The sequence below is a fragment of the Leptopilina boulardi genome, unplaced genomic scaffold, assembly GCF_019393585.1.
Source record: "Leptopilina boulardi isolate dan_hultmark-lab unplaced genomic scaffold, ZJU_Lbou_2.1 LbouV2_204, whole genome shotgun sequence".
NCBI lineage: Eukaryota > Metazoa > Arthropoda > Insecta > Hymenoptera > Figitidae > Leptopilina > Leptopilina boulardi.
The window spans coordinates 239,789-383,967 of record NW_026137757.1 but is presented as its reverse complement, the minus strand read 5'-3'; the positions used below and the strand labels follow the sequence as shown (position 1 = coordinate 383,967).

The window sequence follows — 144,179 nt, the reverse complement described above, 5'->3', positions numbered from 1 at the left end:
ACTCTTACTCCATTAAATCAAAATCCAATTAGAATTTAGGATATATATACTGAAAAAATGCTATTGAATCTAAAGCATATGCTATTGCGAGCTACCAAAAGAAGATAATGTTAAATTAATAGCATATATGAACAATTCGACAGTATTACTTTCAAAATTGATAATGAAGTATTTGATTCAAACGCAATGCTTTAAAATTAGGAACATATAATATTCATTCAACAATATCTGCTTTTGGCAGCCCGCAATAGCATATCTTTAGATTCTATAGCATTTTTTTTCAGTGTATATGTATTTGAAACGTTCCTAGAACGTTAATGTTTTGTGCCTATATTCATAACTAGCAATCTCAAAAGGCCACAAGTAACCATTTTCAATTAAATTTAATTAATTTCTTAATCTTTGTCCGCCATATTAGATCCGCCATTTTGTATTTTCAAAAACTGACATCAAATTCGTAATCAGCGACCCCAAACACGTTTTGGGACAGTAATTCTATGATACTATGGAACATTTTTAAGCAAAAAAAAATCGATTTTTTTGAAATTCTAAACCAGAAAGTCCCCTTAATTTAATACAAGAAACAAAGGATGACGCAATAAAGATTGCTGCATACGAGGTATGTCCATTCAAACTGAACTGGAACATTACCCAATATTGCAAAGGTTTCAATAAAAACATTGACACCAATAAATTTGTTAAATAAAATATACTTTTCCCCACCAAAAGTCAACTTAATAAAATCAGTTGACACACGAAGATGGAGGTCTTCCAAGAGTGGTCTCCGAGTGAGACAGGTGGAACAACCCCTTAGATCAGGGTTGTTTAGTGTCAGCTGTTGTTTGGGAGAGTAGAGAGAGAGAGAGAGAGAGAGAGAGAGTTTGAGTCTCAGAGTTGAGAGACTCTTTGAAACACACCTCTAGTTTTGAGGTAGTTTCAATTTGGAGTTTTATTCTGAGTTTTTATTTGAGTTGTGATTTTTGAGTTGGATTATTTAAAGAGTATTTATTTTTGAGTTGAGATTATTTGACAAGAAGAGTATTTAGTATTGAATTGTGATTTGATTTAAGAGTATTGAGTTTTACAAAGAATTGATAATTGAAGTTTTTGAATAAAGAGAATCTGATTATGAGTTTGATTTAAAGAGTATATAAATGAGTTTTTTTTTGAGATCACTTAGTTCTGAATTGAGATTGAAAATAAATAGTAATTGAGTTTATGTTTTCTATTGAGTTTTGAGATTTATTTGCCATAATTGATTGAGATAAAGAGAATATTAAATATCTATAATAAATTGGAGAATTGAAATAACGTTTGAATTGAGTTACGTCGAGTATATTGGCAGATACAATTTTGAGGAATTCCAAAGGTAAATATACGAAAGAGTCAAGTTACTCTTAACAAATTACACACACAACATCCTTACACTTTCATTACATTCATACGTAAAATTGTATTGAATACAGATTACTGTACTATTGTAATATTGGGGTTATTACACAATATATATTTATATACAACTATTTAAATATTTGAATATTTAAATATTTAAATCTTTTCTTTCAAATATTCCTAAACCAATTGTTCTATTAATATGGAATCTCAAGCAACTCACTGAATAATAGTGAGGTAAGGAAGGGATCCACTACCTATACAACATAATTTGTCCGAAGGGGAACGTATGTTAAAGTACCAAGATCTTTTAGAGTTTTTGAAAATATCAATCTTTGATTGATATTGATAAAACTAATTTTCTAATTTTCAAAATTCATCTTTAACAACCAAAATAAAAATTTTTAATTGTGATTCATGCTTTACATATTTTTATGAAATTTAGACAAAATTTCTATAAATTACCTCGCAAATTTCCGTAAATTACCGAAATAAAAAATTTTAATTGTCGTTCGCGCTATATATATTTTTGTGAATTACCCTAAAAATTTCTATAAACATTTTAAATCAAATTTCAACTATTTTATAGAATTCAAAAAGCAAAGAATTTTTTTTTCATTTGTGGAAAAAAATTAAAAAATTATAAAATATTTTTCCGGCCCACCATGGATATTTATTTCTTGACACTTTATCTTCAAAAATATGTATTAATATTTATCATTTCGATAAAAAAATATTTTTAAAGTTTCAGACACCAAATCGTGCGCTACGCGGAGAATCATCCATAAATAAAATGACAATAAATAATTAGCAAGAATAATTGAAAATTATTTAAGAATAAAATCTCCAAGTCGATGCCACAATGTATATAGGCACGTAATTTGAATCCTCGATAATCGTGCGCGTTGAGTGATACTCCACACATACAGACTTATATTCTCGTTGCTTCTAAAAGTGTATCTATGGCTATGATATTATAATATAACTTTGTTAAACTGTTATATTACAATATATTATTTTATTCTATCTTATGTAATATTATTTTATATTATTATTTATAGGGGAGGATGGGGCAAGGATAGTTAAGGGGCAAGGATAGTTAGTGGCTCTAATACAGAAACGGCTCGTCAAAAAAACAGGTCATTTATCATGTACACTCGTCTTAACACCAAAAGATGACAGTAAAAATTTGAGCTTGCGGGGACACTATTTGTAGAAGCTACGTGCCCATTTGTGTTAAATCTCAGTTTTGCTAAAATATTTTCATCTTATTTTTATTATTCAATCTTATTTTTGCGGATATAATTTATTAAATATATTTGGTTGCGTAAATGTTTTCTGGTGTAAAATTTTGTGCTGAAAACGAATATCATATTCGTTTTTTAAAAAAAATTTTTTTTGTACTAAAAATTTGTGATAATTCGAAAAAAGCGCTCACGGGGCAAAACTAGTTAGTGCCTTGTTGTAATACTTATGACAAGGTAATGTCTGGCTAACACAATTTTTTAATTGCAAACGAAATGCTAATTGCTTTTTATGGATCGCGATTTAATAATTTTTTTGTTTCTCAAAAAATTCACAAAAAACATGTTTTTTTTTATAAAAATGATCATCCTTAACTGCTAAGTTGTATTAAACATGATTCGATTTAATTAGAACAATAATTTTTATTGTTAAGTCTTGACAAATATAATTCGATACCTTAAAACAATGGAAAATCAAATTTCATGATTTTTTGTATCATTCTTAGTAAAAACAAATTTTCAACTATCTTTGCCCCACTAGTGGGGCAAGGATAGTTAAAATTTTTTTTTTACTTTTCCAATATTATCTCGAAGGCATTGCAATCTACAAGAAAACAATGTATAGCAAAATTGTAGCTAAATAAACAGGCTTTCCAACGATACTATTCTTTTTCCGATGCCAGTTTAAATTTCACGGCTAGATCCAAAAATATCTTACCTAACTATCCTTGCCCCATCCTCCCCTACTATGTTATATTATGCTATATTATAAATTATATTAGTTATCTAACACCAATATTCAAGCTTGAATATTATTATAAATATATGCATGGAAAATATAATATAGTGTACTTACCTTATATAAAGATACTAAAATATTATTGCATACACTGCCTTCCTTCCTCTATTCTTTTCCTTATAATACCTTCAAACTCCAAAAAAATAGGAAATAAAGATACAATAATTCGCTTATCCCATTCAAAAAGCAAATAAGTTTCAGAGCATATTTAGAAAACGCGTAACTTTCAGAGACCATGTAGAAAAGACTTAACTCCCGAAACCGTTTAGAAACCGCGTAACTCTTACAACATATTTAGAAAACGCGTAAACGACTTTTTACTATTTTTCAGGACAGCAATTTTATTATTTAAAAGCTTCAGATAATTCGAAAAATAAATATATTGCACTAAATATCACTCAAGTCTGAAGTTCGTAATCTCCTGAACTTGTACAAGTCATGCGAATAACAAAAAGTCTCTTTATGACCCATAAATCAATTTATATAAACTGCATAGTTGGGCATTATCAACCTCAAAAAAATTATTTTTGCAAAATTTTTTTAAATGCACGATTTTTAATATTAATTTTGTATTCAGAACAGAATTTTGTATTATTATTTTAATATATTTTTATTATATTTTATTATTAAATTTATATTAATAATTAATATTAAAAAGTAAAGATTAAAAATAATATTTACCTTTCATTTAAAATTAAAACAATAGTAATAATTTTACAAATATTTTTTCTTTTTTTTTTAAAGTGAATAATTTTAAAAACTTTTTCTTTTCGTTATACTTTTTTATAATTTAAAAAGGTTATTTAATACAATTTATATATTTGAGAATTTATAATTTTAATCTGTAAAAACTAAAATTTCTATAGAAATTTTAGTTTTTACAGATTAAAATTATTTATTGACAAAATAAACCAATTTTCTTGTTAAATTAATTATAAAGCAGAAATTGTTTAACAAATTTATTTTTATAAACTTCTCAGGTTAGTTTTTCTTTTGAATTTTCTTCTTATAACCTGGTTTCTTTTTGGGTTGAACAGCTTTGCGTTTTCGTTCTTTTCCAATGATAGGTTCGTCGGCTGATTCTCCCTCATCTGAATCAATTGCATTTTCTGATGTCTTTAGTTTTCTGTAAAAATCGTGATGTTCCACAGGAATGTGCTTGTTGTCACAATAAAACATCAAGTTCTTGTGTTTTAATTTGGCGATAGAAAGGAAACCGTCGTAAACGTTTTTTAATTCGTATGAATTAAAATTAACAGGTCGTCCAACATTTTTGGTTGAAACTGCAATGAGCTCATCATCAAAGTTGACTTTGAATTGAAACTCATGATCACTCGAGCCATCAAATACGAGTTGCCTCATTTTTAACCAAGGAATGTTTCTTTTACCAACGTCAATATCAAGGTTTAACTTGTTAGCAAGGTCTTTCCAATCGAAAATCATTTCTTGAGTAACTTTTATCAAGACAATTGGATGTTGTTTCGACCTCTTCGCAGCTGCAATACTGTCGTACCACATGGATGGCGTGAAAAGTTGCAATGGTCGTGTTTTTCTTTCGATTAAGCTATGCACTGTATCGGCAGCATTATAGGTGTGACCCTTCTCTAAAAACGTGTGTACAATTTTGACATTAAACGTGCTGGCTGCATATAAGAACGAAGTCGCTACGTATCGATTTTTGTTCTGTCTGATGCAGTTGTCACTGTAGAATCTAAATTCGGTTACTCCAGCTTCCACTTTTCGCATTATAAAATGAAGAAGAAAACTGTCCACCTCATTGGATCCTTTTTTCGCGATTGTTTCATCATAGACATAACAACAGTCTTCGAATCTTCCAACATCAACGACAGTGAAATTGTTGATCGATAACTTTCTTTTGTAGTAATAAGCAGAGGAATTCGCCTTGGGACAAATAAGAGACTTTTCATAATCAAAATGAGCAACCACAAGATTTGTATGTACTTGTTTTAAGTCTTGCCATTTTTGTATCAGCATCTTTCATTGCGACAACGATATCCTTATTTTTTACATGGTCCGTGTAAATGGTTCTGATCGTTTCCTTTTCAGTTTCAGGCGTGTTCTCCCAGGTATCGCAAACATCACATAGATCCTTCTTCAAAATGAAAAAACTGATGTTATATTCACAATTAAAAACATCCCTATACTGTCTTACAGTTGCAACCTGCTCGTAATCCTTCGTAATTTTCATGTAAGTCAACAACTGACTGAAAATCTTGAACAAGATATTCTTTGGTGGAATTTTCTCTCGAGTAGTGACTTGGCATTCGCTTAAGAAGCTCAATGTGATTCCTGATAAAAGCCTTTGATTTTTCAATGCTGGACGACGAGTTAATTCTAGAATTTTTTCCACGCATGTCAGGTGCAATAAAACCTTTGTTTTTCTATTTTTTTACAACTGTCTCAATCCAAGAATCACCAATGTCTAAAGTGTCTACAAACATGACTTTACAAACTTGTACTAATCCATTTTGTCCCGAAAGAAAAAAATTTCTTGATGATTTTTTCTTGGGGGTCGATTGATTTGATTCCTCAGTATCATTAATTTGTATATGCCTTGCTATGAATCCCCATTTTTCAACTTGAGTAGGAATTTCCCAAAATGTTTTAAAAATAAATTGTCTATCAGATTCTGTAATATTTAGACGACATTTTCTGCGGCAACTTAAATCACATCCATCTTGTAATTTGCGAGATCTTTTGAGAATAACTTTTCCGTCCTTAGTCGTACATTCATGTTCTAATCCTTGAGCAAATTTCTCTTTTAATACATTTCTCCTCCAAGTTTTAGGTTTTGCCACACGTTTTCGAGTTATTTTCTTATTTGATTCGGGTACAGTATCGTCATTTTCGATATCAACGTCAATAGTAGACAATACAGAAGTTGAAGAATCGAACTCCAAAGTAGTTGAAGAATTAGGCTGCAAAACATTCAAATTTCGATTTTCTGGATTGTGAAAAAACATCTCATCAGAAACTGGTATTACTTCCTTAATATTTTCAACCAATGAATGAAATTTTGCATCAAAATTTGTATCTAAAGTTTCTTCACCTGAAATGCCAGAAGAATAATTAAAATTAATAATTTAATGAAAATTTATATTTTGTTCATATTTCAATTTAACAAAAATTTCTGGTTTAATTAAATAAATAATAATGTTTAATTGAAAAATTGAATAATTTTTATGAAAAATTAATTAATTAATTAATTAAAAATTTATCAACAATTAAATAATATTTAATTAAAAGGTTGATTAATTTTCATAAAAAATTTCTTGGAAATTGAACAAGAAGGTTATAAAATAATTTTTTTTTAATTTCATAGTTACTTTGAAGATCATCTCCGTCAGGATCCAATGATTGACTCGAATTTTCATTTCTTTCTTCCATATTTTTTAAATTAGCTTATTTCATGAAGAAGGCGCATTCATTTCAAAATTGCAAAATACAATTTATGTTTGACACTACAATAGAGAAAATTAAGTAGCATAAATACTTAGCGGTTAAACAGTAAAAATGCAATGAATATTTATTAACAAAATATGTTTAATTTTTGCATAATATTTAATTTAATATATTTAATATTTAAAATATTATAGTTATACTTACTATTTTTTAAAATTATTTTTCAAACACAAAAATAATCTTTTTATGTCAAGTATTGTTTACACTCACATAACCAATTCGAATTGTAACAAATCACTATCAACATTGCTTCAGTTCGAGTTACATCTTTTTTGCAGGGACTGAATCGAACCAATTTCATAATATGTTATTTCAAAAAACGAATACAATTTATTATCTATATTTAATCCTACTAAAAAAGGATAATTAATAAAAAGATAATTTTATTCTCTATCGAATACAACAAAAAATTCAAATCTCAAAAAAACCGAGTTACGTTGTTTCTAAATATGTTGTAAGAGTTACGCGGTTTCTAAACGGTTTTGGGAGTTAAGTCTTTTCTACATGGTCTCTGAAAGTTACGCGTTTTCTAAATATGCTCTGAAACTTATTTGCTTTTTGAATGGGATAAGCGAATTGTTGATAGCTTAAATTGGAACATGTCACATTTTCCAAGCACATATAAACTCGCAACAATTAGGATTTTATTTTAAGAGGGTCAATTTTGTAAAAGAACAAAATGCAGATAATGAAAAAAAAGAGAAGAAAATTTTTTAGACATGTATGTCGTGCATATATGCAAGTGTACTAAGGTAAATGTGCGTGTGTATGTGTAAAATGTATATGCATATATAAAAGGGAAAATAGTTTCATTTTTAATATGAAAATGATAATCTGTGCAGAACTATGACCGCTCTGGAATTCAACAAAAGTTGCGAGTTATACTTTATTAAAAACACATATATACTCTTACACATATAGAGATGTGCAGTTCCAATAGTGTCAACAGAGAAAAGAATAACAAGAATCATGGGTTCCGAGAATATCGATGTACGATAATCTAAGCTTTCTTATCGATACCCCCCCTAATCCCACTAAGTGCATCTCGTGATGCTCTTTATAAGCAGAAGCTCATAGGGCCTCATTGCCTATTCGTCTTCAGTCAATCACATAGTACGTGTTACTGATTTTTGCATTATTTCTCTAACAAGTGAACTTAGAGTTTAAACCATGGAGAAATCTCAATAATATACCTGCTGAATCACGATAGATTTTCGCTGAGCCAGGTAAATTAACAGCAGTGCTTAAATTTTTAAAATTAAAATTGTTGTATCACGATAGATTTTCGTTGAGCCAATTTTTAATTTTAAGAATAAGGCTCGTCTGCGAGCTGGCTCCCATTTAAATTCTATTTTCTTTGCGCGGACGTAAAATTAAATCGAACCTTGAACCGGCTGAGTCCCAATCGGTTGATCAATACAGTGAGAAATTATTTAATAAATTATTTTATAATTTATTAAATAATTTTTTGTTCTTAAAACCGGCCAGTCCTTACGGATTGTATCTGCGCCGCTTGTGTCTGATAAGGTACCGGTACCGCGTTTCGAGACGCGGAAATACGCATAACACCTTTCTTTCGTTTTGCCCGTTGATTGTGTGACGAGATCGCGAGAATTCTCCCTTCTCAACAAGCTCTCTCGACGGTAGTGTGTAAGAGAAAATTGGCCGTAAGTAATAAAACTTGTATCGTTCCAAAAAAAAACAGTACTCTTTACAAAGAAAGCATATAATGTGTCATTTTTTGCAATTTTACTTTGATTTTTAATAAATTTTTAAACTAAAATTCCAATTGTTCTATTCAATCAAATAGACCTTTTATTTGTGCTGTCAAAAGTAGTGTGAATTTTCATCTTAAAACTAAGATACATTATTTACGATCTAAAGATTAAATTGGCAGTTTCGTCTTCTATCGGCGAATTAATTAATCGAATCCACATTAAAAATAAACATTATTAAGTTAAATGTTCAGTTTGACTTTTAATGGCAACTTGGTTCCTCCGGCGAATAGAAAATTTTAAATAATTGTTTAAAATTATAATAATTAAATACTTAATTTTTCTCGTTCGTAACAAGTTGATGGTGGCAGCAGTGGGATTCAATTAAAAATAAAATCAGTGGAATTTTTATTTTCAATAATTTGGATTAATTTTTAAAAAAAATTATTTTTTATTTTTTTTTAAATTTCTAATCAAAGATAAATGCTTTCTCTTTAAACTCTGCCTACTCTTTCTACCTTATTTAAACTATTTTCAGGGCAGTGCTTATTGTTTGCACGCCTGACTTCTATACTATTTTAGAAACTAGGAGTGCTTATTGTTTGCACGCTTGTTTAAACTATTTTTACTCTACTATTGCTTAAAAATGAACTTTGATAAAAATAAATAAATCTTTATGATAGAAGAATGGTCAAATTTAACTTTTAGTCATCTAAACCATACGACCATAGTAACAATAAATTCAGATTCTCTAAAGGAAAATTCTGGAGATTTTGTTTACGATCCTACTGTTAATTTCAATTTAATAGAAAGGAAAAATTTAGCATCTTTCGTTCAGATTAATTAAACAAATTTTAATATGGAAAATGAAATATTAAGTATATTAGGATCTGTAAAAACTCCAATACTATGGAAAGAAATGAAATTCTATGTTGTTGACACAGGACTAAATTAAAAAACTATCGGTATTGTAGGCAAATCGTTTATGAGTGAACTTAGTTTACCTATTCCGGAAAATCAGTAGCTTTCAAAAAAAATGTATTAAAATGAATTCTTCAAAAGGTAGACGTGGTAGTAAAAAAAAATTTCCGCGTCGAGAAAACTCTCTCAGACGAATTCGGTATAACAAAAATTGAACGCGATGACATTCAAATTCGTGAAATAAAAAGTTTTGAAGAATTTTCGAAATTATTTGATTTTGTTCTTGAGAAAGCTGAGCAGATTATAAATAAGAAAATTTGTTGGATTTCTTTTCTTTCCAAGTCCTATAAAGAAGTCACAGAATCTTAATTGATTTTTACCTGTAATCTTGCCGCTCGAGGTTTAGTCCTTTGAGAGCTTGATCGTGTACTTCTTTCCTGAAATTTTTTTTAAAGTTATCAAAAGTGTCAAATTATATTAAAGCAATATAATTGCTTTAAGATAATCATCGTTCATAAGCGCAAAAATATTTATTTTGATGCTTTAGCTCGAGTAAGTATTCTGCAGCATTGAATATTTTGACGTTTAAAAATAAAAACCACACATTAAAAAGAAAACAAACATTTCTGTGAAATTGGTTCTTTATTTAAAATTTCTGCAAAAAGTAGATATTGAAGATGGAGTCTTAATTTTCAAGAATTAGTTTTCTTTCTCCAATATTCCAAATCCTAAAAAACCTCAAAAGAAGACGCGGAATCTTTGTTGATTTACCTGCGACCTTGCCGCTCGAGGTTTATACCTTTGAGAGATTGGTTTTGTTCTTCTTTGCTGGTGCCCTTTTAATATGCAAGAGTGCTAAAATTATATTAAAATAATGTAAATTGTTTTAAAATAATTATCGCTTAAACGTGCAAAAATAATTACTTTGCTGCTTAAAGCGCAAGTGATTATGCTGCAGCTTTGAGCATCTTCCTATGTTAAGAGAAATAAGAACAAAAATAAATTTATTAAAGTACGATATAACTTATTTTAGAATTTATTTTGTAAAACTTTATTTATATAAAGTTTTCCACTTTCCTCCATGCCGAAAGACGGTAAAAATCAACAACCATCTTCTTCAAAAAATTCGAAAAGAGGATCTAGAACGCGGATCTAGAAAAATAAAGCTCGTTACAAAACCATCCCTTTACCAAAATTTAGTAAACTCACAAATTATAAACAGACCAGTAGCAAAAGTTAAAGCAACTGTTAGAGATATCCCAGAGCCGGTACTCGTTAATAATAACAATGAAAACATCGACATTACGATTAAAGATCTAACAGTTGAAGAAGCTATCGAACAAAGAATTTTATCTCAGCAGGAGGAAATCAGACAAATTGAATTTCAAAATAATGATATCGACTTAATAAATTAATTTATTCTTAATGGCGCCTTTACTTGATGATATACGTGTTTTATTAGGTCGTCCTACCGGAATTATATTTCAATCGCCACATTTAACCGGAAATACATTTATATTATTGATTTTTCCAGGAACACCGTAAAATTATATTTCGGAAGAAGATTTGCAAGTAGAATTCTACAATTTTTATCAATGTAGAAGAATAAACAATTTTAAATACCGATTCTTCAATGACCGACTCTACAAATTTTGTTAATCAATAAAAAGAAAAATTTAAATCCCAATTCTTCAATGACCGATTCTACAAATTTTCTTTAACAAGAAAAATAAAAATTCCAATTCTTCAATGACCGATTCTACAATTTTTATCAATGTAGAAGAATAAACAATTTTAAATACCGATTCTTCAATGACCGACTCTACAAATTTTGTAAATCTTTAAAAGGAATAATTAAAATCCCAATTCTTCAATGACCGATTCTACAATTTTTATCAATGTAGAAGAATAAACAATTTTAAATACCGATTCTTCAATGACCGACTCTACAAATTTTGTTAATCTTTAAAAGGAACAATTAAAATCCCAATTCTTCAATGACCGATTCTACAAATTCACTTTAAAAATAAAAGTAAAAATCCCAATTCTTCAATGACCGATTCTACAACTTTTATCAATGTAGAAGAATAAACAATTTTAAATACCGATTCTTCAATGACCGAGTCTACAAATTTTGTTAATCTTTAAAAGAAATAATTAAAATCCCAATTCTTCAATGACCGACTCTACAAATTTTGTTAATCTTTAAAAGGAACATTTAAAATCCCAATTCTTCAATGACCGATTCTACAAATTTTGTTAATCTTTAAAAGGAATAATTAAAATCCCAATTCTTCAATGACCGATTCTACAATTTTTATCAATGTAGAAGAATAAACAATTTTAAATACCGATTCTTCAATGACTGTCTCAACAAGTTTTGTTAATCTGTAAAAGGAATAATTAAAATCCTAATTCTTCAATGACCGATTCTACAAATTTTCTTTATCAAGTAAAATAAAAAATTTTAAATACCGATTCTACAATTTCCGATTATTTGTAAATTAATAATTATAAATCCCAATTCTTCAATGACCGATTCTACAATTTTTATCAATGTAAAAGAATAAACAATTTTAAATACCGATTCTTCAATGACCGACTCTACAAATTTTGTTAATCTTTAAAAGGAATAATTAAAATCCCAATTCTTCAATGACCGATTCTACAATTTTTATCAATGTAGAAGAATAAACAATTTTAAATACCGATTCTTCAATGACCGACTCTACAAATTTTGTTAATCTTTAAAAGGAACAATTAAAATCCCAATTCTTCAATGACCGATTCTACAATTTTTATCAATGTAGAAGAATAAAAAATTTTAAATACCGATTATTCAATGACCGACTCTACAAGTTTTGAAAATCTTTAAAAGGAATAATTAAAATTCCAATTCTTCAATGACCGACTCTACAAGTTTTGTTAATCTTTAAAAGGAATAATTAAAATCCCAATTCTTCAATGACCGATTCTACAAATTTTCTTTAACAAGAAAAATAAAAACTTTTAAATACCGATTCTACAATTTCCGATAATTTGTAAATTAATAATTATAAATCCCAATTCTTCAATGACCGATTCTACAATTTTTATCAATGTAGAAGAATAAGCAATTTTAAATACCGATTCTTCAATGACCGACTCTACAAATTTTGTTAATCAATAAAAAGAAAAATTTAAATCCCAATTCTTCAATGACCGATTCTACAAATTCACTTTAAAAATAAAAATAAAAGTCCCAATTCTTCAATGACCGATTCTACAATTTTTATTAATGTAGAAGAATAAAAAATTTTGAATACCGATTATTCAATGACCGTCTCTACAAGTTTTGTTAATCTGTAAAAGGAATAATTAAAATCCAAATTCTTCAATGACCGATTCTACAATTTTTATCAATGTAGAAGAATAAACAATTTTAAATACCGATTCTTCTATGACCGATTCTACAAGTTTTGAAAATCTTTAAAAGGAATAATTAAAATTCCAATTCTTCAATGACCGAGTCTACAAGTTTTGTAAATCTTTAAAAGGAATAATTAAAATCCCAATTCTTCAATGACCGATTCTACAAATTTTCTTTAACAAGAAAAATAAAATAAATTGGGATTTAACTTTTTCTTTTTATAGATTAACAAAATTTGTAGAGTCGGTCAATGAAGAATTGGGATTTTAATTATTCCTTTTAAAGATTTTTAAAACTTGTAGAGTCGGTCATTGAAGAATCGGTATTTAAAATTGTTTATTCTTCTACATTGATAAAAATTGTAGAATCGGTCATTGAAGAATTGGGATTTTATTTATTCCTTTTAAAGATTAACAAAATTTGTAGAGTCGGTCATTGAAGTATCTGTATTTAAAATTGTTTATTCTTCTACATTGATAAAAGTTGTAGAATCGGTCATTGAAGAATTGGGACTTTTATTTTTATTTTTAAAGTGAATTTGTAGAATCGGTCATTGAAGAATCGGTATTTAAAATTTTTATATTAACTCATTAACATAATGTGTAGAATTGGTCATTGAAGACTTGGGATTTTAATTATTCCTTTTACAGATTAACAAATCTTGTAGATACGGTCATTGAATAATCGGTATTTAAAATTGTTTATTCTTCTACATTGATAAAAATTGTAGAATCGGTCATTGAAGAATTTGGATTTTAATTATTACTTTTACAGATTAACAAAACTTGTAGAGTCGGTCATTGAAGAATCGGTATTTAAAATTGTTTATTCTTCTACATTGATAAAAATTGTAGAATCGGTCATTGAAGAATTGGGATTTTATTTATTCCTTTTAAAGATTAACAAAATTTGTAGAGTCGGTCATTGAAGTATCTGTATTTAAAATTGTTTATTCTTCTACATTGATAAAAGTTGTAGAATCGGTCATTGAAGAATTGGGACTTTTATTTTTATTTTTAAAGTGAGTTTGTAGAATCGGTCATTGAAGAATTGGGATTTTAATTATTCCTTTTAAAGATTAACAAAATTTGTAGAGTCGGTCATTGAAGTATCTGTATTTAAAATGTTTATTCTTCTACATTGATAAAAGTTGTAGAATCGGTCATTGAAGAATTGGGACTTTTATTTTTATTTTTAAAGTGAATTTGTAGAATCGGTCATTGAAGAATTGGGATTTTAAATGTTCCTTTTAAAGATTAACAAAATTTGTAGAGTCGGTCATTGAAGAATTGGGATTTAAATTTGTTTATTCTTCTACATTGATAAAAGTTGTAGAATCGGTCATTGAAGAATTGGGACTTTTATTTTTATTTTTAACCCCTTGGCTGTCGACGAGATTTCCACTGTTTTGGCCAAAAGTGTGTTGGAAAAAATTTTTTTGGATTTTGGTGAAACTTGGTATACTAAGGTTTTTGGGGTCGCTGATTACGAATCCGAGGTCCGTTTTTCAAAATTCAAAATGGCGGATACAATATGGCGGACGACTTTTTCAAAAATTGATCCAATTTGCCTAAAAATCGTTACTCAGGGGTTTTCGGGGTCGCTGATTACGAATCTGCCATAATTTTTTCAAAATTCAAAATGGCGGATCAAATATGGCTGACGACTTTTTCAAAAATTGATCCAATTTGCCTGAAAATCGTTACTCAGGGGTTTTTAGGGTCGCTGATTACGAATCCGAGGTCTGTTTTTCAAAATTCAAAATGGCGGATCCAATATGGCGGACAATTTTTCAAAACTGATCGGATTCGTTTAAAAATGGTTACTCGGGGGTTTTTGGGATCGCTGAACACGAATCCGGTGTTAGTTTTTAAAATTCAATTTTTATCATCTGAATTGAGATTTTTTATCAGGAAGGCTAAAAACTGATGTTCCAAGCGAATTCGTACAATTTTAATCCATTATTCTACCACATTGAATTCGACATTTTGAATTTTGAAAAACTGATGTCAAATTCGTAATCAGCGACCCCGAAAACCCCCGAGAAACAATTTTCAAGCAAATTTGACCAGTTTTGAAAAATTGTCCGACATATTGGATCCGCCATTTTGAATTTTGAAAAACCGATGTCAAATTCGTAATCAGCGACGCCGAAAACCCCCGAATAACCATTTTCAAGCGAATCCGATCAGTTTTGAAAAATTCGTCCGCCATATTGGATCCGCCATTTTGAATTTTGAAAAACTGATGTCAAATTCGTAATCAGCGACCCCAAAAACCCCCGAGTAACCATTTTCAAGCGAATCCGATCAGTTTTGAAAAATTGTCCGCCATATTGGATCCGCCATTTTGAATTTTAAAAAACGAACCTCGGATTCGTAATCAGCGACCCCGAAAACCTCGAGAAACGATTTTCAGGCAAATTGGATCAATTTTTTGAAAAGTCGTCCGCCATATTGGATCCGCCATTTTGAATTTTGAAAAACTAACACCGGATTTGTGTTCAGCGACCCCAAAAACCCCCGAGTAACCATTTTCAAGCGAATCCGATCAGTTTTGAAAAATTGTCCGCCATATTGGATCCGCCATTTTGAATTTTAAAAAACGGACCTCGGATTCGTAATCAGCGACCCCGAAAACCTCGAGAAACGATTTTCAGGCAAATTGGATCAATTTTTTGAAAAGTCGTCCGCCATATTGGATCCGCCATTTTGAATTTTGAAAAACTAACACCGGATTTGTGTTCAGCGACCCCAAAAACCCCCGAGTAAACAGTTTCAGCGATTTTGAAGGAGCTTTTAATAACTTTTTTTAAGTTGCGCATATTGCGTCAAGAGCACTTTTGGCCAGTTTTAAATCCGCGCATATTGCGTCAGCGACAGTCAAGGGGTTAAAGTGAATTTGTAGAATCGTTCATTGAAGAATTCTGATTTTAATTGTTCCTTTTAAAGATTATCAAAATTTGTAGAATCGGTCATTGAAGAATTGGGATTTTAATTGTTCCTTTTAAAGATTAACAAAATTTGTAGAGTCGGTCATTGAAGAATCGGTATTTAAAATTGTTTATTCTTCTACATTGATAAAAATTGTAGAATCGGTCATTGAAGAATTGGGATTTTAATTATTCCTTTTAAAGATTAACAAAATTTGTAGAGTCGGTCATTGAAGAGTCGGTATTTAAAATTGTTTATTCTTCTACATTGATAAAAATTGTAGAATCGGTCATTGAAGAATTGGGATTTTTATTTTTCTTGTTAAAGAAAATTTGTAGAATCGGTCATTGAAGAATTGGGATTTAAATTTTTCTTTTTATTGATTAACAAAATTTGTAGAGTCGGTCATTGAAGAATCGGTACTTAAAATTGTTTATTCTTCTTCATTGATAAAAATTGTAGAATCGGTCATTGAAGAATCGGTATTTAAAATTTTTATATTTACTCATTAACATAATGTGTAGAATCGGTCATTGAAGAATCGGTATTTCGTGTTACGGATTGGTATCTTTATTAATTTAACAATCCGTTTTTGTAGGGTCAGTCATTGAAGGGTAGAACGTTATGAACGGTTTTGTTTGTACAGTTGGTTGTGTAGAATCGGGTAATTGTAGGATTGAAAAAGGTTGAATTGACTCCCTGCCGCGATCAATGGACAGAAATAAACGATCGATTAGAGAATTTAGAACATCACAATCAACAGTTAGCTTTTTTTGCAAATCTCTCTATTGCTATTTAGCAAAAATTGAAAGACGAATTAAATTTTTATCTTCATGGTTACATGCTGTCAGTGATTCGAACACGGCGTTGGTAGATTCGGCTATTGAAATAAGAGAAAATTTGAAAGAGCAAGAGAATGTGATAAAAGATCTAATTAACGAACTTAAATCTCTAAGTATTAAAAAGGACATTTAGATAATAGAATGAATCCTTTCTGGAAAAATTTAACGTTCAATAATTCTGAAGAACAATTGTCAATAATAGACAATAGGATTCAATCTTTTCTTGGTGATTATCTTAGGATAGCACAGTATGCGTTATACTTAAGAAATCAGTTGGAAATAGCTTATGAGATAGTAGATAACCTTACTGACAGAATTCGTGATGAAACTAATAGAGACATGTGTTTAAGGGCTAACATAAAAGAAATAGAGCAATTATTATCAAATTTAAAATTGTATTAAAAAATAACAATCGAAGTGACAAAAATTATTATCCGCGGTGGCGAGAATTCATACGATACTGCCAATTTTTTTTTGCACATGATAATAATTTTCGAATAAAAAAATAATAAGCACATTATATGTTTAAATAATGAATGCGTGATGGCTGAAGCCATTTCTTTAGAACCACCCTAAGAAGTACTAATTTTTTCTTCCGGTTTAAGATTAGGAAATGTTAAATTAAAAATCTCGTCTGACATGTATTACAATTTTATTTCAGAAGATGCCTTAATCGGTTATCAAAGAAGGTTTCCCCCATACTATTATCCATTTGGTAACGCTTACCATCTTATCCTAGGCGAAGTAAATTTGTTCTTTCCGAATATAGCTCTGACATTTTACGTAGTGTATGACATTACAACAAAGCACTACTCATATTCCACATTTTGACGGTAAAAATCCCTCGTTAAATGAATTTTTACAAGATGTGTTAAACGTCGCAGTATTTATAAGCAAAAATAGTGAATCTGCTTTTATAAAACCAGTTTTTGGTAAATTAAAAGGACCTGCTCGAGAAAGTGTTAGAGATAAAACCTTTGATAGACTCGACGACCTTATTACTCACTTAAAACAACGTTTTGCCTCTACAAAAAAATACCAATGGTACTTTGAAAGTATCATTAATTTGCGAATGAAACAAACGGAAACAGTCAGTGACTATAATGATAGATTACAAGGGCTAATAAGCGGTGCGAAACATGCCCTTGGAGAAAAGTATAGTGCATGTTATCGACGCGTTAACGACGACGATGAAGATAACGATATACCTGTCAGTGAAATTATGTTCAAACCAATAATTGACTGTGCCCTTGAAGCCTTTATAAGGGGTCTTCCTGAGGAAATGTCAATTTTTGTTGACACACGAAATCCGAGAAACCTATCCGAAGCTTTTGAGCACGCGTTACGCGCAGAGGAAAGACAACGTTATTCAGAAAAATCTAAGTCATCATCCTATCACATTTCTCGTACGGGAAATATAGATAGACCAGGTCACCAAGTCCATATTCGCGACAGTTAGAGATCGGAAACGAAAAAAGATCACGCGAACTAATTCAGGATTCTCGGTAACAAAGTGCTTGACCCCCCCCTCCCCCAAAAAATGTTACGTAATTTTTGAACGCTCCAGCGTTCGAAAACGGTATACACTTCACGGAGAATTCAGTAAAATCCTTAGAGTCGGAATTAGGAGCGAAGACTCCCCAGTAGTCGAATTGACTGCCCCCGAGTTTAGACATCTAAAAATCAAATTTCCTGGAACTATCGAACTTACAATTCAGAAAAATCCAGTCGAATACCACGTGGTTAGAAATAATTTTCCAATATCCACATCAGGTATTTCAGGAAGACCTTTTCTTCGTCAAGAGCAAGCTTAAATATGGTTTCGACATAATGCGTTAGTTACAATTTCGGATCCTATAACTCCTACACCCTTCGTAGATTTAGAATCACAAGAATCGAAACAAAATTTAAAACCTGAAATTAAACCATTTGCTAGAATTCTCAGAATTAAAGCGAGAACTAGACAACTAATCGTGATCGACGTTTCTAACATGGGCCTAAAAGAAGGTTATTTGTCTCTAGTACCTACACCTGAAGGACTTTACCTTGGTGAAGCAGTGGTTACCAATGCCAATGGTGTATATCATGCAGTGGCTATCAATACCACTGACGAGGATATTGATCTGGAACTAACTCCACAAGAATTAATACCTTTTGATTTCTGCAAATTTCCTGGAGAAGAATTAACAGATTCTGAACTAGAGGAACTGCAGGATCAAAATGTTAATAGTTATTCTGATAGAGTTATAAAGGTTAAAAATGCCCTTTATGTTTCAAATTTGAGCCCTGAAGAAAGAAAAGTTGTTTACGGTTGGGCAGAAGACTGTGCTAATATTTTCTACTTGAATGGGGAACCTTTGTCATGTACCCATTTAATTCAGTATAGAATTCCAACAAGAGATGACAATGTCATCACTAGAAAACAGTACAGGTGTCCTCGTGAAGCTCGAGAACAAATGGATCTACAGCTTCTTAAGCAATTGAGCTGTGGAATCATTGGTCCTTCGACTTCACTATATAATTCCCCAGTTCTTATCGTTACCAAAAAACTCGGTGCTTTGGGACAAAAGAAATGGAGAGTTGTTGTAGACTATAGGAAACTAAATGAGCAAGTTATAGGTGACTCTTTTCCGTTACCTTATATAAATAGCCTGCTCGAAAAATTGGGCACTTCTCGATATTTTACTGTTTTTGATCTAGCCATGGGTTTCCATCAAGTAGAAACGCACCCTGACGATAGGATTAAAACAGCTTTTTCCACCGGCAACGCTCATTACAAATATAAGCGTATGCCGATGGGAACAAAGAACGCCCCTCCCACATTCCAACGATTATTAAACAATGTTTTAAACAGTATGCTTGATACGGAAGCTCTTGTATATTTAGATGATATTATTATTCATTTCGAGACCTTAGATGAACATGATAGAACAGCAAGACGACTTTTTAATCGCCTCCATGAAGCAAACTTAAAATTACAACCTGACAAATGCGAATTTCTAAAAACGGAAGTAGCATATCTCGGTCATATAATCGGTCCAGAGGGGGTAAAGCCTAATCCTGATAAAATAATTTCGATAAGGAATTTTCCCCATCCTACCACTATCAAGGAACTTCGAGGATTCCTTGGATTGACCGGTTATTATAGGCGATTTATACAAGATTGTGCAAAAATATCAAATCCAATAACAGACCTCTTAAAGAAAGAAACTGTTTGGAAATGGACTGATGTTCAGGAAAAAGCTTTTCGTGAACTCAGGAACTATCTTTGTGAAGAACCTATTCTACAATATCCTGATTTTACGAAAACTTTTAAATTAACTACCGACGCGTCAGAGCGTGCGATAGGTGCTATTTTAACCCAAGAATGCGACGGAATCGATTTACCCGTGGCTTATTTTTCAAAGGTTATAAATAAAAATGAACAAAAATATCCGAAAGCGGAAAAAGATTGCCTTGCGATCCTATATGCCGTAGAAAATTTTCGACCTTATCTCTATGGTCGAGAATTTATTCTAGCTTGCGATTTCGAACCGATACACTAGATGAGTTATATTGAAAATCCAGGTGCGAGATTAAACAGGTGGAGGCTATGTCTTCAAGATTACGTGTATAAATTCGAATACAAGCCAGGTAAAATTAACATAATTGTAGAAGCATTGTCAAACAGTCTAGCAAAAAGGATAATAAGGAAAAGTGCGCGAAAAAATTTAAATAGTAAAAAGCCTTCTACTTCTACAAGGTATAAGGAAAAGCCAAAAACTAATATTTTGAATCCTAATTATAAAAGAACCTAAAGTGATCCATCACAAGTTGCAAGAATGCGAAGACCCCTCCCTAAAACTCTCATAAAATCAACGATTCCTAAGCAACCCCTCTCCACAGGTAAAAATAGGAAAAGAACTAGGCGCAATTGCGCCTACATCTAGGGTTTCGTGGCGCTTTAAATTTTAATTAAAAAAAAATAAATAAAAAATAAATAATTTAAAAATAAATAATAAAATTTATTTTATAAATTTTATGTACTATTAAATTTTATTTATTTAGCAAAATTTTTATTATAAATTAATTATAAATTATAAAATATTAATTTCTATAAATTAATTCTCCCCCAGACAGTAAATTCGAAGAAAATCAAAAATTGGCAAAATCAAAATTCAAAAAGGTAAATGAAAGAAAAAAGAAATAGTGGCTGTGGAGTGGAGGTCTTTCTTCTATCATTTATCTTTTTTGATTCACAAACAAAAACATTAGGTAAAATGTCTATTCGATAATGTCCACTATTAAGACATGTCAACTATAGGGACATGTCAACTATATGGACATGTCAACTATTGGGACATGTCAACTATATGGACATGTCAACTATTGGGACATGTCAACTATTGGGACATGTCAACTGTTGGGACATGTCAACTATTGGGACATGTCAACTATTGGGACATGTCAGTTACTGAGACAGGTCAACTACTGGGACATGTCAATTATAGGGACATGTTAATTAATGGGACATGTTATGTCCATTCATGTAATGTCCATTCGGGAAAATGTCCATTCAGTAAATGGAGATTTGGGATCTGTGGGGCCCCAAAATTTAAATTTGGGAGCTATGGTGCCCCAAAATTTGAATTTGGGATCTGTGGTGCCCCAAAATTCGAATTTGGGAGCTATGGTGCCACAAAATTCGAATTTGGGATCTCTGGTGCCCCCAAAATTCGAATTTGGGATCTGTGGTGCCCCAAAATTTGAATTTGGGATCTGTGCCCTAAAATTTGATTTTGGGAGCTGTGGTGCCCCAAAATATACTACGGACAGACGGACGCCAAAGTGAAACTATAAGGCTTTCGGCCATGGGCCACAAAACCCTAAAAATCCGCCGGGTCGACCTAATGGTAGTACCAGAAAAGATGAACGAAAGGATCAAACATTTACTTTACCTCGAAGTACTAAAAATCTCGTCGATCCGAACCAGAGTTGTATTGCAAAAAGACTAACTAGAGGAAAGGAAATTCCAAATCCAGAAACCCCTGTTTCTAGTGAAAAACCATCATCTTCTAGAGAATCAACAACGGATGAGGAAATAAATGAAGATTCTGATTCTCCAGTTTTCAGAAAGAGTCATAGCGGTTTCCCTAGTGTAGAGATAACCCCAAAACAAAAAAAGTCGAGTCCAAAAACAGTAGGTTCCGAGGATCAAATTCAAACCACTATTCCTCTGTTCTCCCCAGCGAAAGACATTTATATAGACGTTTATGTAGATGGCGCCTGTAGTTTTAACGGAAGTGGAGAATCAAGAGCTGGAATAGGTATTTGGTTTGGTTATGATCACCCCTTAAATGTTTCTCAGCGATCCAAGGGTCGACAAGCAAACAATGCGGCTGAAATAGAAGCAGCAACTGTAGCCGCCTTAAAAGCTCAAGAAGCAGGAATCCAAAATCTGAGGATTAACACCGACTCAAAATTCTTAATTCAAAGTGTTACAGATTAGATCCCAAAATGGAAACTAAATCAATGGAAAACTAAGGAAAATAAACCTGTTAAAAATCGCATTTCCTTTGAAAAATTAACAAAGTCTTTAGAACTCTTAAACGTTATCTGGGAACATATACCGAGCCATCAAGGCCTAACTGGTAATGAGATGGCCGATCAATTAGCTAAAGAAGGTGTCAAAGTGTGGAAAGTAAAAAGTTTCGAATGTTAAACTGGAAAATTCGCCTCGACCTTCGCTTACATTATCCCCAAAACAAATTGAAGGAAGACAGAGCACAGTACGTTTTAGAGACGATCCAGATGTCATGCAATCACCCTCTACGGATTATTCCCAATGGCAAAGATCAATATTTCAAACTCATGGATTTTCTGCCATCCCTGATGCTCAGTCTACTCCATTTGTCTATATAAAAAAAAATTATTCAAAAATAGGAAAAAAATCTAGTGTTGTGCCACGCCGACTACAGGAAAAACTAATGATGTGTGGGGAACAAAGTGTACACCCATAGAAAAATCTTCCAAAGGTGTAGGTATTCCGTATTGTGATTCCCCATCTTTTTCTGATACTTCCGACGACAATGACTTTAAAATGACGAAAGACGTGTTGACTAACAATAACGTAATTTAAAAATGGTCAGAACCATTAACCATTGTTGTCGTTTTTATATCGGAAATAGGGACTACTATGCAATATTTACTGAAATTATCTTGCATAGTGAGAATATACCGATTCCCATTTGGGGTAGTAGGTAACTTTCCTACGGTATCTAGGGATACTTTGTCAAAAGGACCTGCGGGAATATCGGTTATTATCATCGGTTCACAAGTACGAGCTCTAACTAATGGTCTATGAAAGAGACAATTATGCTCATTTCATGTCAGAAGATTGTGAACCAGTTGATGCTATTTCAAAACATTTAGTGGCAACCGAGAGAATCGATCTTCAAGAATTGCAGGAAAAACGACCAAAAATAGATCAGATACTTATTACTCCTAGTGGACGATATTGTACCTATACAATAATTGTTAAACAAAGACATTATGACGAAATTGACTGGCGAAACGTAATTGTAGGTTTGAAAAATCTTAAATTAGCTTTGAGCCGTGATACTCGATCGAAATGTCGTATGGCAAATACAGGTGATTTGTTAGATCCCCTTCCCCAAGGTAAAATGACAGAAATACTAACAAAAATATTCCGCGGTGGCGATATCACCATGATATTGTGCCACGGAAAAATTGAAGTTCCACCCCCAGAATTGAGACCAAAAATTATTTCGGAATATCACGAAAGTTTACTAGCAGGTCACAAGGGGATAAAAAAACATACAGACGAATTAGGGAACGTTACCTTTGCCCGCGAATGCGAGACGAAATAACAGAATTTATCCGAGGATGTCAGAGATGCCTTCAAAATAATTTAGTTAGAGCTCGTACTCGTGAACCGATGATAATAACCGATATTCCCGCAGGTCCTTTTGACAAAGTATCCCTAGATACCGTAGGAAAGTTACCTACTACTCCAAATAGGAATCGGTATATTCTCACTATGCAAGATAATTTCAGTAAATATTGCATAGCAGTCCCTATTTCCGATATAGAAACGACCACAATTGTTTATGCAGTAGCTACTCATTTATTCTCTCAGTTTGGAGCACCTAGATGTGTTCTTACTGATCGAGGAGGAAGTTTTATAAGTTCACTCATGAGGAAATTGGAAAGAATTTTTGGAGTTAAACAAATTACTACTTCTGGCTACAGACCTCAAACCAATGGAGCGTTAGAAAGAAGCCATATTGAGCTGACAGATTTTATTAAACATTATGCTGAGGATTTTGACGAGTGGTATCGTCTTTTATCTTTTGCGATGTTTAATTATAATACATCAGTTCATGAGGCAACTAATTTCACTCCTTACGAGTTGGTTTTCGGAAAACTAGCTAGAATCCCAAGTTCATTTCCCCAAAGACCAGAGCTTGAGACCTATGGATCCTGTTTAAAAGAAATTATAACTAGAATCAGCGAAATTCAGGGAATAGCTACTAAAAATCTTGTTCAAGCGAAACTAAAGTCTAAAGAATATCATGATAGAACTGCCCGCCCTCTAAAAGCGAAAATTGGCGACAAGGTGTTCGCGTATAAAGAAATCCGAGCGAATAAATTCGATAAGAGAGCCGAAGGTCCTTATACCGTAGTAGGATTTACTCAAAATAATAATGTAATCCTAGAAGATGAAAATAACGAAAGATTTTCAAAACATAAAGATAAATTAATTATGGCGTATTGTTAATTAAAATCTTTCTCTTTTATCAGGTTGTGAAGAGATTGAAGCAAATTGTGTAAGGAGTACTAAAAAAATATGTTGAAAATGCCACCTGTCAATTTTGAGGATGAAATAGTGTTAAATGGAGAAGAATATATAACGCTGATGTCCCCAGATTTAATTGCAGACAGAATAGACGTATTATTATCTCCAAAAACAAAACAATTTTATTTCTGTAAATCTTCTAAACGTGGCACATAAAAATATTTGTCATTCTATAGAGAAAATAGGAAACGAATTTCTTTTAGTAGTTGGAAGTGTAGAATTAGCAGTTAACGGTGTTGAAGTTTTCTTTCTAGTTATAGACCCTAATACGGAATCATCTTTTCAATTTAATTCTGCGATAATTGGAACTAAAACTGCTATAACATTAGGATTAGTTTCAAGCCTAATTGTGGAATATTATCTTCAACATCCCGTTTAGTTATTAGGTATATACAAAAAAATTAAACTCAAAATGAGTGCATTTTTAGAAGTCTTGCGTCCCAATGTAGAAGATGTCCCTATCTCGGAAATTAGTCGGAAAAATCCACCATTAATTATCAAAAGATTATTAAAGGATTTCGAAAAATCTTGGAAAATCCCAAGAACACTAGCTAATTTAGCATATATTGCTAGATTGTCTAAAAACTGCTCAAAATATTCAAACAATGATCATTTATGATGAATCCGACAATGAAATTCTCGAATCATTGACAGTAAAAGTATTTTCTGGACAATTACAATTATGTAGTGTGTGTTATTCTAAGCAGTAATACATTCACTCTTCAAATAGGTTTAGTTATGGGTTTTCACGTTATGGGTTATGGTTTCTTTCTTCCTGGATATATTATCTAATAAACAACATGAATTGTTGTTTTAGGCCTTTACAATTTCTACCAGATGGTCAATGCTTACACATCTCTTTTCCATTGTCTCTCCCATTCAAGACAGCTATCCACAAAGCTAGGGAAAATAAACTAAACAAAATAGGAATAACTGATTTTCATGAAATGCCTATAAATAGGAGATTTACAAGTTGTTTGTGTTAATGTTTTGATTTACCACCATTGTTTAAAGAAGCAGAAGAATCAAAATATCAAATTATAAATCTACCCTATCCTTGGTATTTAAAAGATGACTTCCAATATGTAGACCCTGATTTCATAGAGCGTTACAATGAAGATGATTGGCGACAATCTATTATAGAAAACTTGTTCGAAACTCACTTCAGGAAAGCGTTAGTCGTTGGAGGGCATTTTCGAACTATTACCTATTACGAAAAGGAACTCAGAATGTCAGATACGCATGTACGACCAAACGAGTGTGAATAGTGTCAGTCCTAATGTCAGTATGTATTGAAGAAATTCAAAATACAAACACTGTTTTCATTTAAATTCAATTTTAACATTTATTTCTTCTGTAAAAAAATAGGAGGTCTAGATCCATTTCAATAAACACAATTTGGAATAATTCACCTACGGCAAAGACCTCACGTGATGCTCCAGGACGGAGTTGCTTTTGACGTCTCTGTCTAAATGATGATCGATGCTGAATTGTGTTTTTCCAAAATCAGGCTCAGAAAACAATCCGGATTTCATTTTCGCTCAACAAGATTTATGGTGGCGAGAGATTAACAAACAAAGATTCTTTGCTATTGGAAAAATATATATATATATATTTTCTAAATAAAATTGTTTTATGAGTGATTATGTGTGAATTTTTGAGTGAATGAATTCGAGTAAATGCATATGTGTGAATAAATGCTGTGTGTAATGATTGCATTTATTTACATTTTTTTAAAATGTTGTGGATATATTCGTAAATCCTGTGTCAGATTTTAGGTATTAATGATTACAATAAGCATACAAAATTTCATGACAATCCGTTAAAATGTTTCTGAGATAATTTGTACACAAATATTTTGTGACACACATACACACATACATCCGGACATTTGCTCAGAACTTAATATATATTAATTCTAGATGAAAATGATTCCATATAACCCAATTTAAAAAAATCGAAAATCGTCACGAATGCAAAGCTTCCTTATGAGGAAGCAAAATATATAACCTATTCTAATATATATATATATTTATTTTTAAATGAGTAATCGTAATATTTTACGATTCTTTTCTTTTATAAAGAAAATTTTTTTAATTAGTTCGTAGTCAGCACATTTTGTTTCCATATACTTTTACGTGCGTCGTTGTTTCGTCAGTTCATATTTGTCGTGTTGATTGTCAGTTTGTTTTTATATTGAGAAAGAATAAAATTTTATAAAATAAAAAAATGTAATCTTTTGGTGATATCCGGAAATTGCGTGAAGCTTTCGCTTTGATGACTGTTGGAATGGTGGATATACCAACCTTCTTGGAGGCAAAAAAAGAACAACTTATGAAGACGCAAGTCGATAATTTGTTATCTGGGAGAAAAGGGTAAGTACTATTATCAATTGAGCCGCCGGAAAGTAAAAGGGCGCATAAAATTTGTACGGCCGTTCGAGTTGGCCCCTGACGCTTGAAAAATCGATTTAAAAAAAAAAATTTTTTTATTACTACATTACTGGAAATTTTATGCCGCATCTTTTTTCTTCTATGAAAAAAATCTCTATCTTTTTCGGTTTTCGAGTAAATCGAAAAAAACTGGATTTTTAAAAAACACAAATTTAATTAAATTTTTCACTTCAACTCGCTCTAAAAAACAAAGTTATAAATATTTTTTGACAAAATTTACAGGAATTATAGTTTAAACTATTCTTAAGACGACAAACTTTGTATGAATGTGATTTTTTTTATTTCGAAAACAGTTATGAATTTTTTTGTTTCACAGTGACAAATTTACGTTTCCAAATTTTCAAGGGCTTCGTTTATCTGAAAAATTTTCAGTCAGTGAAAACTTATCCCGAAAAAAATGTTCACTAGGGTCTTACAAACATTTTTGTAAAATATTTTTGCAATTGGAATAGCCGTTTACGAAATATTATTGAAAAACTATTTTTCGTCAAACGCGCGCGAGTCAAAAACTTCCCGTTTGTGTCTTAAGAATAGTTTAAACTATAATTCCTGTAAATTTTGTCAAAAAATATTTATTACTTTGTTTTTTAGAGCGAGTTGAAGTGAAAAATTTAATTAAACTTGTGTCTTCTAAAAATCCAATTTTTTTCGATTTACTCGAAAACCGAAAAAGATTTTTTTCATAGAAGAAAAAAGATGCGGAATAAAATTTCCAGTAATGTAGTAATAAAAAAAAATTTTTTTTTTAAATCGATTTTTCAAGCGTCAGGGGCCAACTCGAACGGCCGTACAAATTTTATGCGCCCTTTTACTTTCCGGCGGCTCAATTGACTATATCTATATATATACATTTTTTTTTTAATAATTGAGTTTTCATATAATATGAGTGCTAGAAATTTTGTAATGCGGTGAAAAATTCTAAAAAATATTCTTTAAATGTATATATATGTATAATGTTATTATTTTTTTTTTTAAAGGAGCTTATTGAAAATGTCCCCATGGTTTGTTGCTCCTGTTCGGGAGTTTGTTGGTCACTGTTGGCCTTTGGATTCTGAGGCCATGGTTCAGTGTCCTCAACCTGCCTATGACTTTAAGTGGAACAAGGAGTATAAGTGGAATTGGGATCACGCCCAGTTTATTACTCGTTCTTTCTGGGCGAGTGACAACTATTCTGACCCTACTCGGTGTGTGGTTTTCCCTGACGAGCCGGTTGAAACTCCCATAGGCTGTCTGAACGTTAACTCCGAAGTTTTGTGAGTATTTTTTTTATGTTATTATTATTATATATTTTTTTTTATATCTTGTCTTAATAAAAATTCCTCTTTTTTTATTTTTTTTTAGATCTAGCGGTGACATGCTTCCTATTCCTGGGGAAAAAAGATACCGTGTTTTAGATGACGGATTGCAAGTAGTGTTTGTCCAGCGGTTTTCATTGGAGTGGGACGAATACGTTTGCCATGATCCGTTTTGGGAAATGGTAAAAAAAAATTTTCCTTTTTTTTCTTTTTTTTTAAATAACATTTTTTTTACTTTTCTTTTAATAAAAAAAATGAAAGTTGATTATTTTTGAATTGTTTGTTAATGATTTTGTCAGAATTTATTTAAACAAACAAAAAAAATGTAAGAGAGAGAAGAAAAGAAATTAATTCATTTGTCGTTCTTTTTTTTTAGCGATGGAATATTCCTTTAGACGAGGTGTGGACTGATTGCTGATTGTGCTTTTTTTTATATGTATTTATAAATACCATTTACTTATTATTTTATTTATTTCTTCTTTCTTTTATTATTCTTCTTTTCACATCAACATTTGCTTTTTTTCTATTAATTTTAGAAATTTGTATATTTTACCAATTTTTGATTTTATAATAAATAATTTATACTCGTAGCACGTCTTCCTTTTCTTTTCTGTTATTCCCTTTTAGTTTGTTTTATGGGTTACACACATTGTATATTAAAGTTTAACTTAAATTGAAGGGGGGGGAAAGAAAAAAAAATCTAATTTATATATATAAACTAAATGTGATGCTCTTTTTATATAAAAAAAATGAGGAACACCTGTATATTATTTTTTTTTTTTAATAATTGAGTTTTTTTTTTTACCCAACAATGACCTAAAGTTGTGACAATAATATAATAATATATATAAGCGGCGAAATAAATTTTAAATAAAGTAAATTATTAGTTCTTACGCGTATTTTTATTTCAAAAAAATTGATAGTTTGACAATATTCTAAATAACATTAACTACCCTATTATTCATTTTATCATTATATTTTTATTATTTAAATTTTCGATATAGGTGTTAGTTTTGTAATATTTGTGGTCGTCATTGAGGTTCGCGTTTTACATATGAGTGTCCACATCTTACGGTTTCGCCGTGTACTGTTTTCCCCTCGTGTTTCGTCCCGCGCTCCCGTTTGACATTCAGTCATTAGTTTTATTACCGCGCGCGTGTTACTTTTCGATTGTGCTTGTGTTTTAATTGTTTTTTTTAATATTGTTATTGTTTATCCTTTTCTTATTTTAAAATTTTTTGGTGTGGTATTTTGTGTATAATTTTTTTTATGTGCGTGTCTGTGTTTTTTTTTATATTGTGTTTTTGTTTATTTATTGAAGGATATGAAGAAAAAAAATCTTGGATTCTTTTTGGTATGTTATATATTTTTAAATATTTTTCCTTCCCTTTTGTTCTATCTAGGTATTTAATCCTTTTTTTTTATTTACTTATTATTTTTTTTTATTAAATCTTCAAATTGGAAAAAAAAATTTTTCTTTCTGTTCTGCCTAGCGAGTGCGCGTGTCATATTGCACGTGTTTTCGCTGAGTCAATGTTTTGACTTGTCGTCTTTTAATCTTTTATTTACCTGTATTAATATTTTAATATTTTTCGTATTACTTTTTTTTATGTATTGTTTGATTTGGAAAGAATTTAATAGCCCTTTTTTTATTGTATTGTAATTATGATGGCAAATAATTTTGTTTTTTAAAACAATATTCTTATTAAAATTATAGTGGTTTTCTTTTTTTTTCATTAAAAAAAATTTTAATTTACTGTAACCCTCCTTTGTTTTTTTTTTTTTATATTATAATTTTTTTTTATATTACCCCAAATTGTATTTTGACTATTAATTGTAAGAGTATGTTGTATTTATTTTCCTTTAATAATTATGCTTTTGTTATTTAATTTAATCCCCTTTTTTTTAATATTTTAAGTATATATATTTTTTTAAATTGTTCACTTTTGTTGTGGGCTTTGGTAAGTTTTTTTTTGTAAAATTTCGTTTGTTTTATACATATATTTTTTTTTTTAGGAATAGCGTTGGGATTTTTCTTTTAACTTTCTGGAAAAAAAAATTCTTCCCTTTTCCTTTTTTTTAGGTGAGTTTTCTTTTCATGTTCTTTTTATTGTTTTATTTCTTTAATACTTTTTCTAAATAAAACCCTTTTTGTAGGTAACATTTTTGCAGTATTTGGCGATTGGTTTGTTCTCATGTTCTTGTCATTAAAGGTAAGTTATCTTTTCGTGTTATTTTTATTGTTTTATTTATTTAGTAATTTTTTCTAAATAAAGCCCTTTTTGTACATAAACTTTTGCAGTTTTTGGTGATTGGTTTGTTCTCATATTAATGTCATTAAAGGTAAGTTATCTTTTCATGTTATTTTTATTGTTTTATTTATTTAGTAATTTTTTCTAAATAAAGCCCTTTTTGCAGGTAAACATTTGCAGTATTTGGCCGTTGACTTGTTCTTGTTTTCGTATCATTGAAGGTGAGTTATCTTTTCATGTTGTTTTTATTCTTTTACTTCTTTAGTAATTTTTTTCTAAATAATGCCCTTTTTGTAGGTGGACCATATAGGATTTAATGGGCCAAATGTATCTTGGGTGCCAACTTTTTTTACTTTTCATCGTGACTGCTGAGATTGAGGATCAAATTTTCTATACGGCTTACCTATTTTTAGACCGTTGTACCTATTAGGGGTACTTCCGTCTTCGCTGATTTTTTTTAGGCTGCTAATCGATACCATCTACTTATGTATTCATGATACAGTATTGTTGTACGTGTATATTTAAGTACATGTGTTTTTCGATTAGTTTAACTTATGGGATATTTAAATATATATTTTCTCTTTTTTTTTTTAAATTTTAGTTTCGCGTTATTTTGAATTTTTCTTCTTCCCTATTTTTTTTTTTTAATGTATATCTATATCTTGTTTTATTACTCCTCTCGATTTATTCTTTGTGTAGGTAATTTTTGTTTCCTTTGAGGGATTTTCAAGGCTCGAATTTCTTTCCGTTTCGTTGTTTGTAGCGTTTATGTTCTGGACGGTACTTATTAGAGAAGGTATTTCATAATTTTCTTCCATGATTTTTGTTGATTTCTTCTTTCTTTTGGGCGTTTTGTTGTTGTTATGAATGAGTTTTTTTTTTATACAAATTATTATTTCACTTATTACTATGATTATACTTAGTGTAATGCACATTGCTAATGTATAATTTGAATAATGATTGTGTTCTAATTGTCCTAGTGTGTGCAGGCTTTGTGTTTTCAATTCTTTTTCCAGTTCTTTTAGTGTTTCATCTGTTTCCATTTTTCTCCAATACGGGTGTAGTTTATCGTTTTCGTCGTTGATTTTTTGTAAATTTAATTTCTTTGTTATGGGTGATATGTATTCTAGTTTCAGTTCTAATTTTGGTTTATATGTATATTGGTGCGGATTTTCTTTTATTGCTAAAATTGACAACTGTACTGCGTCAATTGTTAGTGTACATTTTGTACTTATGTGAATTATTCCTATTCCTCTTATTTGGTAGGTTTCAGGTTCCTTGTCTTTACATTTCAGATATAGTGTTTCATTCTTCACTAGAGAATAAAGCCAACTTCCAGTAGTTGTTAGTGGTTCCCATAGTGGTTGTTGGTCCTTAGTTATTCGTACGTCGCAATTTCTTAGGGTTTCGTTTGTGGGGTTTCTTCTTAATTCTGGTTCACAGCTAGGTGTTAAAAGTATATCATATGCCCCGTATTTGTGGTGACAAATATATTGTTCATTAGTTAGATAGCAATTGGATAATTGTTCTTCTGTCAAATAAAAATAAAATCTTTCGTTGGCTGTTATAGCTAAATATCTGGAATGCGGTAGTATGTATGCTCAATTGCTATTATTTTTTTTGTCCTGTTTGACTGGTAGTTCATGCATCCTGTAGAGTATATAAACTTTTTCTTCCACTAAAGGTATGTCTAACAATAGAATTAAATTATTTGTGTCTATTTGTAATTTTATTTCCGCTATTTTACTGATTGTTGTTGTACTTATTTCGTCTATAGGCATGGGAAATTCTTGGTCCTTTAAATATTTTTTTGCTTCCGTTGCTATTGTTATCAATTGTTCGTCTGATAACAATTCTGAAGAAAGATGTCCTTCTTTTGCTTCTTTTAAGATTTCTAAAGTATGATCTAAATTGTGCTCATAAGTATCTATTTGTCTAGTCAATCGTATTATATGTTCTCTTAAATTTCCTGTGTATTCTATTCGACTAGTTTGATTTTTTAAATCTAGTATTTCTCTTTCAGTTTTTATTAATTCCTTTCTTGACTGTTGCGATGAGTTATGTTGTTCTTCTGCCATATCGTAGAGCGTATGCAATTCTGCTCTTACTACATGTGTCTGTTCTCCTACCAAATGTGAAATATTCCTTTGAGCCTCATTTAGATCCCTTATTATTTCTTTATAATTTTCCCCTTCGTCATAAGTAAGTAAACCTATAGTTGGTCCGATTATTTTTCCTAATACACTTATTAATGGTGCATTTCTTTTACTTATTTTTCTGTTTTTTTTATTCCTTTTTTCTATTCTTTTGTGTCTTCTTAAATCTCCGATGATTTTCTCCAGGTTTTTCCATTTTAACTTTATTATTGCTACCCTACTTTTTATTGTTTCATGTGATACGAATTGTTCGCAATTATACCCTAAAATCTGTTTACACGCCTTTTCTGTAGCATTTAAACCCTCGTCTAACTCCTTGAAGTGTAACTTAAAATTTTCCATATTTAGTATCACTGCTGTTCTCCAGGAACCTGCTACTCTACGTATTGCGGGCATTCTTTCAAAGTATATGCCTATACCTTTATTCATTGTTATTATGCTAATGTCTTCATTGTCGATTTCTGCATAAGTTATTTCGATTATCCATACGGTTAGTATTAGTATTCCTATTGCGTAGTTCATTTTTCTCTAAACATAAATTATAACGTGTTTCTTAGTTAATACTATTTTAATAATTCTTTCGTGTATTATTCTATTGCTAATTTAGCTAATTTATCTGCCTCCTCATTTCCGGTTATTCCACTATGACCCGGTTCATATATTAATTCTACTGTTATTCCTTTTATCATTTTTTTCATTTCTTTGAAATCATTTTTATTAAGAACATCCCGTTTACGACTAGTTTTCCAACCATTTTTTTCCCATTTTGGTACCCAATTTGTTAGTCTTTCTATCGCAAACTTAGAGTCTGTATGTACTCTAATTTTTTTATAACCTAGCAATTTTATTATTTCGATAGCTCTCATAATGGCTTCGATTTCTGCGCTGTTATTAGTTTGTTTTTTACTTGCTCTTTCGCTAACGTTTAGAGAGTGCTTATGGTTAAACCATATACCTATGCCAGCTTTAGCGAGTGGTTTGCCATTTGCTTTGCAGGCACCGTCGGTATAAACATTAATAAAATCTTCTTCATCTTTTATGAATTCTTTAGTATTATTTTGTCATAAAAAAGCTCTTTTTACTTGATCCTTATGTTTGCGAAATCTTTTTTTTTCGGCATCGCTTAGAATCAAGTTGTTTTTTTCTGTTATTTCTTCTACTCTGTATGGTCCGTGGTAATATGGAGAGAATTTTCCCGCTCTGACTTCCTCTTTCACATCTACGAAATCTCCTACTTTTATGTTTAGGGGTGTCGTTTTATTATCGTAACTTTCTTTTACCTTTTCTTTTCTCTGTATGATGTTTTTGGCTACTATTCTTCTAATTTCAATCAATCTTGTTACTAACTCTCTTATGTATGATTCATAAGATTCTAATTTTTCTGGTGTTGGAAAGATTGATGGTGTTCTCGCTATTTTTCCGAATATTACTTCGTATGGTGTAAACTTAGTAGCTTCGTGTACAGACGTATTATACGCAAACATTGCATAAGGGAGGAGTCTGTCCCAGTCATCTTTTGTTTTAGCATAGTGTCTTAGGAATTCTGCTAACACTGCATGACTGCGCTCTAATCCTCCATTTGTTTGGGGCCTGTAGGCTGTTGTTGTGACTTGTGATAACTTGAATATTTTTGCCAATTTTCTTACGAGGTTACTTGTAAATGACCTGCCTTGATCAGTGAGTATACATTTTGGTGCTCCGTATACTGAGAATAAATTAGTGGCTATTGCATGTGCTATTGTAGTAGCGCTAATATCAGGTATTGCTACGAAAATACTATATTTGCTGAGCTGATCTTGCATTGTTAAAAGGTGAAAGTTGCCATTCGCTGTAGTTGGTAATTTTCCAACAGTGTCAAGAGATACTCTTTCCCATGCATCTAGAGGTGTATCTGTTATTATCATGTTTTCTCTATTTTGATTTCTTACTATTTTCTTTTGTGCACAGCTTCTACATTTTCTTATATACTCTGTTATATCTTGTCTTAATCCTGGCCACGTATATTTTTCTCTAATCCTGTGATAAGTTTTATTTACTCCTTTGTGGCCCGCCATTAGACTATCATGATATGCAGCAATTATTTTCGTCCTGTATTCCTCTGGAGGTATCACTATCTCTCCAAAGCACACTTGGATTTGTATATCATCTCTAAATAAAATTTCTACTATTTTATTGATCCATGTTGGTTCGAACTCATCTAGTGTTACTGTGTGTCGTGGAATTCGAATTGATTTGACGTTTTCTCTCAATAATACTTTTCTGAGATTCAATAGTACTTCTCTTAAATCTTCCTCGTTTATTACTTCATCATATTCTGTTTTTATTATTACTGTAAAAGTCTTGTATTTACTTCTAGGTGTGACTAAAATTTGTCCTTTTTTTGGTTTTTTGCTTTTCATTTCCTTTATGTCTATTGCTCCTATGGCCGAGATTAATTTATTCACAGGATCATTGAGTTCTAGATCTGCCGACATGAAGTGTACGTAATTTCCCCATGTTTCTGTTAGAGATTCCCTTCTATATTCCAATTTTTCTAACCTGTCTAAATTGGGTTTAATTATTTTATCCTCATATCTTTTTACTACTAGTTGTTGGACGTCTATGTATGGCATTGTAATGCCTAGGCCTAACCCTCTAGTAGATTTAATTTCACTTTCTTCGTTTTGTGAAATTTTTGTTTGCTCGATTAACTTTCTTGGTTTAATTCGTGTTTTTAATCTTTCTGGGTATAATTCCGCCTCTTCTACTTCTTCCGTTATTACGTTATGAATGTACGGGGTGGATCTAGCATTAGGTTGTTGTTGATGAAGCGGGGTATCAAAGGTTACCGACTTCTTAATTCTTTCAGTAAATTTTTGTGGTTCTTCCTTCCGACCTTTTTCTTCTTCCTGAATTGTTGTTTTTTCTAAATCTTTATTTAACTCTCGTAACTCTGCAATTATTTCATCTATTGTCCTAACTTGTTCTTGTGGTTCTTCTTCGATTTCTGCTTCCTCTGGTCTTTCTGTTATTTCATCATCCCAAAAATACGACTGGTGCTCTGCAATACTCATATCGTACCGCTTTATAGATTCCCTTATTTCTTCTAACATTTCTTTTTCTATTACTTTATTGTCTTCTCTTGTTGCTATGGGCCGCTCGTCGCTATCTTCCACTACCGTTTTCTTTTTGAAACTACCTATAGCTCTTCCTCGTTTTCCTTGCTCTCTAGCATTGCTTGTTTTTTTAAGTTCTACTGTTGAATCTGATTTAGCCCTTTCCCTCAGTTTTTTAGTTTGCTTACTCAATATGTTTTTGTCCTTGTTTGAGCCAGCTGCGCTACTTATAGGGAAAGCTCTTTTTCCTGCTTCTAATTCCTTTTCATCTTCGTCTGAATTTAAAGTCTCATCGCTAGAGCTTGTTTCTGAATTCTCTGACCCTTCTTCTGTACTTTCATCTTCTTTAATTGGATTTTCCGATAGCCCTGGTAGCCACCTATTAATTTTTCCTGGTTTGCACTCAAATTCGTATTGGTAATCTTGTAGACGTAACAACCATTTTGTCATTCGAGTCGTAGGTTTATTTGCGTTATTTATTATTTTTAAGGGCTCATGATCGCAAGAAAGTTTGAATTTGGTTCCATACAAAAAAGGTCTAAAATGATATACTGCACTTAATACTGATAAACACTCTTTTTGTGTAGTTTCATAATTTATTTCCGCTCCTACTAAAGTTTTTGAAAAATAACCTACAGGTAAATCAATTCCATCTTTTTCTTGTGTTAAGACTGCACTGACAGCATGGTCTGAAGCATCGGTTGTTACCTTGAATGTTTTCGAAAATTCTGGATGTTGTAATATAGGATTTTCGCAAAGTGCTCTTTTTAGTTTTTTGAAACTTCTTTTTTCGTCTTTTCCCCAATGGAATTGTTGTATAAAGGTATAAAGATTTTGCTATTTTAGCGTAATCTTTTATAAATTTTCTATAATAACCTGTAATTCCTAAGAAACCTTTCACAGCTTTTGCTTTGCTTGGTGTTGGAAATTCTTTTATTGCTTTGATTTTTTTAGGATCTGCTTTAATTCCTTCTGCACTTACAACATGTCCTAAATAAGCCACCTCTTTTCTCAGAAATTCGCATTTTTCAGGTTGTAGTGCTAGCTTTGCCTTTCTTAATCTTTCCATTAATCGAATTATAGTTTTGTCATGTTCTTCGAGGGTTTGTGAAAAAACTATAATGTCATCTAAATAAACAAATAGTTCTGCTCCTTGTAGACCTAGCAAAACATTGTCCATTAATCTTTGAAATGTAGCTGCTGCATTTTTTATTCCCATATGCATTCTTTTATATTGATAATGCCCTCTTCCTGATGAAAAAACAGTTTTGTGTTGATCTTCTTCTGCTGTCCCAATTTGGTGATACCCCACTGCTAGATCAAAAACTGAAAAGTACTGCGCATTTCCTAACCTTTCCAAGATTGAATTTACCAGGGGTATTGGGTAACACTCCCCCACCATCTTCTCATTTAGTGCCCTGAAATCCATTACTAATCTTCATTTTTTGTTGCCTTGTGCATCTGCTTTTTTTGGAACTATTAGAACTGGAGAGTTGTAATTTGATTTAGAGTTTATTATTAAGTCATCTCCATACATTTTTGTTTTATGAGTTGTTTTCCGGCTTGTTCGTACTCTGGAGGCTGTCGATATTGTTTACATTTTACAGGATTTTCATCGGATGTAGGAATGTAATGTTTAACTAGTGGTGTAACTGGTAATTTATCTCCTGGTAATAAAAATCTATCTTGTCCTAATTTGACCCATTTTTCTACATATTGTTTTTCTTCCGGATTTAAGTAATCTACTTCCATCTTTTCTAGTATTAATTTAGTGCGATTTTCTGCTTCTGAATTTTCTGTTTTGCTATTAGATTTGACATACTCAAAAGCAAATAATTCTTGGGGTGTAACTGATATTTTGATATCTTTATCCGTAGTGTTAATTGCCATTATTTTACATTTATTCCCCTTTTGTTTGACTAAAGCTTCTCCTAAATAAACCCCCTCCCTTGTTTCTATTCTGGTCAAATAACCTTCTTTTAGATCAGTACTTTGTAACGGTATTTCTACTATCTGACGCGACCTGGCTTTGATTCTTAATAAACGCGGTACTTGTTTTACTTCGCCTTTCATTTCATTATTTGCTGTTTTTGACTCGATGTCGATAAAAGGTATTGGTTCCGTAGGTTTTGATTGAGTGACTATCATGTTATAAAAAAAATCTAATTTTGCTCTTTCTTCTCTTAAATAGGGTCTGCCTAAAACTCCATCTGCTGCTATGGGAAAATCGTCCTCTACCACATGAAAAGTGTGTTTGTTTTGCAAAATTATTATATCTATTGTTCCAATAGTATATACTTTATCAAAAGTGATACCTGTTATATGAGATTTTTCATTTACATTTACTATGGCTTCACCTTTCAATGCTGAACCTTTAATTACATTGATATCTGCTCCAGTATCAATAAAAAATTTTGTTTTTTTCTTAATTAATTGATCCCCTTCTAATTCTGTTGCTGGAGATTCTTCTAAAAATTCATTCATCGTGTAGATTGTGTATTCTCTCGATTTCTGACATTGGTTGGGCACGTTTGATGGCTCAAGTTCGGCGCCGCGCCTTCCCGACGAACTTGGCTCCAGTTTAAAGTTCTCGATTCGTTTCCTCTTTCATTCTGTCTAAATCCGCTTTGATGAAAATTTTGAAATCCATTATTATGGTATTGACCTTGATATTGTCCTCTCCAATTTTCTCTGTTTCTATCGTTAAAGTTTTGACTACCATTTCTATTAAAATCCGGTCGGAATCTGTTAGGTGCAGGGTTGTAATTATTAAATCTGTCATTAAAAGTTCTACCGTTTCCTACATTCCTATATCTTTGTTGAAAATTTTGTACTGGCATATTAAAATTGCCCTGATTGTTATAATTGTGATAATTTCTGTCTCTATTCTCTTGATATCTGTTTGGGTTTTGTCTATACTTCTCTCCATTGTGATTAGCGCGATAGTAAGTGTAACCATTTTTACTTGATCTGTTGTTTTTTTCTTGCGCTCGTTTAGCATATACTATTGCTTCTTCTAAGTTCTGAGGGTCTTTATCATCCACCTTAGATGAGATTTCATCGGGTAACGCTTGTATAAAAGATTTTAATGCAATATCTTGTACCGAAACAATTATAGGATTTGCTATATTGTTAGCATATTTGGCTTGTAGCGCTGACCTAGCTCCTCCTATATAACTTTGTAATCTATCATTTAGCTCGTCTATATTCTCATCTCTATGCATACGTAATTCCATAATTAACTTGAGATAATGATCATAAGGTAGACCCGGAGCAAATCTATTTTTTAAAAGATCTAACAAGTCTGTTAACTTCCTGAATTGTTTATTTCTGGTACAATCTCGTGCACTATTTGATAGTTTAGCAATCACAGCAACTGTAAATGCTGTTTCTGATGGTCCTGTGATACAGGCGGATGCATTAACAACATCTTGTATAAAATCTCTAACAGACATATTTTTACCATCGAACATGGGGACATTTGCTATTGCTTGTTGAATAGTTAATGATTGCGCTAAAGCTTGGTGCATTTGTATGGAAGCGTTTTCTAAACCTGTTGCCTGCATATTTCTAGGATTTGCTAATATCGCTGAATATCCTAAATCTGTACGGTTACTGTATATTTCCGCTAAAGTTGTACCATTTAAATTCTCTACCTCGTTATCTCCTGTTTCCGTGTTTTCTTCTTCTCTGTCCGTCATTTTGCTTTTCTTTTAGCTGAATTTATAAATTGAAACTAGCAAAATACGCGTGTATTAAAGGGTGATTTAGCCAACTGTTTCCACCTGCTGTTTTCCACCCTATGATCGCCAAATTTAAGTTTTCTACTGTAGGGTAAATTGGTTCGACCACGTCAAAATAAACTTCCTGACGTTCTATTTCTATTTCAATTCCTCCGACACATAAAAATTCTTCTTCTAGGATATATACTGTTTCTCTATCGCACTCTTAATAATCAACATTCAATAATTCCGCCGAAATGTAATTATATTTAGTTTCGGCAGTCAATGTGAATTCTATTTGTCCGTCGATTAAATCCTGGCTTTCAAAATTTACTATATGTGTTTCTTGTACGACTGTAGAGATAATTTCATTTAAGATTAAAGAAGACATTGAAAATCAAAATAAACTGTCTAAACAAATTTAATTTTTTTTTAAACTCAATTATACTTGTCTTCTTTTAGAGTATGTTGCCTAATGACCTAATAACCTGCATTGTAACCTAAACGCGTACTCGATTACACATATGTCCAGTTCAGTGACTGTTTCGCAATATCTGTCATTAATTTAATTCGCAAAATTATTTCTTTTTAATTGATTAAATAATTCACCTTTTTTTTTACTCCGTAAAAAAAATCAACTGTTCCTTACGATTGTATTTTCACACATTGATATTTTTCGAATAATTTCTTTTTATAAGAATTAGGTCTCTTCTTTATACTAAACAATTCTTTTATTTATTTCGCGTCAAAATTACGACATAACAATTTACTCTCTAATTTCAATTTATAATTTCACTTTATTATTTCGACCGTGCATAACTCAAATATAATTTTTTTTTTTTAAATAACTTTATTCCGAGGTAAAAGCCTAATTTAAAATTTTATTTCTGTTATTTAAACAATTTCGTCGTATTAATCCTCTCACTTGTCCAAGTGGCTACACACTTCCGGCAAGGTTATTCGAGGAAATTTCACGTTTTTTGAAGAAACCAGAGCTTGACGGCATTCAAGGGTAGTTACTTTACCCTATGTTCGACGTTAGTGAACAAAAAAAAAATCTACCTGATATACCCGCACTTGTAGCTAAACATGTTTTTAAATAAACCATATACTCATATTAATTCACATAAAAATTATTTGTAAATGTTTTGTGTATATAAAAAAAAAATTTTTAATTTTATTTTTATTTCCGAAACCAACTATTCTCAAAAATATAAGGAAAGAATCCCACCGCTGCCACCAGTTTGTTAAAGATGAATTTTGAAAATTAGAAAATTATTCAATATCAATCAAAGATTGATATTTACTAAAACTCTAAAAGACCTTGGTATTTTAACACACGTTGCCCTTCGGACACATTATATTGTAATAGGTAGTGGATCCCTTCCTTACCTCACTATTATTCAGTGAGTTGGTTGAGATCCCATATTAATCAGAACAATTGGTTAGGAATATTTGAAATAAAAGATCAAACAAATATTTAATTAATTGTATATAAATATATATTGTGTAACAACTCAAATAGTACAATATTACAGTATTCTGTATTGTAATACAATTTACGTGTGAATGAATGTATGTGTAATAATGTTGTGTGTGTGTGTTATGTTAAGAGTCTCTGAACTCTTACGTATATTTACCTCTGGAATTTCCTCAGATTGATATCCTTCAAAATAATCGACGTATCTCAATTTAAGTTTAAATTAATTCTTCAATTTATTTTAATTATATTATATTCTCTTTTTTTTCTAACAATTATTAAGACAATCTCAAAACTCAGTATATATTCAATTTATTTTAATTATATTATATTCTCTTTTTTCAAACAATTATTAAAACAATCTCAAAACTCAGTATATGCTATAAACTTTATTTTCTCTTTTTTCTATTTAATTTTCATTCTCAATTTCAAAACTAAGTGATTCTCAAAAACTCATTCGTATATCCTTTAAATCAAATTCAAAATTAAATTCTCTTTTTCAAAACTACAATTATTCAATATCTCTTTAAAATACTCTTTAAAATAAATAAATCTTTATCTCTTTAAAATACTCAAAACTCTAATACTCTTTAAATAATCTCACTTCAAAAATCACAACTCGAATTAAAACTCAGTAATAAACTCAAAACGGAAACAACCTCGAAACTAGAGGTTTGTTTCTAAAAGGTCTTGGACATCTCTAAGAGATTCTAAAGGCATTTCTTATAATGTTTATAAAGTGTTATTTGTTTGATTTGCATATTTGTGTCCTTTTTTCAAGTATTGTATTAATGAATTCTTAATAATGTTAATAATTTATTAATAAGAAGTTACGAAATTCATACGTGACACTGGCCAAAAAAAAGTTGCAAAGAAACTCAAATTTTTTTTAAAAATAAGGAGACTCATGCTTCAACGACAGAAATGTTGAAACTAAGATTTAACAATGCAGTGACCGAATTTTACATCTACGAAACTTTGCTCCACTAACTCAAAAACAAAGTCAGCATTGATCCAGCAACCCCTGAATTTTTGTAATCGAAAAAACTAACCCTAATCTGAAGAATCAAATTCAGGAGGTAAAACAATAAAATAACTGATTAAAAAATTATATAACCAGGTATTTTTACTCCAGCAAAGCAGAAACAAAGCCAGAAATGCTCCCTCACCCTCTAAATTTTTTTTTAAATCGAAAAACCACCCCTAAAAAGAAAAATTCAAATTTAAGAAGTAAAAAAATATTAAATTACCGGCTTTTTTTAAAAACAGAACCTTACTTGTATGTAGTTTTGCTCTACTAACTCGAAAAAAGCCAGTATTGATCCATCACCCTCTGAATTTTTTCAATCAAAAAAACTACCCTCAATCTGAAGAATCAAACTTAGGAGGTAAAACAATAAAATAACTGATTAAAAAAGTTTATAACCACGTATTTTTACTCCAGCAATGCGGAAACAAAGCCAGAAATGCTCCCTCATTCTCTAAAATTTTTTTAAATCGAAAAAACCACCAAAGAATCAAACTTAGGAGGTAATACAATATAATTATATTGTATTACCTACTAAGTTTGATTCTTCAGATTAAGGGTAGTTTTTCCGATTAAAAAAATTCAGAGGGTGATGGAACAATGCTGGCTTTATTTTTTTGAGTTAGAAGAGCAAAACTACATACATGTAAGGTTCTGTTTTTAAAAAAACCGGTAATTTTATATTTTTTACTTATTAAATTTGAATTTTTCTATTTAAGGGTGGATTTTTCGATTTAAAAAAAATTTAGAGGGTGAGGAAGCATTTCTGGCTTTGTTTCTGCTTTGCTGGAGTAAAAATACCTGGTTATAAAATTTTTTAATCAGTTATTTTATTGTTTTACCTCCTGAATTTGATTCTTCAGATAAGGGGTAGTTTTTTTGATTTAAAAAAATTCAGGGGGTGCTGGATCAATGCTGGCTTTGTTTTTGAATTAGTGGAGCAAAGTTCCCACACATCACCGAAAGTTTCCTAAACCTGTATTAAAGCTGTGCGTGCCAAGTTGGAAAAATTTACCGTAAAGCTTAGCACAGGTTGTGTAAATATGTAAATGTCCGCAATTGAGTAAATGTTTAGCGTAAAACTGTACTGAATCTTTAAATTACGTATTTAGTACAGGTTTAGCGTAAAACTGTACTGAATCTTTAAATTACATATTTGGTACAGGTTTAGCGTAAAACTGTACTGAATCTTTAAATTACATATTTGGTACAGGTTTAGGCGTCAATAATATAAAAAAAAAAAAATTCTTCCGACGTGTTGACTCTGAGACGCGAACCCTCGACCATCACAGCTCTCATCCGCACTGGGAGCGCCTTAACGGGCTCGACCAGGGGAGCCTATGAAATATCTTGAGAAAATGTCTCTTATAACGAAAATACTTTAAACAGATACTTACATTATTTTGTAAAGTCATCAAACAGTTTTTCAGATGTTTATTATTACTAATGTAATTTGTATAATGCTAATACTTAATTACAACTCACTTTAAACCAGAATTTTCTTATATGAAATTAATGTGATCAAACATAAATTATTACATAACTACAATTCAATAATTATTTTTTTTAAACAAGGAAAATAAGTTACATTGACAGAATTCTTAAGTTTTTAAAAGTTCCAAAAAAAAGTTATCAAGCAACAAAAATTTACGCACAATTTTATTATTTTTAAACACTATAATATTAGGGGTACCTCCAATTTATTTTTATAAATTTTTATTAAAATTGGAGGTACCCCTAATATTATAGTGTTTAAAAATAATAAAATTGTGCGTAAATTTTTGTTGCTTGATAACTTTTTTTTGGAACTTTTAAAAACTTAAGAATTCTGTCAATGTAACTTATTTTCCTTGTTTAAAAAAAATAATTATTGAATTGTAGTTATGTAATAATTTATGTTTGATCACATTAATTTCATATAAGAAAATTCTGGTTTAAAGTGAGTTGTAATTAAGTATTAGCATTATACAAATTACATTAGTAATAATAAACATCTGAAAAACTGTTTGATGACTTTACAAAATAATGTAAGTATCTGTTTAAAGTATTTTCGTTATAAGAGACATTTTCTCAAGATATTTCATAGCCTCCCCTGGTCGAGCCCGTTAAGGCGCTCCCAGTGCGGTTGAGAGCTGTGATGGTCGAGGGTTCGCGTCTCAGAGTCAACACGTCGGAAGAATTTTTTTTTTTTTATATTATTGACGCCAAATAAAAACAAAATGTAACGAAATCTAATTTTATTTTAATAATTTAAGATAAATTTATATTTTTTGTAACAGAGATCTAGATTTGTTACATATGTGTAACCGGGAACTCATTTATAAATGCTCTTTTAAAATTTAATAATTTATTAAATTATAATTTAAATTAAAAAATTGTTTAATAAACAAAATTAAATTAAATTTAATTATTATTAAAGATTCAGTACAGTTTTGCGCTAAACCTGTACTAAATATGTAATTTAAAGATTCAGTACAGTTTTACGCTAAACCTGTACTAAATACGTAATTTAAAGATTCAGTACAGTTTTACGCTAAACATTTACTCAATTGCGGACATTTACATATTTACACAACCTGTGCTAAGCTTTACGGTAAATTTTTCCAACTTGGCACGCACAGCTTTAATACAGGTTTAGGAAACTTTCGGTGCTGTGTGGGTTTCGTAGATATAAAATTCAGTTTTTTAAAAAAATAAGTTGATTTAATTTTTATCTCCGAAGTGTGAATTTGTTTGTTTAAGGGTGGTTTTGGTCGATTTAAAAAAAAACTGAGGGTGATGGAGCAATTCTGAGCTCAGATTCGGTTTCAGCGAGCCAAAATACTATAGGAAATATATGTCTAGTTCAAGAAACAGACAACTTTTTTTTTGTGTGCCTGCGTTATGCAAACCAATTTTATAACAATTTAACAGATTTGATTGACACTTATGACTCCGGTATTTTTGAGGTTACTGATTACAAATTTGATGTCAGTTTCGTAATCGGCCACACAAAAACAACGAGATAAAAAGATTAATAAAAATCTATTAATTTTTAAAATTTTTTTGCGTCTTCTTAGACCCGATATTTTGAATTTTTAAACTTCAGTTAAAATTCATAATCAGAGTCCCCGAAAACCCCTGAGTCACAACTTTCAAGAGAGCCTGGTCAATTTTTGATAATTTTGGTAACCATGTTAGGTCCAATATTTTATACACGGAAAGACTTTGTGTATCATCTTTTATTAAAAACACTTGTAATAATTAATAGTTTTCACATTTTTCTAAAGTTAGTCACAAGTTTATTAAAATTTAGTAGCGAGTTTAACAAAAAATGATTCACAAAATTTTTCCGTGTATTCAGAAATACTGATTTTGGTTTTGTAATCAGCGACCCTAAAAATTACCAAGTAAAAAGTTAAGAGTGAATTCCATGAGTTTTAAAAAATTGTCCGCCATATTGGATCCACTATATTGAATATTGAAAAACTAACTTTGGATTCGTAATAATCAGCGACCCCGAAAACCCCCGAGTTAAAAGTTTCAAGTGAATTCCATGAATTTAAAAATAGTCGTTGGTCATATTGGATCCGCCATTTTGAATTTTTTGATTTTAACTTCATAATCAGCAACCCCTCAAAACTTTGAATATTTAGTGTTTGAACAATTGAACTAATTTTTGAAACTACGGCAAAAATTACATTGTTTAATGCACATTTTTATTCGAAGCGCCATATTGACCGCATATAGTTGTAATTCCAAAAATACCATGTGGCAAAAAAAACTACACATGCATTTTCCATGCGTTTTGAACAGTAGAGGGTGTCCCGTTAGACAAAGAACTTTCCAAATTAATGTATATCAACGATTATTAATATTAATTTCCGCTTTCTGTAAAAATAGTAGTGCAGTGATTAATTTTCTCTCGTTTATAATTTAAACATCCTCAATGCTTCCCCTTCTATTGAGATTTCACAATTTTTAATACTCATTTATTTTTTCGATATTTTGCTTCCTCCATAGAGGATGATATTTTTCACATATTTCGATACAATTTGACCCCAGGAGTTCAACAATGATGTTTTTAGAAAACGTCCGCGCGCGCGCGTGTGTGTGTTAACATTACATTTTCATAAATATCTCAAAGCTCCTAAGAGCTATCGGGATGAATTTTTTTTAAATTGAAGATCTCATTGGCGGACAAATAGTGAAATTTGACCTATTTTTGAACTTCTTTCCATAAAATATAACAAAGTTATTGATGTTTCAAAAATAAGATATTTGAAAAAACATGACTTTTTTGACTTTTTTATTCAAAAATCTTCATATAACTTCTAAGTTATTATTACTGGCTTGTAGAGCATATAAAAGTGCATCGATTGATTATATATTTGAAAATTCGATAAGATATAAAATTCAGAATTTATTGCCTTATTCCAAATTAAATATTCTGAAAAAAGTTAAAATAGAAATTACGTAATCTCTAAGAGGAAGCAATGTGTTCATAATGAACACAAAGAGTTACTCACTCCAAATTTATACAACAGTACAACTTAGCAGCGGTTTTTTGTTATATATTCGATGTATTATTACAATTCTTGCAACAGTCTATAGAAACTTTAAAAAATCATATTTAATATAAACTGAATGAGCACCACTTAGTTATCCAGATCGGGATCCGTGGTTTCACCGAAAGCGCAAATTATATTTAAATATGCGCGCACTATTTTGATTATGGCCGATCACGTGGCTTCAACTAAGTAGGTTATGTTTGTCTTATGATGCGTATTATATGCCGTATATGTATTTTATAATTTAATGAATCATTTTCAACTTTATACATAAAAAAATAACTTAATAAAGATTTTGGCAATTATTAATAATTTATTAGTATCATTTCGTATTTTGTAAAACGTGACACAAATAGTTAATTGGTGATTAATTATATTCCTGTTTCAAATTTTCGAGTTCCTTCGAGAAATTCTCGAACTATCTTTTTTTAGAGAGGAATCTTATTAACAATAAAAAATACAGTTAAGGTTAGTGCAATTGATAGTAAAAGTAGAAATGAATCCTTAATATTTAGTGTTAGTGGTGTTACTAGTGAAAGTTTAAAAACAATTATGTAAATATCACTGACATTGAACATAACGATAAATTGTGAAAAAATTAAGTATTACTGTAGAAGTGAGAAGTGTAGTGCACTAAACAATTTATTGATAATGAAACTGATAGTGTAATTGACCATTAAAATAAAGAAGGATTTGAGGGAATATAAAATAGATGTAAGTGTAAGGGGAAGTGAAAGTAAAAGTGTTTAAAATCATGTTACTGGTAGTGCAAGTATAACTGTAAGAGAAAGAGAAAATGAGATAGAAATTTTTTCAGTGAGAGTGAAAGTGAAATATAATATTTTTTAGTAAAAGAGAATGTGAAAGAAAAATTGAAATTATTTTGAGTGAAAATGAGTGAAAGAAAGAGTGAAACTTTTTTGAGAGAAAGAGAGAGTGAAAAATTTTTGAGAGAATGTAAGAGTGAAAAATTTTTGAGCGAAAGTGAGAGTGAAAATTTATTGAGTCAAAGTGAGAGTGTGAGTGAAAATTTTTTGTGTAAAAGTAAGGGTAAGAGTTAAAATCTTTTAAAGTGAGAGTAAAAATTTTTTGAGTGACAGTGAGAGTGAAATTTTTTTTAGAGAACGTGAAAGTGAGAGAGAAAATTTATTGAGTGAATGTGAAAGTTAGAGTGAAAAATTTTTGAATGCGAGTGAGAATGATAGTGAAAAATTTTTGAGTGAGAGTGAGAAAAAAAATTTTTTGACTAAAAGAGAATGATAGTGAAATATTTTTGAGTGAGAGTGAGTGCGAGAGAGAAAAATTTTTGGGTGAGAGTGAGACAAAAAAATTTTTGATTGAAAGAGAATGACAGTGAAAAATTTTTGAGTGAGAGTGAGTGCGAGAGAGAAAAATTTTTGAGTAAGAGTGAGAATGATAGTGAAGAATTTTTAAATGAGAGTAAGAATGATAGTGAAAAATTTTTGAGTGAGAGTGAGTGCGAGAGAGAAAAATTTTTGAATGATAGTGAGAGAGAAAAATTTTTGAGTAAGAGTGAAAGAGAAAAATTTTTGAGTAAGAGTGAGAATGATAGTGAAGAATTTTTAAATGAGAGTAAGAATGATAGTGAAAAATTTTTGAGCGAGAGTGAGAGTAAGATTCAAAGTTAAAAATTTTTGAGTGAGAGTGAGAGTGAGAGAGAAAAATTTTTGAGCGAGAGTGAGGGGGAGAATGATAGAGAAAAATTTTTGAGTGAGAGTCAGGGTGAGAGTGAGAGAGAAAAATTTTTGAGTGAGAGTGAAATGGAGAGAGAAAAATTTTTGTGTGAGAGTGAGAGAGAAAAGTTTTTGAGCGAGAGTGAGGGGGAGAGTGATAGAGAAAAATTTTTGAGTGATAGTGAGAATGAGAGAGGAAAATTTTTGTTTGAGAGTGAGAAAGAAAAATTTTTGAGTGAGAGTGAGGGGGAGAGTGATAGAGAAAAATTTTTAAGTGAGAGTGAGAGAAAAATTTTTGAGTAAGAGTGAGAGTGAGAGAGAAAATTTTTTGAGTGAAAGTGAAAGAGAAAAATTTTTGAGTGAGGGTGAGATTGAGAGAGAAAAATTTTTGAGGGAGAGTGAGATTGAGAGAGGAAAATTTTTGAGTGATAGTGAGAGTGTGAGAGAAAAATTTTAAAGTGAGAGTGAAATTGAGAGATAAAAATTTCTGAGTCAAAGTGAGAGTAAAAAATTTTTGAGTGAAAGTGAGAGTGAGAGAGAAAAATTTTTGAGTGAGAGTGAGAGAGAAAAAATATTGAGTGAGAGTGAGAATGAGAGAAAAATTTTTGAGTGAGAGTGAGGGTGAGAGTGAGAAAGAAAAATTTTTGAGTGAGGGTGAGAGTGAGAGAGAAAAATTTTTGAGTGAGAGTGAGAGAAAAAAAATATTGAGTGAGTGTGAGAGTGAGAATGAGAGAAAAAATTTTGAGTAAGAGTGAAAAATTTTTGAGTGAGGGTGAGAGTGAGAGTGAGAGTGAGGGTGAGAGTTACGTGAACGCACCCCTGGTACTTCACAATACAATTCTTTCATACCATGTGAAGATAACAGAATGCAATTGAAAAAATTCTCGTCTGCAACAGCAAGTGATTTTCTTCCGAAAACGGTAAAAAAAACCCCAGTTAAAAGAAGCGTGAAAGAAAAAACATTAAAAATTCAGGTAAAGAAACAAAAAACAAATTCAAAAAAAGGCAAGAAGAAGAAGTAAATTTGATTAATAATAATTTTTCTTAAATAATAAAAAAAAATTGAAACACACTTTAATACAACACTATTCTTTTACACTACAAAATAAATCACATTTTTATAGTAAAATTTAATTACTCAAATTCATACACTTACACATTACACATTACACTGTAATGCAGGCATTGAAGTAATTTAATGACAGTCTCAACCCTGAAAAATGCAGAGAGCAGTTCACCAAGAAGTGATGCTTAATTTATGATTGATTTTTCAATTTTATTTATTTAAATCGGTTTTATGATATACAAAGTACTTTGTATATTGATTTTTGTGATGCTAATGTTCAGAATTTTCAAAATAAAACAAATTAAATATCCCTAACTTCATTTTTTGAAGAATTATTAAATTTTTGAAAAATTTTCAATCACATTTTATTTAATTTCTCGAAAATAACAAAAAAGGACATCTGAGCATTTTTTGTAGTGAAAATACACAGAATTTTCAAAAAAATTCAACCCCCTCCCCCTCCTACAGTTTTTGATAAAACCTAACAATACTTCGTGGTTAAGGTACTCACCCATAGGGCTAAACAATGTGTAAGTTACAGCCCGATCTGAGCAACTTTTTTTTTGACTTAGTCCGCTACAGGAATTTTACCCCATATATATATATATAAAATAAAATAATAATGTTAAAATAAAATAACTTAAGCATCGCTTCCGTAGATCACTCGATACTCAGTTCGAGTTCCCGTTGACTCTACAATCTGCAATTGAAGAATTACACATAATAATTCTTCATAGGTGTTAGTAGGCCCAAAACACCAATCTAAAAAGAAAGCATATAATATGTAATTTTTTGCAATTTTATTTTGATTTTTAATAAATTTTTAAACTAAAATTCCAATTGTTCTATTCAATCAAATAGACCTTTTATTTGTGCTGTCAAAAATAGTGTGGATTTTCATCTTAAAGCTAAGAAACATTATTTAGGATCTAAAAATTAAATTGTCAGTTTCGTCTTCTATGGGCGAATCAATTAATCAAACCCACATTAAAAATAAACATTATTAAGTTAAATGTTCATTTTTACTTTTAATGGCAACTTGGTTTCTCCGGCGAATAGAAAATTTTAAATAATTGTTTAAAATTATAATAATTAAATAATTAATTTTTCTTGTTCGTAACAAAGAAAATTATTTTTAAACGGAAATAATTGTGAAAAAAATGTATTATTTTATCAAAGAAATTAATATTTTTATTTATTTATCAATTAACCGGGCAATGCCATTTTTTAGTATTTTTACATATGAAAAATATAATTAATAATAATAATATGTACAAAAGTATATAATTAAAATAAGAAGTCTTAGGTCCGGTTTCACCAACTATGGTTAAAAGTTAATCAGCGATTAAAGCCAATTTAAACGCTCATGATTGGTCGGTTAGGGATTTAATCGCTGATTAACTTTTAACCGGAGTTGATGAAACTGGCCCTTAATAGTGTTTTATCAAAATGATGTTCTAAATGTCAAGCAGCGAAACATAAACAAAAATAACATTAGAAAATTTCAAAAAATGATATGTTTTAATTTAAAATATTACATTTTTTTTACCAATATTTCCGTTTGAAATTAATATCTTTCACCTTTTTTTGATAAAAAAATTTATTTATTTCACTAATAGTTTTGATTAAAAAATTAATCGTTTTCAGCAATATTTTTGATAAAATAATAAATTTTTTTCTCAAATAATTCTGTTTAAGGAGACAAAATGTTTGATAGTCCTGATTCAATGTATTATGTTATTTATTTATTTGAAACATAACGGGACATGACCTTTTGTACAAAAGTACTCCTAACTCTAAAAATTACAATGCTTTATTTAAATCTAGGTTGCCACTTTAGTGATAATGTTTTAGTTCGAATTGAATATAATACTTTGTAATGATGATGTGAACCTTGTGGCATTACTGTCAAAAAAAATCTATATTATTAGCAATCATATTAGCCTCTCTGCTAAGTCGAACAATTAAAGAATTATTACCATAATTAGTTTTATGGAATTCCTCTGAAAACAATGCATATCGCCTAGAAAACATTCTGGGGACTGATAAATGAAGTTATTAAAACTTTAAACGCGTTTTTCTCGAAAACACATTTTTCAAACTGGTGCACGGCTTTTCTCGAAATCTACTGAACCGATTTCAAAAAACAAAAACCATTAGATTCCTTAGTTAAAAAACTAAAGAATAAACCTTTTGAAGCTTCAAATTTCTACCACTTGTTTTTTTATACTGGGGTAAATTGCCCCAAAAACAAGACGTTTTTCAAATGTTTGAGAAAAATGTTCATAAAAAATTAAACGAAACGCCACTAAATACACTAAAAATAAATTTTTTATTTTTCCCTACGTAATATGAAATTAATTAATTTTTGATCAAAAAAAATTAATTTTTTCAACAATATTTTTGATAACATTTTTTAAACAATATTTTTGTTTAGAACAAATTAACTCTATCAACCTTTAAATTTCTTTAAACATGCTAAACAGCGCGGCTATATTGATTTTATCGACAAATGTTGATAATAAAGTATAATGGATGGAAATTAATAAAAACATTAAAGTTTTATAATTATTTATTAATAATCATCTTAAAATGCATAAAACTTATTGATTTTAATAATTATACTATCAATTTCACCATTTTTTATACATTTTAGACAGAATTTCAGTCTCAATCTCGTGTTCCACGAATGCTCCGCGAATTTCGTAGAGCATTCACATCATACAATCCGCCAGGGATGAATGTAAAGAAATTTACTTTACGAAATTTGTGGTCGGCCCAATTGTGGGCCACTAACGGGTCGACTTTCTCTTCATAAAATTTAATTACTATTATTCTTATTGTTATTAGTAATTGGAATAATTATAGTAATAATAATAATAATTGGATATAACTATCAATCATTATTATTAAGATTATTATCACATAAAATTAGAATATTGTAGAAGAATATGAAACAGTATAAAAACAAGATTATCCATAGAAACGATTTTTTGTGCCATCGGCCCGACTATGGCCAGAGTCGGCCCGACCATTGGAAATTCTGAATTTTTAACTCCGGCTGCCGCAGTTAAACCGACCATCGCACAGTGGTGCAAATCTGCAATTTACTATTCAAAACAGGCTACAACTTTTATTCATAAACAGATTTTCAATTTTTTTTTAAATTACTCAGGATAAACTTATTAACAACTCTGTCTTCGTGGAATATTTATTTAATTTGTTAATAATTAAATATTTAAACAAACTTATAAAAAAAACAAAATTACTAAAAATCTCTATATATATAATCAGACGTCTGTCTGTACATTGATTTAAACTTCAAAATTTTGACATAATTTGTCTTTTTGAACGTCAAGAATTCCGAAAATAACCATAAAAAATTTCATGTATGTATGTATGGATGTATGTTTGTCTGTCACAAAGCTTTGTACGCCAATCACGCAAAAACGCCCTTGTAGAAAAAATCAATTGAACACGATTCAGAACGATTGAGTACAAAAATTTTTTAATCGTTTTGAATTGTTTTCAATTGGAGTATATATTTTTTCAATTAATTCAAATTGTTTTCAATCGTGTAAATTAAGTTAAACTTTTTCAATTGTTTTTAATAGGGTGCTATCTGGAGAACGATATATGCACATGCGCAAATAGTTAATAATAAGAATAAGAAAAGTGTTGAATCAAGCAGGCAGGAAAGATGTTTTTCTTCTAAATATTTTTTTTTCAATATGTTTACTTATCCTATATAATTATGAACAAATTAAGTATGACAACCTTTGAGTTGTTAATACATAACCTCAAAAAAATAAAAATAAATAAATGGGTACGTAAAAAAATACATGTAAATAGAAATTAAATAAATAATTAGGTACATATAACACCGTCCGACACGATTTTTCACACACGAAAAAATGAATGATTTTCAGAAAATAGGACCAAAAAAAAGATACCCGTGTCTGGCCGTTTTGCTAGATCAGGTCATTTTTTGCTTTTAGGGGTAAAAACAACCCTTAAATGAAAGGTGATAGGAAATCTTGTACAAATTAATAATTTTTTATGAAACCTGGTATCTCGGGGTTTTCCGGGTCGCTGATTACGAATCTGATGTCAGATTTTCAAAATTAAAAAATGGCGGATCCAATATGGCGGTCGAAATTTAGAAAAATTCACCAATTTATTTGAAAGTTGTTCCTTAGGGGTTTTTGGGGTCGCTGATAACGAATATGTTGTCAGATTTTGAAAATTCAAAATGGCGGATCCAATATAGCGGTCGAAATTTATAAATATTAATTATTTTTTGTAAAACTTGGTATCTAGGGGTTTTTGGGGTCGCTTAGTACGAATCTGATTGTAGATTTTTAAAATTCAATATGGCAGACTGAAAATCATTGATTTTTTCGTGTGTGAAAAAAAAAGTTGAATTTTGTCGGACGGTTTAAAAATAAATATAAGAAAAAATTCTAATTCTGACATTTTTAAATAATTTCAGTTTTTCATTTTTTTAGAACAAATTTTTAGTTTTTCTAAACTTTGGGTGTCCAGCAGCTTTTCAAAAAAATTTAACAAAAATTATTCAGCATAAATTTTCTTCAAAGTTCACCTGAACTCCTTGCGACAACAAAAAACCATAATTTTTCAATTAAATATTTTCAAAAATTGTAATCAAATTCTTTTAAAAGTTTAATTATTTTCAAATTTTTCAATTAAATTTTACAAAATTTTAATTATTTAAAATTAATAAGTCAAAACTTTCAATTCTTACTCTTCTAAAATTGAATTACTTCTATTAAATTCTGTAATTATTTTATATATAGCAAATTTTAACTAATACTTTTTGAAAATTTTATCATAAATTTTAAAAAAATTATTTTTTATTATAAACTTTGATTGCAACTGTTATTGGGATCTGACATGGGGGCGGGGCCTAAAGCAATATGGCGTAAATTGGGTAACACTTTTAGTGAATTTACATGGGAATAACATGGGATGCAGAAAATGTTCATTTCTATGGACAGTATTTGCGTATGGGCAGGTACAAATCCTGCTCAACGAAAATTTATTGAAGGTGAACGCGTTTTGCAAGCCGGGCACATTATAAAGTGTGGTGTAAATCGTGTAATTTTGGTTTTGGTTTCGGAAATTTATGGAAAATTACGCTTAAATTTTTCGCTACAGTACTGCCACAGCCTCTCACAGAACACTTAATTCTGCAGGAAGATTTCTCACGCGGTAAAAAATGTAGCTTCATTCATAATGATAAAATAATTAACAATGACAGCGGAACTACAATTGCAAGTGACACAAACAGTTATCCAAAACTAGTTACATTTATTAACACCAGATGGCATGTGTACGAATGTCAGATCCCAATAAATAGGGTAAGTGTACCAATTACGGCGAGTGCATCAATTACGGAGCGTTTTTAAAAAATAACTTTTATTACTATTTTATTTAATATAACTGCTGCAAAATGATTAAAAAAAATTATTTTAATTGAAACATTTTTAAAATTTTCATTGGCTCCAATTTCGGCGGGCAAAGTATTTTCAAAATACACGTAATTTTGGTCACCGAAATTGATACACCGCGCAATAGAGAATTACGGTATTAGTTTTAACTATAGCTGTCGAAATTAATTTTTCAATTTTTTTTAGATTTACCAATAATTAAGGTAAAATTAAGTTAAAATGTGACTCAGTGACATTAAAAACACAATTACAGAAATGTTTGCATCAATTTAAAAAAAATTGAATAATTTGAAAATTTTCAATTTTTTGAAAAAGTGACATAACTTTCGTTCTAATTAAAATTTTTCAAATCTGTAAGTTTATAAAACTAACTTGTGTTAATACCTACTACAGTGCCAATTTTCATACAAATCGGTTAAGCCGTTTTTGCGTGATCAGCGTACAAAGTTTTGTGACAGACATACATACATCCATACATACATACATGAAATATTTTATGGTCATTTTTGGAATTCTTGACGTTCAAAAAGACAAATTATGTCCAAATTTTTAAGTTTAAATCAATGTACAGACAGACGTCTGATTATATATGATGTATTCCACGCCAAAGTGAAAGTCCATCTGCAATTGCATCTTCGATTTTTTTAAGATTTTTTTTTCTTTTAGTACTAATTGAGACTAGTTTCTATGAATTTGTACTGTATTTGCTTGGAAATATAGAAAATTAAAACATTATTATGAGATGAAAAACTGCCTCAAAGGATTTTTTAAAAAAATTAAATTTCTCAAAGTTGTAAACAATTGAAGTTTTTTGTAGTTTTAAGTTAAAAAATGAATATCTTAGAACTAAGTGAACGGATGTTTATAAAAATTAGTATACTTACACCGAAAATAATACAGTTTTAGTTGAAAAATTTAAAATTAAAAATTTTTGATTTTTAATAATTGTTATTGCAAAATTAATTGTTTATTTAAAAAATAAACCATGTTCTCGTTGTCGTAGAAAGTTGATCCAAAGTTTATTGGAAAGGGAATTTTATAAGGATTCGAAAACCGTTTTAAAATTTCGTGGATCGCAATTAGCAAAAAAGTTATCGCGTTTTTTGTGCGGCGCTGCGTGTCTCTTGCGCTAAATGTATTTTACTCAAAAAGTATGGAAACTTGCAAAACTATCTCGAAAAGTACGAATTTTAATAAAAAATGTTCAAGACAAAAGTTATTCCTAACAAAAAGATCGACATTTGTGAAGAAAAATGTTGGGCCTAATATTTTGTGCATTTTTACCACATGTGTTGCAGGGCAAACCATGTATTTCCATCAGCGACCCAAAAAACCCCTAGATACCAATTTTGAAGTAAATCCATCAATTTTTAAAAAAAATAGCCTACCTCTCAAAATCCGACAGGTTTTTGGAGGTTAGAAAAAAATCCTGACGTGATGGAGCAAAACGGACTTCGGATTCGTGTTCAGCGCGTCAAAATACATGGAAAATGACTAGTCTGGTCTGCCACGCACGACACTTTTTTTGTGGGGCTGTGTTCTTAATCAGCAACCCCAAAAACCCCCGAGAAACTGATTTCATGTAAATACGATGAATTTTTTTCAAAATCCGCCATATTGGATCCGCCATTTTTAATTTTTAAAAATGAAGTTCAAATTCGTAATCAGCAACCCGGAAAACCCCCAAGTATGAAAATTCAGACCAAATGAATGCATTTTTAAAATTTTCATCCGCCATATTGTATCCGCCATTTTGAATTTTTTTTTGTCCCAAAAACAAATAGAACTGCTGGTTTTATATTGACAATCCGAAATTGTTGTGTGGACTTAATTTTTAGTAACCACAACAATTCTTTTCTCTCCGTGTACAGCAAAAAAGAAATCAGGGGAACTAGAAGCTAAGGTTATACCCCCACAGCAGCCAATCTTTACTAAAAATTTCGTAAAGATTTCCTTGAAATCTTGGGAATATTTAATTGAAAAGTTTAATGAAAATTGCATAAAGATTTAAATGTCCCACGAAAATAAATATTTGGCGTAAAAGTTGACTAAAAATTTAAATGAAATTTTCAGGAAATGTTCGTCGCGAAAATTGAAGAAAATTTAAATGAAATTTTTATGAAATGTTTGTCGCAAAAATTGAATAAAAGTTTCAATGAAATTTTCAGGAAATGTTCGTCGCGAAAATTGAGTAAAGATTTAAATGAAATTTTCAGGAAATGTTCGTCGCAAAAATTTAAATGAAATTTTCAGGAAATGTTGGACGGAAATATCTGTAAAAAATACAAAAATAATAATAATAATAATAATAGATAGATAGATCTTTATTATTATTATCAATCAAAAAAATTTACTATCTGGGAATAAAAATAAAATAAATAATATACAAACATTGTTGCTCTGCTTTAATGCTTTGTTTCACATTGAATCAAGCACTGCATACTTGATTGAGCAAGAACTTTTGAAAACAAATTTTGGGGTGCTGGGGATTGAACCTACGTTCGCCGCGCGCTAGCTAAAGACCCTAACCACTACACTACAGATATCTGGCAGAAAAAAAAAATCTTCCACAGGCTCTACAACTTGCTGATAGACAATTAATCCTACTTATCGACCTAAAAGGGCGGGCTCATTTGAAAATGTTTTTCACGGAGATATTTGAATGTTCTGAATATTCACATTGCAGGTGAATATAAAAATTAAAAGTGTATCGAAATAATGCTGTAAAACCATGACTGAAGGTCATGTGAAAAGGTTATAATAAAATTAATTATTTTTTTTAAATATTACCTATTAATTAAAAATTCACAAATTTGCGAAAATTAATTTAAAATTTTTTTATTTATTAATAAAGAATTATATTAGTATTGTTAAAGACAAGAAAAAACGTTTTAAAAATAATTAAGAAAATAATTTCAATATATTAAAATAAGAAATGAAAGTGAACACAAAAATTCTATTTTTTAAACATTTAAATCAAAATTATTATTCAAAAATTATTTATTATAATTAAAAATGTATTAATTAATGAAAAATTAATTTTTAAATATTTTATTTTTTGTAAAAGATTGTGGCCTTTACAAAATGGTTTTTAAAGTTGAAATAAAATTTTTTAAAAATTAATATTTCGATTCGAAATAAAATTGACTAAATAGACAGAAAAAAATGCTTTTAATATATTTATTTGTGACAATTTGTAAAATTTAATTTTTTTCAAAATGTTGAATTACAATTCTTTAAAAATTCGTTTTTTTAAATTTTACTAAAATTAATTAAAAATTAATTATTTTTGAAAATTCAATTATTTTGAAAAACATTGAATTAAAATATTTTTTAAATACCTACTTTAAATAAAAAAATTTTAAATACATACACAAAAATTATATTAATTAGAAATAGGATAAGTAAATTAAACAATTAATATAAACACATTTATTATAAAATTTAAGTAAACACAAAAACATATAATATAATTCTGTTTGACAGAAATAAATGTTTCATATATAAAAGAAGAGGTTTTCAACTATTAAAAACCATTTCATTTACTTTTTTTCGATGGAATAATGGCCGACGAAAATTATCCCTACTTGAAACTAGTGGACATAATATCTCATGTTCAGGACATCAGAAAAATAAAATTCGACCAGATTATTAAAAAATAAGCTTGTCTCTATTGTTATTAATTTGAATTTTGTACATATGATAAAAATAAAAAAAATGGCTGACTTTTTTCATTTTTGACATTTTTTAAAAATATGTATTTAGTGCTAAAAAAAGTAGACAATTATTTCTTAACATTTCGTCTACTTTTTTAACTATAAATATTTTTAAAAAATGTCAAAAATGAAAAGTCAGACATTTTTTTTTATTTTCATTCTATGTACAAAATTCTAGCTCATATCAATAAAGACAAACTTATTTTTTAATAATCTGGTCGAATTTTATTTTTCTGGTGACCTGAACTTGAGATATCATTTATTTCTGTCAAACAGAATTATATTATATGTTTTTGTGTTTACTTAAATTTTATAATAAATGTGTTTATATTAATTGTTTAATTTACTTATCCTATTTCTAATTAATATAATTTTTTTGTATGTATTTAAAATTTTTTTATTTAAAGTAGGGGAATAGTGTCAGGGTTGGACACAGTTTTGGTTTTTTGTTTATAAATATTTTGTTTAGATAAATTTAGTCAATTGTGGTATATGGGTGGAAAGATCTACAAAAGAGGAACACTTTTGCTGTGGACCGTAAATTGATTGGTCCAAAATTAAAAAAGTTATAAACATTTAAAAAAAAAATCTAGTCAGGGTTGGACTTTTCAGTCAGGGTTGGACACTTTTTGTAAATCGAAACGCATTATTGGCAAAAACGTAAAATAACATTTGTAATGTTTTTTATTCTTATTTTTTCATGTTTATCTTTACTTATTGTTTACAAATTGTAAAGCTTCATGGGTTTAAAAAAGGAATGAACTCAAATTACAAAAAATAATGCTTTATTGTTCCAAATAACTCAATGAAATGATGAACAAAATTTATAAAATTTAAGTATTATTTTTCTAATATCTTTGGCACAATTTTGCACTGAAATATCAATAAAATAAAATTTATTTATAAATTGTGTCAATTTCATAATTAATATGGGTGTCCAACCCTAACTGTATAAAGTGTCCAACCCTAACTAGAAGTATCATTTTCGAATTGTGCTAACCATAACCAGACATGTGTCGCGATTCGATTTTTCACTTTTTTTCTTCTTAAATTATGTACCCCACAATACATTCAATAAGCTTACCTTGCCGAATTCTTGCTTTTTTTACACATTTTTAAGGGTAATGCTCCATTACACTACTAGAAGATTCGTCACGTACGCACACAGGTGGCGATATTGTTCTTATTTAAAAAAAGCCAAGTGTCCAACCCTGACAAGTGTCCAACCCTGACACCATTCCCCTAGGTATTTAAAAAAACTAGATTTTAAAAAATATTTTAATTCAATGTTTTTCAAAATAATTGAATTTTCAAAAATAATTAATTTTTAATTAATTTTAGTAAAATTTAAAAAAACGAATTTTTAAAGAATTGTAATTCAACATTTTGAAAAAAATTAAATTTTACAAATTGTCACAAATAAATATATTAAAAGCATTTTTTTCTGTCTATTTAGTCAATTTTATTTCGAATCGAAATATTAATTTTTAAAAAATTTTATTTCAACTTTAAAAACCATTTTGTAAAGGCCACAATCTTTTACAAAAAATAAAATATTTAAAAATTAATTTTTCATTAATTAATACATTTTTAATTATAATAAATAATTTTTGAATAATAATTTTGATTTAAATGTTTAAAAAATAGAATTTTTGTGTTCACTTTCATTTCTTATTTTAATATATTGAAATTATTTTCTTAATTATTTTTAAAACGTTTTTTCTTGTCTTTAACAATACTAATATAATTCTTTATTAATAAATAAAAAAATTTTAAATTAATTTTCGCAAATTTGTGAATTTTTAATTAATAGGTAATATTTAAAAAAAATAATTAATTTTATTATAACCTTTTCACATGACCTTCAGTCATGGTTTTACAGCATTATTTCGATACACTTTTAATTTTTATATTCACCTGCAATGTGAATATTCAGAACATTCAAATATCTCCGTGAAAAACATTTTCAAATGAGCCCGCCCTTTTAGGTCGATAAGTAGGATTAATTGTCTATCAGCAAGTTGTAGAGCCTGTGGAAGATTTTTTTTTTCTGCCAGATATCTGTAGTGTAGTGGTTAGGGTCTTTAGCTAGCGCGCGGCGAACGTAGGTTCAATCCCCAGCACCCCAAAATTTGTTTTCAAAAGTTCTTGCTCAATCAAGTATGCAGTGCTTGATTCAATGTGAAACAAAGCATTAAAGCAGAGCAACAATGTTTGTATATTATTTATTTTATTTTTATTCCCAGATAGTAAATTTTTTTGATTGATAATAATAATAAAGATCTATCTATCTATTATTATTATTATTATTATTTTTGTATTTTTTACAGATATTTCCGTCCAACATTTCCTGAAAATTTCATTTAAATCTTTACTCAATTTTCGCGACGAACATTTCCTGAAAATTTCATTGAAACTTTTATTCAATTTTTGCGACAAACATTTCATAAAAATTTCATTTAAATTTTTACTCAATTTTCGCGACGAACATTTCCTGAAAATTTCATTTAAATTTTTAGTCAACTTTTACGCCAAATATTTATTTTCGTGGGACATTTAAATCTTTATGCAATTTTCATTAAACTTTTCAATTAAATATTCCCAAGATTTCAAGGAAATCTTTACGAAATTTTTAGTAAAGATTGGCTGCTGTGGGGGTATAACCTTAGCTTCTAGTTCCCCTGATTTCTTTTTTGCTGTACACGGAGAGAAAAGAATTGTTGTGGTTACTAAAAATTAAGTCCACACAACAATTTCGGATTGTCAATATAAAACCAGCAGTTCTATTTGTTTTTGGGACAAAAAAAAATTCAAAATGGCGGATACAATATGGCGGATGAAAATTTTAAAAATGCATTCATTTGGTCTGAATTTTCATACTTGGGGGTTTTCCGGGTTGCTGATTACGAATTTGAACTTCATTTTTAAAAATTAAAAATGGCGGATCCAATATGGCGGATTTTGAAAAAAATTCATCGTATTTACATGAAATCAGTTTCTCGGGGGTTTTTGGGGTTGCTGATTAAGAACACAGCCCCACAAAAAAAGTGTCGTGCGTGGCAGACCAGACTAGTCATTTTCCATGTATTTTGACGCGCTGAACACGAATCCGAAGTCCGTTTTGCTCCATCACGTCAGGATTTTTTTCTAACCTCCAAAAACCTGTCGGATTTTGAGAGGTAGGCTATTTTTTTTAAAAATTGATGGATTTACTTCAAAATTGGTATCTAGGGGTTTTTTGGGTCGCTGATGACGAATTTGAAGTTAGATTTTCAAAATTCAAAATGGCGGCTCCAATATGGCGGACAAATTTTGTAAAAATTGATGGATTTACTTCAAACTTGGTATCTAGGGGTTTTTTGGGTCGCTGATTACGAATCTGAAGTTAGATTTTCAAAACTAGAAATGGAAATTCTTATATACATAAGGAAGGTATTCACGTCTTTTTATGGTAGCGCACTCTTTTGTCCTCAAAGGATCTGTATAATGGTTTTCTTTTCAAATTGGTGCCTCCAGGTACAATATCCCTTTTCAGCATCCAACAGTAGTCGGCCATCATATTTTACATCCCAGCTTCCTTGATAACGACGCTCAAATTCTTTCAGATCTTGATGGAATCGTTCTCCTTGTTCTTCACTGTAATCTCCCAAATTTTCAGGGAATTGATCCCGATGCGAGTCTAAGTAATGCAACTTTATGCTCATTAAGCATCCTAACTTACCAAAGTTTTTAATCATATCACTAACTATTTGCTCCCAATTTTCACTCTTGTGATTACCCAGAAAATTTCCGACAACTGCTTTGAAACTAAGCCATGCGGCTTTCTCCTTTTTATTCATCTTGGTGATAAATTGCTCATCTTTTAACAATTTGCGAATACGTGGTCCGTCGAAAACCTCTTCTTTTAGTTTCGCATCAGAGATTTCTGTAAACTTTTGTTCCAAGTATTTGAAACAGTTTCCTTTTTTATCTAAGGCTTTGACAAACTGTTTAATTGCTCCTAGTTTCGTGTGTAAGGGCGGAATTATCACCTTTGAAGGGTCGATATCGTCAGCCATATTGGAGCCGCCATTTTAAATTTTGAAAATCTAACTTTAGATTTGTAATCAGCGACCCAAAAAACCCCTAGATACCAAGTTTGAAGTAAATCCATCAATTTTTACAAAATTCGTCCGCCATATTGGAGCCGCCATTTTGAATTTTAAAAATCTAACTGCAAATTCGTCATCAGCGACCCAAAAAACCCCTAGATACCAAGTTTGAAGTAAATCCATCAATTTTTTAAAAAAATAGCCTACCTCTCAAAATCCGACAGGTTTTTGGAGGTTAGAAAAAAATCCTGACGTGATGGAGCAAAACGGACTTCGGATTCGTGTTCAGCGCGTCAAAATACATGGGAAATGACTAGTCTGGTCTGCCGCGCACGACACTTTTTTTTTTGTGGGGCTGTGGAATCTGAAGTGGGGTTTGTAAAATACAAAATGGCGGATCCATAACCACTATCTCCATAAAATCCAATGTTTGCGCATGCGCACAGAAAAAAGTTTATGAATTCGTCGAAAAAGTTTAAAAATTGACTAACTGCGTGCCCATCCAGAAGATAATATCTAGTTCATGAAAGTTTTACTAACTATTTCTTTCCGTGTGTATGTCACTAGAAATATTCAGACATTTTAATAAATAAATTTTTAATTCAGTATTAATAATTAAATCTAAAATAAACAAATTATATTTAAAAAATAAAAAAAAAATAAGATTTTTAATTTTGTCTACCTCCACGTGGTAAGAATTGGTAAACGCCTAAATGGGCGGCTAAGAGACAAAAACTGAAAACCCCTTCAGGCTATTTGAACGGATTTTTACATTTTTCATCTGTCATATTGGATCCGCCATATTGTATTTTTGAAAACCGACTTCAGATTATTAATCAGCGATCCCAAAAACCCCCGAGTAACTGATTTCATGTAAATACGATGAATTGTTTTTTTAAGTCCGCTATATTGGATCCGCCATTTAGAATTTTTAAAAATGAAGTTCAAATTCGTAATCAGCAACCCCGAAAACCTTCGAGTATGAAAATTCAGACCAAATGAATGCATTTTTAAAACTTTCATCCGTCATATTGGATCCGTCATATTGAAATAATGAAGTTCAAATTCGTAATCTGCAACCCCGAAAACCCCCGAGTATGAAAATTCATACCAATTGAATGCATTTTTAAAATTTCATCCGCCATATTGGATTCGCCATTTTGCATTTTTGAAAACAGACTTCAAATTCTTAATCAGCGACCGCAAAAACCCCCGAATAACAAAATTCAGGCAAATCCAGTTACATTTTGTCAACTTGACCAATATTGCGCAAAATTTTCACAATTTACAATGAATTTGACGCCATATTGGGTCCGCCATTTATAATTTTTTTATTCTACTTTACGTTTTTCGAAAGTACACAACTTTTATGCACCTATGGGGTGTTTTCGGCATTCACTCAGAGTTAACTCTAGAGTTAACAGTGGTGCTCAATGATATTATCTTTGAAAATTTATTTACCTAAATAAAATAATTGATTTTCTATTTTCATCACCCTGAGTTTGAAGTTAGTTGTCCTTGTTTGCTTACTTTTTTTAATTTATACGTATTTTTTGTTTTTCATTTAAAAATGGAACATATTTTTGCTACCCATAAACGTGTTATTTTTTTAAAGTTTATAGTTTTCAAATTTTTCATTATTTCCCTAACTTTAATTAATCTGAATTGTTTAAGGAACTAGATTATTTATTTTAATTAAAGTTGTTTTTTATAAATAAAAAGTTAAAATATTTTTTAATAAAAATAAATTATTATGTTTCAATTTACACTTTTCAAAACAAACAATCCGTTCACAAATTTTGTCGGCCATTAAAGGTTAGGACTGACCCTTTTTCTTTACTCTCGCAAGAAAACAGAGTTAACTCTGGGTCATCTTGTAATAAATTTTTGGGGACTTTTATGAAATCTAGAAACAAAAATTTTTATTTTAACATTGCATTACTAGTATAAAAGGCCCGTTTCACATGTTGTTACAATTGCAAACCCTGCGCCAATCAAAATGAATCGTCTATGCTAAATTGCCAATCAACAATGTTCACAACCAACAGACGAACTGAAAATCAAAATTTACATTTGAGCACCACTGCTAACTCTAGAGTTAACTCTGAGTGAATGCCGAAAACACCCATGGTTGACAATTTAATTTTATTTTTACATTTTTTCCGATTGAAAAAAAATGTCAAACTTAAAAAAAAGAAACTTTTTTGTGTTTTTTGACATTTAAACCGCCATATTTAATTTAGGCTTAGACGAAATTAATTTTTGACACCGGAATCGGAAAGAGCACACTCAAGACCTATAGGAAATGTACCTCTCGTAGAAAATGTTGACCGATTTATTTAAAATAACGTAGTCTGAATGTGTACAAAGAATTTTCAGTTTTTGGGCGTTAATGGGTTAACCGATAAACGATGAAATTGTCTCTTCATCCATTCACTACACTTGCAATAGATTTCTTACTTTAACCGGATTCATTTAATTTGCAGGCACATTGATGTCACTTTGTATACACGTTCAAGTACATTTTAGCACCACAAATTCATACAATTAGAGAAAAATCATACTATATTCACATGGGTTGTGTCACTCATTATTCACATCACCTGAGACGTGATTTTTTTAGACAAAATTCATTAGTTTATAGGGTCGTAGATTTGTATGCAAGAAAAGTTTGGAACATGTACTATAATTGCTTCAAGTCCATGTCGTAAATACTCTCCTCCACTCAATGCGAAATTTGCTTGAAATCCATGCGCTTTTCGGATGGATTTCTTGCAACGGAGATAGAAATGATAGTGCGCATGCGTGGCTTCCGTTCACGTGTCGGTCGAAGGGTTCAGTCCCATTTGTAAGAAATCCATCCGAAAAGCGCATGGATTTCAAGCAAATTTTATATAGAGAGAAGGAAGGCAATTTTATCATGTTTCTTAAGCGTTTATAGTTTACAGATCAATCAGAATTAGTATACATCGATGGCTGGGTGTAAAAACATGACACATCGAATTGGCGTTGAAAAACATGATACGTCGGATAAGTCTTGGAAAACATGATACATCGTTGTTTGATTTAAAGAACATGACACGTCGAAAACGAAATTTTTTTTTCAAATTTCTGTTGGTACCACTGACCGTGAAATTTAAAATGTGTCAAATCTTTGAAACTGTTTTATGAAACAAATGATTTTGCTTCATAATATGTGAGTTCAAAGAAAAATTGGGTTAAATAGCTTTTTATAAAGTTTATATTTAGATTGATAAAATTTGTGATTTTATAAATAATTCTATTTTATTATAAATATTTATATTGTAAATACACTAAAGCGTCAATCGAGAACAGGTCAGTCGAAAACAGAAAAAAAGTATTCAAAGATGTGATTAAAATTGATTTAAACTACATATGTACTGCTCAAAGTTCATGTAACTATTTGTTAAAAATATTTTTAAATTTTGTGTTATTTAAAATATTTGCTTCATGCCAAAGGAACCGCAATGTTAAAGTTTAAAAAACTGCAACTTAAAATTGAGCAATACTTATATTTATTTTAAATGTTTGTGTTATTTTGCATTCCATGCAATAATTCGTATTCATAGGAAAAAAACCAATAAATCTTAATAGCCACTGATGGAATAAAAATACAATTATTACCTTAAAGTACATTTTTCTAATTTAAAAATCATCTTATTCTATAACAAATTATCTTTTTTTAATTAATCAAATTTTAAAAGTTTTTAAATAAATATATTTTTTATTGTTAATTTTAATACCTATAATTTGAAATAAACGTTTACATTTTTGGTATGATAAAATAAAGTTATATAAATATATTATATTAATCATTTTATTGAGAGAATTATTTAATTAATTTAATTTAACATTTTGTTACTATTTACTATGCAGATAACGCTTGTATAATAAAATAATACATTAGTAATAATTAAAAATATATTTATTTAATTACAAGAAATGTAATAAAAAAGTAAAAAAAAGTAATAAGTCACATTTGTAATGTTCGTTTTGTGAGTGTGATTTTAACACCCTGCCTATCAGCAACGAAGAGAGTATATAACTCAGAAAAATTATATAATACATATCTCTATATCAGTCAATTCTAATTCGTCAATTAATAAAGATCTTCATTAAAATCGAAGTTATCTAGTTTTAAAGTATGTATTAATTATGTATTAATTTCTTTGATTTTTCTAAGCCAAGTCGATTTCTTAACTTATTGTGAATTATAGCCCATTGAGAAAACAACCTTTCAATGGCAGCAGTTGAACTAGGTCTTCTTAATAACTTTTGTGCAAGTTTAGCTAATTCAGGATGATGGTGTTCTGCAAGAATCCAAAAAGTATATGGACAGTTACTTTTTATTTCAAAAAGCCTGTTAAAAATACCACTTTTTGTTTCATAATCTGAAAATGATTTAAGCCCATTTTCACTTAAATTCTATTTTAGAAATCTTTCGGCCATCTGATTGTAAATTCTACTTTCCGAAAACCGCTCTCCCTGATACAGAGGATGCAGAATATTGGCAGCCAAGTTTATAGGTCCTAAAACTTTTTCGAGGCGATATTGTAAAGCAGATTTCATTTGCTGATCGTGAAATGGCAACTCCAATTTCAGCCACTCTTCTGCAGCGTCCGCAACATTAAAGTCGGCCTTCTGGCATTTATTTATTAATTCGCATATTCCGTCAAAAATAATTGTAAATTGAATTACTTCCCTTTCGAATTCCTCGTTCAACACCAAATTAATAATCTCATGTAAAAAATGTTTTAGCATTCTATGATCGTGAACAATAGTTCTCATGTTAATTAAATTTTTTAGAAAACAACGGTAAGAATCCCTGTAACTGCACCATCTTGTTCTCCTGGCAAAACTATTCTAGAACCACCAAGCAGGGTTAATTCTCTTTCTACAGATGGCAATTTGAATACTTTTAAGACGTTTACAATTTTTGCGTTAAAAGAAGAATCCACTAAACTTTTTGCAAGAAGATTGCCGGTATGCTTATCACAAGTTGTGTGCCACTCATTGATCATATTGCCCATGCATATCATCGATGAAACATTGTCGGATTTAACTTCATATATATTTGCGTTATACTTTTCTTTTGCGTCCTTTGAAGCATCTTCGATGACTTTTTTAAATTCAATGCAGTTTCGCTTTCCTGTGTTAAGTCCCACGAGTTAAGAAAAAGTCGTACTCCATCTGCATTGTGAATTATTGCCACTACATATTTTTCATTTTTAGAGGAATTTTTCCATCCATCAACTATAAAAGAACACTATCTGTCATTTCTGCAAAAGAAGTTTTTGCAATAATCTTTTCATAAACTTTATCCAAAATTTTTTCACTTAATGTCTTTCTCAATGGAGGCTTGTAATCAGGATTTAATTTTTTTACAAAATTTAAAAAGTGTTTTGATTCACAATTATGTATATTTAAAATGTATTAAAATTATTTTAAAACCTTACAGTTAGCGAAGAAGATTCCGTGGCTGATAGTGAAGTTTGATTATGATGTGCTTTTCTGATGCCTGCTGCTGCTCTCAAACTTTTCTTTTGGTCGTTATTGCAAATATTCCCTTTACAAATAAATAGTAATTATTCTCTATTTTTATAGGATAATAGTTTATTAAGGATGAATATATGAGGAGCAATTTTTCAAAAACTGGTAAATCCATTTTTGTTTTAACTTGAGATTTATATTTTATTATTATTTTTAATTTTATTATCAAAGAATTTTCAATTTTAAAAACATTTTGGACTAACCTAATGGAATTTCAATTTATTTTTTGATTATAAAAAAGTATCAAATAGACAAAATCCTTTAAATCTCTAAATTATACACGGAGAAAAATCTGCTGCGATTTTTGCTTGTGCAGTCTTTATTAATTTCATAAGTCACTTTTCGATACAATTTTAGCTTAAGACTGGAATAATTTAAATATGAATTCATGTATTTAATGTAATGGAGTGTATCAAACAAAAAACACAAGTCACGGGTGTTAATTTTGCATGAATTTCACATAAAAACTGCAAAGGGGACATGCCATTAAAGTATTAGATCCTCTCTTATAAAATTTGCAAGAATGCCATCTGATTTTCAGGTGGAATTTATACAACACAATCTTACCTCCGTATACACACAGCATTTCACACACACACAAATATTATATGCTGCGTTGATTCCGAGGAACGGCGCACAATCTATGCGCGCTACGGAGTTCGCGTTCCTTATATTCAACGTTCAAGTAATAAAAAAAATGTGCTCGTTTATTTTCGTCATCTAAAGTTTATAAAATAACAGTATTATGTATAACTTTAAGAATTAGTGTTTATACGTGTTGCAATAAGAAGATAATATTGGTTTAATAGTAAGTAATACTTTAAACTTATTCTATTGTTATGTATGCTTAATCAACGTGACATGTGAAAATTTATAGGTTATGTTAATCACAACTGCCACAGTGTTTACAAAACATTTTTAAAAGAAAATTGTTTGAATTTTTTGTTTCATGAAATTATGATTTATAATATTTCATTGCAGTTTATTGTTAGAAAAATGAACGAAATGAATAAAGTGCGTGAAGATCATTCGTCAAAGGCAGGACAAGGTTTACATTATTTAATTTTCAATTAATTACGTTTAAAATTATTAATGTATGTGTTATGTTATGTGTTATGTGTTTGCCTTATTTTTATATAGACTAAAGCAAAATTATTTAAGTTTTTAGAATCATCTAATGATACATTGTCGACAATTGTATTGAATAATAGCGCTTTGCATTGTGATGGTGCACTTGTTGGTGACTATTTTGTAGACCAAGACTACAACACTATCTTCACACTATCTTCATTCAGTGATATTTGTAAAGAAATTTCTAATCCTGCTATAAATTCGCAAAGACATCCTTTGACGACTAATTTTCCTGCTAATGGAACCAAAGAACAGAATACTTTAAATTGCGAGATTGAAGGTAAACTATTTAAGTTTATTGTCAAACGTTTTACATTGTAAATGAAACTTTAGTTAGTAAAAAAAAATATTTTAAGAAAAGCTTATGATGTTAAAATGTTATAAATTTCTTTAAACTCTTTGTTAATTTCCATTACCTTTAGTACAACAAAAATTATAAACTAGAATAAAATAGAATTATTTTACCAAGTTGTAATCCACAACGTTGATCAATGAAAAGAAAATTTCTGAATAAAATTTAATAAAAAACCAACAAATCTCTGCAAAAATAATAGAAAAACAAAAAAAAATTTTATTTTATATTATTTATATTATTTATTTTATTCTCGATTTATTTATTAAATAAAATAAAATTTAATTTATCCATAGATAATTTTCTGAATATATATCATATTTTATTAATATTTAATTAATTTCATACCTATATTAATTAATTAAATTAAAATTATTAATTAATGTAATAAATATGTAAATATATAATATTAATACTATATTGGTGATTATATTTTAATATTTAATATAAAAATAATACTCATACCCATAATATAATAACAAATATATAAATACAATGAATAAATATAATTATAAATTTATACAAATGTAATTAATATTAAATTTTTTATAATTTCTCTTCAAATTTTTTGATTGTTTTTTTATTTTAATAGATTAATAGATAGTAAAACACGAGCGTGCGCATTGTGCGTTCCCTTCCTCGGAATCACCAGCATACAATGATTGTGTGTGTGAAATGCTGTGTGTATACGGAGGTAAGATTGTGTTGTATAAATTCTGTGGTTGAAAGGCATAACAGCATAACTGACATTTTTATCAAATTTGAGATAACACCAGATTCTAGTACATTTAGTAATGCTTTCCAAAGATTCATAGTTGAAAAATCATTAATGAACTATTTAAGTAGAAAATGATGAAAAACCTAATCGCATAACTGCACTTTTGGCAATAGGCGATAGGCATAAGCGCATAACTGCATTCAGAATAAAAAAACAATTGACGTAATCTAAAAAATTAAAGTAATATTTTAAAATAAAAATATTATTTATTTATTTATTATTTATTTTTATCTTATAATAAGGAATTTCAGAAAAAATGAAATTTTTTATTAGTTTGACTAATTTTTCGATTCATTAATTCTTTTGAATCACAGGTATCTTCATTCTTCTCAATATCTTCACAAAAAATATTAAATTTGAGAAATTACGGAAATGTAAACATAAAACCTAACCAATTTTATAACCTATTTTTAAAAAATATTCCTTTGATTTTTTTCATAGATACAATAAACATAAATAATAATTTTATTCTTTTGCCTTTATTATAATCATCTCCTTCAGATATATTTGTTTCAGACTCAGATTCGTACATCGCTATTAAATCCAGTTTGACAATTTATTATGACATGAAAAATAGAGTGAAGTTGGTTACATATTTAAACTTTAACAGCATAAATACATAACTGCAAAAAAACTTTCAATTTGACTAAGAATATATTAAATTTCATATGAATTCGTGCGTTTTATAAAATGTGATAAACGTATTTTAAAAATACATTAAATAATGAGACTAAATGCCGAATACCAAACACATCCGTTGATTTTCTGAATTGACAGAGCTAAATGAATATTAAAACTCATTTTTCTCAAAATCGTGACAAATGCAGTTGTGCTGTTATGCCTTTCAACCACAGAATTCCACCTGAAAATCAGATGGCATTCTTGCAAATTTTATAAGAGAGGATCTAATACTTTTATGGCATGTCCCCTTTGCAGTTTTTATGTAAAATTCATGCAAAATTAACACCCGTGACTTGTGTTTTTTGCTTAGAAACTATTTTTACAATAAATACTTGAATTTATGCTAAAAATACAATTGTCGTGCCATGTAATTAAAGTAATTTACTCATCCAAGCAAAAATCGCAGCAGATTTCTCTCCGTGTAGTAGACTTTGATTACAAAAAAATGCTTTAAATATAAAAGATATTAAAATATAAATAATTTATGAAAATTTTTCTACATTAAAGTTGTCATCGAAATGACAAATTTTGGATTTATCAGATATCGAAAACTTACTCCCTATATCAATAATTCAATAAATATAGAAAACAAATGTTAATAAATAAAATATTAATAAAATTCTTACCTATGTCTTAAGAGACGTTTATAACCAATATTTCTTAAAATATTGTTGCAGAGCAAACATTTTGCAGCATTTGATTTAGTCCCCCCTTTTGACTCATGTATTATTGACAAACGTTCAAATTGTAATTGATCGTACGTAAAATATGGTTTTGTACAATTCAAAGTTCGTTTCATTTTAAAAATACTATTTACTTTTTCAGAAACACTTTAAATTCATAAAACGTCAATTTTTGCAACGGTCGTAATTTGAAAAAGTGAGGCTATGTATGGACGGAAGATGACGGGATATAATTTACCTAGTTTTCTACGTATTATACAGTATATTACGTCGAAAACGTATTATACGTCGAAAACCTCCAGTGACATGTCACTGCCCAACACTGGCCCATACCGGCTCTCCGCGGTGCCTTGTTCACTCAAGGCACTAGTTCGGTCCCGGCCGGTAGAGTGGGGGTATAGTGCTTCCCCTCACATGCTAAGGTTTCGTTTGGAGAAACAATATATTTTTCGCGAACCATTACCTTCAGAGCTGAGATTGGCAGTTATGTTGCAGTAAGTTTTCTTATATATAATTAGTTTAAATTTCAATTAATGTATTTGTAATTTGGTTCCATTATAATGTGACAATTTCTAAACTTATAATTATATTTTATAAAATGGCTAAAGGTACTTCCAAGTTTTTAAATGATTAAAAACTTTCCAGGTGGAAATCAGCATACAAGTTTTCTTATCTTTCTAAATTTGAGAGATATTAAAAAATGGATGTAAAATCCAAATTTTTATACCCTCCAAGGGTATCAAAATTTTTTTTACGTTTTCGAAGATGTCCTTTTATTTATTTTGCGGGTTACTGTAAAATGACAAGTTTCTTTTAGAGTTTGCTATTACATCAAAATGTTTTTATGTCGAATGATAAAATATTTTTAATCTTATTCCCTAATCTTTTCTCCAAACTTTTTATTATTTTACATAATTGATCTTATTATTATAGGATATAATTATTAATATTTAATAAAATTTTTTAATTTTAGTTATCTGGCACATGGAGATAGTGTGAAAACACTATCAAGATTTTATTTAATTGGAAAATCTACGACTTATAATATAATAAATGAGGTTAGCCAAGTAATTTGGGAAATTTTGTCAAAGAAGTACTTAAAAGAAAAAACACCTGATGATTGGAAGAAAATTGCAGATGAATACGAGAATAGATGGAAATTCCCACACTGCATTGGTGCGCTTGACGGAAAGCACATCAGAATTATAAAGCCACCAAATTCTGGAAGTGCCTTTTTTAATTATAAAAAATTTTTCAGTTTTGTACTCATGGCAATGTGCTATGCTAATTATACATTTACATGGATTGATGTCGGTGATTATGGTAAGTCACAAATAATATTTATTTAATTTAAAAATTTCATTATTTTTTTCAAATGATAAATATTATTGAAAATAAAATTAATCTAGTTATTAATAGTAATAACTATTACACCAACTTCATAATAGTAAATATTTTTGAAAATTCATTAAATATTTTAAACATTTTTTAATTTCTGTAGGATCTTTATCAGATTCCAGTGTCTTCGAGGCAACTGGGTTTGCCCAGGAATTGGAAAGTGGGAGATATTCTCTTCCTGAAGGAACATGCTTGCCAGGGACTAATAAAATTATTCCCTATTTTATGATAGGTGACGCAGGATTCGCAATAAAATCTTATTTAATGCGTCCTTATAGCGTAAAATTTGTTAAAAACTTTGAAGAAGAGAATTTCAATTTTAGGTATGTTCTATAACGTTTATCACAATATAATACTGTATACAAATTTTATAATAAATATTATAATTTAATTTGAAATATATATGTAATCAATTGCAGATTGTCAAGTGCGCGTATGCCGATTGAAATATCTTTTGGTATTCTTGCTTCCCGATTTAGAGTTCTTCTTGGAGTAATTTCATTAAAATTGGAGACCTCCATTAATATTGTTAAATGTCTTGTATGCTTGCATAATTTTTTAATGAAAAGCGAAATTACTGAAGATGAAAATAAAAAAAGCTACGCTAATGTAAAACTTGTTGATCAACTTTTTAAAGAAATACAAAGTAAAGAAAATGACATAGAGGAAGAAGAAGAAGAGGAGGAACAGGAACAAGAAGAGGAAATTTTTGTCGAGAAAATAATAAATAAAAATAATATAAGGAACACATTGGCAAAATATTTAAAAGATAACTAAAATGATCTACATATAAATTTTACAATAAAATATTATAATTTGAAGACAATGAAAACATTTATTAATTTATTAAACATGATTTTTAAAGTTTTCCTAATTACTGTAAATTTCATTGGCTATTGTAAGAAATCATGTTTACTCGGTAAAATAAAGAAAACAATAATTTTAAATTAACATATTTATTAAACTTGAAATTCAAAATTTCAACACAATTATTTACGAATGACTTTTTTTTCTTTAACGTTTATAAATGTAATATAATATAAATATTTATAACAAAATATATATATACATATAAAAAAATTTATGTATGTATAAAACAATAATGTTTGTAACAAAATGTAAATTTACTTAGATTTTTTTTCATCATTATTTTGTTGTGAAATCATTTTATTTAAATTCTCGATTAAAAAATTAAAAACAAATCTTTTATTATCTGCAGTAATTTGTCTAAAGGTGTGAATTAATTGTTTTTCAAACCCGTCCAGTACTTCAGATGTTTGAATATTTTTGTAAATATTTTCCATTAATATTTTTATATCGTTATTATTTTTATCCATTATTGATTTATTATTATTGCCAGAGTGTAAAATATTTCTTTTTTCCTTATAATAAGACGTAACTACATTAGTATATTCCTTGAAATCTTGCATTGCATCCTGGTAAAATATGTCTCGTGATTCCCAGGAACTTCTTTTATTTTTAGCATAATTGTTTATAGGTGGATGATGTACTAGAAGATGAAGACATTTATTAATTTAAATAATATTTTATATAAATTATTAGTTTTCTGTAAATTTTTAAAACCTTTACCTTTTCTATAGTAAGCCAACTCACGATGCTCCTTGTAATTATTTGCAACTTCTTTTCGAAAATTAGAATGCACCGGATTTGGCATTTTTCTATTTATTGGAGTTTGTGATAAGGTTCTACCTACTCTTTCATTTTCATTTATTTCTATTTCGCTATTATTATTTTCATTTCTTGTTTTTGAGGAACAAAATTTCTTTTTTACATGTTGATTATCTGCTTGATCATAATTATTGTTCGGGTCATCAATTATTAATAATTCTTCATTATTTTCCATTAAATCCATATTTAATTCTTCAATTTCTGGAGCAGGACTATTATTTTCGCCAATTAGTAATGATATATTATTTTTATTAAAAAATGTTTTAACCTGTTCATTAATTTCATCAAAGGTTCTTTTTCTTTTCATAGAATATGGCTCAGTTAAAATAATGTTACTAATTATTCGCGGTTTTTTTATTTTTTCATTTAATTTATAATCTTCTTTGGCTAAAAAAATAGCGAGTTCTTCTTGCAATTCCCTAGAAAAATTACTTTTATTAATTTAAACTATAAACTTTTTGAATCTTTATTAAAATGCACTTTTAAAAGAATTTAAATGTTGAGAAAATATTTTTAATAAATATGAAAATATAAAGTTAAACAAATTTCAGTTCAAATTCAGTTGAATTAAAGTGAATACACACAGGGTGTCAGTGAATATCGGATACCGATAAATTCGAATTAGAACTATGTTGTAATTCTTCTAAATTCGACAAATCTTGCTTAACAACAAATACGAAATGGTCCTTTCCAAAAAAGTTAATTCAAATGAATTCATCTGAATTTTTTTTTACTGGGATTTTTTTTATTTTAAGAAATATAATTTATATTATTTTGGTTTAATTATATATGTGAAAATAATAAAATACCTGTCTGTTTCTTTAACATTTTCAACATTTTCATTTTCATTTATGTGCATAATTTCACTTGCTGCAATGTTAGACTCAATTATATAGTAAAGGTTTTCACCGTCTTTCTTTTCTTCAAAACGACATCGCCACGGTATTTTTTCCAAAAAATTTTTATTATTTTTAGGAATTAATTGATTTTCCATTGCATCGGCACAATCAATTGCATCTGCCATCGAAGATGATTTCGGATATTCCCATGTCTCTTTTAATTTTTTTGGAATTAAAAAATTACAAGTTTTGTCTTTATTATTCTGAGTATCAATTTTTGATGGGATACTTCCATTAATGTATACATTTCGGTTATCTTCATTATTAGTAAAATGATCTTGATGTTGATCAATTATTGAATGGCTACTTTCTTCTATTTCCATGTTTTCATTAACTTCCTTTAAAAGATGAATGGAATCCTCTGGAATATGTTCATTTTCAATGCATGGAATTGTAAGAATGTCATGATTTATTTCCGGATTGTTGATTATTAAATTTTGTTCCTTCATCATCTGTGATGAACATGAATTCTGCGAACTTATATATAAAATATTGTATTTTATTAAGTCTAAATAGTAATTTGCTGAATTAATGTTAAATTAAAAATAGAATAATACCTTTCTGTTTTATTTTTGTGTGAAATATGTCCTAGAAGAAAAGTCAAATACATTTCAAATTTATAGGGAACACCTTTTCCATGAGCTCTAACGAAACCAGTTCTTATTGAAGACCATCTAGTAGTTAGTTCTCCTCTAACTAAAAAAAGTGTACATTTAATATAAAAAATATTTATAATATGTGACCGTCCATGAGAGAAGTGACCTTAGCTCACTAAAATTTTACGTTATATATTTTATAATATGTTTTAATATAAAACTATTATGTTCAAGTCTTCATTATCTTCAAAGAATTCCATAAAAATTAATTTGAATGTTTTCTAATTAAAAAGAAATTTTTTATAAAGGCGAAACCAACAAAAAAAATTTGGTGAACTAAGGTCCCTTCTCTCGTGGACGGTCATATATGTAGATTAGAAGTTACAATGAAATTCTATGTGAACGTAAACGAGAAATTAAATGCAAAAATTAGAAGTTCAAGAGAGATAGGAGGATATCAATAACTTTTTGAGTCATGTTTTTTTGTTTTAACGTTTTTATGCTTAAACTCACATGGAATTAAACCATTAAAAAACAATTTTTTTTATTAAAAATACATACTTTTATTAAAAAATTTTTCCTTTTCCTTTTCATCTTCGCCTGCAAAAGAAAATTAAGATTTTTTAAAATAATATTGTTTCTAAAAAACTTTTAATATACATTTTAACAGCATGTGATCCTTAGGTCACGTGACCACGCAATAATGTTAATTTTGTCGGCCACTATTCTCTTAAAATATTAAATGAATTAAGGTGATAATTTATGAGGTGATCTAAAATATCATAAGGAAGGGCACTGAGGTGCAAAAGTTTTGATATTTTATAAATTAATCATTATAATGGTAGGGAGTCAAAAGTTCCAAAAAAAAAGTTCCAAGCCAAAAAGTTCCAAAAAGTTCTTTTTCCCAAAGTACATTTGTTCCAAAGTATTAATAGTTCCAAATAAGTACCAAATTTGTTCCAAAAGAAAAAAAAATACAATGAGATGAAATAATAATCATGTAAAACGATAAGCAGCTAATCTCATTATCATTATTCAGTTGTTTTTCAAAAATATTTTAGTGTCAAAATTAAAGTAAACAAGGAACACGTTTCGAAAAATTTTTGGTAAAATTTAAAGTAAATTAAAAATTAGAAGTCAGTAAATAATATTATTTATTTAAAACCATTGTAATGGCGCAAATTATTAGGAAAGGAAGAACAGTGTATTTAGAAATCGAAGGATTCTTGTATTACAAGCACTCGGAGGCGAAGGTTATATATTGGAGGTGCAAAAATAAAGAAAAGTGTGATGCTCGGGCAATTACGATTAGTGATGGAGACACGGTTATAGTACGTAAAGGTCCCAACGAATCTGAACATAATCATGCTCCAAATCGAGAAGAGGTTAACGCATTGAAACTTCTTGCGAATATTAAGAGAAAAGCCACGGAAAATCCGGATGCACCGCCATCCCGGGTTCTAATGTGTTTGCAAGACGTGCCATCAGGTACTTTAGCAGAACTTCCCGATAGACAAAATATTCGAAAAATTATTCAACGTGAGCGTTTACAAGATTTGCCGCCTAACCCTCAAAATATTGAAGATTTAGGAGACATACCAGGTGAATTTCGAAATACTTCAGCGGGCGAAGATTATTTGTTGTATGATTCTTTTAACGATAATGACTATAATTTAACGTGCGGCAGAATACTTGTGTTTGCAACGCGGGAAAATATAAAAAATCTCATGAAAAGCAAAACCTGGTTTGTTGACGGCAACACGATTTTCTTTTTTTCAATTTTTTACACTTTTTGGAACTTTTATTAAATTTTATTTTGGAACTTTATTATTGGAAATTTATTATTGGAATTTTCTTTTTGGAACTTTTGTACTTTTGGAACTAACTATTCTTGGAACTTTTCTCTTGGAACTTTTGGGTTGGAACTTTTTTTTTTGAACTTTTGTACCCCAATCATTATAATACTCTTTGAAATTGTTAGTTAATTTGTTCAAGATTAACCTTATTTTATTCATTTAAATTTCAAAGTGTTTTATAATCGTTAATTGAAAAAAAAATCAAAACTTTTACACATCATTGCCCTTCTTTATATTATTTTAGACCTTCTCATAAAATATTACCTCAATTTATTCAATATTTTACAAAAAAAAGTGGCCGACAAAATTAACATTAATGCGCGGTCACGTGACCTAAGGATCACATGCTGTTAATGCATTTCAATTGAAAATTTTTATGAATTAAAATTTTGATTAATTAAATAAAAAAATAGTACAATTAAATATTTTTTAATATTAATTTATTATATTATATTTAGAAAACACAAATTTATTAAATATCTAATATTTTAACTTACTTGTTAATGGAGAATAATAGCCGGCTTCAATCATAGAATGTATGACTTTATTCCATGCGGACAATCTTGTTTTAGCGTTACATCTTTTCTTCTCAAATAAGCACGGATTTTTTTCAATGCATGCTATTAACATTACATCTTTTTTATTGTCTCCTTGATCTTGAGACATATTTTAACAAAATTGTTAACTGTTATTAAAAAATGCGTTTAAAATAAGAATTTAAATTAATTTAAAGCAATGAAGAAATTTGCACTGCAAAAGTTACACCCATAGTCGAGAATGCTATGCTTATAAAATGACACTTTTTTTAAAAAGGAAAAGTAACTAATAAAACAATGGTAAAACGAATAATAAAAGGAAATATAAAAATACCAAAAAACAATTCGAATAAATGCAAAAAAGAAAATACAAGAAAAGTACACGAACACTCAACAAACAAACTGTTTATATAAGAAAACTGATAGTGATGAGAAGTTGTCTTTCGTTTAGTTATTAAATCAAAATAAACAATATTAATTTCTTTTTTGTTTTTCAATAACAAAACGAAATAAACTTTTTTTAAAAAATATTATGAAAATTTTTTTATGAAAATATAAAATAAAATATAAAAATTATATATATTTTATGTTTATTAAAAGAGTATGTACAAAAAATTAAAAAATATAATTATAGACACTTTTATTTATATAAAAAATATTAATTTACAAATTTTAAAACAATATTAATATAATATAAAACAAATGTAAATTAATCTTCTAAAATATCGAGAATGGCGTTGAATTTTGACAATTTTTTTTCCTCTGGTACTTTCCTGAATGCAGCAACAATCACTTCCTCATATCCAGATAATTTATTATTTTTTTCCTGTGATTCTATGATTGTTTTTAACATAACCTCAATGTTTTGACTACATTGTAAAATTTCTGTGTCCTTATCCTTTTCATTGTCCAAAATTGTTCCTCTTGCCTCATCTAAATATTCTCCCATTCTAATATCGTCCTCCATTTCAATTAATTCACGAGGAATATCCTTTGTCTGACGTTCATCAAAATCAGAAATTTTTTCAAAATCATATGAAATATCATTTTCTGATGTTGAGTATGCATTATTCGATGAAAAAGTAAAATTACTGTTTGTTCTATAACAATATTAAAATAAAGTATATTATAATATGCAAATAATTAAGCAAACATTTTTTTCTACATAAATAAAAAATTATATGATTTAAAAAAATATTAATATATACATACTTGTTATGCCTAACGTGACGATCCAAATACATCATCGAATCATAATAATAAAAATTATTTTTTTCCTCCATAGCTTCAGATCCACTAGGTCTATATTTAAGTTTTTCTTTATGATCCTTCATATACAATTTTTTTAATGATTCCCATCTTGCTTTTATCCCTTCAACTGAAAAGTAGACAATATGCACACACATAAGAAAAGAATATAAAATAAATATATATATTTTTTTAAATTATAAATTTTGTAAAAAAAAACTTACCTGTTGCTGTTTCACCAAAACGTTTCTGATATTTTTTTGCAATTTCTTCCCACGCTTTGGACTTCTTTAAATTGTCTTTATAATCATCTCTTTTTTTTATTATATAAATAAGGATGATTTTCTACACTCTCAATGATAAACAAATTTTTATCACTATTTTCACTAGCTTCATAGGTATCCTCCATTATTGTTATTTATAAATAAACTTTTTTCGTCAAAAAAAATGAAAATAAAAAAAAATAATAAAACGAAATACAAGAATACCAAAAAACAATTCGAATAAATGCAAATAAGAAAATACAAGAAAAGTACACGAACACTCAACAAACGCTATATACAGCAAGCTGTAAAATGAAATAGCATGGAGTTGAATGAAATTTTCAAAGCATTCGGATCTAGGGGAATGCAACATGGTTAACCAATCATATGATTGGTTGATTCATACTTTTTTAAACTAGACTAGATAAAAGTATGAAATATTAAAAATAATTTAAATGTTGTACACATTTAGAAGAGTTATAAATAACAAATATATATTTAAAAAAAAGAGAGAATTTTATGCATGAAATATATACTTTGTATAATGTAAGTATATATACTCTAAACTCTAAATTGTGACCATGTGCGACTTGTAAAATTATTTTGGACAAACCAAAATAAAAAATTGTTAAAAAACTACATAAATAAAATAGATATAGCTTATGTGATTACACTTTACAATATAAGTGCAGTTTTATAAGGATGCAATTCCATGGAGTTGTAAAGTACAAAATTCAAAACAAAAAATCATGTGACTGAAAGAGATAGCTGTGATATACGCTATCTTTCTCATACTTATGATTTACTTGAACAATCAGATGTTTGAGATTTTTAATAACTTTTTCTGATTGGTCAATTCTAATTAACCCACATGGGACAACGCCTTTAAATTTAACACATTTTATACAAAATTTCTTATGTACAATTTGGGTAAATTTGAAAAATGTCCAATGAAATTTTAAGCTTTATGAAAAATTTCAATTTAAAACTGCATAAAATTTTACCCTTTTGAGTTCAGGTCCATGTGAGCACAAATCATAAATTAAAATTTCATTACAGCGAAAAGGATAGTGATATTTGACTATCTCTTTTGCACTCATAAATTTACATTTTCTATTAATTACTTCTTACTTACATTTTACTGCACATTTTTATATAAAATATACAATTTCTACATTTATAGTTACAAGAAATATTTTTTTGTTTTTCAATATAGCTTAATAAAAAATTGTTCTATTTTTTGAGGTTATACTTTTCATAATATGTTTCATAATTACACAAAATTAAAAGGTTATTTCAAAACAAAAGCTTAATTAACTTCATTTCATTTATTTTCCATTAATTCATTTTATTCTTGTATATTGTTTAATGTTTAATGTTTCATGAAATTGACTGCTACCTTATATCAAAAACATATTTCTCCTACCGCGCTTTATACCTATACCGAAGCAGAGAACCACTGGTGTCGCTCGACACAGAGCCGGTGGTGGGGGTACGACGATCGAAACGACGTACGATTTCGCCTACATGTGGAACCGCTGTGGGGCGCGCAAAGAACGAATGTCCCGCTTCGCTGTCCGATATTAATGCGCGCATAGTCGTAACGTCGCGCTACGCACTCCGTTTGTCTATTGCAATTAAAAAACATAGTATCATTAATTAGTTTTTAAGTACCCAGTATAATTCAAAAATTCCTTAATTAAATTTAAAAATTGTATTAATTATACTATCAGAAAGTAGTTGAATGACCCAAGAATCCATTTGGTAGAATAAGATTTTGTAGTTGTTTCAGATTTTTTAGTTGATATAAAAAATAAATTTTGAAGTAAAATGTGAGGTAGAAAGAAATCATTTTTATTAATTTTATTAAAAAGAGTTAAATTAATTACACACAGAGTTTGGTTTTGTTTAGTGGCCTGTTGTTCCCGTAGGTCAAATAGCTATGACTTTTTACACACAGAGTTAAAATAAATACAAAAGTACTTACTTTAAGGGTGAAGCTTTATGTAAATGACCTGTTTTGAAAAAATTATTAGAAATAACTAATAGTCTCTATTAAACTGAGTTAAATTATATTATCCAAATAAGGTTTAAAGGTATTAAAATAAATTTTTTATTAAACAAAAAAATCGAACAAGTGCGAGTTACACTCGCACTGAAATCGAGGGTTCCGTACTCGAAGCGAACTTATTTGGTATAAAAACAAATGTTTAAAAAATATGTGTTGTGTATTAAATAATATATGTGATACAAAAATGAACAATTTTTTTAAAAAAATTTAAGAAAATTGTTTCTCCTTTGGTATAAAAACAAAAAAAAAATTTAAATTTGTTTTGTATTTCAAATAATATAAGTGATACAAAAAGGTACAATTTTGTAAAATTTAAGAAAATTGTTCCTCTTCGTATCACTTATATTATTTGAAATACAAAACAAATTAAAAATTTTTTTTTTTGTTTTTATACCAAAGAAGGAACAATTTTCTGAAATTTTTTTTTTAAAATTGTTCATTTTTGTATCACATATATTATTTAATACACAACACATATTTTTTAAACATTTGTTTTTATACCAAATAAGTTCGCTTCGAGTACGGAACCCTCGATTTCAGTGCGAGTGTAACTCGCACTTGTTCGATTTTTTTCGTTTTTTGCGGAAAAATACATTTTTTTTATTAAATTTATCATTTTTCTCACAGTTTTCCTAAAAGTCTCAAATTGAGACCAAAAATTGCATCAAATCTTTGCAACGTTTTGATGCACATAAGTTATATAAAAAAGAAATCGTTTTGTGTATAATTTTTAGAAATGATACACGGAACGGTCTCATTTTTTGATGCAAAAAATTTAATCAATTTATATCAATCATGGCCGAAAAGAATCGACTCAAAATTGAACGAATTTTTTTCAGATATTTTGGTAATAGTACAATTGCGGAGACCATTGCACTATTTAATTTGAATATGAAAAAAAAGAAAATCAAAGACAATGTGCAATTCGATAATTAAAAAGTGACAGCTTATAAACATAACGTAAAATGCATGAGAAAAAATTTGTCGATAAAATCAATATAGCCGAGCTTTTTAGAAGGTAGATGGCAGTTTTGCTTTTTATAAAAACGATTCAGAAAAAATTTAAAGAAAGAAAATAGATTAGTGCTGCCATCTACCTTCTAAAAAGCTCGGCTATATTGATTTTATCGACAAATTTTTTCTCATGCATTTTAGGTTATGTTTATAAGCTGTCACTTTTTAATTATCGAATTGCACATTGTCTTTGATTTTCTTTTTTTTCATATTCAAATTAAATAGTGCAATGGTCTCCGCAATTGTACTATTACCAAAATATCTGAAAAAAATTCGTTCAATTTTGAGTCGATTCTTTTCGGCCATGATTGATATAAATTGATTAAATTTTTTGCATCAAAAAATGAGACCGTTTCGTGTATCATTTCTAAAAATGATACACGAAACGATCTCTTTTTGATATAACTTATGTGCATCAAAACGTTGCAATAGAAAAAGAGACAACCAAGTTTACTGTGCTTCAAAAATTTGATAAAAATTGATCATCAACTCCAATCGCGCTTACATTTTTTGCCTGTATTTTTCACGCAAAAATACAGTTTTACAGCAAATGTGAACAATTTGGGTTGAATATTGTGTGCGCTAGGGAGAATAAATCATTTTTTTCGAAATTTTTGATTTTTCCTTGACAACGCTATGTAAATTGATCGGAATCAAGTTCGCTATATTTTTCCTGTAATTTTCACGTAAAAATACGTAAGTGTACCAAATTTGAGCTCTTTATGTCAAAAGATGTGGCTGCTAGGGGGGGGGTACATAGTCATTTTTAGGTATTTTTCGTAAAAATTCATGGTTTTTCCTTGACAATGCTATGATAATCAACTCCAATCATGCTCGCTAAAATTTTTTTTGTAATCTACACGTAAAAATACGTTAAAATATGTAAATTTAATTTCCTTTAAATAAAATTTTGTTCGTTTTTGGTGGAAAAATACATTTTTTTCCTAAAATTGTCATTTTTTCATGAAAAACTTGATAAAAAGTTAATCATCAACTCTAATCGTGACCGCCTTTTTTCCCCTGTATTTTTCCCGTAAATATACATTTGTATACTAAATATGAACTGTCTGGGTAGAATATTGTGTGCGCTAGGGAGAATAAATCATTTTTTTTCGAAATTTTTGATTTTTCCTTGACAACGCTATGCAAATTGATCGGAATCAAGTTCGCTATATTTTTCCTGTAATTTTCACGTAAAAATACGTAAGTGTACCAAATTTGAGCTCTTTATGTCAAAAGATGTGGCCGATAGGGGGGGGGGTACATAGTCATTTTTAGGCATTTTTCGTAAAAATTCATGGTTTTTCCTTGACAACGCTATGTTAATCAATTCCAATCAAGTTCGCTATATTTTTCCTGTAATCTACACGCGAAAATACATATGTGTACTAATTTTCAGCTCTCCAGATAAATTTGTGTGGCCGCTAGGGGGGGGGAGGTACACGATTTCAAAAAAACCGATATTAATAGGGTTCCGAACCGAGTACGGAACCCTAAAAAAGAGAAAAGCGGCGCTACTGCTGTTCAAACTTAGTTCCTTAATTTTGTGCCGTGGATTGTCCAGGTCTTTGTAATTAACAAAAATCAACAAACCAAATTTTTTTAATAAAATAAGTTATTCCCCTTCGAACTAATTTCAATTGAGCAAAAGAAAATTCATTGAAAATTTTAAAACATTTTAAAAAAATAACTTTAAAGTAAATGAATTTTTGAAAAAATTTAATTTTATATGAGGTTTCGCCCTCATGTTTTTATTCCTAAAAATTTTTGTACAATTGATATAAGTGAATTTTTTTTATAAATTTAATTGAGTCGGAATCAAAACTTCACAAGAATTTTCATAAAAAAGTTATATTGTACAAAACATAAAAATTGTTATTTTTTACATTATATTTTTTTAATGTTGTTTTTATTTTTTGAAAATTTTAACTTTTTTGTAAATGAAATTTTTTTTTTTAATTTGTTATTTTGTACATTGAATTTTTTTTTGTTTTTTCTTAACATTATTTTTTACATAATTTTTTTAGTTATTTTTTACATAATTTTTTTTGTTATTTTTTACATATAGAAAAAAAAATTTTCGTTATTTTTTTGGGGCGGTTTGAGGTGCACACAAACTAAATGCATACATTAAAACTGTATATAAACTCCATTTACAAGTATCACGGAGAGAAATAGATGGTACGAGATAGTATCTAGATAGTACCAGGTACCATATTTGATCTTACAACGAACAGCTATCTAGATTCTATCAGTTACTATCCAGATTGTACGGAGTAACATCTTGGGGTGTTTTCGGCATTCACTCAGAATTAACTCTAGAGTTAGCAGTGGTGCTCAAATGTAAATTTTGATTTTCAGTTCGTCTGTTGGTTGTGAACGTTGTTGATTGGCAATTTGGCATAGACGATTCATTTTGATTGGCGCAAGGTTTGCAATTGTAACGACATGTGAAACGGGCCTTTTATTCTAGTAATGTAATGTTAAAATAAAATTTTTTGTTTCTAGATTTCATAAAAGTCCCCAAAAATTTATTACTAGATGACCCAGAGTTAACTCTGTTTTCTTGCGAGAGTAAAGAAAAAGGGTCAGTCCTAACCTTTAATGGCCGACAAAATTTGTGAACGGATTGTTTGTTTTGAAAAGTGTAAATTGAAACATAATAATTTATTTTTATTAAAAATTATTTTAACTTTTTATTTATAAAAAACAACTTTAATTAAAATAAATAATCTAGTTTCTAAAACAATTCAGATTAATTAAAGTTAGGTAAATAATAAAAATTTGAAAATTATAAACTTTAAAAAAATAACACGTTTATGGGTAGCAAAAATATGTTCCATTTTTTAATGAAAAACAAAAAATACGTATAAATTAAAAAAAAGTAAGCAAATAAGGACAACTGACTTCAAACTCAGGGTGATGAAAATAGAAAATCAATTATTTTATTTAGGTAAATAAATTTTTAAAGATAATATCATTGAGCACCACTGTTAACTCTAGAGTTAACTCTGAGTGAATGCCGAAAACACCCTTGATGGTAGTGGGTAATATAACCACACTTTTTGTAACATCTTTGATAGTACCGAGTAACATAATGATGGTACCGGATAACATCAACTTTTTACCATCTTAAGATCATAAATTCTTACCATCTATTTCTCTCCGTGTATACAAATGAATTTTATCATTAATCGTATGCAGTTTAAAGTTAGGGACAGTTGGGGTAAATGGGGACAGCATAGTTTCTAAGAAAGGTTTAAGAAAAACGTTTCCTTAAGTATATTATTGTATTAAGGGATAGAAATACTTGAAAGAAATTTTTAATAGGGCGGACGAACTTAAATTTTTTTAATAAATTTATTAAATTTGCTTAATTGATATCTTTTATTATTTTTTTTTATTTAAGTATTTTGTCTCGCATTTCAAAGAAAACAGACTTAAAAATCATACAAAATTTTTTTCTTATTCCTTATGATTTCTTTAACAAAAATCCACTTGAATTTTTGATTTTTGTCGATTTGGTTAATAATAACAAGTTGTCCCCATTTACTCCAAGTTTTCAAATTTTTAGGGCTATTATTAATCAAATTGACAAAAATCAAAAATTCAAGTGAATTTCTGTTATGGGAGTCATAAGGAATAAGAAACAAATTTTGTATGATTTTTAGGTCTGTTTTTTTTCAAATGCGAGACAAAATACTGAAATAAAAAAAAATTTAATTGGTTCAACTATTATATGAAGGGTAGAATGACAAAAGGGGTCAAGCGCCAATTTATCGAAAATGAGGTTTTTGCATAAAAAAATCAAGAAAATTCATTTACACATTTCTGTAGAAGGATTTCCTTTTTTATTGCGTATTTAAATCAGTTTTTAATAAAAATTAAATTAATAAAATAGCCTCAAACTTACTTTATTGCAACCTGATTGAAAAACAAAAGAAAGTGGTGAGTCAATAATATTATCAAAATAAAAAAAAATATTATTTTTTTAGGTTTTATTTTAATATTTTATTTTAATTTTATTTTAATAATATTTTAATTAATAAAATTAATAATAATAATGTATTTTCAATTTTAAACAATTTTAAAATCATTTTGTTATTAATTTTTAAATATTTTTATGGTTATACTAAGTGAACAATTGAATTTAAAGATGAATGTATTGCTCAATTCCAAAGCAAGCAATTAATTCGTAATTTTCTTGAAAACAAACAATTTTTTAAAGGAATTTTTTTTTCTATTCATTTCGTCGATTCCTTAGAAAGAAACTAATTTCTCAGTTTTTTTTTAAATGACCTGCAAAATTTTTAAAAATGTTTTTTTTACTTCCTGTAAAAACAGTGAATTGGCGCTTGACCCCTTTTGTCATTCTACCCTTCATATATCTACTACAAATTTTATTCAAGTTTTTCCATCCCTTAATACAGTAATATACTTAAGGAAACGTTTTTCTTAAACCTTTCTTAGAAATTATGCTGTCCCCATTTACCTCAAATTAAATTTTTTTTTTTAAATCCTACGGTAAATGGGGACAGTCAGTTTTATGCGTTTAAAGCTTAACTAAATTTTTTCTGCTGCATAAAATTAATCCTGGGAATCTAAATAATAACTTAAAAAATAAATCCGCAAATATTACCTTTTAAAGGAAGAAACTTACGTAATTTGTGAAAAATAGGGATTTTGTCCCCATTTACCCCAATTGACCCAAACTTTAAACTGCATACGAATTAATGTTAAAATTCATTTGTACTTGTAAATGCAGCTTATATACAGTTTCAATGTAGGCATTTAGTTTGTGGGCACCTCAAACCGCCCCAAAAAAATAACGAAAATTTTTTTTTCTATAAAAAATAACAAAAAAAATTATGAAAAAAATAACTAAAAAAATTATGTAAAAAATAACGTTAAGAAAAAACAAAAAAAATTCAATGTACAAAATAACAAATTAAAAAAAAAATTTTCATTTACAAAAAAGTTAAAATTTACAAAAAATAAAAACAACATTAAAAAAATATAATGTAAAAAATAACAATTTTTATGTTTTGTACAATATAACTTTTTTATGAAAATTCTTGTGTAGTTTTGATACCGACTCATTTAATTTAATTTTCTTGAAGTACTTTGACTTTAAGGATAACATTCTCATCACGGCACTCGCATTTCACGCTCGAAAGTAAGAAAGATACGTGGAAAGATACAATAGGAAAAGTACAGGGCGTGCATTAACCTATTAAAGTCGGAATGTACAAAATTTTTACAGGTACTTTGAGGCCATTATTCAACATTTAAACGCTGCATTGACAATTTTGCAATAGACATTTCATTTTTCTCAAGAACCGCTATATCGAATGGCGTGCTTAAAGAACCAAACAGTTTTAAATAAACAAATTACAAACATTTAAAAAAACGATTTTTTCGGCATCAGAAAGTCTCAAAACGTCGAGATTCACTGGAATTAGAAAAGGCTCAAAATCCCCCAAATGTAATACCTTCTCATTATGATGAGAATGTAATTAATTAAAACTTAACATAATCCTAAAATTTACTTGGCTAACATTCATTTCACGAATTGTTTCAATGGTTCAGATAATTTTTGCTTGGCGTAACTTTTTGCATCGAAGATGTTTTTGTTGGGATTTCAAAACTTTTTGTAGGTACTCACACAACACAGTATGATGCTGTGTAAGCTTACCTGAAGCTTACATGTAAGTTTTGTAAGCCAACACTATAAGCTCCAGGTAAGGTCGAGGTAAGATAAGAAAGTCCGCCATAGCTTACACAGTAATGCCATGGTATACTTACATGGTAATGACATGGTAAGCTTTAATGGTAGGGACACTGTAAGCTTATACGTAAGGTATAATATACTGTAAGGTCATCGTAAGCTTCTACGGTAAGGTCACTGTAAGGTTTCAGTAGGCTTACAAGGTAAGCTTATATTATTGCTAACATATAACAAAGTATTAATTTATTATTTTATAGTAAACAATAAATTGTTTTGCACAATTATATTTTTTTGTCATTTATGTAAAAGACCCCGGTAAGGATTGTTTAAAAAAATTTACTGCGCATTCGTATGTGCCATAGAAAGCTACTGCGCATAAATAAAAAAATTATTTATTAATATCCTTGAAAACTTACCATGTAAACTTACTGTAACCTTGCAGTGACCTTGCCATGTAAGTCTATCATGGCCTTACTTTGAAATCTTACTGTATGGCGGGCATTTCTATTATACCTCGACCTTACCTGAAGCTTACATTGTTAGCTTACAAAGCTTACACGTGGAGAAAAATTTCTTGGAACTTTTGCTTGAAATCCTGGGAAAAATTTATATTATTGTTACATCCCGAGCGAAAGGCGAGGTTGAATTTAATTTTAATTAATAAAATCAATTTTAAAATTTTGGAGGAATGGTAGGCTGATTAAGTCAAGTTGGTAAAGCTTGACCATTTATTTTTATGTGAGAACGTTTGTTCCTATCGATCCTACGGGGGTCGTCTTTTAATTTATTTTACTATTAAATAATTGCCTTGATACTTATAGTTGTTAATTTAAATATGAATTTAGGTATATGAGAAACTCAGTGAAGAATTTTATTGATATAAATGTTGTATAATTTATTAATATAAATGAATTAAATCAAAATGTTACAATAATGTTTTATGTTAAAAGATGTTGTTACAAGAATTGTGAATTTTAAAATACAGTACTTACAATTACCTCTGTTCAGAGGGCAGAAACAAATATAAATTGACAAGTTGGCACTTGTCCTTGACGCTGTGAGTTTTTACAACTCCTGAAAAGGAACGGTTGAGACTTCCTCACAGTTTTTTTAGTTCGTAAACTTCCGAAATGCACACACGTCACTTTTGCAAAATCGTTAAATTGAGAATACACTAATACGACGATTAACAATAAAATTTAATAAATGACAAGCTTACAAATCTGGCGATGATGATTACTTGCTCTAATACCGAACAACGAGTAAACATATACTGTTCGAGATGCCTCAGTGGAAGTAAATAAATTCAAAGATCACCTTATCTCCAAGCTTGACTCTTAGATCTTTCATAGAATTAAGACAATTCTCAGAACTTAGATGGACACCTGCATCCTGTATCGCATAGCGCAAGTATCGCTATTACATCGTCTACAAGCATCTTCCAATAGTACTATGCTCGAAAACTGTGCTTGCGCCTTGCTAAACGCATACATGAGTCATAAGTCCACTCGTTGCTAGAGAGTATTGTGCGTAGTAGTGTCAAATGGCATAGGTATAATTTCTAGGAATTGCCTACCAACAGGCTTTCGATATTCAAGTCAAAGGTTAGCCTATGCTATTTGATACAAGTGAGAAATTGAACATTGTATAGAATTTTATACTTTATGCAGCTGCAAAAACAATTCCTAAGAATTAGCCAAAGAATTGCGTGGAAATCATATTAGGAAAGTTTTTATATTGAGCATTATTCATACTTTTGAATAATAGCGTTTTGTAATCTTAAAATATTGAAAATATGAGGTTTGTTATTTTGATAATAATAGGTAATTGAATTTTATATAATATTGCAAAAAGAAATAATTAATTTTGAAGAATTAGGGCGAAAACTAGTATAGATAGTTTTCGCTCTTGTTCAACAACCACGCGCGATTCCTCAGCATAGCCCTTCTGTAGCGGGAGGTCACCTTCGGTGATGCATCTACGCGCCACATATATGTACGCACTATATCTATATACATTGTTTGCTCGCGTCGAGTCATAGCATGCAGGCAGAAATATGCATATATATAGACATAGACACATGTAATGATATATATGAGTCAATGCTTCAATATAATATTAGAAATAATTATAATTTTAGATTATCAATTTTGAAAGATTGAGAGTAAAGATTTGTTTACTATTATTTTTACTACTTATTATATGCCTATATAAATGAAATATATTTTAATATATTTTTATAATTTTTGTTACTGGGATGTAACAGTCCTCCCTCCTTAGAATTGTTCAACGTCCCGATTGAACATAGAATTGTTTTTGGCTGTTTTAAGTTTAACTAATAGAAATTAAATTTTATACGTGACGTTTAATAGCAATTCATTTATCATTCTTCCCACTCACACTATAAGGGTAACAATAATGATTTCGATGGATTTTATTTACGGAAATAAGAACATTGCACGGCTAGGAAGCTATGTGCATTTTTCTATTACGCGTTTGTAGTGTATAGTGTAATGTGAGTAGTGTGTTATCAGTGATACCTCTATTGCAGTGATCTCCATTCATATAAAGATGATCTCGTCTTCCATCTATCGCTATTGTCTCAATGCCAGGGAAATGATCTTGACGATGTCATGGAAAGCAGCCGAGGGCCTATGCGTCGACGAGGTCGACCTAGCCGAAAAGTCCTTGCAAGGACCAATTTTCTTGAGGCACTGCACACGGAGTTGGAAGAAGCTCAGAGAGAAGTGGGAGCAGTATCGCAGGAATTTGCAGAAATGACGGACTTCCTAAGGTTGGTTTTTACACACATTTTAAAACACATGTGCATTTACATATATGTAATAAATATATATATTTATAGAAATTTTTTTTTTGTTTTCAGTCGTCCTGATCGGCTTCCATCCTGCTACTGTGGTAGATGTGAAATAAACCACCCATTCTTTTTGAAGGTTTGTGTTTTCATGTATAACATATTACGTACGTAAAGTTTATTTAATTTTAGTTATATTTGTGAATTTTGATTTTCAGCTGCTGATGTCATACAGAGGGTCTCGCCTGAAGAGCTGGATCGTTCTCCAGGCCCTTCCCTAGAACCTTCGGCTGGGACATCTACTACCACATCCGAGGTAGATATCAAAGATGAGGTTTTTGATGTGGAAATGCCCTGGTTCGAAGAGATTTTGGTGTAAGAATGTGCGAGGTCCTCTTGTGAACATTTAATTAATGAAAAAGACCCTCTCGAACTGTGCTCTAGTGACACTTTTAGTGATAGTGATAGCGGATAAGTGTAAACTCTCTTTTTTTACAATTTTTACAGTGTAAATATGTATATATTTTGGAATGCGTGTTTGTGTGTAAGTGTGATTTGTAGTGAAAGTGTAAATTGTAGTGCGAATGTGTGTGTGTTTAATAAAAATATTTTTATAATTTTTTAAATTAATTTCACTTTTCTTATTTATTTACTTCCTTTTGTGCATGGTTCTTATTTTAACAAAATTTTTTTTTAACCTTCTCTTTTTCTTCTTTTAATTTTGTTTTTTTTACAATATTTAAGCAAATAATAAAAATTGTTTATTAATTTTTAATATATTTAACTGATTAATAATAAATTGTGAATACGTGTAAAATATAATCAAAATTTTTAATAAATTCAATTTTTAAACTTACTTTAAATGTAAAAAGTATATGTCATCTTTTTTAATATTTTGTTTTTACGTATTCTCAATTAAATTTTTTAAAAAAATATAAAATAATGGAATGTTTTGTTGATATGATCATCTCATTATCAAAATTGGCAAATTATACTTATTTTTTAACTATTATATATATATATATAAATTTTTTTTTAATCTTGAAATTTAAGTTTTGGCAATTTTGAATTATTTTAATATTTTAATTTTTATTTTGGTGGGCCAATTTTTGGATAATAGGGTGATCAATATTCAATTTGTATTAGGGTAACATAATGAGTAAAGGAGTTCACTCGCATAATAATACAATGCATCCTTATCGCATTTGTGGCGGTGGTTGTAGTTCATTGCTGTCCATCTTCATGCGTCTTCTCTCTTTCTTCATGCTGTTTCTCTGTCGCACGACAATACACTGGTGCGACACTTGTCTATAGATGATTCATGATGCACGATGCTGCATAGCAAAGGCCTTGATATATATAGATATTTAAATCTGGTTGAATATTTTGCTTGATGATTTCGCATTGAATTTGAATGAAATTTACAAAATTTGTATGCGCGTTGTCCTCCCTCCTTAGAATTTTGAATCGTCCTTGATATAATTAGGAAAATTTTTTAAATTTCTATTGTCCTGAATTAACATTTCTTATTCTTTGCCGTCTCTGGTGTAAAGTTGTGCAGCAAGTATACACATATCGAGCTACAATCATAATAATAATGAACAGTATGACTCGGAAGACAATATAAATGTAGCTTTTAACTTCAGAAATCCATCCGATTAGTGGTAATTTCATCTGTGGAATAGAAAGTATTTTAAGAGTTTACATATGTATATTATTTAATTTTCATTAATTTTTATTTATTTATTTTTTTTAGAGGAAAAAAGATAAAATTTCTTTCGTCAGTCTGAATGAATTAAGTAAAATACTTTTTTTTTATGAAGGAATTTTCTTAAAAACAGATAATTGTAATATTTTTTATTTTTTTTTTACCATACTTCTTGTGTTTCAAGCTTTTGTTGTTTTGACATACTTTATATCTCTTACCGCTCCATGACAATTCATGTTTGGAAAAATTATAATTGATTTATAACCTTTCCAATTTACCCTTAGAAAAATCAAATTCCTCTATCCTTCCTTTTGGAAGAACGAAGGATTGTTGTATTTCTTCTTCCAAAGGTTTTGTCTGAAGATTTTCAGCCATTTGGTCCTAAATAAATAATTTCGTATTAGTAATAATTATAGATAAGTAAATTTTAGTTTCTGTACGTGTTTATTGAAAGAGTTTTTCATTTTTTTGTCTCTAGAATGATGTTAGTTTTATCTGAAATTTTATTAATTTTATAAGGTCTGTGATATTGGCTGATTAGTTTCGTATTTTATTGCAATTTCTAATGCGGCGTCAAGAGTTAAGGGATTTTGAGTTTCTACTATTATAGATACGTTATCAGGTAGACCACGAATAAAAGCTTCTAACGCGCAATCATTCAAGGGCATCATCATATCTGCGGCATTTTGATATTTATCTCGTAAAGCAGCTTGCGCACCTGATAATAAAAAGGATATTCGATCATAGAACTCTCTAATGCTTTCCGTTCGGTACATTCGAATAGTAGAAATATCATATAAATACCAAGCATAAGTTTTTCTAGTAGCAAAACGTTGTTTTAAATGCTGTATTAGTGCGTTTAAGTTTGGAAATATTTTTCCATGAGTGCTGTCTCTAGCCGCACCTTTTAAACGCGATAATATTGCCCTGATATACAATTTTCACAATTTTCGGGTACACTTGTTTTTCCATTTTCTATGTCTTGAATGAAATCTCTAACCGACATATTTTTTCCGTCAAATATTGGGATGTTTAATGTTGCTTGTTGTAAAACAAAACACTCAGTCATGGAGGTCATCATAGCTTCTGTCATTGTGCGATTTATTGTCCCAGTGCAATTAGGTCTATTGTCTGTCATTTTGTTTAACAAACGTATGGAATTTTGTTAAAAAAAAAAAAAATTAATTAAAAATTTTTTTGAATATGATTTAAAGCGTGTTTCCGAGATATAATACGATCCTAATACTCCCGAAATTTCAAAATTACCTCGAATTTAAATAAAATTTTCGTACACGAATTTTTAAGACTGTTCACTTAAGATCGGTTTATAACTAAAGATGCAGCCAGTACACATTTCCTTATTAAATTAATTGGTAAAGAAAGGTCAAAGATTAAACTTCTTTGATAATATTTCAATTGTTATTATATAATGAAAGAAACAAACAAAAATTTTCATTTTTTCTATTTGTCTTTTCAAAAAAAAAGATAAATATGGAGAGATTAAAAAAAAATTCTTTTAATTTTATTAAAAGTGATAAGGCAACCATTCAAATAAAATAAAGAAACAATTCAAAATCAACTATTTCAAAATGTCAAATAGGATGTTGTAAAAAAATTAACAATTAAATACATGTATACAAAGATTATATTCAAGAATACCATTACAATTTACATTTATATATTAAATCTGTTTTTAAATGTTGTTTAAACTCAAACCTTCTTTATGCCTTAATATCGCCTCGTTTTCTAATTTTTTAAAAAGTTTTGATTTTTGGAAAATCACTTATGATAATAATAAGAAAAATATGACTAATTTAAGGAAAATTATTTTTAAAAAATTGACTTAGGGTCAGCCGGGGTAAATCCGAACGGGAGGTAAATCCGAACGCTAATTATTTCAGCTTAATTAAAATTTTTAAAAATAAGTTCGATATGAGAAATTTTACCTCAGATCCTCTTCAAGAGATTCTAAGTATTATCCCATTTTTCGTTTGTTAATTAGCAACAGCATAAACAAAGATAACACAGCCACACAAAAAAAAAGTACCCGGGCCGGGGAATGAGACCACCATTTCTTGATGTATTTTGATGCGCTGAACACGAATCTGAAGTCCGTTTAGCTCCATCACGTCAGGATTTTGACATAACCTCAAAAAACATAGCTGATTTTAAATGACAGGAGAAATTTTTTAAATAATGGCAGATTTGTTTGAATCTTGTTACTCGGGGGTTTTTGGGGTCGCTGATTACGAATTTAACGTCAGATTTATAAAATTCAAAATGGCGGATTCAATATGGCGGACGAATTTTTAAAAAGTAGTTGGATTTTTACGAAAATTGGTATCTAGGGGTTTTGGGAGTCGCTGATTACAAATTTATCGTCAGATTATTCAAATTCAAAATGGCGGATCCAATATGGCGGACGAGTTTTTAAAAAATAGTTGAATTTTTATGTAACTTGGCCGATACTGGGGTTCCGAGTCCCTGCATCGTAATACGTTTCCTACGCGTGTCTGCCATGACGGCATCAAAGCCATTATCCAGGGACTTAGCCGGATAGCGGACAAACTCCGTTGTCCACCGTCACCGCGTGGAGGTACCCTGGATGCAGACACATGTAGAAACATAAAGATATTTGACCACCGTACTATATCTGCCATTTTACATTTGAATAATCTGACGTTAAATTCGTAATCAGCGACTCCAAAAAACCCCATGATACCAATTTTTGTAAAAATCCAACTACTTTTTAAAAATTTGTTCGCCATATTGGATCCGCCATTTTGAATTTGAATAATCTGACGATAAATTTGTAATCAGCGACTCCCAAAACCCCTAGATACCAATTTTCGTAAAAATCCAACTACTTTTTAAAAATTCGTCCGCCATATTGGATCCGCCATTTTGAATTTATTAAATCTGACGTTAAATTCGTAATCAGCGACCCCAAAAACCCCCGAGTAACAAGATTCAAGCAAATCTGCCATTATTTAAAAAATTTCTCCTGTCATATAAAATCAGCTATGTTTTTTGAGGTTATGTCAAAATCCTGACGTGATGGAGCTAAACGGACTTCAGATTCGTGTTCAGCGCATCAAAATACATCAAGAAATGATGGTCTCATTTCCCGGCCCGGGTACTTTTTTTTTGTGTGGCTGTGTAACGAGTATTGCAAAAAAGATTGAAAATCAAAGATGACACTCTTTCAGTATTTTGTCTCGTATTTGAAGAAAAAGAAGCTAAAAATTTATTTTATTATTTATAATTGTTTGTTATGAATACTAGAACAAAAACTACTTTTGATTTTTGCCTTCTGTAAAATTTTATTAATAATATCAGACCGTTCGTATTTACATCAGAGCCACACAAAATTGTTTTTATTTCATTACACTATTATTTTAACATTATAAAAGTACATAGAAAAAAGTTTTTCTTTCTATACGTATCCTCGTTAGTAATAATTAATAAGCAGAAACTTAATTTCTGTTCTCTTGAAGGAGTGTTTCAATTTTTTTGCCAAATGGTTTGTTGAAAAAAGTTTTTCAGGATCTTAATAAAATTTGGTATTCTACGGTTTTTGGGGTCGCTAATTACCAATTTGAAGTCAATTTTCAAAATTCAAAATGGCGGACGAGAATTAAAAAATTCATTGGATTCGCTCGAAAATTGTTACTCGGGGGGTTTCAGGGTCGCTGATTACGAATTTGGAGTTAGCAAATTTGATCATTTTTAAAAATAAGTTTTAGGAAAGTCCGCCATTTTGAATTTAAAAAATTTGACTTTTGTTTTTGTATTTACATTCAATCACTCCAAAATACTTTCTGTACCAAGTTTTGCAAAAATCCGTTATGATTTGATAAAGTTATTGAAGGTTTTAATTGTGTAATGCATTTTAATTTTTAACCTGTTTGATTTTTGTATTTATATATGATGCATTATTACATAATAGGTTTATTATCGTATTTTTTTTGAGTTTTTATATAAGTTTAACAATTGCAATACTTTAAATTTATTTTCCCTAAGATTTTTCTGAAATACAGTGGCGTTCGTATTTACTCCGGTATTTTAGGAAAGTTGCAAAGTATCGAGGTAAATACGAACGCTAAGTTTCCTGCGATTGTAATTTATCAAAAAATTTTTGCTACCCCATAAAATTGTTCTATGGAAGTAAAGTAACAACTTCATGCACCAGAATACCGGAAGTATTTTCTTTTTAAAGAAAAAACTTATGTTATTGTTGAAACTTACTAAAAGCGTTCGGATTTACCCCGGTTGACCCTAAAACAAATAATGATGTATAGATATGTAATCTTATGTTATTATTTTTTTTTTTAAATTTGTTAAATAAAATAATTTTTATTTCAGGAATTTTAGAAAATGAAGGAAAGAATTTTTCGAATTCTACCTTGACAGGTGTGCCGTGCGGCACTAAGTGTCAATCACGAAACTGTCATGTGCCGGGCGGCAGAAATGATCAGGCTCTAGCAGAATATTTTTTATTAATTTTTAACAATTCAAGAAGGCCCAATTAACAAGTATGCCATGCGGCACCAAATGTCAATAACCAGAAATACAATGTGCCGTTAGGCACCAAAGCAGTTCTCGCTTAGCCTTCTCAAACTTGTTAAAATTTTCAAAGATATTCTTAACAAATCAAAGGATATCAGACATGTTTGCCGTACGGCATAAAATGTCAACGTCAAAAACTGTAATGTGCCGGACGGCACTAAGACAGCTTTTGCTAACACCTTAAATTTATTAAAATATTAGGTAAATATTATAACAATCAAAGAAAATTAGACAGATTTGCCGTGCGGCATAAAATGTCAAAATCAAAATAAGTAATGTGCCGGACGGCACTAAAACATATTTTGTTATTTTCTTTAATAAGTTAAATTATATAAGGATATTATAATAATAATTAAAGAGAATTAGACAGATTTGCCGTGAGCAATAAAATTGTCACAATCGGAAAGAGTAATGTGCCGGACGGCACTAAAACAATTTCTGATAATCCCTTTAATATATTATAATAAGAGTTTTTTTTTTTAATAAATGGAATACAAAAAAAAATAATAAAATACAAATTTTTTTTTTTTTAAAAGAAAGGTAACAAATCCCACCGCTGCCACCAAATCAGCTGTTACATCCCGAGCGAAAGGCGAGGTTGAATTTAATTTTAATTAATAAAATCAATTTTAAAATTTTGGAGGAATGGTAGGCTGATTAAGTCAAGTTGGTAAAGCTTGACCATTTATTTTTATGTGAGAACGTTTGTTCCTATCGATCCTACGGGGGTCGTCTATTAATTTATTTTACTATTAAATAATTGCCTTGACACTTATAGTTGTTAATTTAAATATGAATTTAGGTATATGAGAAACTCAGTGAAGAATTTTATTGATATAAATGTTGTATAATTTATTAATATAAATGAATTAAATCAAAATGTTACAATAATGTTTTTTGTTAAAAGATGTTGTTACAAGAATTGTGAATTTTAAAATATAGTACTTACAATTACCTCTGTTCAGAGGGCAGAAACAAATATAAATTGACAAGTTGGCACTTGTCCTTGACGCTGTGAGTTTTTACAACTCCTGAAAAGGAACGGTTGAGACTTCCTCACAGTTTTTTTAGTTCGTAAACTTCCGAAATGCACACACGTCACGTTTGCAATATCGTTAAATTGAGAATTCACTAATACGACGATTAACAATAAAATTTAATAAATGACAAGCTTACAAATCTGGCGATGATGATTACTTGCTCTAATACCGAACAACGAGTAAACATATACTGTTCGAGATGCACGAGTTACAGTCGTAATAATTTTAAAGTAACCGAAGGCTCAAACTCACGATGGTAATTTCACAATATGAAACGAACTATGAAATGATTCCGGAGCAAATGACAAATGACAATGCATTTGCATGGGTTTTTATACTAGAAAATCATCCTCAGTGGGAGTAAATAAGTTCAAAGATCACCCCATCTCCAAGCTTGACTCTTAGATCTTTCATAGAATTAAGACAATTCTCGGAACTTAGATGGACACCTGCATCCTGTATCGCATAGCGCAAGTATCGCTATTACATCGTCTACAAGCATCTTCCAATAGTACTACGCTCGAAAACTGTGCTTGCGCCTTGCTAAACGCATACATGAGTCATAAGTCCACTCGTTGCTAGAGAGTAATGTGCGTAGTAGTGTCAAATGGCATAGGTATAATTTCTAGGAATTGCCTACCAACAGGCTTTCGATATTCAAGTCAAAGGTTAGCCTATGCTATTTGATACAAGTGAGAAATTGAACATTGTATAGAATTTTATACTTTATGCAGCTGCAAAAACAATTTCTAAGAATTAGCCAAAGAATTGCGTGGAAATCATATTAGGAAAGTTTTTATATTGAGCATTATTCATACTTTTGAATAATAGCGTTTTGTAATCTTAAAATATTGAAAATATGAGGTTTGTTATTTTGATAATAATAGGTAATTGAATTTTATATAATATTGCAAAAAGAAATAATTAATTTTGAAGAATTAGGGCGAAAACTAGTATAGATAGTTTTCGCTCTTGTTCAACAACCACACGCGATTCCTCAGCATAGCCCTTCTATAGCGGGAGGTCACATATCCATGCCTGTACGGACTATATCTATATACATTGTTTGCTCGCGTCGAGTCATAGCATGCAGGCAGAGATATGCATATATATAGACATAGACACATGTAATGATATATATGAGTCAATGCTTCAATATAATATTAGAAATAATTATAATTTTAGATTATCAATTTTGAAAGATTGAGAGTAAAGCTTTGTTTACTATTATTTTTACTACTTATTATATGCATATAAAAATGAAATAAATTTTAATATATTTTTAAAATTTTTGTTACTGGGATGTAACATTATTAATGGCAAGGTGGTGACAACTCGTTATTTTTAGCAAAATATAATTTTTAAAATACCATACAATCCTATATATTGGTTTATAAATTTTCAGAAGTGCTTATAGTTGTAAATATATTAAAATATAGTATAACTTTGTATACTGCAAAATAAAATATCTTATCCTACATATCATGAAAACCAGTGCGGAATGGGAATTTTAATTTTGGTAGTGAGAACTATAAGCTATCCTTTACTAGTTATTAATGCCGTCAAGTAGAGCATCTTGTACCGTGAGCATGGGAATTTTTGTGATGTTAGAAAGTAGCAGTAGCTATCCAATACTACCTGTCAGTGCCCTCAAGTAATCATCTTATACTTTGAGCATAAGAATTTTTGCTCTGTTTAGAAGGATATAAAACTATTTTTTCATATGTATTAATACTTTATGCAGACAGTTTCGTTATTTTTTAATGAGAAAATTATAATATTTGTAATAATTTCTTATTAAAAACTTTAATTTTACATATTATAATAATCATTTTTTAGGAATTAATATTATAAAAATATTAATTTTAATTAATATTTGTTCACTTCTAATTCTCAAAAAATCAAAAACTCTGATAATTAATTATTATGGATTATATTATTCATAAATAATCTGAAAAGACAATTTGAATAATATTAAATAGTTTTAATAAATGAAGTTTAAAATAAATAGGGTCATTTGGGGTAAATGTAAACGCATTTGCTTAGTTTCGACAATAACGTAAGTTTTTTTATTTTAAAAAGCAATACTTCCGGTTTTCTACTGCATGAACTTGTTACTTCACTTCCCTAGAAACATTTTATGAGGTACAAAAAAATATTGATCAACTTGAATCGCTTAAAACTGACTGTTTACATTTACCCCGAGATTTTGAAATTTTCCCAAAATTCGTGGTAAATGTAAACACCTCTGTAGTTTAAAGAGGTTTAAGAAAAAAGTTATCCCAAGTATACTACTGTGTAAAGGGATGTAAAAACTGAAAAAAAATTCTTGGTAGATGTAAAATAATTGAACCAATTGATTGATAACATATAAAATAAGCAATCATTACCATAACAAAACTAGTAATGTAAAAACTTGAAAAACTTCAATAAATTTTAATAGATTTTCATTCAACTTGGTGAAAATAAGTTTTTAAGGTTGAATTTAAGGTTGTTTTTAAGATTCTATAATCGAATTTTTAAATTTCAAAATGGCGGATCCAAAATGGCGGACAAACATAAAAATATTGTTAAAAATTGATCAAATTTGCTTGAATCTCGCTACTCGGGGGTTTTTGAGGTCACTGAATACGAATTTGAAGACAAATTTAAAATTTTCAAAATAGCGATCTATAAATCAATCATCTAAGCAACCAATCTATCCACCAATCAATCACTCAATCAACCAATCATCCAATTAATCCACCAATCAATCAGTCAATCAATCAAGCAATCCACCAATCAACCACTCAATCAACCAATCTATAAATCAATTATCCAATCAACCAATCAATCCAATCCACCAATCAATCCACCAATTACTCAATCAACCAATCCATAAATCAATCGTCCAATCAATCAACCAATCAATCCATCAATCAATCCATCAATCAATCTATCAATCAATCAATCAATCAACCAATCAATCACTCACTCTTATTCTAGGATTCCTACGTACCTGAGTTTTATTCACCAATCGTGAAGAATCGCTTTCCTATATTTTAAACACGTAAATGCACTATGCAATACTATGCAGGTCTATACCTGCAACTGACTAACACGAAGGAGTTATAAAAGAAGATCCAATTTCGTTTTTTATGTAATTTTACAGGGCCAAAATAATGTAATTGTGAAATAGAAGCAAATTTATTCAATTATTTTCTTTTAAAATGCAGCAGAAATTCTGTTTACATTTACCCCGAGTTTTCAAATTCTCGGGGTAAATGTAAACACTTAATTATCTATTAACTGAATTGACGAAATTAAAAAATCAAAGTCAGCTTTTGTTAAGGGATTCATAAGGAATAATTAGAAATTTTAGTTTGAATTTTTAGTTCATTTTTATTCAAATGCGAGACAAAATACTGAAACAGTAAATCTTTAATTTTCAATCTTTCATGCATTAAGCGACAAATTGGAGTATGGCTTTGACAATTGTCGAAAAAAAAATTGGCAATACTCAGAACCTGTTGCAGGTAAGCTGAGGTTAAAATATTGGGGTCGAACTTAATTTTAAATCTGTAAATTAAGCTGCAATATCTGCTGTTTACATTTACCCCTTGTTTACATTTTCCCCAAATGACCCTAAGACATACAATTTTTATAAATTCTCTATATTTCAAAAATATTTTGAAAACGAATTCCATGCACACCACATATAAAGTTAACAATATTCATACCCATCTTTTTGCAATATAATTTGATCCATCACATCCTCGAACCATAAAAGTAACAATACCTTCATTTAATCTTTTTGGAGTTAAACATGTCCATGTTTTTATACAATCATTTACTACTTCATACGCTTGAAAATGTTCATCATACCAAACATTATTACACATTTCCGTAACAAAACGTAATTTTCTTTGATCTAATATGCAGTAACGGACAATGTAAAACGTTGGTCCCTCTTCGCTAGAAATCATAATTATAGCGCTTGGTTTCACATATTTGTCAAAGCATTTAATCCACTTGATAATACGCACAACATTATTAAAAGTAGATGTCAAACACGAAAAAAAATCTCGATAATAAAGAAGTGAAGTTACACGAGACGGTTTATAAGGGCCACAAATAAACTTTGAATATGTTGATGCATTAAAAACAAAACGACGATTTAGTTTCAGTTGGTGTCTAACTGCGATAGTGTGACAAACATTTACTCGAATTTTTGATGCATGTGTTGTTACTTTTCCATTTTGATATTTGCTTTCAAAACGGATTGATGATTGATATATTGGCAGAATTAATGTCATTTTTGTGAATTAGGCAAAATCTACAAGGGAAATTGGCTTGAAAACATTCGGAAAATCCAAAAATGGAATAAACTCCAAAGTTATCTCCTAATATCAAAACTAGTGAAAAAAATACGGTTAATTTTCGTGATAAATGTTCAAAACTAACACCTATAGTTTCAAGAATATGAAGTTCATCAATGATTTTTTGAAAGACAACTTTATTTTGGAAAACTTTACGATCTATTGTATTAAACAACATAAAGAAAAATATGTTTTCTAATTTTGATTGAAATTCAGGAGGCAAACAAGGAATTGAAACATACACAGCTCCACATTTTGATACACCGGCATGACTTCCAAGAAAGTTGATCGTTTCGTAATCGACAAAATATAAAATTAATGGCAAAACTATTTTGTCACCAAAACCTACTCTTAATTTTGTCCAAAATTCTGCTTGTATGAAATTAGATATAATTTTAGTATTTTCGTAAAGTTCATTTACATAAGCCATGGTTCTATCAAAAACTGTAGGCAGTTCGAAAAATTTGGTCAAAACCAAAAAAATTAGTATAAAAGAAGCAAATACAGGAATTTTTCTCAAAATTTGAACATCATTTTTTTCTTGAAATTCATCTCTTTCGCTTAATTTTTCATGAGTGGGAGGAATGTAAGTCCCATGCGTTTTAAAATGTTGAAAAATTAAATACTCTGAATTTAAACCATGAAAAGGATTTTTAAATTTATCAAACATTGACTTTGTTTTAACTAGTGATTCTGAATTTTCTCCCAATACTTTTAATCGATTCAAGACGTAAACTTCAAATAAACTAAATGCTTTGCCATGCAAAAACGTTGAGTAATGATTTAATATATCTAATACTCTTTTCCTTGGGATTTCTCCATAATTATACAATTCGGAAATTAACATTGAAGCATCTATTTTAAACAATTAGATAATACATCAAGAACAGTTCCATCTTCTTCATTATATTTCCGAGTGGAAGTATTAAACGTACTAATCTCTGCTGAATCAAAACATTCATCACTATGATTATCAGATTCATCAGAGTCATCAGAATTAAAGGCATCAAAAATTCGTTGTTTGCATCATTAAAGTTATTTTCGAACCTCCCTACCGAAAGAGAGGTACTGGAATGGTACTGAATTGGACTTGGATTGAGTTCCACTTCAGTACCACTACCTGATAACCCATAAGAAGACCTTTTTAAAGTACTTTAACAATGGTTTTAAAGGTATGTTAGAACAGCAAAACGTCTCTCACGATATCCGTGTAAAACAGCAAAAAAAAACATAATAGTTTGTAGAAAATTTCAGTTAAGTTTGGAAATTATATTGCAATCCCTCCTTGAACAATAGACTCCCAGGTCCTTTGTTGAAGGATTACATTTTTAACCCGAGTTTTATTGCTTAAAAAATTTGTAATTTTAACAACTCAACTTTAAAAAATATATATTGAGATTCGTTAATATTTCTAGATTATGAATATCTAAAATTTATCATAAAATAATTACATTTAAAAAAGTTATAATTTATCTCGTATACCTTAAGTTTGATAAAAAAATGGACATCATTTTTGAATTCAGCTGACAAAAGAAATATCATATGCATAATAATGTATGAAAATAATATAAATCCATGAAAAACAAATATAATATTGAAATAAACATAAAGTTTTTGTTTAAACATATTGAAAAAGCTAGTCGCTTTTCACTTTTATGAGGGTATTAACGGTAACTCGACCCTTTTCGCAGGTAAATTTCCCAGTTCCATTTCAGTACCAAAATGCACCAAAGTTGTACTGAGTTGGTACTGAGATCTCAGTTCCAATTTCCCAGTACCAATCCAGTACCACCCTTCCGGTAGGGCTAACATCAATATTGTCGATTGTATTTACTTCTATTTCTATTTTATCATTATTATGATCACCACATTTCGGAAATGATCTTTTATGAACGATATTTTTATTCGTCTTATTATTATGCTTTGAATAGCGATGTTTTAGAAAAGAGTTGTACGATGAATAATTCCGATTACAACCATCATCTTGACATCGATATTCAGATAGATTAACATGAACATATTTTAAGTGCTCTAATAATGATTTATTATCATTGAAATTGTCGTGACAATAGAAACAAGAATACATATTTTCATGAGGCGCAATAATAAAAAACAATCAAAGATTAAAAAATATTAGAAATAAATAATAAAAAATAACACGTAAATTAATGTTTAGGTTGTTTATTTAAAATACCTTTCGTGATTGTATTAATTAATGATCGCAATTGAGTTCCAAAGCGGTCTGTGGTCATATCCTAGATATTGGACGGATAATCATCCAAACAGAAAACGCTGCTTTTGGATATTGAATATCAACAGCGTAAAATAATTTAAAAGCAATATCCAATGCCTCAAGTGGTGATTCTAATTGAAATCGAATGTCGTCTACAAAAACGTAAACTGCTTCAAGATTTCTAATTTTCCCTACGAAAACCAAAAGCGGTTGCAGTGGTGTCTTTGTAGCACTAAGAATTTTTCTTCTTTCTTTTAATTTATTTTGCTCTTCAGATGCAGTCTGTAAAAAAATTATGTTTCTTAATCACCTTCATTGTTAAAATTTATTTATTTTGATATTAAAATTTGAGTGTAGTTAAACTTAACTTCAAAATAGAGTAATAATTAACATATAAATTCATTATATTCATTAACACAGAAAATTGAAAGGTATTAAAATAAGCTGCAACGCTTCTTATTTTAATCCATTTTTACTTATTTTAATACCAAAATGGATTAAAATAAGAAACATTTGATTAAAATAAGAAGTGTTGCAGCTTATTTTAATACCTTTTAGTTTTCTGTGAATTATTTGCTGCAAGAGATGTAAAATCAATTTTATTATTGTTATGAAATCTTACCGGGACAAGCAAAATGAACGATTCTTGTATTTCTTTGCACGTAGATTTTAAAGTATTTTCAGATAAATTGCTGTTATTGTCTGATTTTTTTTATTTTTTAGCCCTTGGCTCTTCTCCGTATTTCAAAAATGATGGTCTTATAAGCTTTGGCAGTAAATAAAGAACCACTGCATCTTGTTGCTCTGTATTGAAACAAAATTCTGATAAAAAAAAACAATATTATAAGCATACGGAATTAACTTATTTATTTTGTATTTTAGAAAATGTACCTTCTGACAATTCTTCAATATTGTAAATTGACTCTTTGTCTTCATTACTTTTCAATTTGCTTCTTAGCAAAAGTGCAATTTCCTGGCGAATATCTTTCCAAATGTGGAACAAATTATTTCCCTTATTTGGAAAAATACAGTTGAAATCAATGTTTATCTGTTTATAAAGAAAGTAAGTATTAGTATCTATTAATAAAACCTATGTTACCAAAAAATGTGTTAATAAGATATAAGAAACAAACACATTTACCCAATCTGGACCAGCATTTAAACCAAGACATCTATATTTTTTGAAATAATTGTAAATCTCTGTTTCGTTTTCTATTAAATTTTTCCTTCTTGCTTCATGCGTTAATTTTCAATTTTCTTTTACCGTACTCCAAGTCACCATTCTCTTTAAAATGACTTAAAATAGTAATGGCGTTATTTTTCAAGTATTCAATCAGCTGTACATTTGAAATTTTTATTAAATTATTATTAAATATTTATATGGATGGATTAAATAAGCAGCACGTAACTAAAGTTGCTCTTCACTTTGGTTATAGAGTAGGAAGGTTTACTAAAATCTTCAAATCACTTAATTATGTACAAGTTCAATTAAAAACAGAACGTTTTGACTATAAGAATATTGGTTACGAAATAAATTATTATAAGTTTTTTATTTTAAAATTAACTGTAGTGATTCTGTGAAGAAAGTCATTTGTTTCAATTTCTTGAAATAAATTATTGTTTTAAATTTAATTTTATACCTCAATATCGACTTCATATTTAAGATTTTTTCCTATTAATTTGAAGTTATCATTGAGTCATTGAGGACCTAATTAGCATATTGCCTTCCATTGACTCAGCGTATATACCAGTAGCTTTTCCTACTCTGGAAACAATTCTGTCAATACCAGAGAGAGATAAAACTGGAACAGTGGATTCTGATAAAACTTTCGTAGTCAAATTGTTGATAATTAAATGCGTAGAAGTTTACGGATTGAAAGCAAATCTATTATCAGTGCTATTATTAAGCAAAGCCGAACTGGAAAAGTCTGTGTTGGATCGATACGAAAACGTAGGAAAACTATTTGCTGCAAACTGTGCATTTTCATTTGAATACGAAAAATACGATGGATTAGTAGATACAAGATTATTATTATTGCTATTAAGTAGATCGACATTTGAAGTTGAAGGTATTGCTGTATCACTATTTGATAGTATTTGACAATTGTTAAACGTTGATCTTTGTCTATTATATGGCAAGCCATCAACGATAATTCTTTGGCTCTCAACCAATATCTCACCCAATGAATCATTCGAAGCCATAGTTGTTAAAATAATTTCAACAAAACTCAAACTTTAAAATCCCACGATAAATACAAAAAATGTTATGAACAATTATCAAAAATGCAATACATACGGTTATTAAAAGTGCTTACTTTTTTATTATTCACATATAAAGAATATTTGGAATTTTTAACGACTCGACGTTTCGCATCAGTCTTTTTTGTTAGTTTTTCTTTGTTAAATTTTGTAACAAAATATTATAATTTTTAGATTAAAAGGTTGCATACAAGTTATATATTATTGTATTTAAAAAATAAAAGTATATTTAGTCCTAGCACATTCTTCCTTAATTGAAAAAACATACACTAAGTACTCTTTTGTCTAAAATGGAAACTTCTCATTTTTAATGCTCAAAAACAGTAAGAAAATCAAAAGGCAAAGAACTTGATACTGGAATTAGATGTTCCAAAGAGGTGTAGTTCTTAAGGCAAGTACAAGACGATACTGACAACTTTGCACAAAATCGTCATTTACAAGAATGTTTGAAGACAACGAAGACGTCACCTATTCAGGTAACTGAGTTTATCCGAGAAATAAGCATGCAATATTACCGTACAACAGTCCAACGTATAATAACATTTAAATAAGTTAGTAAAGAAAATAAAAAAATTAAAAAAGACATTTTAAACGAACATGATATTATCAAAGAGAATAAAAATTTACTATCAAAAGTTACAAAAAAAAATTACCGTATAAAATAAAAAATTTCAAAATTTTTTGAATGTTTTTAAATATCTACATTTATATATTGAGATTTTAACCTAATTAATATTAATGGTAAGTTTCATGAGAAGCGGTAAAAAATTATGAGCTTCAGGTGTGTCTTATTATCGAAAAAATCAATATTTTACCGTAAAAAAATGAAAATTTCAAATTTTTGAGTATATTCAGATGTCATTAGTTATATATCGAGATATAAATAATTGATATTATTGGTAAGTTTCATTAATTATGAGCTCCACGTCTACCAAAAAATCAAGCAAAAAATATTTTTTTCATAAAAAATTGAAAATTTAAAAAATTTTTGAGTGTATTGAAATTTCCTGAAATGTATATCGAGATTATAACTTAATTATATATCATGCGAATCTGTTAAAATGTATAGGCTCCAGGTGTGGCTAAAAATAATAAATTTTTCAGTTTTTAGGCATAATTTTCATAATTCTTTGGGAATCCTCCCATTTTCACAGCAGAAATTATTTTTATTTACATTTTTTACCCGGAAAAAAAGGTTTGAACGAAATCGGTACAGAACTTTTCGAGATATCCAATTTTGGTCAAAAATGCCAATATTTTGAGAAAATATATTCGCGGAAAATTTTTTTTTTACTTGGCGTCGATTCTCTACCGCGAATCTTAATTATTAATAATAATAAATAATTATAAAAATAATAATCTATTATTATTAATAGGTATTATTAATTAAATCTATTAAACAATTTTTTTTAAAAGTGAACTAAATTCTTTTAATAAGTAAAGAATAAACTTTAAAAGACTATCCTTTTATCCTAAGAGGAAATACTTTCAAATAAATATTAAAAGAAAAATCCGCTTAAGATAAAATCATTTCTTTAAAGTTAAATAAATTGTTTTTCCAATGTAACTTCAAATATCCCAATCATCTTTGTTGATTATAATTAAATAAATTTAAAATTATTTTTTGACAAAACATCAGACATTAGTAATATAATTTTGCATTTGTTTTTGATTTATCTTATCGTTGTTATTGACAATATCGAAACGTTGATATTAGTAAAATTTAAGAAAAGTATAAATAATAATAATAATAATAATTTTAACACAAATGGAGTGTTAAAAACTTTATAAAAATGCAAAATATTCCTGACCTAAAACTTGTGACAAAAAAATAATTATCAGGTAAACTTTATATTACAATAGAGGATTTATCTAGAAAATTTTAGGAGAGGGACCTCTGAAATTTCAACCTTTCGAAATTAAGGCTGTTTAAGGTTGTTAATTTTTTTTAAAATCGCGCAATTTGAGCTAAGCTCCTTGAAAGGAAAGCGATTTAGTAGATATACAGTGCCGGTTCTAGATACAGATTCCTGCACCGACATTTACCGACATTTGAAATAAAAAATGGTTCTAATCCATTCTAATCGAGAAACTTCTAAAGAGATACAAAGAAAAAAAATTTTTCCTGAAAATTCCCCAAAAACTTGTCTCTCAAAATTTGTAAATTTTTTTCAAAATTGAGAAACGAATAAGTATATTTATGAAGTACAAGTTGACATACAGAGTTTCACTATATCTCCTGATCATACGGTAAGTATAAAATATTTTTCAAATAAATTTGGTTTTCTTAATATTTAAATAAATTGTTTAATTATTTAATAGAATAATAATTATACAGATATTATCAGAATAAGAAAACATCACCTGTTAATGTTATGAGTGATTTTTTGCTTGGATGATAAAAATAGTTACATACATTTCAGAGAGGAATCATCTGTAGTGTAATATGAGATATGTCAGCACAATAAAATTAGAAGACATATAATACTTATTATTATTATCAATTATTATTTATTAATAATTATTATTAATTATTACAATTATTATTATTAATTATTACAATTATTATGATTAATTATTACAATTATTATTATTATTAGTATTATTAACTCTCAAGATGTAATTTTTGCATGAATTTTAATTTATTTTCACATCAGAAAAATGTATGACTATAAAAGAGTGAGGAAAAATTTCTTATTACTACATTGTATTGTTATGTCCGATTATACGTTAAGTAGAAAATATTTTTCAACTAAATTTGGTTTTCTTAATATTTAAATAAATTGTTTAATTATTTAATAGAATAATAATTATACAGTTATTATTATCAGAATAAGAAAACATCACCTGTTAATGTTATGAGTGGTTTTTTTGCATGGATGATAAAAATAGTTTCATACAATTCAGAGAGGAATCATCTGGAGTGTAATATGAGACATGTCAGCATATTATATTATATTATGTATAAACGTAGAGATGAATGAACATATGTTTTTAATGTCTGAATCATTCCCTTGGAATAAATATATATATATAATAATTAGAAAAGGAAAAAATGTATTATCTAAAAAAAGATAGAGAATGAATTAAAGAAGTATAAAATGTGAGAATTAACTCTCCAGTTTCCATAAAGTCTCGGGTAGTTGATTTGTATTGAGAAGTTGTGACTGAGTGTTTGCGTTAAACATAATAGTTGTCAGTGTAAAAAAATACCATTTTAAATAATTTATATTGTGGTTGAAAATTTTAAGGAAAATGGAAGGAAAATTAAAGAAGTTAAACAGAGCTGCTAGTTTTTTACCAATCAAAAAATTGAGTGAATTGATCCTTAATGAATATTATAATATTACAGATATTAAACAAACATCAACAAAATTTGGTTTAAAAATTGTGGCTGAAATTGATAGTGAATATGTTGTCTTTCTACCACAAAGGATGGTAAAGGTTCTTGAAAGTGATACGGAATCATTTACTCATTTACAACAAGCTGCGGAGAAAGGAGAATTACAATTAAAATTTTTGGGTGGAAAATACAATTACTTTGAATTTGTATCTAAAGCAGAATAAAAAATGGCATATCTTCCTCTTAATCAATTACTTCTTTCAACCACATATAACTTAAATTCATCATATACAAAACAAGTAATTATTGGTGCCGAATTAAAGAGCAATTTATCTATAAAAATAAAGTTATTAAGCAGCCATCCTCAAACATCAGTCTCATTCTCAATACTAGAATGGAAATTTTTCAACACGTTTTATTTAGAAATGGAAGAATTTTTTTCTAATAAATCTGAACCTCGTGAAATCAACTGTGATACATTTCATCTGAATTTTGTCAGTTATTTAAATAATCGCTTTGTATTAATTAAAAATTCAGTTGAAGGAGAATTAGCATTTTCTCTGAAATTTGAAACTTATAATACTTTGAAGCAACTCAATCGCTGTGTGAAAGAAAGTGCAAGGGAAATAAAATTTTTGCCTTTACAACAAATTAAATTGAATATTATTAAAACAATTGAAGAAATTGTATATCAACGATTTGAATTACACCACCTGACGGCTTTGGAAAAATTTGTTCGGAAAAATAATTTTAAAATATTGGGAAATGTATTATTAAATAATGAATGTGAAAATCCTGTAAATATAGAAAAGCTTTTTTGTGAAATTATTACTTTTCATTCCAAGGCAATTTGTAATGAAGTTTTAACTTACATTCAAAAATTCACAAGCAAAATATCACATGAAAATTAGAAAGTAAGTATTTCTGCAGTTTTCTCATTATGTTCCTAATTTTTTAAATATAATTTACTTAATATATATTTGTTATATATGTTTCAGAAAATTCTGTCCAGAACCTTTTACAAAGTGAATTTAAAAATGAAAAAAACAATTCTAGTGAATCCTTAAAATTAATTGATTATTTCAAGAAGAAGAAATAGATGATGATGATGATGATGATGATGATGATGATGATGATGATGATGATTGATCCAATGAAGAAAGGAATTAATTAATTATAAACATTTAATGTATTCATGTCAGTTATGGTAAAATATATATTTAAAAAAGAAGTAGATGATGATGATTGATCCAATGAAGAAAGGAATTAATTAATTATAAACATTTAATATATTCATGTCAGTTATGGTAAAATATATATTTAAAATGTATTTTTATAATTATATATTACTATTGTATTTATATTAATGTTTAAATTATAAGAAAATAATGTACACTACAGAAATATACCATATGTTAAAATGATGATACTAATTAGATATAAATAGAAAAAAAAAGATGATGTAATATCTTAATATTTATATTAGAGGAGAATAATTTTTGAACAATAAATATATTTTAGAAATTCTTCAATTTATTTCAATAAGAAAGTTTTACATATCCTCATTTATCCAACTATTATGAGAATTATCAAATCCTAACCATTTAACATACATTCTATGACGATGTTTTTTTAATATTTTTTCAATTAAATAAATATCTGGATTTTTAACTATAGCAATTTCTTCTTCATAAAAATTACCAGCTATAGGTCTATTTTGATAATCTCTGAGCAAGTATGTTACTGGTTTAGTATTGTTTACCCGATCAATTGTGAAAATTTCTGTTGTCCAGTTAGGTGTGTAACCTTTCTCAAACATATGTTTTAGTTTACTTATTCTAACTTCATCTCCTTTTCTAAATTTCGGTTTCTTTTTCGAAGATTTTACAACAAATGTTTTATAAACGTTAAACAAAATTCTCTTTTCATTATTTTTGTTTACATCTTTTGGTTTTATTTTTATGGTTTGGTGCTTAGTGTTATTGTACGAGAAAAGTAAATCTTGCAAAATACCTAACCATTTGTAATTGCCTTGCGAACTAAATTGCATCCACATTTTATTTTTCAAGGTACGATTAAAACGTTCACAAATCGAAGCTTTAAGATTACTAAATGTGGAATACATATTTATTTTATATTCTCTCATGAGATTTTTGAAATTAATATTATAGAATTCTTTTCCTTGATCCACGTGTAGGTTTTTCGGCACCCTGCCTTGGTCCAGCACTGTCTTCATTGCAGCTGAAATGTCTTCACCAGTTTTATTCTTTACAGGAACAGCCCAGGCGTATTTTGAAAAATTGTCAATGACCGTTAATATATATTTGTAGTTTTTATTTTTCTTTGCATATGTTAACATATCCACCAGGTCGGCTTGCCAAGTGTCATCGATTGCTCGTATATCAAACTTTCGCCTAGCATAATTTCTTCTAACAGGTTTATGCAATTCTCTAATTAGAGCTTGCTTCTCTTCATTCATATTTTAAAATCAAACTTTTCTTATTTTATTCAAGTGCACTTAATCGTTTATCCAACTGAGTAAGGAACTCTTTATTAAGTGTTAACCACTCTATATTTCTTTCGATACTTATTTTTAGATTATGCATATATTTATTTACAGAATCTTCTAGTCTTATTATTTTTATATTATTGTTAAGTATATCAGATCTCATAGATCCTAATATCTTATAAATTTCATTGACTTCAGTGCTCACAATTTTTTTCACAAGACTCAAGTTAGTTGCATCACCTTCACTTAAAGCTTCTGCAACATTACACAACTTTTTATTTTCAACATTGAAATTTCCTTCTGTTGTATATTTAAAGCCAACTCCAGGAGGCCCACGAATAGAATTTTCAATTTTTTTAAAAGAACGTCCAAATACGTCGAGAGACATTATTCAACTGATTTGTTTTTATATTAATCAAAATTAATAAATAATGTTTGCTTCTCGTAGTTCTTCAATGATTGATAAAATTTCGTTTGTGTGGCTTGGATTTCCTGCTGACTGAGATGCTAACAGTAAACCTAGTCTGTCCACTAGTTCATTTGGATCATCCCAATATATATAGTCCATTTTATTTGTTTGTTTAGCAATCATAAACTCAGGTAAGGCACCCCCACGAGAAGAAATCTTATTTTTTTTACCATTTCTTTTTTTAGTAGGTGAAGATAATTTGTCTATAAATCGCTTAAATTTGAAGGATTTACTCTCACGAATGTCACTATCAGCTTTATAGTTTTTTTTATGTGCGTTTGTCAAGAGAAGTATTTTTTTGAAATTTCCCAAATCTTTAGCATAGATCGAAGACTCATCTGGAGTTTTTTTGAAAAGGAGTTCAAGTAATCCTTTACTGCTAGGAAATGTTGAATTAGCCACATTTATATAGTTTTCATTAAAACTTATCGGAGAATTACCAATCTTTAATTTGTTTTTACCTGATTTTCTTACACCACATATATTTTCATCTTTATTATTAATATCATCTTTTTTAAGTACTTTAAAATCACTAACTAGCTTTTCCAGAGGATTAGTAATAGGTTTAAAAGTATCTTCTAATTTTTCTGCAAAGTTTTCTTTATTTAACTTTAACAATTTATGTTTTCGTCGAATTGCGTCACTGGCTTTTGCCAAATGCAGCGCAATATCTTTTTGTTTTTGAATTTGTTCAGTTCTTGAAGATGACATCTTAATTGAACCAAGTTTAAGCTATAACTAATCTTAGAGGCTGGGTGCAAATCACTTTAAGCTTCAGAAACTTTTATAAAACAGTCAAAACCCTTTCTGTATCTACCATTATTAAGATCACTATCTTTGTCAAGGACAATGAAACCATATTTGTCACTATTCCAACATGAGGAACATAATTCCTTAAATTTTGTATATATCATATCTGTATTGACATGATCATCATATATGTGTTTAAGGTTTAAATCATCCTGTCTAAAAATTATCAAAAAATTCACATTATCTCGAATTAAATGCTTTGGAATCCGTGTATACGTTTGACATAAATAAAAACAATCAATAAGTCTATGACGACCCATTGAGAAAAATTCTCGAATCCTATCTTGTTTATCACAGGCTATATCATCAAAGACAATTGTAGAATTTGGTTTTGCTTCGTTTGGTTGAATAACCTCTTCATGTTCATGAAATGGAAAATATTCAATTCCTTCCACTAATTCAAGAGTTTTTTCCAAAAATTTATATTTTGGTTGATTTAATGATTTGGAGAAAATGTAGATATTTTCAAAGCGTAGTCCATTTGAATGTAAAAGTAGAGCAAGTAAAGCATTTGTTTTTCCACAGTTCGATGGACCACAAAAAATTGCTCTTACCGTATTGGGTAACAGATTTCCATGACGTTTTGTCTTAGACTCTTGTTGTGTTACTTTATCAAAATCTAACACAGGTAATTTTGTTGATTGTTCTTTGAACTCCATCTTTTGATATTATCTGAGGTGGAAGAGTATAAATACAAAACTGTTATTATTTTTAGTATATCAGTCTATATATTAATTTTTTTTAGTGAAAAATGTAAATTATTCTCTTAAAACTTAATTCAATATATCCTATGCAATTCAGAAAGGTTAAATATTCAGAGTAAACTGAGCTAGAAAGTATAAATACATTGCTTTTATACATTTTGAAATCAGTCTTAAAAAGATACTCGTTGTAGAAATATAAAAGAATGCTTGTAAAGAAAAAAGCAAACAGTTCTAAAAACTCTATCAAACGTGGTAAAGGTCTCTTAAATAAAATTATCAACAAGTTACCTATTGAATTACATATTCCTGGTTATCAATACTGTGGACCTGGTACAAAATTAACAAAACGATTGGCACGCGGTGATCCTGGCATTAATATTCTTGATCAAGCTTGTAAGGAACACGATATTGCATATTCTCAAAATAATAGCCTTGAAAGTAGACACGTTGCAGATAAAAAACTCGCAGAAAAAGCCTGGAATCGTGTACATGCTAGTGACGCTAAACTTGGTGAAAAGGCAGCAGCTTGGGCAATTACTAACGCTATGAAAATGAAAACTAAATTGGGAATGGGTCTTAAATCGAAAATTAAAAAGAAAAAGAATAAAAAGTCTACATTTCCATTAAAAAATATTGTTTTAGCATCAAAAAAATTTATTGCACCAAGCCATGATACATCTTCTGCTATAAAGTCAGCTTTAAAAGGTGCACGTTTAGCTGTGAAAGTAGCGGGTGGAAAATGCAAAGTGAAACAACCTCGAATTTTGCCTATACCGAAAAAAGTTGGTGGTTTTTTACCATTTCTTATACCACTCTTTGCTAGCCTCAGTGCAATAGGGGCACTATCTGGTGGAGCTGCTGGAATAGCAAAAGCAGTTAATGAGGCAAGAGAAGCTAAAAATCAACTAGTAGAAAGTCAACGCCATAACAGAACCATGGAATCAATAGCTCTAGGAAAAGGTCTCTATCTTAAGCCTTATAAACAAGGATTAGGATTAGCATGTGGTTTAAAAAAAAAAAGCCCAAAAAATCGTAAAATTGCCAAAAAGAGCATTGACTAATTACGATATACTTAAATACGCTAAAATTATGAAAATTCCACACTTTCGTGGTGTTTTTATGCGTGATGAGTTACCAGTTTCAGGACCTTATAAATTTGAATCAGCCATAGTAAATTTGGATAGTAGAAATAATGCTGGTACCCATTGGGTAGCTTATAGGAAGATGAACAATGATGTTGAATATTTTGATAGTTTTGGTAATCTTCAACCTCCTACAGATCTTGTAAAGTATTTCAGTGTTAATGTTATTAAATACAACCATAAGAGGTATCAAAATTTTAATACCTATGTGTGTGGTCATTTGTGTTTAAAATTTCTTTCAAATAAACTTGAGGTTAAAACTATGTTTACTCTTTAAAAACAAAGGCACTGAAACATTGAGTTTAGTATAAATTAAACTAGCAATATGAACGATTCATTAACATTTACCTTATCAGGTAAATCATCCATATTGGAGACACAATATTTTCCACCAATTGAATTGTTACCTCATAAGAATTATGTACTTGGTCTGGTTGAATTTCTTACATTTAACTCTATCCCAAATGTAGATATTGGACACAATAAGTTTTATGTTGATCAAGAAGAAATAACTATACCAACTGGTAGCTATGAAATTGGTGATATACAGCGCTATTTACAAAGTGTTTTGAAACCCAAAGGAATTGAAATTTATATTAAACCAAATAACAATACTTTACGCAGTGAGATTTTGTGCAATCGTGACATTAATTTTCAAAAAGATGATTCCATAGCCCAATTATTAGGATTTGAACCTCAAATTCTTAAAGCTGATAAATATTTCCAATCTAACTTACCCGTGTCTATTATAAAAGTTAATGCACTACGAGTTGAATGTAATATTACAACCGGTGCATATATAAATAATCTGAAGGTCCACACGATTCATGAATTTTTTCCAACAGTTCCACCAGGATATAAAATAGTGGAAGTACCATCTCATGTCATTTACTTGCCTATCGCCGTCAAGACCATTGATCAAATTCAGTTACGAATTGTTGATCAGGACGGAAATCTTGTAAATTTTCAAAGTGAAACAATTACCATTAGATTGCATGTGAAAGCAGTATAAATGGGTATTGCCTATAATCAAAGAATTGGTTACGGATATAAGAAGCCAGAATGTGTAAAAAGAGTCAGTTACGACACCACAACCAAGAGGTTAACACCTCAAAACATTCAACTATTGAAGAATCTGGGTCTGAAAGTGATCGAGAAGAAGAAACAAAGAAGATAACAAGAGCTGTTTGCATCTGTTTTGTTGTTTTTCTCTTTAAAAAGTTTAATATTTACCAAAAAAAATGGAGGATGAGGATGTGTTAAATATTGCAAAACCAATTGTCTACAATGAATCTATTGCTCACTATGAGGTTCATGCTCATCTACCATATGCCTCAGCAACATTTAATAACAGTGATGAAATAAGAATAGCTGTACAAAATCAGGATCATTGTGTTTTGCCAAGCAAAAGTTTTTTACATATTCAAGGAAAATTACTAAAGGAAAACGGGACACCTGTTACACATACTAGGTTTATTAACAATGCTATCTGTCATCTGTTTGAAGAAGCTCGTTATGAACTAAACGCTATTGAAATTGATAAAAATAGAAATGTTGGTCTTACAAGTCTCATGAAAAATTACGTTTCTGTTTATGGAGTTCAAAGTAAATTTTTAGAAAACGCTGGTTGGTTTTTGACCTGTAACGCAAACACTGTTCTTGTTGACAACCTTGGAAATTTTGATATTTCAATACCATTTAATATTCTATTTGGTTTTGCTGAGGACTACCAAAAAATTATTGTTAATGCAAGACATGAATTAATTTTAACCAGAGCAAGAAATGATATGAATGCGATTCTACAGACAGGTGAAGAACAAATTAGTGTATCCATTAATAAAATTGAATGGTTATTACCCAATGTTCGCTTGTCTGATTCACGTAAATTCAAATTATTAAAATACATTGAGAAAGACCCACTTATTCCAATAAGTTTTCGAACATGGGAACTCTATGAGTATCCTTTACTACCACAGACAGCCAATCACGTGTGGACAGTTAAGACATCAACGCAGTTGGAAAAACCTCGTTTTATAATTTTAGGTTTTCAGACAAATCGAAAAAATGTTAATACTAGAAATGCCAGTCATTTTGATCATTGTAAAATTACAAATGTTAAATTATTCTTAAATAATCAAAGTTATCCATATGGAAATTTGAATTTAGATTTTGATAAACGACACTATGCTGTCCTTTATGACATGTATGCCAATTTTCAAGCGACGTATTACAATAAGGAGCCCCAACCATACTTATCGAAAAATGAGTTTTTTGAATATGCTCCACTTATAGTAATTGATTGTTCAAGGCAAAATGAATCATTAAAATATGGTCCAGTTGATATTCGTCTTGAATTTGAATCTAAGAAAAATTTACCTGACCAAACAGCAGCTTACTGTCTTATATTACATGACAGAATTGTTGAGTACAGACCAATTAGCGGTGGGGTTAAAAAAATCGTTTGAATAAATTATATAAATTATTAAATATTTGTATAACATATTTAGTCTTCAGAACAATGGCATACATAGTAGATGTTCAATGTTTCAAATTGCCTGTTAACGAATTTATTATAAAGGAATTAGCTATTTTACCGCTTGAAAAAACTTGTCAACAACCATACAAATTTATTTTTCAACCTCCATGTGATTGGAACTGTATTTCACCACATTATAAAAGAATGAATAAGTGGTTGGAAAATAATCTACATTGTATATATTGGTCGTCTGGTGATGTTCCATATACACTACTTCCCATTATATTAGAAACTATTTTTAAAAATGCAACTCTAATTTATGTAAAAGGCTTAGAAAAAAAGAAGTGGTTAAAAAGTTTTCTTAAGCCATCTACTGTGATTATAGATATGTTAGATATAAACTGTACATCGCTTCAATCACTGAAGCATGCTTCGTATAATATCAAGCCATGTTATAATCATCGCAAAATAATTGAAAAAGATTTAATTCAATGTGCTGAGCGAAATGTAAAACTATTATCAGAGTGGTTATCTAAAAATACTAGTAATAAGTTGTTGTAAAAAAATTTTGATGTGCAACATTTAAAAAAAATAAACATATATAAAAATCAAAAGAGTCTCATGTCATTTATTTATAAAAAAAAACCCTTTTATTTTAATCAAAATGTTAATATATTATTATTGTCAAAAAGTAAAGAATTGAGTAAAAGAAGTTACTTTATTAATCGTAGATAACTATTTATTTTAATATTTTAAAAATCAAATAATAAGAAATGAGTAATGTTTTCAACTCCAAGCTGCATTCGATGTATCACATAGTTTGTAGGTGTGTAGAAGAGGTGATAAGCGGCCGGGGTCTAAGCACATGTTGATGAAGCGGGGGACGAAGGTATGGAGAGACACATAATCTTGAGACGTCAGTGCAGCAAAGGGGGTGACTAAAGTAGGAATTTTTACAGTTTTGTGACCTAGTTATTACAATTTTGTGACCTAATTGTTACAGTTTTGTGACCTAATTGTTACAATCTTGTGATCTAATTGTTACAGTTTATTAACCTAATTTAATTATATTATATAAAAGGTTGTTAAAAACTGTAACAACTAGGTCACAAAATTGTAACAATTAGGTCACAAAACTGTAACAATTAGATCACAAAACTATAACAATTAGGTCACAATACTGTAACAATTAGGTCACATAACTGTAACAATTAGGTCACATATCTGTAACAATTAGGTCACATATATGTAACAATTAAGTCACATATCTGTAACAATTATTATTGTATAAATGAGTTATCTATTTTAGATTATAATTATTTATATAAAAAAAAAATTTACACTTTTCATATAAATTTATTGAAACATAACATTTTACAAAAAATATATTTGACGATTATTCACTTATTTATTTATACATAACGTTTTATACTTTAATATATTAAAAGATTATTTATATTACTGGTTTTAAACTCTATTGTCCAATTTTTGTAAAAATGTAATTATTATTCACTGCTCTTAAAGCACAAAAAGTATTTCCAATTTTTAAAATAATTTTTGGTTCGAAATTTAAAGACATATATTGATCAATATATTGATCTATTGAGAAATTGAGCACGGGTAGAAGAAAATCAAAATCGTAAGCATGGAACCATTCTACAGGTACAGAAATCGCACTCTGTACCTTACAATATTGTCGATATCCCGACGGCATAAAAACATATTCACCATTCACTAAATTTAGTCTAGCTGATATATCCCCAATTTTAAGGGATATATCAGGCTCTACATCTGTTTCTAAATATCGCTCCACAAAAGTGTCAATTGTTAAGTTTATTGTTTCCATTAAAGTTTTATGTTGTAAAGCACTACACCACTCCATTGGCACGACAACTGATGGCTGCACCTGGCTGTAAACCGGACTTGCCATTTTTCAAACTGAAAAAAATTAAATTATTTAATGCAACTATTTTTTCACAACACTATAATAAAGAAAATTTTATTGCTTAGCAAGATTTGAAATTTGACTATAAATGTCTTTTTCCAATCTTTTCTTTAGGGGTACGTTTTAAATAAAAAATGTATTACTTCTTTCGAGCAGGAGTGACACTAAACTGAAAGAAATCTCATCTTCAATACTGTCCATATGTATAATAATAACATAATGTTTTGTCTATTATCCTCCTTTTGACCACTCTTTATGAAACGTGTAGAAAATTTTTATATAAAATCTTTGAAATTGGTCTGCATAATTGTTGAAATCCATCCCATCTCTTATCAGCTAAACAGCTGAAAGAAACAATTCGTGATTCTTACAGTGTAGGCAGGGTATCATATTTTGAAATCAACACTCTTTTCATACTTCACTTCTGCTGATGGGGAATTTACTAGTTAAAAACGTGTACACTTGATTACCGGTATTACACCTCATATTACTCTTATTACTAAGTATTACACGTTATTACAGAGTATTACACATTATTACAGAGATATTACAGAGTTTTACAGATATTACACGGTATTACACGTTATTACACGTTATTACACAAGTATTACAGGAAGAGTGTACACTTGACTACCTGAGTAAATTCCCCCTCGACTTCTGCTGTGTGAATATTTAAATTTAAATTAAAAGAAGAAATACTCACCCTATTTATTTATTGGTAATTTTTTTCATCATGGTAAATTGTAACCCCAAGGAAGCGTGTCCGTTGTTCCTGGTAACAAGACTCGTTTATCATCTTGCCAGTTGAGAACAACTTTACTTTGTTTGAATGTATAAACTTCATGTTTTTTACTTTTAATAAAGTGCTGATTTTGGATCAGGTTTTCAGATTTTTCAAGAGTGTGCTTGTAATCATTAAACTCTATTCTTTTTAATGTTGAAAATTTCACACCTTTTGCTTTCTTTTTTAACTCTTCATTATCACCCCATAATTTGAAAGCATACAATTTTGATCTCAAACCTATAAATTCGGCTACAATTTTACCATTATTCTCATCTTTCATAAGCCCTAAAACTTTTTTATTTACAAGAGGTATATTATAAATATTATTTTCTGGATAATCAGATGTGTCAAATTTATGTAAATCCCGTCTGATATAATCATAAATATTTGGTACTGTGAAAAAATAAATAAGACTGTCAGTATCAGTATACAGTAATTTTGCATTTTCACCGAAAGTTTTCTTTATGTAATTATAATGGAAGTCGTATATTATTATTTTTGATATATCTAAAATTGTGAATCCTGTGTAAATTGGTTTATTAAACGTCACTTTTGTTTTATTCATTTCAATAATAACCATATCTTTATCGAATACAATACAGCTATGAAAATTTGGTTGAGCGATTAAATTTTTAGCACAATATCTTCCTTCCCATTTTGTCACTAGTTTTACATCTCTATGTTTTCTAATATTTTCCATAGTTTTTCCAAATACAGAGTTATTCATTAATTTATAAAAATTTTTTTCAAATTCATTACTTGACTTTTTTCTACATTCTGTGTTTAAATCAATATATGGCTTCAACCATGATTTTTGTTTAAATTTCAAAACTCTATGTATTTGAATTAATTTCATTCCCAATGATAAATATTGTTTTAAATTTCTATAATGAATTATATATCTTTTCTTTGATAATAAGTTTGGAATTAATTTTGGAAGTGTGCATTTTGGAAGTGGAGGTACATAATGCTCGGGACATAAAGGGAAGTCTTTATGTAAATTATGAAGTTCAACAGGATATTCAAGATCAACCTCAAGAATATATCCTTCTGGAGATTCATCTGAAATATCCAAGTAAAAGTCATTCTTATATTCTTGAAACCATACAAAGTCTTTATATGGCAAATATTCACTCATAGAAGCACCATACTGATTGTTGACATCAAAATACATTATATAAGACTCTAATTCAGAGGGATTAAAATCTTTTTCCATAAATCAATTATTCGCTTTCGCATATCTATTTGAGCATTGGGATACTCCACCTCTAATACCTCTTTCAATGAAAAGTAACATTTCTATATCTGTTAGCAAATCAAGTTCTACGTTTGTATACTTAAGCATTGCATCGAATGCCAAACCTGGTGCAGTATAATAATGGAGTGGATCTAACTTGTATGTTAAGAAGCATGTTTTTCTAAAATTTTCGAAAATGTCAGCTAGAAGTAAAACATCAGTCTTTAAATATAAATCAGAGTATTCACCTAATGTTTTCAAATTAAATGTTCCCCATACTTTACAAGCATGATTATAGTCCTCGTCTGAAATATGAGAGTCATTTAACTTAGAATAAAAAGATTCTTTAATCGGTAACTGACATTCTTCTAATTTCTTCCAGCTATTAATATATTCATAAGGAAAGACCCCCTTTCTTGTCAATAAATTGAATTCATCTAAATTACTACAATATTTTTTTGTGATTTCTTTCTTATTATTTTCAAGGTATGAAGATAACTTTTCTAAACTACTGGGCATGAATCTAAATGAGTCTAAAAATCGGAATTTTATTTTTGTATTTTCTACATCTTTTGTAAAGGAAATGTATTTTTCTTTGTTTATTGGTAATAATTTAATACCACCCTCAAAAGATGTTGCAAGTTCTCTTATAATAAAATGTGCATCATATCCAGACAAGTTATGAAAAATTACTGGAATAACTTGTGAATCTTTATAGTTTACATTACAACTTTGATGTGCAGGACCACGATATTTTCCTGTAAAATGACAATGATCTCGGTGCTTGATGTCATCTTCTTTAAAAGTTTTTTCACATATATGACAATTTGTTGCTGTATTAAATTGCATTTGTTGTGAAAAAGTTAAATTTTCCATTGGAATTATATTTGTAAAATAAGAATTTGCTTTTACAGACAATTGCTTCAATTCATTCATGAACCATTTAATACAATCCGATCCTCGAAATATTTTAAATTCAGAGAGTGATTCATCAAAGTTACAATGTAAATAGAAAGCCACACTTGTCGGAATATGCTTTAGATATGGAGCTGTATTCACGAAGGTATTTGTTACAGGTTCTAAAAGACTTTCAGTGTCAGCATATATAACAAATGGAACATGTTCTTTATTTTTGTAATTTTTAAATTTTAAAATATTATCATCTTCGTTTGGCATAAAAACTCTACACTTATTTAATTTTTCACAATCAGGAGTATGTTTATTAAAAGAGTGCTCATGTGTAAAATGACATAAACATCTATCACAAAACCATATTCTATGACAATTTTTTGTAATCTGTGAACTAACTAATCGAGATAAATCGTTGATTAGTGCAAAATGATAAATTCTCTTGAATTGAAAAATATCATCATTATCATCATCATCATCATCATCATCATCATCATCATCATCAAAGTCAATTTCATTATTTTCAATCATTAATAAGTGATATGTTGGTTCATCTGATTTATATTCACTTAAATAAAGTGGAACAATATCATTTTTTTTATTAATTTTATCAATTCCATAAACGTTAATGGTTAAATTGTTTAGTTTTTCAAATTTTGAAATGTCATTTAGAGAAATAGGGAAATTTATATCACCAATCTTTAAATCAGTATCTTTGAAGTGTGGGTATGAACTAGTGCAAGACACATTACTCTTTGCTGGATAACGTTGGGCAATAATTGACCATAAAAAACAGAATTGATCATTATTTTTAATATTAATAACAGCTCTTTTATTGATTATAAATTGTGGCATTTTTATAAAAGTTGATAATCCAGTTGAAAGAGGAACGTATTTATTAATATTCACAGTTAAATTTAAAATTTCTTTCAAAGACCACCCTGACTCATTCTGTTGAAAATCATCAATTTTAACAAAAAGTTTTTCTCTAATTTCACTCTCAAACCATTTATCAAAATTTGTTGATTCAAGAATTTTTGAATTTTTTGTGTTAAAAAATTTGACATCATCAATTTCTCTACCATTTTCTAAAGCACTATAATTTGCTGCAAAAACAACATTAACTTTCAAATTTCCCATTCTTTTAAAAATTTTTTTAATTTTAGAGATAATTATGTTTTTCGCATCACTAAAAAAACAATCTAAATTTTTATGTTTTAAATTTATTATTAAACCTGTTCTAATTCGATTATTAAAAGCATTCTCGATATCATCCCACCTGATCCATTTCTCATCTTCCTTGAGGCCTAATCTTTGCCTCCTTAGCTTCTTAAATTTCCGACTGTTTGCCTTCAAAAGTCCAATTGTTGATAAAATTTTTCTCTTTTCTCCACATGGTAATGATTTATTTTTTAAAAGTTTAGTAAGTTGATTCACATTTTTTACACTATTTTTAATCCAAAATTTCAGTTCTTCAGGTGTTGTTTTTTTACTTAAAGTTGCTAAAGCAGTATTCATAACCTTCAAAAATTCTTTACAATAGTCAAAATTCATTGTGAATTAATAAAAATTTAACTGTTCCTTGATATTTCACATCGGACGTAACAATACAATGTAGTAATAAGAAATTCTTCCTCACTCTTTTATAGTCATACATTTTTCTCTATCTCTTTTTACTAAATATACTTCATCATTTTCTAAGAGATTTAGATTGAATCATTATTGTCAGCTGATGTGAAAATAAATTAAATTTCGTGCAAAAATTACATCTTGAGAGTTAATAATACTAATAATTGTAATAATTAATAATAATAATTGTAATAATTAATCATAATAATTGTAATAATTAATAATAATAATTGTAATAATTAATAATAATTATTAATAAATAATAATTGATAATAATAATAAGTATTATATGTCTTCTAATTTTATTGTGCTGACATATCTCATATTACACTACAGATGATTCCTCTCTGAAATGTATGTAACTATTTTTATCATCCAAGCAAAAAACCACTCATAACATTAACAGGTGATGTTTTCTTATTCTGATAATATCTGTATAATTATTATTCTATTAAATAATTAAACAATTTATTTAAATATTAAGAAAACCAAATTTATTTGAAAAATATTTTATACTTACCGTATGATCAGGAGATATAGTGAAACTCTGTATGTCAACTTGTACTTCATAAATATACTTATTCGTTTCTCAATTTTGAAAAAAATTTACAAATTTTGAGAGACAAGTTTTTGGGGAATTTTCAGGAAAAATTTTTTTTCTTTGTATCTCTTTAGAAGTTTCTCGATTAGAATGGATTAGAACCATTTTTTATTTCAAATGTCGGTAAATGTCGGTGCAGGAATCTGTATCTAGAACCGGCACTGTATATCTACTCGATTTTTTTCAGAATTTTTAAAAACTATCAAAATTTAATGTATGTTTACTTTCCATTTCAAAGGCAACAATGTTATGTATCTGATTATGTTTAAGTAAAATACTTTACCAAATGCAAATGGTTAAAAGTTTACTTATAGATAAACGAAAATTTAATATATATATACTTATAGATGTTTAGTTAATGTTTACTTTCTTTTTTCTCGTTATTACGCATACTTGTGTCTGGTGTTATTTTTGCAAAAAATTATAATACTGGTTACAATTGTGTATGAATAATATATCGTATCTATATGTATGTGAACTTTTTAGTAATAAAAAATATTTAAAAAGTTGTTTAGTTTGAATAAAAGTGCTTAATTTATGTCGAGAAAAGTCAAAAAATTTGTTGAACTAGTGTTGAAAATAAACAAATAAAAATGTTAATAAAGATGATATCTTCTTTAATATTTGTCTATTTCATTATCTCGCGTATTTATAATCATGTTTATTTCAAAAATTATATTAAACATTTTAACATAGCTTACAGTTATACTATGATAATGTTTAAAATATAATTTTGATGCACCTTTAATAACTATTTTTTCAATTAAATAGTGAATCTTCAATTATTTCAGTGAAACGATTTTTAAATTTACCCGCCATTTATGTCAACTAATGATATCACTTGCAGCTTAAGAGCAACCTAAACTTATTGTCCGTAGATAGCTAGTTAGGTCAGTTGCTTAGGTTGTTTCTTTCTGCGCAGCGAACCCTGGTTCAATCCCCCGTCCCTCCAAATTTATTTCAAAAAATACAGGTAGGGTAGAATTTCCTACTTGAGGGTTTCCTAGTAGGTTTTAATCGGTTTAGCAACATGAGGCCTAGCGTTATCATGCAGCAAAATAACTTTGTCGTGCATTTCCTCATATTGTGGACGTTTTCCCTCGTAGCTCGGCTTAAACGCATCAGCTGTGTTCGGTAACGAGCCACTGTGATGGTTTCGCCAGGATTCAAGTTCATAGTAGATGATACCAAGTTGGTCCCACCAAATACACAGTATTTACCTTTTCTACATACCTATTCTGCCGTTGGAGCAGTTGTTCGCACATGACAAGTCGACGTTTGATGTCTCTCGGCTTCCATACGTAGGGCACCCAATTTCCTTGCTTTTGTATCATGTCTAAGACTTTCAATCGGTGTGAAATGGATTGCTGAGTGACACCTAATGATGTTGCAAGTTCTTGTTGTGTCTGACATGAATCTTCAGCTAATAAAGCCTCCAATTCAGTATCCTCGAGTATCCTCAAACTTTTTTATCCCTCCAGTACGCTCCTTTTCTTTAACATTGAAATTACCACTTTTATAGCGTTGGAACCACTCGCGACACGTTCTTTCACTTACAGAGGCATCTCCATAAGTGTCAACAATCAGTCGATGTGCCGCAGATTTTTTTGAATTAAAAGCAAAAAGCATCACTTCTCGCAAATAACGCTTATTTGTCATAAATGTTGAGACGCATGATTTTTCCCAAAAATTAAAAAGTTCGAAATTTTAATTGATCGAATTACTTTAAGTCGATATTTTATTTGGTCGAAATTCTAAAAGAACGACAGTTATGAAAGTCGACATTTTATTTAGTCGATATTTTATTTTGTCGAAATTCTAAATGATCGACATTTAAAGTGGTCGATATTTTATTTGGTCGAAATTTTGTTTATTCGAAATTCTAAATGATCAATATATAAAGTGGTCAACAATTTATTTAGTCGATATTTTATTTGGTCGAAATTTTAAATGGTCGACATTTTATTTAGTCGATATTTTATTTGGTTGAAAATCTAAATGCTGGATATTTAAAGTGGTCGACATTTTATTTAGACGATATTTTATTTGGTCGATATTCTAAATTATCCACATTTAAAGTGGTCGATATTTTATTTGTTCGATATTCTAAATGATAGAAATTTAGAAGCATCGAATTTTATATCCATCGAAGTTTAATTTGGTCGATATTTTAAAAGTTCGACATTTTTTTAGCTATACGAGTTTCCTCTCTATGTTGTTATTATGATTTACATCAATAATTTTAATGTACTTTACCAACAATCTACGTAGAAAGGAAACTCGTATAGCTAAAAAAGTGTCGAGCTTTTAAAATATCAACCAAATTAAATTTCGATGGATATAAAATTCGATGCTTCTAAATTTTTATCATTTAGAATATCGAACAAATAAAATATCGACCACTTTAAATGTCGATCATTTAGAATTTCGACAAAATAAAATATCCTCTAAATAAAATGTCGACCACTTTAAATATCGACCATTTAGATTTTCGATCAAGTAAAATATCGACTAAATAAAATGTCGACCTTCATAAATATCGGTTATTGAAAATTTCGACCGAATAAAAAATCGACTAAATAAAATGTCATAAATGTCTATCATTTAGAATTTCAATAACTTCTTAACCAGAGCTTCAAAACGAGACCAAAGCGGAGTTAATATGCTAAAATTTAAAAAAGTTATGATTTTTGAAGTAGATGGAACATATATGTCCCACCGTCCATTAAAGGGTTTCAACAGAGTTATAAACTTTTAAAAAAATCATGTTTTAATGCCAATTTGGCAAGTGGTCTCTCAATTTTGACAAGTAGTGCGTATGTGTAATTAATGGACTTTATAAAAGGAATATAATTTTTTTAAAGTACTATGAGTTCAAAGATAACACTCTCATAACGGAACTTGAGTTTCACGCTCGGAAATTAGATAGATATAATAATTAGGGCGTTTCACCGAAAACTTTTTTTCGGTTTTCTAAAACCTTAACCTGAAATTAGACTTTTTTGACCCACAAAATATGTCAGATTTTTTCAAATTTTTTTAGAGGTCGCTATTTTGATTTTTATGCAAAATTTGTGCTTTTTATATTTAAAAAAAATTTATTTTTTATTTTTAAGTGTTCAATTTTTTTAAAACTATGCATTTTAGTGCTAGAGGTTACCAAATTGGTAAAAAATTGTTCAAACTTGAAATAAATGTTTGAAGCTTATTTTTATGACCTTAAATGAAAAAAATCGGTCTCCTTCAGGTTTAAAGTTACTTTATTTTAATTTAAAGACTCTTAAAATATGTAATTCGTTTTTAGAATGTTTAAATAGACAATATCCCTGGGGTAAAATTCCTGTATCAAACTAAGTAAAAAAAAAGTTGATCGAATCGAGCTGTAACTTGCACATAGTTTAGTCCTAGGGGTAAGTAATTTTTTGAAAAATTTAAACAGTGAATATTTGAAGACTTGTAACTTTTATACAGAAAGAAGAAGAAAAATTTGACCTGTATGTTTTTGAAAGGTTTTTTCCTGCTCTTTCGAATGGTGCAAAAAAAATTTCAAAAAATTCATATTTTTACCCATTTTTTTTTAAATTAAAGTTTTTTCGAATTTTTTTTGAGTTCGGTCCTTTTTATTTTTTTATTTATTTTTCTTTTGAAAGCTAAAAATGTGTATTTTCACCACAAAAAATATTGAGATGTCCTATTTTGTTATTTTTGAGATATTAATTAATTACTGTTAATAAAAAATGAAATATTTCACAAATAAATAAAGTTATGGCAATCCTAAAGGTACCAATTGAAAGCTGGCGTAATTCCGCATCCAACGAGCACTATATGGACTATTTTTGATTAGAGGATTTTTTATAAACAATTGCCATGTTAGCCAATTGTTTATTAACAATCCACTAACCCAAAGTACTTCATATACACTGAGTAAAATGTTTAGTCAGAGCAACCAAAATTTGGTTGGGCTAACAAAAAAATTTTGTTGGTATTTAAGCAAACAAACTATTTGTTTGAGTCAACCAAAAAATTTGGTGGAGTGTTTTTTGTTGGCATAACAAAAATGTTTGGTTAGCTCAACCAAATTTTTTTGTTAGGTCAACAAAAATGTTTGGTTGATCAAACAAACAGTTTTTTTTGTGAAATTAAAAATTTTATTCTACCTTATTTCTTTTCTTTTTATCTTTTTTATTTATTTCATTATTTATTTATTTTCAATTTAACATTGAATTTATATTTATCGAATTTAGATGGGTTTAGATGGGAGATGCAAGTAGCGAAAAGGGACACAATAAAGGGAAGGAGCGCGGGAGGGATGATCTCAGGAGTAAGGGTAGGGATAGAAGAGATAAAAGAAGAGGAAATATACCAGAAGGAAGGATTCATGGTAAGGAGGATGAAGTTTGGCAGGGAGAGGTTAACAGTGGTAGGAGTTTACAGGAGAAGGGGGGAAAGAAAAGGATGGAAGGTGATGGAAGACTGAATGGAGAAAGGGAAGAATGAAAAAGTATTAATAGGGGGAGACTTCAACGTGTGGACGGGGGAACTTGGAGGAGGAGGAGAATGGAATGAAAAAGAGAAAAAATATAATAGAAAGTCCAAACATAAGGAGGTGGACAATGAAGGAAGAGAAATGTTGAGTTTGATAGGGGAAAGAGGGTGGTCAATTTGCAACGGGAGTGTAGAAGGTGATGAGAATAGGGAATTTACGTTTGTGGGCAGGGGGGAAACAGTGATAGATTATGTGATAGCAGATGAGAGGACAAGGACAAGGATTAGAAGAATGGAGGTAGGAAGCGAGGTGGACTCCGGTCACTTCCCGTTGATAGTGGAGTTAAAAGAGAGAATGAAGAAGAGGAAAGCGAGAAGAGGCAGAGACGAAGGTGCGGTAAGGGAAGAGAAAATGGGAAAATGGAGTTTGGAAAAGTTGGTGGAATTTGAGAGGAGGATTCAGAGTAGAGGCAAAGAGTTGGAAGGAGAAGAATGTGTGGACAAGAGATTGAGAAGACTGAAGGCAGTAATAGAAAGCGTTAGAGCGGATATGAAGGAAATGGGAGGAAAAAATGAGAAAAAAGGCTGGTGGAATGAGGAGTGCGAAAGAAGCCGAGAGTAGCTGAGGAGATATATAAAAGAATGGAGGAAAGGGAAAAGAAGGAGTATAATAAGATACATAAGGAGCATGAGAAGTTGGTGAAAAGGAAAAGAGAGGAAGCAAAAGTAAGATTTATGGAAGAGGTAGAGAAGGCGATAGAGGAGAGCAAAGAATGGGAAATGATTAATAGAGAGAGAAGTAATAGAAAGAGGGTGAACAGGGAGATCAAGCTCGAGGATTGGACGGAGTATTTCAAGGGATTAAGTGAAAAATGGATAATAGAATAAGAGGGGAAGGAAGGAAAAGGGGTAGGGAGATAGGGCTAAGTGGAATAAGCAGGGAAGTGGTGGATGCAGCTATAGGGAGATTAAAGAAGAACAAGGCAACAGGAGGAGATGGAATTGAGGGAGAATGTTTAAAATATGGAGGGGAGGTAATAAGGGAGGAAATGTGGATTATAATAAACAAGGTATGGAAGGGTGAAGGATGGCCGGAAGAGTGGAAGACTGGCTGGATAGTGCCAATAGTAAAGAAGGGGAGTGGGAAGAAGGTGGAGGATTACAGAGGAGTAACGATGATGACAGTGGGATACAAGGTATATGCGGAGATACTCAGGAAAAGATTGGAGGACAGGGTCTAAGAATTGGGATGTATTCCACATAATCAGACTGGATTCCGGAAGGGAATGGGGTCAGTGGACAATATTTATGTTCTGAACTACCTGGTGAACAGGAATCTTCAAAATGAAAAAGGAAAGTTAGTTGCTTTGTTTGTGGACCTGAAAGCGGCGTTTCCGTCGGGGAACAGGGGGGTATTATGGAGGGTTTTAGGAAAACTAGGATTGGACCAAGGTCTAATTGAAAGAGTGAAGGAATGTTATGAGGAGACAAGAGAAAGAGTGAAAATAGGGGAGAAATTAGGAAAGGACTTTTGGTTGGGGAGGGGTCTGAGACAGGGGTGTCCGTTGAGCCCATTATTATTCAATTTGCTGATGGCTGACTTGGAAGAAAAAATGAAGAGGAGAGGGAAGGGAGGAGTTATGCTAGGGAAGGGAAGAGTATATACGTTGGCATATGCAAACGATGTGGTTTTAATAGCTGAGGAAGAGAGTGGTTTGAGATTGTTGATGAGAGAGTTTGAGTTGTATGTAAGAGAAAAGGACTTGTGGATAAATGTGGATAAAACAAAAGTTATGAATTTTAGAAAGAAAAGAGTGAAGGATAAGGAAGTATGGAGTATGAATGGGAAAAGTGTGCAAGAAGTGAATGAATTTTGCTACTTGGGATATTGGTTTAAATGGAATGGAAGTCAGGATTTGAATGTGAGTAGGAGGATTGAGAAAGGAGGAAAAGTGATGAAGCAAATATGGGAGATTAGGGAAAGAAGATTAAAGAATGATTGGAGGAAGAGAATATGGTTGTTTGATGTGTTGGTATGGTCTGTGATCAGTTATGGTGTTGAAATATGGGGATGGAGAGAAGTTGAGAAATTGGAAAGAATGCATGAGAGGTTTCTGAGATGGACCATGGGAGTGGATGAGAACAGTCCGGGATATATGCTGAGAGAGGAGTTGGGTAGGGAAAAGCTGGTAATAAGACAGAGAAGAAGAGCGATGGGGTTAGAGGAAAAGCTGAAACAGGGGAAGGGGAGTCAGGTGGCACAGATGTGCTGGGCATTAGTGAAGGAAGGAATAAGGAGAGGAAGAAAGAACATATCAAGATGGGAAAGAGGGAGAAGGGAGGCTATAGAAGAAGGAAGAAGATGGAGTGGAGTGGAAGGAGATATAAAAGATGGATGTATCAGAAAGGATATTCAGTAAAGATGAGAGAAGATTTTTGGATCCAGATATAATAGATGGTACAGAATGGTAAGGGGGGAAGGGTTACCGGGGTATTTGAAGAATAAAAAGAAATAGGATGAATGGAATAGAGTGTGCAGGTTCAGAATGGGTGAAGGTATGAAAGAATGTAAGTATTGGATGGAAGAGGGTAATAGAAAATGCAGAATATGTGGGTATGAAACAGAGAGCTGGGATCACGTATTGGATAGATGTGTGGGAGGAATGGATGAGGAAAAGGGGGTGGGGGAAAGAGTATGTTGGATTTTGGATGAGAATGGACAGGGTGAAAAGTGGATGAAAGGTTTAGAGAGAATGAGAAAAGAAAGAATGGGGTTGATAATTAAAGGGTGGGCGATTCTTTGGGGACAAAGCCGAAAGGGCATTTGAAACTGGAAACGGAAGCCCTGGCACAATGGCGGATTTAGAATTATAGGTCAAGTTTTGCGTTTAGTTTTAAGTTTTTGCGTTTAGGATAAGAATTTTTGTAATTAGGTTAAGGTATGAAATGTATTTTAAAGTCTCGAACCCTGCGTATGTAGGGAGAGTAAATTATCGAATTGAAATATTTGTGAACTTTGAAAAATCTCATTTCCGCCTAGGATCGAACCTCTGTTTTAAAACTGAAAGTCGGGAGCTCTGACAACTGGACTACCCATCCTTGTAAGAAATTTAAACAAACTGTTCTCTTAAACTATAAGCTGAGATGGAATCAAATTCCAAACACTAAATTTTTTTTCTCAGTGTAGGGCTCGTTGGATGCGGAATTTTCTCAACTATTATTTAGTAACGTCAGAATTACGTTTCCTTTATTGGTTTATAAAATATTTTTTATTAACCTTAACAGTTAATTAATTAACTAAAAATGGTTAATATTATATAAGTCAATAAAAAAATTTTGAAATATATGTTTTCCAAATGTTTTTTGTGCTCTTTCGTTTCGTGAAGAAAAAATTTCAAAAAATTCAAAAATTGACCCTTTTTTCTGAAAATCAAAATTTTTTAAAACTTTTTTTTAAGTTTGGTTCTTTTTATTTTATTTTTTTTTTGAAGTTAAAAATGTGCATTTTTACCTCAATAAATATTGAGATGTCCTTTTTTGTTATTTTCGATATATAAGTTAATTAATTAATTAATCTTAATAAAAAGTTATATATTTTATAAACCAATAAAGGTATCGTAATTCTGACGTTACTAAATGAAAGTTGACAAAATTGTTAATAAACAATTGGCTAACAAGGCAATTGTTTATAAAAAATCCTCTAATCCTAAATAGTCCACATGGGGCTCGTTGGATGCGGAATTACGTCAGCTTTTAATTAGTACTGTTAAAGACGGATGTTAATTAACAAAAAAAAATAAAAATAGATAACTTAAAGAGAAATAATAAACATTTAGAAAGAATACTAATTTTTATTATTTAACAATCCCGCTTATTTGGAAAGCGTAAATTGCTCTTCGCTAACCAAGTTAGAATAAGGTAGTGGACTGTTCCTTAGAATATTATTTATTCAATAAACCCGATTAGACGGTATTTTATTGAAAATGATTTAAAAGTGAGATATAAAATAGAAATCAAAAAGGTGATTGAGTAAATAGAAACGTGATTATCACTACAAAAGAAATATGTTTATTCATCCAACCCCCAGAGTGTTTAAATTTAATTCCCCAATTGATCTTTAATAAAAAAAATGTTTACAATTAAAACAATATTTACTTTAAGCTACTTGATTTTAAAATCAAGTCTCACAAAAATCACTTAATATAAGCAAAACAAAAAGATCAGATAAAAGGCAATTTTCATCAATAAGAAAATACTTTATGTGCTTGAACTGAGTGTAATAGTGTTGGTTTTTCGATTATATATTATGTGTGTTACAATTAATACATGAAGATTTAAAACAACTCACCAAATAATGATAAAATAAATGCTACAGAAAAGTATCTAATTACTTTGCAACGCTTGAGAATTTGACCTTCGTATTTTATAAATGTGATTCTCAAACATGCGGAAGTCTATTTTGTCTTCCTCTGTTCTTTATAAATTTCCTTTTACTAAACTTGTAATATTTATTGACTTGAAACAATTATTTTAATATTTCAAAAATCTGCTTAAAAAAAGTTTGGAATAAAAGAATTAAAATAAAGAAACCTATTATAAGTAGAATGTACATAGTACGTCCACGTTATCGTGAAAAATTTCATCTTAGATTATTGCTCTTACCTGTAAAAAGTGCTACGTCATTCAATGATTTAAAAACATTTAATAATATAATATTGCCAACATTTTTTGATGCCGCGAAAGAAAGACAACTAATTTCATCAGATGACGAATGGGACAAATGTCTTAATAAGCTTGTGAAACGCAATTTCCAAGAGCAATATGTGAATTATTCGCCTACATATGTATATATCATAATCCAATAATTGCTTGTGAATTATTTGAAAAATATAAAATGCACTTCTATCATCCAAAAATAAATCCTGAGCAAGGAGAAATTTGGGCTTTAAGAATAATAAGGAATATTCTAATAATGAATAGTTTATCGTTAAAAGATTATAATTTACCAACAAATATTGAATTATCTTTCCCCATTTGTTACTTAGAACCATCCATTGATAGTGAAATTAAACCTGGAGAAAATGGGTCCTCATTGATGATGGTTCTGGAGGCAGTGGTAAAAGTTATTTACTGAATGCACTTATTGAATTCTTCACTGAAAATAAAATTTCAATAATGTCAGTGGCATGGACAGGGATAGCAGCAAATTTATTGATAAATGGCAAAACTGTACACACAACGTTAAAATTACCATTGACGATAAATGAACAAACAATATGCAATATAAATCCTAATACAATTGATGGCAAAAAAATTGAAGAATGTCAAGTAATAATTTGGGATGAAATAACCATGACTTCAAAGCATGCTTTTGAAGCAGTAGATAGATTGTTAAGAGATTTATGTATAAGTACAGAAAGTTTTGGTAATAAAATTATTATTGCATCTGTCGATTTTAGACAAACTTTACAAAAGAGTATCTAATAATTGAAAAAGAATTCAAAACTTGACTTCTACAAGTAGGAAATTTAACAAAACATTTGAAGAAAATAATGAAGTAGTAAAATTACCTAATGAAATAATATGTAATGATGATCTAATTACTGAAATTTATGGAAAATCCATAGTTTCAAATGAATGTGATATTCAAGAAAAAGTAATATTAGCACCAAGAAATAATAATGTATTTGAATTAAATAATGATGTTGTTAAACGAATGACAGGTGAACCTAGAGAATATTTAAGTATAGATTCATCTGAAGAAGATGAAAAGTGTGACACAATAACTAACTTAATACCAATTGAAGTATTAAATACTTTAACTCCAAATATTAATTTAGAAAGAGGTCTTTGTAATGGAACAAGACTAAAAGTTATTAAAATGGGTAGTTTTTCTATTCATGCACAAGTACTAACGGGAAATTATAAAAATGAGATTGTAATTTTGCCACGAATTACATTGTCACCGTCTAACGAAGAAATACCATTTCAAATGTCAAGAAAGCAATTTCCAATAAGGCTTGGATTTGCTTTAACAATAAACAAATCTCAAGGCCAATCTTTCCAAAAAGTAGCCCAGCTGAAAAAACTTGTACAAGAAAATGTACAAGTTCTTGTACATGTTCATTAATGAACTTGTACATTTTCTTGTACATGTTCGAGTAATGTTCTTGAACAAGTTCAGCATCCGGAATTGAGACATGTTCTTGTACCAGAACTTGTACAAGATCCTGGACAAGAAAATATACTTGTACAAGAAAATGTACATATTCTTGTACATATTTTTTTGTGCAGGTTTCATATACATTTTCTTGTACCAGATGTGGAACATGTTCTTGTACATGTTCACTTATGTCTTTTAAATTAAAAATTAAAAACTTTAAAGGCTGCGCAGTAGTTTTTTTAAGCCTTTACAGCTGCGCAATAATTTTTAGCATTCATAAGTGAAGATTCTTAATAATTATAACTTATTAAAATTTCAAATTTTTTTCAAAAACATTTTTAAACAAATGTTCTTGTACAAGAACATAAACGTGTTCATGTAAAAGTACTTGTACATGAAACCTGCACAAAAAATATGTACAAGAACATGTACATTTTCTTGTACAAGTATATTTTCTTATCCAAGATCTTGTACAAGTTCTGGTACAAGAACATGTCTCAATTCCGGATGCTGAACTTGTTCAAGAACATTACTCGAAAATGTACAAGAAAATGTACAAGTTCATTAATGAACATGTACAAAAACTTGTACATTTTCTTGTACAAGTTTTTTCAGCCGGGAGGCATATACCTTCCATCACATGTTTTTAGTCACGGACAATTATATGTTGCTTTATCAAGAGTAACTTCAAAATATAATCTTAAAGTATTATTAAATAAAAATTCAAGTATTACACATAGCGAAAAACGAATTAAAAAAAATTGCCAATGAAAAAGAAATTTATGTAAGAAACATTGTTTACCAAGAAGTATTACAATAATATTTAACACATGTTTTAAAACAATTAGACTACGAGGAAATCTAATAACTCTAGTTTATAAATAAATTATATCATTGAATTGGAAATGGCTGCGCTGAATAGTAACGGCTGCGCTATGAGAAATATATATATATTGTGGCAATCAAGTTGTATTGAATGTGTGTGTGGTGTGCTTTGAATATGTGTGTGTGGTGTGTGTGAGTTTAAGAATGGAGATGAAATGACAAATATTATATATACCCTCACAACACAAGGATATTCAGGATATCCCTGGGACGTCCTGGGGATATCCATTTGCTTTTGGCGATTCGGATACCCCTAAGATATCCTCTGGATATCCATGGACATCTCTAAGATATCCCAGGGATATCCAAACCGCCGAAAACAAATCGATATCCCCAGGACGTCCCAAGGATATCCTGAATATCCTTTTGTTGTGAGGGTAATATGATTCGTAGAATTCTTCGGATCATTCTCCGAAGAATCCCGTAGTTCACCGAAATTTCACCGAAGTATTGCTTGATAATGTGAATCAGAATAATCGTTCATGTGTAATTATTCGCTGCGTGGTTGCTGAGGTTCGCCGCTATATATATCTCGCCGAGAACTTATAGGTGAGATTTATGTGAATCTATTTTCGTAGTTTTTATTTATGTATATTATATAATTTTATTAATTTAAAATTATATTTTAAATTATATAGAGTGGCGGTTTGAATGGGCGGTTAAATCTATTTATATGAAGAATCCTATAAAATTATGTGATATACAACATATCTTCTAATCCATCTATAGAAAAATCTATAGATTAAAATTGATAAATCAAAAGTTACTCTGGAATTTCTGCATTTCACCATAAAACTTATATATATATAAATAAAAGGATCTTCATCACATAAACCCCAACACCGGAAGCAGCAACCACGTGGTAAAGTTAATTTTATATACGATCATAATATTTTATAAATAATTATTGGCCAATTATTACTAATGTTAAAATTCATTAAAATTTTATAATTATTAATTTGTGTATGTATTTTGTAGTTTGTGTATGTATGTGTTGTGAATTATTATTATTATTATTATTATTATTATTATTATTATTATGTAAAAATCCTTCAATTTTTTCATACAAATTGGTTTATGCTTGTCTTGATTACTTCCAATGTTTATTAACTAATAAATTACCTTTAATATTTATATAATTTTTTTTTGACACAATTTAATTGCTTATATTTATTTATCATTAAGTAATCTTTATTTTAAGTCTAAAATTTTATTTAGTGAGATTTCTTTTATATTTATTGATATAAGTTAATGTTTGATTTTATTTTAAAATTAAATTTAATGGTTACAATATATATAATTAATATTATACTGATCATATCGCCTGTAAGAGGAAAAAAACACATTTAAAAGAAGAAAATATATAAAATATGATCTAGCAATAACAAAAATTGTCAACTGGATGCGCTGAATAGTAACGGTTGCGTCACATAAAAAAATAATATAATAAATTATAATAATTTATTAATAACATCACTCATAGAAAACTAAATTATAAAAAATTAATTTAAAAATTAATAAGAAATAAAACAACTTACAAAAATTGCAGAATTGATGCGATGAATAAGTTAAAACATATTATAACTGTACATACTGTTCATTATTAATATAATAGAGGATGTTTTGATTTAAAATAAAAAATGTTAAAATTATTAAGTTAAAAACAATTGATTGCAATGACACTTAAAATTAGGCACAATATTATAGGTTCCTGACTAAAAATTTAAAAAACAACAATAAAAAATAAAAAAAAATAATAAAAAATTGTTTACATGTAACTTTTTAAAAATAGAGTACTTTTAAGGTATATATTCAAAAATTCGTAAAAAACTGCATAAAATTGCAAAATAACCCTTTTTTGGGATGAAAATGCAAAATAACCCTTTTTCGGGTTAAAATTGAAAATACATGTTACAAAGAAAAAGTATGTAAGATTTTCTAAAAGCATATGGCAAAGTATTTTGATTTATTTGACAATAAGTGAAAATAGAATTTCCAAGGACGGTGTCGAGGTCACAGGATCGGTGTTGTTTTTGGAAATTTGTTAACTTAATATAATAGAAGATGTTTCGTTTTACATTAAGAAATGTTAAAATTATTAAATTAAAAACAATTGATTTCAATGACACTTAAAATTAGACACAATATTATAGGTTACTAACTAAAAATTTAAAAAACAACAATAAAAAATAAAAAAAATATATATAATTGAAAAAAATTGTTTATATGTAACTTTTTAAAAATAGAGTACTTTTAATACTCTTCACTGTTATTGACTTCTATAGAGGCATAAAAATGTCGTGCCACCAGTGTGTATGATCGCTATAGTAGCATCTAAAAAAAAATAAGTAGACACAATACGATAATCTTGTCAATGAGGGTAACTATTCTTTTCTCAGAAATTTTTTTTTACCGAAAACAAAATCGAATCGAGTTTTGATGCTAGGAATACAAATAATATAAGATGTGAATGCGGTCTGATAAATTGAAATAATTTACAGAATAAACTCAGCAGATGTCGGGTTTGTCAAGAAAATAAATAATCTGCTTACTGCGCTGACTCACGTAGTAGGTTATTTAAAAGAAATAAAATTTAAAATAATTATGAATATAAATAAATAAAATAATTATAATAGTTAAAATAGTAATATTTAAAATAATAATATATTTATAATATTAATAAATAATATATAAATAATTCACAAGTAAATGTAAATATAATTATATATCCAAGTATATTTATGATTATAATAAAATGAATATAATTATAATCAAAAAATTAAAATATATATGTATTTACATATATTATAAACTAAAATAAAATATATTAATATCTTTCATCAGACTGTTATTAAACTTTGGCTGGCCTTGTCTGAATAATGTATTTAATTCGAAGAACAAATTTTAACCAAAAAAAAACATAATTTAGAGAATTGAAAAAAAATTCTTTTTTTTATAAAGAAAACGGTTTCAAACTCATGCAAGAGAAAAGGAAAAAAATCCTTTACCAAAAGGATATAACTCTGATGCTGAAATTAGGATTTTTTTTCTTCGAAGAATCTTGATTTCATCGAAGTCTCAAAAAAATAAAATTTAGGTCTGTCAATTCAGTTTTAAATTGTTTCATCATTTTTAACTGAAACTTATGAATACTATTTAACAAATAATTGCAAAAAAACATTAAAATTTCCAATAATTAAACTTTTGCTGGCCTTGTCCGAATAATTTCTTTAATTCGAAGAACAAATTTTAACCAAAAAAAACATAATTTAGAGAATTGAAAAAAAATTCTTTTTTTATAAAGCAAACGGCTTCAAACTGATGCAAAAGAAAACAGAAAAAATCTTTTGTCTTGAGGATATAACTCTGATGCTGAAATTGGGATTTTTTTTTCTTTGAAGAATCTAGATTTCATCGAAGTCTCAAAAAAATAAAATTTAGGTCCGCCAATTCAGTTTTAAATTGCTTCATTTTTTCACCTAAAACTAATCAATACTAATTAACAAATTATTTCCAAAAAAAATAAAAATTTCCAACAATTAAATTTTTGCTGGCCTTGTCCGAATAATGTCTTTAATTCGAAGAACAAATTTTAACCAAAAAAAACATAATTTAGAGAATTGAAAAAAAATTCTTTTTTTATAAAGAAAACGGCTTCAAACTGATGCAAAAGAAAACAGAAAAAATCTTTTGTCTTGAGGATATAACTTTGATGCTGAAATTGGGATTTTTTTTTCTTCGAAGAATCTTGATTTCATCGAAGTCTCAAAATAATAAAATTTAGGTCCGTCAATTGAGTTTTAAATTGTTTCATTTTTTCACCTGAAACTAATCAATACTAATTAACAAATTATTTCCAAAAAAAATAAAAATTTGCAACAATTAAATTTTTGCTGGCCTTGTCCGAATAATGTCTTTAATTCGAAGAACAAATTTTAACCAAAAAAAAACATAATTTAGAGAATTGAAAAAAAATTCTTTTTTTATAAAGCAAACGGTTTCAAACTCATGCAAGAGAAAAGGAAAAAAATCCTTTACCAAAAGGATATAACTCTGATGCTGAAATTAGGATTTTTTTTTTTCGAAGAATCTTGATTTCATCAAAGTCTCAAAAAAATAAAATTTAGGTCTGTCAATTCAGTTTTAAATTGTTTCATCATTTTTAACTGAAACTTATGAATACTATTTAACAAATAATTGCAAAAAAAGATTAAAATTTCCAATAATTAAACTTTTGCTGGCCTTGTCCGAATAATTTCTTTACTTCGAAGAACAAATTTTAACCAAAAAAAACATAATTTAGAGAATTGAAAAAAAATTCTTTTTTTATAAAGAAAACGGTTTCAAACTGATGCAAGAGAAAAGGAAAAAAATCCTTTACCAAAAGGATATAACTCTGATGCTGAAATTAGGATTTTTTTTTTCTTCGAAGAATCTTGATTTCATTGAAGTCTCAAAAAAATAAAATTTAGGTCTGTCAATTCAGTTTTAAATTGTTTCATCATTTTTACCTGAAACTTATGAATACTATTTAACAAATAATTGCAAAAAAACATTAAAATTTCCAATAATTAAACTTTTGCTGGCCTTGTCCGAATAATTTCTTTAATTCGAAGAACAAATTTTAACCAAAAAAAACATAATTTAGAGAATTGAAAAAAAATTCTTTTTTTATAAAGCAAACGGCTTCAAACTGATGCAAAAGAAAACAGAAAAAATCTTTTGTCTTGAGGATATAACTCTGATGCTGAAATTGGGATTTTTTTTTCTTTGAAGAATCTAGATTTCATCGAAGTCTCAAAAAAATAAAATTTAGGTCCGCCAATTCAGTTTTAAATTGCTTCATTTTTTCACCTAAAACTAATCAATACTAATTAACAAATTATTTCCAAAAAAAATAAAAATTTCCAACAATTAAATTTTTGCTGGCCTTGTCCGAATAATGTCTTTAATTCGAAGAACAAATTTTAACCAAAAAAAACATAATTTAGAGAATTGAAAAAAAATTCTTTTTTTATAAAGAAAACGGCTTCAAACTGATGCAAAAGAAAACAGAAAAAATCTTTTGTCTTGAGGATATAACTTTGATGCTGAAATTGGGATTTTTTTTTCTTCGAAGAATCTTGATTTCATCGAAGTCTCAAAATAATAAAATTTAGGTCCGTCAATTGAGTTTTAAATTGTTTCATTTTTTCACCTGAAACTAATCAATACTAATTAACAAATTATTTCCAAAAAAAATAAAAATTTGCAACAATTAAATTTTTGCTGGCCTTGTCCGAATAATGTCTTTAATTCGAAGAACAAATTTTAACCAAAAAAAAACATAATTTAGAGAATTGAAAAAAAATTCTTTTTTTATAAAGCAAACGGCTTCAAACTGATGCAAAAGAAAACAGAAAAAATCTTTTGTCTTGAGGATATAACTTTGATGCTGAAATTGGGATTTTTTTTTCTTCGAAGAATCTTGATTTCATCGAAGTCTCAAAAAAATAAAATTTATGTCTGTCAATTCAGTTTTAAATTGTTTCATCATTTTTACCTCAAACTTATGAATACTATTTAACAAATAATTTCCAAAAAAAATAAAAATTTCCAACAATTAAATTTTTGCTGGCCTTGTCCGAATAATGTCTTTAATTCGAAGAACAAATTTTAACCAAAAAAAAACATAATTTAGAGAATTGAAAAAAAATTCTTTTTTTATAAAGCAAACGGTTTCAAACTCATGCAAGAGAAAAGGAAAAAAATCCTTTACCAAAAGGATATAACTCTGATGCTGAAATTAGGATTTTTTTTTTTCGAAGAATCTTGATTTCATCAAAGTCTCAAAAAAATAAAATTTAGGTCTGTCAATTCAGTTTTAAATTGTTTCATCATTTTTAACTGAAACTTATGAATACTATTTAACAAATAATTGCAAAAAAAGATTAAAATTTCCAATAATTAAA

General features: G+C 29.1%; 4 protein-coding genes and 1 long non-coding RNA gene across 7 annotated transcripts; 3 read left to right on the top strand and 2 right to left on the bottom strand.

Annotated features, from left to right (window-relative positions):
* Positions 1-29,498: 29,498 nt before the first annotated feature.
* Positions 29,499-74,142, top strand: LOC127278518 (uncharacterized). Of its 3 annotated transcripts, XM_051300255.1 has the most exons (12): positions 29,499-29,698; positions 30,361-30,427; positions 30,502-30,557; positions 30,647-30,687; positions 30,763-30,817; positions 30,894-31,105; positions 68,144-68,266; positions 71,855-71,934; positions 72,003-72,354; positions 72,834-73,183; positions 73,362-73,581; positions 73,678-74,142. In XM_051300255.1, exons 9-12 carry the CDS (start codon positions 72,065-72,067, stop codon positions 74,033-74,035), a joined length of 1,218 nt encoding a protein of 405 aa, XP_051156212.1. In that variant the 5' UTR covers positions 29,499-29,698; positions 30,361-30,427; positions 30,502-30,557; positions 30,647-30,687; positions 30,763-30,817; positions 30,894-31,105; positions 68,144-68,266; positions 71,855-71,934; positions 72,003-72,064; the 3' UTR covers positions 74,036-74,142. The 3 variants fall into 3 exon arrangements, with proteins under 3 accessions (XP_051156212.1, XP_051156214.1, XP_051156215.1); XM_051300257.1 differs by lacking the exon at positions 71,855-71,934; XM_051300258.1 differs by lacking the exons at positions 30,502-30,557; positions 30,647-30,687; positions 30,763-30,817; positions 30,894-31,105.
* Positions 74,143-79,504: 5,362 nt separating this feature from the next.
* LOC127278522 (uncharacterized) lies at positions 79,505-80,628 on the bottom strand. The gene is made up of 3 exons (XM_051300262.1): positions 80,307-80,628; positions 80,047-80,212; positions 79,505-79,934 (listed from the first exon to the last, which is right to left on the bottom strand). The coding sequence occupies exons 2-3, from the start codon at positions 80,166-80,168 to the stop codon at positions 79,544-79,546; spliced, it is 513 nt and encodes a 170-aa protein (XP_051156219.1). The 5' UTR covers positions 80,169-80,212; positions 80,307-80,628; the 3' UTR covers positions 79,505-79,543.
* A 25,975-nt stretch (positions 80,629-106,603) lies between these two features.
* On the bottom strand, positions 106,604-107,136 carry LOC127278523 (uncharacterized). Its single transcript, XR_007842500.1, has 3 exons — positions 107,020-107,136; positions 106,770-106,926; positions 106,604-106,682 (listed from the first exon to the last, which is right to left on the bottom strand). It is a non-coding gene; the product is annotated as an uncharacterized LOC127278523 (long non-coding RNA).
* An 11,219-nt stretch (positions 107,137-118,355) lies between these two features.
* On the top strand, positions 118,356-119,579 carry LOC127278504 (uncharacterized). The gene has a single exon (XM_051300238.1). It carries the CDS (start codon positions 118,356-118,358, stop codon positions 119,577-119,579), a length of 1,224 nt encoding a protein of 407 aa, XP_051156195.1.
* Positions 119,580-132,772: 13,193 nt separating this feature from the next.
* LOC127278503 (uncharacterized) lies at positions 132,773-133,600 on the top strand. Its single transcript, XM_051300237.1, has one exon. The coding sequence runs from the start codon at positions 132,773-132,775 to the stop codon at positions 133,598-133,600; it is 828 nt and encodes a 275-aa protein (XP_051156194.1).
* The last annotated feature ends 10,579 nt before the right edge of the window (positions 133,601-144,179 follow it).

What these genes read in the sequence shown, in the direction of transcription:
- LOC127278518 (XM_051300258.1), top strand. Translation starts at nt 72,065, where the DNA reads ATGTATGGACGGAAGATGACGGGATATAATTTACCTAGTTTTCTACGT. An exon ending in GATTGATGTCGGTGATTATG is followed by an intron (nt 73,184 to 73,361) that starts GTAAGTCACAAA and finishes TAATTTCTGTAG; the next exon opens with GATCTTTATCAGATTCCAGT. An exon ending in GAAGAGAATTTCAATTTTAG is followed by an intron (nt 73,582 to 73,677) that starts GTATGTTCTATA and finishes AATCAATTGCAG; the next exon opens with ATTGTCAAGTGCGCGTATGC.
- LOC127278522 (XM_051300262.1), bottom strand. Translation starts at nt 80,168, where the DNA reads ATGAAGGATCATAAAGAAAAACTTAAATATAGACCTAGTGGATCTGAA. An exon ending in CGTCACGTTAGGCATAACAA is followed by an intron (nt 79,935 to 80,046) that starts GTATGTATATAT and finishes ATATTGTTATAG; the next exon opens with AACAAACAGTAATTTTACTT.
- LOC127278504 (XM_051300238.1), top strand. Translation starts at nt 118,356, where the DNA reads ATGGAGGATGAGGATGTGTTAAATATTGCAAAACCAATTGTCTACAAT.
- LOC127278503 (XM_051300237.1), top strand. Translation starts at nt 132,773, where the DNA reads ATGGCTGACTTGGAAGAAAAAATGAAGAGGAGAGGGAAGGGAGGAGTT.